The following is a 143,723-nucleotide window of genomic DNA, read 5'->3' on the forward strand; positions in this document are numbered from 1 at the left end:
AGGCTTCTGTGGGCAGCTGGATGCTGGATTTGTGTGGGTGGGGCTGCAGAGGGGGAAATCTAGAAAGGGTAATACACCTCCTCGCAAGCTGAGGCATGGATCATGATTTGTACGGGATTTGTGTGTGTCTGCGCGCGTAACAAAAAACCAGGGGGACTTCTGCAGGTGGGGTGGATTAAAGATATCGACAGGAGTCAGAAACAAAGAGCCTGCAGGTCAAAGAAATGAGGCTGCACGCAAACTGTACATTTAAAGCACATAATATTTTTCTCCCAAAGAATCCTGGGAACTGTAGCTGACCCCTCACAGAACTACAATTCCCAGCAGCCTTAATAAACTATATTTCTCAGGGTTATTCGGGGTGTGTGTGTGCCTGAGTTGTGTCAGCGATCAGTTCGGCAGTTGAACTGCTGTGTCTTGATCTCGTATCATGCTGCTAGTATTAGTGCGTATGAACTAACTATACTGGTTATTAGGCTGCAGTTCACAAAACAATTCCTCCCTGGTAGTCTAAGCTGGTAGAATCTTCGAAGAAATAACGTGTGGATGTCATATAGAGTGAAATCAATCAAGCTACAAAGCTGCAAATTGCATCCTTCTCTTAAATGAAGAGGAAATACCACAAGCTTTCTATTCCACGCTGGCTGGATCCTTGAACAGGTGCATTCTGCTTACAAGATGAAGATACCGTATTACATTCTGTTTCAAATCCCCGTGGTCCCAACAGTATTATGATTTTCTCTTCATTTTTACAGGATGGTGTTTGTGCCAAGTTTTTGTAACAAAGTGTGCGTGTGTGTGCTTAAGGGCCGTTCCTTGACCAGAAACCCATCTTTGCACTGCAGGACATCTTCCTTCAAAAATATTTCTACCCATATGCAAATTGAATTGACAGCTCAACCAGTTGACTATCCTCCTAAAATCAACGATTAAAATTCATGAATTGAGTTTCCAGCCCCACTTTGAATACAGTGGGATTTGTTTACTTCCAAGTAAATATGGGCAGACCTGGAGTGCCCCTCTCCTTTATGAGGAATAAACAACTCATTTGAACGGAATGAACTGCATCCGATTCAGATCGAACTGAGGACACCCTGGCCAGGAACGGGATGAGTAGCGAGGACGAGGGGGAACTCGCGGAGATGCCTGTGTCCCCAAGCGCTCTGCCTGAAATGTACAGGAAGCAGACGATATGAGATCCTGTAATTGCCCTCGCAGTGCAATTCTATACAAGTATACTCAGAACTAAACCCCACGAACTTCACTGGGGCTTCTGTAGGATACAGCCGTAATACACTGTTCTCTTGACATGCTGCTAAATTGAGAGCAAAAGGAAATACGATTAAAATTAAAATAAAAAACCCAGAAAACAAAGAAAATTACTGAATTTACAACAAACTAATTGAATTAATTTTGTTAAAATTGGCAAAACAACCCCCTTCCTCTTCAAAAGGTTGGCAAGACACACTCCTTCCTTTACAAACGGGGCCCCAGCTACAAGTGAAGCCGGTTTGTGATACAGCTCACGAATAAGCTAACGCAATAACAGCAGTAACGGCGGCTGTCTCTGGCATCGATTAATCTTGTCTGTTACCGCTGCTGTTTGCGCGCTGCCGGTTAAGGTGCCATCTTTATGAAGGGCGGTTGAAGCAGCTAAGCGCTTATTGTTACTTTTAAAAACACACACACACACACACACACGCACATTTTGCCCAAAGTTAGGTGGAGCTGATCTGCTCACTCCAAATTGAGCGATTGCTTCTGCCTGTAGTTCTCGCGGGCCGCGAAAGATGGCGGAGTGTTTCGGCGGGGAGAGTAGGGTTTCTCGCCCCTTAGAGGTGTCGGGTCAAACTTGGTGCCTTAGGCGAGTGGGTATGAACGAAGAGTGGCTGTTACTGGAGAACGGCAGCGAGGTGAGAGTGCAACAAGAGTTCCCTTTCCTCGAGCGGGCTCGAGGAAGAGAAAAAAGGAAGGAAGGAAGGCTGGCAGGGGCGAGGGCGGTGAGGGAACACGTTTAGAAGGGAAGCATGCGCCTCCTGCTGCTTGCGTGTGGAACTGCACTGCCTGAGCCTTCTGTACCGCCGGGAACGTGCAAGTTTTCTTCAACTGAGTGGTCAAGGTCGGGGGATGGAGGGTAAATAAGTGTGTGTGTGGAGATATAAACTTTCTCATTTTCCTTTCGTAGTCTATCACTCTTAACTCAGTAATCGAAGCTGTTTTTGTACTCTTTCAGAGCTACATGATAAAACCCACAGTGTGTGTTGTTCTCTTTAGGTTCACCTAAGTTCTAACTTGAGCAGAATTCGGTCCCATCCGCACTATATAGTTAAAGCAGCATTATGCCACTTTAAACAATATGGCTTCCCCCAAATAATCCTGGGAACTGTAGTTTGTTAAGGGAGGGTGAGAATTGTTAGGAAACCTCTATTCCCTCACAGAGCTACAATTCTCAGGGTTCCCTGGGAAGAGGAAATGGTTGTTAAACCACTATGGAAATTGTAGCTCTGCGTGGAGAAAAGGGGTTTCCTAACAACTCTTGGCACCCTTAACAAACTACACTTCCCAGGATTCTTTGGGCAAAAATGCCTGTTGTGGATGTTAAAATGAGATGTTAAAATGAGCTATTTATTTATTTACTCACTCACACAGACACACACAGACACAGACGCACACACACACACAGACACACACACACACACCCCGAAGCTCTCTGGGCAGTTTACAGTAACTAAAAACATTAAAAACAAATATACAAATGTAAAACACATCTTTTAAAAACAATTTAAAACACAGTTTTGTATATTTTATGTGGGTATCAAAGCACTAAAAATGCTAAACTGTTATGGATCAGGCATAGACTGACAAAACTCTGTGGTTGTGGCTTTAGGTAGTAGTAAATTTCTTTGGTGAAGATTTCCTGGGCAGAGTTCCTAGTTAAAAATTGGATGGTGTTTTGGCTCCGTAGTGTTATAAGTCAATTTGCATACAGCCATAGCTAATATGGATGTGTATAATAAGTCTGTTAATTTTACTATAGTATTTTAGAGTATTCTAACACAACAGTTCTCTTTTATCTATGTGTGCCCAAACATTGCTTCATTTCCATCTAGAATCTAGATTAAAATGATGTAGGAGTTAAAAATAATGTAACAGGATCACCCTAAGCATCTTTATTCTGAAACAAATGTTAAGTGGAACTTGCTGTCAAGAATGTGCTTAAAATTGTAACCACCGAGGTGTCCATGCTAGCTCATCTTCATCATTAAAGATTTGTGCCTCAGTTATATTTCTGTAATATTCAGTTATATTTCAAAAGAAATGTTCTTTTGTCTAATTTAAACTTGCCCTTATATAGTAAAGTTTGCAGATTATGACAAAGTAATCAATATAATCTAAAGTGACCAAGCTAAATGCAGCCCACTATCCATAAATGACAGCCTACCCCAACAGTTCCATAAGCCTTCGACTTTTGTTGCTAGTGTGGAATTGCTAATGCGAGGATGTTCCCAAGGTGATGGGTACATTTTGACTTTGAGTCACAAATTGTGTAGGCTTGTTCATTCTTTTGGAAACAAATGCAATGGAGGGTTATGATTTTATTAAAAATGTATATCCTGCTTTTTCATAAGGATTTGTGTCCACAGTGGTTCACAATGCATAAACTATGCACAACAAAAAATAAGTCAAGGGACTGTAATGAAAGATATCACTTTTTTTCCCCAATGGATTCACGTGCAGTGATTTTGGTAGAAGAGTGTGAGGATCTTACAAGTGGCAGGGTGGCTGGAGCAAGTTTGTGATTTGGAATCTTTGTCTGCTACTTGGAGGATCTGCTTTGTACCCGTGAACATGATGATCTCTGAAGCCACATGGTGAGGCTGAACTGTGACAAGAGCCAACAGGCAGGATAGAGTCTCCAAGAAGTCATGCACATTTAGAGATTATACAGCTTCAAAGAATCTTGACAATCCTGCCCTCTTTTTAGGGTGCACAAGGCCATATATCAGTGGGGTGAAGGAGAAATGAATCATTTAACATAACTTGAACAGGGCTTATCAAAAAATATATAGACATCATGGTCCAGACTGTTAAAATCTTATGTTGATATAATTTGAGGTTTGATCTTTACAGAAAAATGAATGAATGTCAAATTGCTGGATACAAACCTGAATAAAATTAGATTTTGAAGAATTCATAATTTCATTGGCTTTCTCTGATGTTATTGGTAGCTTTGACTTGTTTCTATGTATTTTCTATGTACCTTGGATGTACCTGTTATAGTAAATAGCTCTCTTGCCTAATGTTCTCATTTGCAGAGAGTCAACATTAGGCCTCGGATTACTTTAAGAAACTAATGAATGCATAGTACCCATTCCACAGCATTAAAATCCAGAACAGATAATTTGTTGGTTATATTGGTAAGGAATTGATTAATTGTTTGTTTGTTTGTTTGTTTAGGTAACTATAGGTCGAGGAGCTGGTGCTACTTACCAGCTGATGTCAAAATCCTGTCCGTTGATGGTCTCTCGGAACCACTGTGTTTTCCAGCAAAATATTGATGGCCAATGGACAGTGACTGACAATAAGGTACAGAAAATTGCTAGAAATCAACTGATTTGAAAGATGCTGAATGCGGAATCCATTTTGAAAGTGTGGTCTAAAAAGCTGAGGGCCAGGCTAACTACAGAACATATGCTAATTTAGTATGCAGTTTATGGAAACAAAATTGTAGCTGTGATAATATAAATCTGATTGAGTAAGCTTTTTTGTGAGAATTACCTCAAGAACATAGGGTTATTTTCTTTAACAGAGCACTCAGAATGTCTCGTCTAGAAATTTGATGAAGGGGATATAATCAATGGTATCCTAAGGCTATGTGAGTGGAAGGACCGCTTGTGGAAGGCGTCTCTGCCCAATTTTCCTCTTTCACTGCCCCCCATGAAAGAAACCATATTTTCAGGAGGGCCTCCCATCTTTTGGAAAGACTTTTTGGGAGCTATGGTGGTAGGAAGACAGGCTGTCTGAGTAGTCTTTGACTCATACAGTTTTTGAACAATAATAATAATAATAATAATAATAATAAAGTTAATACCTGCTGTAAAACACAATACATAAATATATACTCAAGAAAGATATATTACTTACAATGTTAAAAACCAGCAAAACAAATAAACATAAACAACAGACTGGCATTAATGTCCAGCAAAAGTCTGAACAAATAGATGAGTCTTCAGCTGTCGCCAAAAAGTTATAAGAAATGGTGCCAGCTGTATCTTGGAGAGAAGGGAATTCCATAGTTGGGGTGCCATCACTGAGAAGTACCTCCTTCAGATTACTGCATAATTAATTTCAGATGGCTGTCGCACTTAACACTTGTATAGCACTTTCAACTATTCAGACATGCATTATCTGCTTGTAATTTTTACATCAGTCCTATAAGGTAAGCCAGTATTGTTGTTCTCTGTATTGCTGATGGGGGAACTGAAGCTGAGAGAGAGAGACTAAGTCTGAAAGGGAGTAGCTTGTCTCGGGTCACTACTGAGTTCATGGCAGAGGTGAAATTTTAGCTGGTGATGTTCTGATGTGTAGCTCAGCCTCTTAGCTGCAATGTTATACCAGTTTTTGATTCTCCCAACATTTGCATCCTGCTTTTCTTTCAAGGAGCATTTGAAAGTTAACATAGCAACCCTGTGGTGTTGGTTAGGATTGGTTATGGCTGACCAGGGATCTGAACCAAGTAATCCCTGGTTCTAAGTCTAGCACTCTATGTATTACACTATACTGGGTCTCTCATTTTGCTCTGGAAGCTATTTTTTGTTGCTGTATGAGCAGTCCTTTAAAGCTTTCCTACAAATACCTTTTTATTAATAAGAATGGTGACTTCTTTTTAGAGTTTTGTGGAAAGCAGGGGTGACAAACCTGTGGTCTTGCAGATGTTGTTGGGCTACAACTCTCATTATCATTCCTAACTATTGTCTGTGGTGGCTAGGGATGAGTTGGAGTGCTACAAACTCCCTGCCCCTAACTTAAAGTGTTGAAATGCCAAAAAAACCATCAATTCAGCTGATGAGAGGGCCTTACCCCACTTTCACCATATAAACTGCCTCTTGAAACAGGCTTCTTCTCTAGCATTACATATGCTTATTTTTAAAAAATGGCATTTTCCTGAATTCTGATCTAAATTAAGGTCTCAGTTGATTATTACCTCTAAATTCTTCTCTGAATTGAGATTTTAAACCCATACTTGAAATTTGCATGAACGTCATTGTAGAATGGCAATATAATCACTAAAATTATCATTCACCAAGTTCAGATTTTATGCAAAATATTAACTATTGATTCCTAAAGTAAGGTATATTGCTGTGGACTTTTCAGCCTAATATATATATATATATATATTTCCTGAAAGAGATACTTTTCTTTAGGTTTGTTTTGAAAGTACAGATGAATGATTTGGTTAGGAGTCTCTTTGCAAATTGTGGTGGCAGTACAATATCTGTTCTTGTTTACAAATATAAGAGAAATATGTCTCAAGTCGTCAAATAGAGAAGTGATCCCTGAAATGTTGAAGAGTATATTAAAATGTGTGGAAAGATATAAATATATTGTGGAAAGTTCCATTTTCTATTTTAAAATCTCATTGCAGTGGATGATGGGAAGGATTTTTTCTAATGTGGGTCTTTAACCTAGTTATGGATTGCCTGGGCAATGTGATACATCTGCATCTAGAACTACTTGTTCTCCATGCTACCTTAAGGTGCATGAAATGTATGACAGCTAAATTCTAAGAGAGAACTTTGTAGTCTTAAGACAACATCTGCAAGTAGCCAGAGTTGCTGCCTTCCTGTGCACCACCACTCTTAGTGACTGTCTATTGGCTCATGGTACAGTCCATAATGGAAGAAATCTGACTGACAGCCAATCAGCTTCAGAAATGAGTTATGGAGAAATGGTGGTTTAACAAGAAGCATCCCACCAGGCACAGCCTGCTCCTTCTCCCTGTTTCTCCTCTCTATCAAGTATTTCTCCAGCCAGAATAGGTAAAGTTGTTGCCAAATTCACATTGAATAAGAATTAAGAGAGCCTGTGCTGTTTGCTGAGCTAGTGGCTCTTTGCCAGCAATCCAGATATCAAGCAACCAGCTTTCTCAATCACCCTTTGGAACTGCCCTCCAAAATACATTGGGGAGCAAACCTTTCAATATAACTTGGTAATGGTTACTATTTAAATACTTGTAACTTCAAAATAGCCTCTGTCCTAGGCCTGATTTTAATACAACAGCCACACTACACTTCCATGTGGACAGTGTACCATCTATATATTGTCACATTTGTAAATGGTGAACTGTGATTAGGCTACAGTGTGTGTAGGAATAGCCACATTAGATTGGGAGTGTTCCCACATGATATGTTCCACCAACTAGTTTAAGATTTCCAAATGCAATGCCAGGTGTGTACTATACCACTGTTACCCTGCTTGAATCAGATCCTTAATAGCTTGAGTCCAAAGGTTGGTCAAGATGACAACTTTCTGTTTGGGTACTATAGCATGCAACTGGGGGTGCAAGAAACGTATAGGGAGTCCGTGACGAGGGCTATAAAGGGGCTGCCAATGGTGCTGCTACATAGCATGTCACTTTCCTATTTGGCCCATTTAAGTGCAAGTTACAGGACTCTACTATTGATATTCTTACTTTGATGTTTTGGACTGCAGTTGGGATGCTTGTTGTTGAGTGTCACATAAGCCAAATCCCCCCCCCCAAAAAAACAAATCTTCGTTATATTCTCAGGCAGTTGTAATGACTTGTGCGTGCTTCAGTCCTGTATACACTTCACTGGGAGAAAGTGCAGCACTGATGTTTGATTAGACATGCATAGGATTGCACTAGTAGTTTAATAGTATTAACTAGCATGAATATGTAAAATATAAAATTTGCTGTAGTGACTTGCTCAGGTATTTCCTGTCGGAGTAGGAAACGCTACTGTCAAAGTAAGGAATAAAAATTATGCTCATGTCTTATCAGGCATACTAGATCTGCTCTAGTGCTAGATCACTATATTTTTAGTTTGTAGTATTATTTAATCTGTCTTTTTTCTTGCTGGTTTTAAAAAAAAAATTCATTGTTTTTGGAGGAAAAAACTCTTTTGTAATTCTTTTTGAAAAACTTTTCTTTTTAAAATAATCTTCCCCAGAGTCTAAATGGTGTCTGGCTGAATTGTGAACGCATTGATCCAGCAAGGCCCTACCTCTTACAAGAAGGTGACTGTATCCAGTTAGGAGTTCCTTTAAAACACAGAGAAACAGCAGAGTATGAATATACACTAATAAAGGAAGAATGGAAGAAAGTTAGTCCATTTTTGGCACTGAAAAATGACCAGCTGACTGAGAAAACAAAGGACATGAGGGCTAAACGTAAAATTAGCTTGGAGGAATCAGAGGCATCTGGAGCGGAAGGGCCTTCCAATTCTAGATCCAAAAGAGACAAAGTGTCTTCAGATAATGACTCTTTGGGGAAATCTGAGGGAGGCAGGACAGAACTGTCCAAACAACCAACAACAGAAAACATTGACATAGTGTTGCTTCCTCCAAGGCCAAGTAAAAAGGAGAAGAAGAAAAATCACTGTAGCACTGTTCAGCCTGAGCATGGTTTATCTGTCATCTCTAAGGACCAAAATGCCCCAAATTTGGCACAGTCTTGGAATGGTTTGGAACAAATAATGAAAACTCTGGCAGATATGACAAAGCTAAAAGCCAAGGTGCAGGAGAAGCAGACAGCAGTCTTGAATGTAAGACAAAAGAACAAGTGTGCTCCAAAAGAGATCCAGGTTTTGGAGCAGGAGTTGCAAGAACTGAGGGAGGAGTTATGCACTGAGCAGGAGCATCAGCAGCAGCAAGTGGAACAGCTGGAGAAGACCTTCTATGAGAAACTGGAGGTAAGTACAGCCATGTTTTATACAGACACAGACACACACAACTTACAACCTTTGAATTTGTGCCTAAATAAGAATGGCTGGATGGGGGAAACGATTGGCATTTTTCAGCATTACAGTAGTCTCTCAGACTACCACACCTTCATTTTCAGCATTGAGGGTTCTTAATCATTCATTTAGTGTGACTAGTGATGCATTTTGAATAGCATTGCCAATTTGTTTGAAAGTGTAGTTTAGCTTCTTAACAAAACCAGCTGGATTTTTATTAGTGCAGGGTGAATTAATGCCAGACATTTCAGCTATACTGAAATATCTGACTGCAGGGGAAAAGCACATGCAGTATCATGTACAAAGTGTATTGCAAGAACTCATTTCAGTGTTCATATATTGTTCAGACTGCCCATCCATGTACCATATCATATAATGTTTAACACACTTTACTGCGTATAGAATAAAACCTTATGCATGATGCAGTCCACACTGGTCTTGTTTCATTGCAGAATTTGTACAAAATAAGCAATTTAAATGTCATTGTAGTTGCTTAATTATGAGATTACCAAGGAAAGAATTGTTTCTCTCAACTGCCACTTTGTTCCTTGTCCTAATTTCCTTGAATTTCTTGTGTCATAGTGATGCCCACAAAGCACATTGATTAGTGAGGCACATAAGATATATTTCTGCAGACAATGCATATTTTGAGGAGACTAGGTAAGATAGGAAGAGCAGCTACAATTAACATGTTGCTCTCAGGATACTTGATGTGCTTTTAGTATGGCTGCATCTTGTAGCTTGTGAATCACAGCTTAGTGTGTGATTGAAGTGCATCAAAAGATCAGTATTGGAGTGCAGGGCCTGTCACTCCTAGGGCTACAGGTTCAATAGAAATAGTGAAATAAATGTATTGTTATATGATGGCTGCAATAGTTAACAGCAAACTGTTTCACTTTCTGTTGCACTGTCACTTCAGTAAGGATCAGCATACTGTTCTTGACTTTGTCCCCAAACTACTTTTAGATCTTCCATCAGTAATTAAGCACGAAATTCCTGCTGATGAAGTAGGGAAATGTCTAGCAGTAAACAGCTGTGCAAATGTACAATGTGTAATTTGTCCCTGTTTGATTCCTCAGTCTCCGGTTATAGAAGTAAGGAGGAGGAAGAACAGAATGGATGGCGGAACAGATCTTTCCGTTCTATTTATGAAAGAAAGCCAAAGAGTTTTCTCACAGCATGATATAACATGGTTTCATTTAGTAGCTTGTGAGCCATAGCTTAGTGTGTGATTGAATTACGCTCAAGCTTGTTCATGTAGTGCTAAACCATGGTTTAGACTTACAACGGCTTCTCCCCTCTGCAAGGGTGGGGGACCCATTAAGATGGTCCGCCCTCGGAGACTAATGAATCCGGATGGTTTTCAAAGGGCTCTGGGGAGTTTTCTGGCTGATAGGGCTGGCGCTCCTGTCGAAACCCTGGTTGAACTGTGGAATACAGAAACGACCCGGGCAGTTGACATGATCGCTCCTGCGCGCCCTCTCCTGTGTAGAGCTCATACGGCTCCATGGTATACTCCAGAGCTGAGAGCGATGAAACAATATAGGAGACGGCTTGAGTGCAGATGGAGACGGACTCCTGATGGATGCAATTATGCACTGGTAAGTGCCTATACCAAGTTGTATTTAGGGGCAGTGAGGGCGGCAAAAAAGTGTTACTTTGCTGCCTCTATTAAAGCATCTATCTGCCGCCCAGTGGAGCTCTTTAAAATTGTCCGAGGGCTATTACATTCTGGCCCTAGGGACATGGTAGAACCAACTAAGGCTCGCTGTAATGAATTCGCTAGGCACTTCCAAGATAAAATCTTTTGCATCCGCCAGGACTTGGACTCCAATGTTACAGCAGTTGAATCATATGAGGTCTTCAGAACACAGCCTTGTCCTGATTTTTTGGATGAGTTTCAGCTGGTGCAGCTCGAGGACGTTGACAAGGTGCTTGGACAGGTGCGTGCAACCACTTCTGTGTTGGATCCTTGCCCCTCTTGGCTAATAAAAGCTAGCAGGGATGGAACTGCCGGCTGGACCAGGGAAGTGATTAACGCCTCATTGCGAGAGGGAGTGGTCCCTAACTGCCTGAAAGAGGCGGTAGTGAGACCGCTTCTGAATAAATCTTCCCTGGACCCAGAAATTGTCAATAACTATAGGTCGGTAGCAAATGTTCCATTTCTGGGCAAGGTCCTAGAACGAGTGGTTGCGGACCAGCTCCAGACACTCTTGGATGAAACCGATTATCTGGATCCATTTCAATCGGGTTTCAGGCCTGGTTTTGGCACGGAGACAGCCTTGGTCGCCCTGTATGATGACCTTTGCCGGGAGAGAGACAGGGGGAGTGTAACTCTGTTGATTCTCCTTGATCTCTCAGCGGCTTTTGATACCATCGACCATGGTATCCTTCTGGGGAGGCTCGCTGAGCTGGGAGTTGGAGGTACTGCGTGGCAGTGGTTTTCTTCCTACTTGGCGGGTTGTCTCCAGAAGGTAGTGCTTGTGGAGCATTGCTCGACACCCTGGGCCCTCCAGTATGGAGTTCCGCAGGGGTCAGTTCTGTCCCCCATGCTGTTTAACATCTACATGAAGCCACTGGGTGTGGTCATCAGGAGTTTTGGAGTGCGCTGTCACCAGTATGCTGATGACACGTAGCTCTACTTCTCCTTTTCATCTTTTTCAGGTGAGGCTGTCAATGTGCTTAACCGATGCCTGGCTGCGACAATGTACTGGATGAGAGCTAACAAACTGAGGCTCAATCCAGACAAGACTGAGATGCTGTTAGTGGGTGGTTCTTCTGACCAGATGGTGGATGTTCAACCTGTCCTGGATGGGATTGCACTCCCCCTGAAGGAACAGGTTCGTAGCTTGGGAGTACTTCTGGAACCTTCCCTGTCACTTGAGGCTCAAGTAGCCTCGGTGGGACGGAGTGCTTTCTACCAACTTTGGTTGGTGGCCCAGCTACGCCCCTATCTGGACAGGGACAACCTTGCTTCAGTTGTCCATGCTCTGGTAACCTCTAGACTAGATTACTGCAATGCGCTCTACGTGGGGCTGCCTTTGAAGATGGTTCGGAAACTGCAGCTTGTGCAAAATGCAGCGGCCAGATTGTTAACACAGACCAGGCGGTCCGAACGTAGAACACCGGTTCTGGCCCGCTTGCATTGGCTGCCTATATGTTTCCAGGCTCGATTCAAGGTGCTGGTTTTAACCTATAAAGCCTTACACGGCTTGGGACCACAATACTTGATGGAACGCCTCTCCCGATATGAACCTACCTGTACAGTGCGCTCAACATCGAAGGCCCTTCTCCGGGTGCCTACGCAGAGGGAAGCCCGAAGGATGGTAACAAGAAAAAGGGCCTTCTCAGTGGTGGCCCCCGAATTATGGAACAGTCTCCCTGATGAGGTACGCCTGGCGCCAACACTGTTGTCTTTTCGACGCCAGGTTAAGACCTACCTCTTCCCCCAGGCATTTTAGCATTTTAGTATTTTTAGTATTTCAGTATTTTAGTTAGTATAGGTCTTTTGGAAATTTAATGTGTCATGTTTTAAATTGCTTAATGTGTGGTTTTTAAATTGTATGTTGATATTTTGATGTTGTAAACCGCCCAGAGAGCTTCGGCTATGGGGCGGTATAAAAATTTAATAAACAAATAAATAAATAAATAAATGTGAATGTGGCCAGTGTAATCCTAGTTCTTTGCGTATTTCACAGTTTCATAAACTCATTGTCTATATCTGTAATGCATACTTTCCCCTTATATATAGTCACACTGGATTCCAACTCACTACATACCATACTTCTGTCAATTTCTCAATAAAATAGTAACCTTTCAGTTGTTCCCCAATTTTTAAAATTCTGTTTTACTTTGATTACTTTTTTTATGTTTTCACATATGTAATTCTAGCTATTTGAAAGATCGCCTCCTTACCTACAGACTCTCTTGGGTGTTGAGATTGGCAGAAGGGGCCCTCTTGATAGTTTCACTGCCCTCAGAAGTTTGGGGGTGGCGACACAGGAGAGGGCATTCTCTCTGACAGCGCCTAAGTTGTGGAATTCCTTCCCCTCAGAGGTGCATCTGTCATCTTCACTGTACAGCTTTCCTTGTATGCTATAGACACACCTCTTCACCCTGGCTTTTGACACTTCAGATGTATGTTTTAGGACCCTCTCTAGCTATGAATGTAATTAGTTTTAAACTGTTTTTAATAATGTATTTTATATTGCTGTGACCTGCCCCTGGGACCTACTAGTGAAGGGCAGGTAATAAATTTATGATGATTATGATGATGTATATATTTATATATAAATGTATAAACTTTGCTTATCAAAAGAAATCTGTTATTTAAAATAATTGAATAAATATATGATGGCATCTAAAATGATACTGAATTGAAAAAACCTCTTTAGTTATTTCCACTACCTTTTTCCAGTAGTTTACTTGCCTTAGCACATTCCACTGCCTATGAAAGCAACCTCTTCAGTTCTTGACAAATCCAAGTAAAAGAAACTAATAGGGGCTGTCTGCTAAAGCACAATGATTGATTAAGGGTTGGTTCACACATTAATTTCTTAATGAGCGAGCACATATTGTCTGTGGTGGATGCTTACAAATGGTTATGAATAGGTAAGAAATAGGACTTGCCCAGTTTAGACAGAACAGTTTTGTGCTTTCATTTATTTGTTCAGGTTGCAATCTGTTTTTATTTGCATTAAAATATTTTGTGTTCTTTCCCTCTCAATTGCTTTTTATTAAAGATGATGTTATCATCATCTGTATTGTATTGTGCTTGTGGTGGTAAAGCCTCACCATTAATAGTGCATGCATGATGATGGCTTAGGGATGGAATGTTTGCTGTGCATCCTACTCCTTCCACCTAGTGACATTGGTAGGACTGTCAAGTAGAGAACCATTACCCTGATTTCTGCCGCATCCTGGAACTTAGTCAAAGGTGGAGGGAGAGGCTTGTTCTCAAGGAGGTAGAATTGAGCCAGGCAGCTTCTTGGGCTGTGACTCTTTCTAACATACACTCTCCACCAAGCTGCCAGTGTCTTTTCTGCCATCCTTTCAGATATGGGCACAGGTGCTGCTATAGCCATTAAGAGAGCTAGGCAAAGAGTACTAGCTGTTTGAGCTGTTAGCAGCAGACCCACACACTACTAGTTGTTGTCCAATGTTATACTTTTTTACTAATAAGGAAGCTCTAGTGAGTTTAGTGGAACTTGCTTCTTTCATTGTAACTTTCATACTTTAAATATGTATTTAAACGTTAGAACCAGCAAGCTGGACTTTTAAAGCTGCTCTTAGAGCAATGTGGAGAAGCTTCCTTGTATTTATAGCAGCCACTACAAGTTTCTTTCTCTTCCAGCAAAGAGACAGCCACCGCTGATTCAGTCAGTCTTGTGATAGTACATGTACTTGCAAGGAGGCAGCCATGAAATTACTGCCATGGCTGTTTTCCTTCTTTGTTTGGTACATTGGAAGCTGCTTTGTACCGAGTCAGACCAATGGTTCATCTAGCTCACACTAACTTGCAGTGGTTCTCCAGGATTTCAGACTCTCCCAGCCTTACTTGACGATGCCAGGAATTGAGCCTGGAACCTTCTGCATATAAAGCAGATGCTTTACTACTACGTTATGGCCCTTCTGTCCTACCTATACAACCATAGCAGAGAGAACAAAAAGTGAAGCTTTTCCAAGCACTAAATGATTAGATAGTTTGGGGTAAAAATGTAATGTATAGTGTATGTGCCTCTGATTAGGAATACTTTTAAATTAATTGAAGATTACCTTATCAGATTTCAGTTTAGCATAGCCAGCAGCCATTCTTTGTTCTTATTTACTGTGTATGAAGTAAAACTTGTTTGACTTCTCTTAGCGCATTCTTCTATCTTCTATTATCTTCTGTTATCCTGCATGTTGCTGTTCGTAGTTGTATATTTCCTTCCTGTATTTGACTTGACACACTCTTATTTATTGTTTAGGGAGCAAAGGAGGAAGAAGGAGAAGGGAGACTGAAGGAACAACTGGCTCAGGTCCTAGCGCAGGTAACTTAGTACAGTTCTAGGTTATTCCCAGTATTTGCATGACTCAAGGATGTTCAGATGTTACCCCTACTGGCAAATTGCAAGAATCCTGCATCCTGCAGTTCTGTATTTTACAGTGAGACATGCTGTAGCTATCTTTCTTGATCAGATGCAAGCAGCCAAAGTAACAGTCCCTTTCTATAGGAAGATTTGCAAAGACAAATATTTATGTAGCAAAGAATCCAGAAAAGACAGCTTCATAACCATTAGCAACCTGTAATGAGAGTTTGTTTAATTTGACCTTTTAGTTGACTTGGTCTAATCATTTCATAAGTTATTGCTCTTCATCCCACTGCTGCAGCATATTGTTTAAAATTTCTTAGCCAGGTCACAGGGCCTTTTCCAATTCATTAGAATTGTTTAGGAGAGTTAGTTTATAACATGTTCGTTCAAATGAGCGGTATGCTGTATGTCAGTGGTGAGAAAACAGTGGCTTTCCGGAGATTATTGGATACCTCCATCAATCCCAGCAAGCAGTGCCAGTAACCAAGAGTGATGGGAGTTGTAGTCCAGCAGCATCTGCTCCTGAACTCTGCTCTACATTATTGGAAATAATATTTGCAGAATTACTGCAATTGAGCAGCTTCATACACTGTACAAGGTTTCACTATTTGTGTGTGTTCTTACACAATTAAGTAAGCAGACTTAATATGTGAGCATAATTATTGGATGGCAGGAACTTCTATGACCAAAGAAAGATCTCTTTTCAGATGCCACAATCATGGGAATTACTGCTGGCCAATAACTAGTCATTCAGCTTCTACAGTTATATTTATACATATGAATATATTCTTGGGAATGGGGCCAGTTGAAGCTGTTGGTACTAGTGTACAAAGCCCTGAAGAACATAGGACCCAGTACTTGAAGGAGCACAAAACCAACCTGGGTTTTAAGATATGTGGTGGAGACCCTGCTTGTGGTGCCCTCGTTGAGTGTTGACCAGGGAGCCGCTATATATAGAAGGGCTTTCTCAGTGGTTCCATCTGTGGAATGTCTGGTACAAATCCAGCTGTCCCCCACTTGATAATCATTTGAGTGACAGCTGAAGGACTGCTGCAGCCTTGAAAGAAGCACAGCAAAAGCTGCCTTATTTGTTTAAATGGGTGTGATATACTGCTGTTACTGTATTTTAACTTTGTTTTTAATGTTGTATTTTATAACTTTTGTTAGCTGCTCTGGGCTTTGTATGAGGAAGAGTGGAAAACTAATAAATAAATAATAATAAAATCTGATAAAACTCCCACTTTTAATGTTCATTTTTTAAAAAAATTACTTTATTTTTTATTTACTGTTTACAATCAAGAAATTAAAATGTCCATCCCCTCACAACAATAAATGTGGGGTACATTCTTGCACATTGTCTATTTTATTCTATAACTGTGGAATGTTTTATAAATGTGTCTCTGGTCCAGTTGGATGGCTCTCTATGGTCCAACTGAACTTTGTCTTTTAATATCAGTTCAGCTTTAAATGTGGAACTGAGCCCAAGAGGTCTATCCATAAACAGACATGAATTCTTGGCAGTGAGATCCTTCCTCGTTGCTCTTTCTTATGTTCATTCTAATATGGTTGGTGGCATCCTTACATTTTAGCTATTACCTTCTGCCTGTTCATTTTTCTGATCTAAAAATGTTTTAAGTATGTGTATGTTTTAAGAAATGTTTGTTTAGAGAAATTAACTTGTATTTCTGCAGTGAATTGACATATAATGTGGCATGTATAATTGGTTAATGAGAATTCCTGTTTGGCTTCTAATTTCTTAGCATCGAGCTCTGATGGAAGAACTGAGCCGTAGTAAGAAAGATTTTGAAGAAATCATCAAAGCCAAGGACAGGGAGCTGAAAGAGACTAAGGTATGAACAGAAGAAAAATACACCACAGTGGAAGAATTTGACAGTTTAGACCTTGCTACAAAGCCTCCCACTCTGAAGTATGTATTGTTTTGCAGTGGAGAGAAGCTCTTCTTTTACATAGGTAGAGGCAAGATATCTTCATGCTTTCCTTTGATTTTTAATCTGTGGTGGAGGAATTTAGTTATATGTAACATTAGGGGTATTTTCATATTTTCTTCAGTAAAATCACAGTTTTCACTTAGAAAGTATGTCTCAAATGCCCAATAAATGCTCATTCCTCTGCAGTTGTTTACCTGCAGTTTTTTCCTTTTGTTTTCTTCTGGGCTGCAGGAGGAGAAGGAGAAGGCAAAAGCACAAAAGGAAGAGGCTTTGAGCCAGATGAATGATGTACTAGAGAATGAGCTGCAGTGCACAATTTGCTCTGAACACTTCATTGAGGTAAAATAAGCAACATGGTTTTCTTTGAAAGAAAAAAGATTTAAGGAGCAGTATTAAGAGCACAGATACTTTAATCCCCCTTTCTTGGCACTGAATCAATTTGAAATTCATCTAACCCCATTTTTATTCCTGTGGATTTCTGTGGGTTGGATCCAGAGATCCTGTGAGCAGAGGCCTGCTCATGGAAGGAATGCGTGTGTGATTTTTCACAGATTTCCCCTTTCTTCCTGCAGCTCTCTGTGTCCCTGGAAATATGATCTGAAGGGTAGGAGTTCCCTTTGGCACATCATGAGAGGTTTTGCAGGAGGCCAAAGGAGATGGGGGAATCAGTCAAAATTGCCTCCTCTTTGGTGAGCGGCAGCTTCTGCTGGATCATCATCCCTTCCACAAATAGAAGGATCTTTCCATTAGCAAAAGAGGCTTTGATTCAGAGTAGCTTAAATGGAGTTTGCATCTGTAGCTCTCTACAGGATGTTTGCTTTTTAGAATGGACTGAGATATGTTTGGGAGTGTGAATGACAAATCTTTCTCATTAATTCACTTAAAAGAATTTTAATCTGAAACATTCATGAATGGCATGTGTCTTACAAAATAAAATAGAGATGCCTTTTTACTGAGTAATGGGGCTTACAGATATAAACAGTATTACCTGTCACTTCTGTTATTCAGTAATGGATAGGCCCATTGAACTTGTGAGCCACTTGAAGGAAGAGAGGTATAAAAATGCAATAAGAAGTAATTTTGTCTAACAGCCAAGCAAAAAATAAATACAGGCACAGATACAAAGATAAGGAGAACATGCATAGTTAGTCTTCATCAGAAGCCAAACTAGATTTTCATCAGAGGCCCTTTTCCAAAGTTAGGTGGGTAGCCATTGGAGAGAAGGCCTTTTCAGTGGGGACACCCAAATTATAGAATTTGCCTCTATATTTGAAGTGCTTGGTGGATGGGTTTTAGATGGCAGACAAAGGGCTTTTAGTTGGCCTTTTTAAAATAACTGTTTTGCCTGGTGGTTGATTGGTTTGGCTTTTCTTTTTAAACTGGCTTTGCTGTGTGATAGCTGTTCTCTTATATTGCTTTTAGTATTTTGAATTTTTATCATTTGTTTCTATTCTGAGATGCCTTGAAATGTCTGTAAATAAAGCAGGATATATAAATCTTAATCTAATGTAATATACACGCCATAAGAAATTTGAAAACTCTTATCATACTGCACAGGAGAAATAACCATTCAAAACTGCCTTACTGAACTGTAACTTAAGTGTTTCACCATTCTCTTCTATAATATTAATCCTTTCTAAAAATAAAGGGAGTGATGAATGAGAGAGTACTCAGATATTGGACCTTCGTCCTTGCTTTACAGGCTGTCACTCTTAACTGTGCACATAGCTTCTGCTCCTACTGCATCAATGAATGGATGAAACGTAAGCTGGAGTGTCCAATATGTAGAGGGTCGATATTATCCAAGACACGATCGTTAGTTCTGGACAATTGTATTGATAGGATGGTGGAAAACTTGGATGATGAGACGAAACACCGTCGCCTGTCCCTTATCCAAGAGCGAAAAGGTGAGAGGTGGGTCCTCCATTCTTAGGCATTTGAACATTCCTTGGCACCAGCTTACTGTAGTGATTAATTAGAAATATATTGATCAAGTAAAATTTGTTTCTAGAGATGGATTGATTCCATAAAGGAAGCCACAGACCTGAACTTACAAGATCTGAACAGGGTGACTCATGACAGATGCTCTTGGAGGTCACTGGTTCATAGGGTCGCCATAAGTTGTAATCGACTTGAAGGCACGTAACAACAAGAAGAAGCCTGGTTTTATTTCTGTTCCTGATTAAGGCTTTCTCAGTTCCACATCTTGTTTTAGACTTAGCATTTCAAAGTAAACTGTACAACAAAGTTGTTCTGTAAAATGTATTTGTCAAGGCTGGTATTTCCCCCTCCCCTGCCACAAATCTTACAAATAAGTGCAAGGTGGCTAGCCTTCTCATTCAGCCACCTCCTTCATTTCATGCTAGCATTAGTTACTTTATTTATTACATTTATATTCTATCTTTCTTCATGGAACTCTTGGGAAGATAGGGTCTCCCATCAAGGTACTGACTAGGCCTTGACCTGCTTTGCTTAAGCAAGATTGTTGCACCATGTGCTTTCAGACCATGCCCTAGGACCAACTTATTTACTGCTATGTTGCAAGTGAGGAGGGCATGTCTGCTGCAAAAGTTGGAGTCTAGAATCCAGCTTAGATGTTGACACTGCATTGCTCCATCTCTCGATCTATCTTATGTTGAGACATAGCGTAGTCATCTTTCTTCTCTTTTATTTCTTCCTGTTTCTCTTCCCCCTCTTCCCACTTTTTAACATTATCCTTGGGACAGTTTTGCCATTGGGTAGCAGGGATGTTTGGGAGAGCCTTCTTTCTTCATTTGGAGAAGCTCACTTGGACATGTTTTGAGAAACTACTCTCTTTTTTTAAGAGAAATAGATAAACAAGCAGTAATGGTTATTTGTGAAACACTAGATCATGCCTTTGTGGGTGGTGTGATAGTTTGAAAATTCTATGCTTGGAATAAATTGAGGAGATCACATAGGACTGGACAAGCATACTTAGTTTGCCAAGTTTTAACTAGGTAGGTTGGGTTTGGAATGCTGAAGAAAGTGCATGGATCTGAGGGAAGGGACAAGATGCAGTATGAAAGACCAAGATTTATGCAGAATACAAAAGTTCTACTCTTGAATACAGGAAGCATTGCATAGTCCCCCACTCGACTGGATATTTTTCAGGCCAATGTCAAGAGTGAAAATACCCATGTTCAGGAGGTACATCAAGTTTTCAGAGAATCTGGAGCAAGTAGCTGCTACTCTTTTTTTGGCAGGGGGAGGGGGTTCTGGGCTTATCCTTAATTCTGAATTCTAGACAAAGGGAAAATGGAAAAATAGGAGATAAATTTCTGTGTGAAATGGCTATATAATAAATATTATTTCTTCTTTGTGCTAGTGCAAAGCCATATGTAGCTTTTCTTTCAAATGTATTAACTAGTATTCTGTTATTAGAAGTAGTTTTATTAACAGGTAAGAAACGTTACCTGAATATTTGAAGTTATCATTATTTATTATATATTTTATACCCTGTTTGCTGGCCAAGATTGGGTAACGTGTTAAATGTATTTGAAATAATAAAGGAAAACTGGATTTAAAGTTATGAGGAAAATAATTTAATTCCTAGCAGTAATAAATATATTTAGTATTCGCCCATTTCTGGCATTTTCTTAACTTTGGGTGAATGAGGGCAGAGTGCAGTGTTGGGTATTTGGTTTTTACCTTAGTTTCTTAAGGCTAGGCCATGCTACAGAAAAAGGTTGGTGGCATAGTACTGATGCTTCTCAGTTTCATATGACAGACTTTCATTTAGAGTGTTCTGTCTTGATTCACTCAAGGCAGGGATGTGTGACTAGCTGATTTCCACATGCACTCTCTCTTTCTTCCAGCTCCTCCTTCAGTATAGTCCTTGCCTTAGCCCCAAGATGTGGTTTTCCTCTCTTCTCTTTGCCTTTAAACTCAGGTTTTCTTTTAGTGTGTTGCATTCCCTCCTCTTCTTCCTCAGTTTAATCTCCACTTACCTCCCTTTCTTTAAAAAAAGAAAAGGACCTTTCATTTCCTGTTACCCTTTCCCCTCCAGTTGGCTCTCTTCTTCTGCTTCCTTATTCCCTTTCCTTGAAACGTATCTTTTTGCCCAGGCCTTTCCTGTCATTGAGATTAGATTTTGTACCTTGTATCTTTGTATTTCTATTGCCATATTTTATTGTTTCTATGATGTGCTTGATAATTTTATATTTCTATTGTATATTGTACATCATTAAGTGGTTCAGATTATTTATAAATGGATCCTGCTGGCAATAGTTCTGGAAAGCCTGCAAAGAAAACTGCAGCATGATAGGATTATTCAAAAAAAGTCTCTAAACACCCTCTAGATGCCAGTGCAGCTCCTGCTGAAAGCACATCCTCTATGTCAACCAGAGTTGCTCTAGTTGCTTAGAGCCAATCAGTGTAGGCCACCATGCCTCCCTCTGCTTCTTTTGACTGTTGCCATGAAGGGAAAGCTCATTGGGATGACTCTGATCAGCGCTTCACATCTGGCAGCAGTGGGTGAACCCATCCAGTGGAAAATGCTCTTGTTAAAGCTAATCTTCCTGTTTGGCTGCAATAGGACACACCACAATTTCTAACAGTGAAAGTGAAAGCAATCTCATCAGTGCCTAGCAATTGACATCTGGTGATTATTTGTCAAGAAGAAAGGGAAAATAAGGTGGTTTCAGATGGAGATTTTTCAGACCAATCTAAATTAGAATAAATGCTAGCTCTTCAAAACTAGCCCACCCTGGGAACTGATCATTCCTGAATTCCTCTCTCATCTTTCTTTTTCACAAAGGAGGTTATGGTAAGCCTCAAGGAATCTTTAATGGCTGATATTTCCAAGAAGCTCAAATCTAAGAGGAGATCTAAATGTGCAGTGTTCAGCTCTTCTTTCCTCTGTTGTGCTGACTCTTCCCCTCACCTTCTCACCATAAGAGAAAAATGGGGGGAAAGCCCTGAAAGCTGATCTCATCATTCCAGCCAAGGACTGTGCAAGAACACTCTCCAGAATATGAATCTTCTGATTCCCTTTCTCCTGCCAAGGGTAAGAATTCCTCTAAGCTTACTTCATCCAAATTAAGGACCCTAAGTTCAGTATGATGCTTTCTGTGCAGCCTCCCCTCATGCTTCAGACAAAGAGGATGGTCAGTGGAGGTATATGGCTTGCAGGAAGCTCAGGGAGCTAGATTGGTTAAGGATTCTGACTGTTTACCTTTAACAACTAAAGCAAAATCTGCTCTGGGCTTGTACTGTGCTGAATAGGATCCAGCCCAGGCACCATCCAGGAGAGTCTCAGTCTTGCCATCTGCCAGAGTTTTTCAGAAGCTAGACGCATTCCCTGCAGCATTCAAAGAGATGGTTGAATTAAAGTGGGCCACCCCTTTGGGCAGTAAGAAGTCTAATAGCTATGCACAGTGGGGTTTTTTGTGTAACTATTTTTATTGGATTTTTCAAAAATATACATAAAGAAGAAATGCATAAACAAAGAACAAGGGGTGGAAAGCAATCAGTAAGCAGATCTTTTGATACCGGATCAAGAGTTCCAAATTTCCTGAGAGACCAATGACAGCTGCTGTTGACGTTCTGAAATATATACAAAATGAAATTCCATCAAATGGTATAAAACAGCTGTGCAGAGTTGTTATGCAATTGAGTAACTTGTTGTGGATTTATTTAAAGTGCCATTAATGGACACACCTGTAGCAGACCTTTTGGCTGCAATAGGACACACCACAATTTTCTAACAGTGAAAGTGAAAGCAATCTCATCAATGCCCAGCTGTAAAGAGAGGGGGAAATGCTGATTTAATCTTAAAATGGCTCATTAGGCCACAGCTTTTGCTTTTAAGGACAGCTTCTGCTTCTTCCCTCATAGCAGAACCAGTTTCTTATAGCTTAAGTAATTGACTCGAGGCCTAAACCTTGATATGTATAAATTACACAGGTACTTCTCTAAATAGTCTAACGCCCAATAATTTATTGCATATGCTACATTGGATGCAGTTCTTTTTACTGCCTGAGCCATCATAGTTAAAGTAGTAGCCAGAAGGTCGGAATGGCTAGCCCCCAGGGAAGGAGGAAGCCATAGGTGCCACAAATGAGTGTTTATTATGAGCCTGGTGCATTTTGGAAAAAAATCCTTTTTCAAGGGTGCTGCAAATATATAAATAACATAATTAGCAAAAGGGCAATTGGTACAAAATAAAATGAACATATATTCTCCTGAATCAAAAAATGGGACTGCCCCATTTTTGTGATTGTGTGGACTTCCTATCCAGAGGTAGTTTAGCTTCTGTCCCCTTCAAGGGGACTCGCCTCTTCAGTGAAGAGGCTCTTAAGGACGTTCTAATTAAGATGAAGGACAAGTACAGAGGTATGCCTTTTGCTCCCAGAAAGGATGACAAGTGTCCACCTAAAATATTTCTCTTATTTTTGTCCCAAAAGAGCATCTTTATTGTTCGAGAGATTTCAAAAGTAGTAAACTAGTCCTAACACAAAACTGGATTCACCAGAAACCAAAACTTCTCTGCAGAAGTCCAGCTGTGCCCCCACACTGGGCAAGCAGCTGTTCCAACATTGTCAGAGCTCCAGTCGGGGAACAGCTGCAACTGTTTGCCTCTACCTGGAAAAGCACCACTACAGCTAGTTTGGTGCAGCTATAAAATAGAACTTGCTGATGTACCTTAAGACAGCTTTCACTCATCCCCAACTTTCAGATCCATAAAGATTGAATTATCCAAACAGCAATAGGTTACCTACAAGGAAAAGGAGCCATAGAACTGCTCCTTCCAAGCACCTGAACAAGTTAATAAAATATTGCAAGTTCTGTATGGAAACTCTACAGCCCTCAGAGACCATTCAAGAATAAGATGATCTTGCATCAGTTGACCTAACAGAAGCATACCTACCAAAGGCCATTTTTCAAAGCCATTGAAGACTTCTTCATTTTGCCCATGGAAACCAGCATTTTCAAAACAGAGTGCTTCTGTTTGGCCTAGCCTCAGCGCCTCGAGTCTTCACAAAATCTGGTTGTGCCAATAGTAGCACACCTACCCCTACAGGGAATCCATCTGTATCCCTATTTAGACAGCATCCTGGTCAAGTAAACCTTTTATTCCAGGGCCATCCAGGACCAACAGGTTACTCTTAATGTGACTGGAGTGACATGGCTTTCTACCCGGAACTTACCCTCTTTTTACCTTAAGCCTCAGCAACTCTGGGAGCACGTCTCCCATAGGCTAGATGTTAGAATAGTACCACAGCCACTGCAGCAGCCCTCTCCCTAACTGGTAGTATTTCTAACATTTTACTTCGCATGCCACATGGCCATTGGCCACCAGATTCACCAGACACTACAAGTTAGATCTATACTAAGGCTTTGGTGAAGATGCCTTTGGGAGAAGGATTCTACAAAACATTATGCCTCTTGATTAATAGTAATTTATTTTTACTTTTAATTGACCCACCCCTAGTTATTGCATAGCTTTTGTATGTTCCTAAAAGTGGGTATCACGCCAATCCAAGAATGGAGCATTGCTTACTTACCATGAATGGGCCTTCCCGGTTGGCTTGTGGAGACATCCATTGTGAAACCCTTCATTTCATTTTAGCAAGTGGCTGTCTGTTCTTACATTTGAGCCAATTCTACTCATGCTGTCTACTAGCATACAGTTGAATTGTACTCTACTTGCCCTACTCATGCCAGATTGTTTTTGACTGTTTTTGACTTCCTGTTTTTTCCTGCTCTCATTCTGTACTATACTTCTGTATCTGTTAAAGCTAAGGATTTTTTACTCTGATGTAAGCATAGCCATGGGTGGAATTGAAGGAGTAGCAGAAAGTGGGAGAGCACATGCAAGCAGGTAGCCCATATGCTCCTGCCTTGGGCGAAATCAGAGGACACAACCCTCTAAGTGGATTGTGATGTTCCTGCTTATAGTGTAAATATAGTAAGTGCTGTTTATATAGAAGACATATAGTAAGTGGAGTGAAAGAGGAGGGGGGAGTACATGAGCATTATTCGCTGGATGATTGGCTGAGCGTTTGAATGGCTGGGAGTATAAATGGAAGAATGACAGTTGAATCTGGGTGGATGTTGGGAGTGTGGAGAAAGAGGTGTTTGAGGGTGGAGGTCAGGAGTGTGGAGAAAGAGGGAGTTGGAGTTCTGATTAATAATAAAGTCAAGTACAAAACAGGAATAGATGAAACCATACGCTTGTGAAACATTCTAAAACTAATCTTGTTATTTCTGATATTTAATAAATACTTATTTGGTTTACCAAAGGCTTGATCCTTGGCTGGGAGATATACATACCAGAAGGGAGGGCAAGGTAATTACCAAGGCTGAACAGAAACAGTATCTAATTGTGGCAGCGGTGAAGGGAGGAATAATAACAATTCAAGTATCCAGAGCAACCCAGAGTTGTATGCGTTATCTATAAAGATACAAGAGGGTTGGGAACAGCATAAGCAAGCAGTCACAAAAGTAACCAGCTAGAGAGAGACTCAGGCAAAGTCTCTGGGAGTATTGGTTATAGGACGTGACTGGTGGTGCTGCCTAGCAGGGGGATCTAGTGAGATCTGTGCTAGAGCGGAGTGAGAAACCATATAAAGGACGGTCCGGACTGGTGGTATCCCTGGTGGTGCCTAGTGAAAGGCAGTAGCCACAAGCAGGTGGGAACCTGACAGGGAGAACCAGGGGAGGGCATCATATGGATATCTCCATATGCCATACTAGCAGGTTTATTCATGGTAAGTATTTATGAAACGTAACACTGGTTAATCTGTTTGAAATATTGAGGTACACCTAAGTTCTACTAATATCAGTTAAACTCAGGCAGTTAACTGGGTGGAGCAAAAATCTAATAACACACCATGGGCCTGGGTGGGTGAAGCCACTCTGTTCCTAGTGGCCTTCAAGTACCTTCAGATGTCAAGTGCTGTGGAATCCAAGCTGTTGGCACCCAGTATGAACGCGGGTGGGGGTGTCTGCTCCATATCATTTGGAAGGAAGGGAAAAATGAAATGAAATGCAGAACTCGGTTTGTTTGCAATGAGTCACTGATAGGAGACACCCACAGAAGCTCTGCTCATGGCCGGAGTTCGATTCCAACGGAAGGAGGAAGTCGAATCTCCGGTAAAAGGGGTCGAGGTCCACTCAGCCTTCCATCCATCCGTGGTCGGTAAAATGAGTACCCGGCATATGCTGGGGGGTAAAGAAAGGCCGGGGAAGGAACTGGCAATCCCACCCTATATATACGGTCTGCCTAGTAAACATCGCAAGATGTCACCCTAAGAGTCGGAAATGACTCGCACTATAAGTGCGGGGACACCTTTACCTTTTTTAAATATTAACGACTGTTCAGTTGTTGAGGATATTACATACCACTTCTACAGCGGGGATGGATAGCCCAGCAACATAAACATTTCTGCCACTTCACTTGCTTTGTTTTCTGCAGTCCAACTTTGTAATGCATTTTATGTGAAACTAGAATGGATATTAGTTGATTTGCACATTATTCGTTCAACTTGGATATAAAAAGTATCCAAGTTTAAAGATAAAAATGGCACCATTAGTAGTGAATTTCACATAGACCTTTAACTGGTTACGTAAAACACAGTAGTTGGGCATTAAGTATTTAGATATCTAAGCATGCTCTTTGGACCCCACTGTTTGAATTCTCACCTGTCAATTCTACTGCAAGATATTAAGAGGAAACATCTAAGAACATTTTAGTATGTAAATGTTGACTTAGTCTACTACTTAGACTGAGAGTTGGACTTTGGCCTGCAATACCCAACCTGGAATCCTCTGCTCAGTTATATAAAGGTACACCAGGTGGTTTTCTGCAAGCTGCTGCTGCTCATTTTTAGACCCCCGTCTGTAGAATGAAAATAATAATGGCCGTCATGGGATTATTTGAGGACGAAAAACTTAAAATCACTTTTGTACGTTGAGATATTTGTTTTTATTTAGCAGCCTAAATAATGTAAATACTTTTATCTGTCAGCTAATCACTCTTATTTGTATGTGTTTTAATTGCAGGGAAGCGGGTTGTTGTGGAGAGCCCAGCTTCAGACAGTGAGAGCAGTACTCTTACATCTTCCTCAGACAGCGAGAGCAGTAGTGTTACCTCATCATTGGACAGTGAGACCAGTAGCCTTACGTCTGTACACTCCATCATGTCAATAAGCAGCTTTGAAAGCGATGACTATGAAGGGGACTCTGACAGCCACAATGTTATCTGAAGCATCTGCACTGCCCCCTTGTAGTTGTTTGGAGTTTGCTTGGGGTGCATTCTACGGGAAAGGATTGGACACTTGGAACTATGAAGAGACTGGAATATAAATTGTGGATTAAAAGGGCTTGGCGGGGTCCCGTTCTTTTCTTAATGGATGTATGATATCCTCATCTCTGAAGCATATGATCAAAAACTTATGACTCAGATACGTTTTTCACACTAGAGCTATGGTAACTAAACTTAGGTTTCTGTTCTTGTTATGAAAATTCTGGGAGATGATAATGCATTACTGAGCTTTAATAATCACTTACCTCTTAATAGGTTGAACAGTGCTGGGTCATCAGCTAAATAATTGCTTAAGTGTAACTTGATGCAACACATACTTGCTTTTTGTGACAGAAAGCAGTTTACACATGACTCGTGTTCATAAGGAGAATTAGGATGTTGAGTTTAAAGCTGCATAATTTTAGAGAAATAGTCAAGGTTAAATTTACCCCACTCTTAAGATTCAGTACCTAGCTTCCTAGAAAAGCATCTTAATTGCCTTCTCTCAAGGCCTCTTGCCAAAATTGAGCAAGCACAGTCAAAACTGTAGCAGTGTTTTGGGGCTTTGGCCTATAGTTGAGTAGCTGGACTAGGGTTGCCAGGTTCATGGCCTGAGACTGATCCTGTATCTTTAGGAGAAGAGAAAGTCAGCCAAGTGCATGTGTTCTTGCAACCCTGTAATGGGAAAAACCACAAGGTGGAATTCTCCCTTCCCCCTGCACAACTTTAAAGATACAGAAGACCTCTTAGTTGCCAGGCCGGCCTCCAAGAGGTCTTCTGTATCTTTAAAAGTTGTGCAGGGGGAAGGGAGAATTCTACCTTGTGGTTTTTCTCATTACAGTGTTGCAAGAACACCTGCACTTGGCTGACTTTCTCTTCTCCTAAAGATACAGGATCAGTCTCAGGCCCTGAGCCTGGCAGCCCTAAGCTGGACCGGTTGAGTGAAGAAGCTGTATCTCTGAACAAGCAGAAGGTGGCATTACATATTTATCAGTATTCACAGAATGTTTGCAGCAGGTCAGGTTCCATTTCAGGAGGTTTGGCTTCAAACTAGCAAGCAAATTGACTAGGTAGCTTTTTTTTTTGTCTTGGTATATCCTGAGATGGTTATTTATTTAATTAAAAGGTATGATTTATATAAAAGGAAAAAACACCCTTTTATTTCTCTGTTCATGTTATTTACATAAGCTATCATTAGTTTCTCATGTTTCTAAAGAAACTAATGTGTGATACTCTCCAGATCTGTTTGTATAGCTAATTGAGTCTGGCTACCTTCTTTTTTAAAAAATGGCTTTAATGCTAATGATGACTTTAAAACTGTTATAATTGGATATTTTAAAGTCACTTAACACCCCTGTTGCAAGTACCTGTAAACCATTTCAGTAGTTTACTATTGTTAATAAATTATTGCAGTAGGTTCATAAATTTCGGCATTTTTGTTCAGGCTCCTCAGCCCTGAAGGTGTTAGTTGCAAATGATAAAATAAGAGGCAAAGGCACAAAGCATTATGTCCTGTGTTGAATTTTGTTATAAATTACATCATATGAGTATATGATTTTTAATTCTAAGAAAGTGGCAAAGTGTTTACCTACCAAGAAATGTATGATCTGAAAGGCTTGAGTTCTTAAAACAGCAGGCACTCCCCCCCCCACCTCCCCCTTTGCCATGCATGAGCACTAATTTGGGGAATGAGTTGGAACAAGATTAGAAGAGGCTAAACAAGGCAATCTTCATTGCTAGTGATGGTATACCTACTTCTCTTGATTTCAACTGTTTAGCCATTGTAAAAATGAACACTCATTACAGAAGAGGGAGGCGAGGCTACTTTTCTGGGTGTTCTGCTCTACTCTCCCTGTTGCTATTCCCTGTGTGATATAGCCTCTGCATAGGGGAACCATATGCATACTGCCATGTGACAACTGGTGTCTATTTTACAGTGTGTATACATTGTGAAATAACAATATGTTTACTTGACATATGCAATAGTATACACATTTTGGTTTTGTATACTGAATTGATATTTCTGTGGGAAACTAGTGGGTGAAGAAGCAGCCCTAAGAACCAAAAAGAAACCAAACATCTGCTCTGAGAATCAAAATACAAACCAGTTATATCTGTTGGTAGAAAAGGCTCCTTGTCATATTAAAAAATACCACTTCCCATATTAACTGGCTAGTGCTGTGGCGTCGATTTGGCCAAACCTATTTGTAAGTTCTTTGCTAGTGCATCAATTATTTTTAAATTGTGGGTTTATACAAGTAGCACCTGTGCCCATCCAGATGTTGGACTCCAAATTTCATCAGCCCCAGCCACCTTGGCCAATGGCAGGGGATGATGGGAGTTGCTGGACTACAATGTCTACAATGTGTGGAAGGCCACAGGTTCCCAACCCCTGGTTTGCACCAATAACATGCAAGACTGGGCTTCCTGTGCCTATAAAGCTGGCTCAGAATACATGTATTTGTTTTGGAGTGCTTATAGATGTTAACCATTCAGTCACTGACCTGGAATTTTCAGTGGAAAATTTGAGGACACCTCTCCAGAGCATAGAGATTAGAGAGGCTTCATCTGTTAAAATGTGTATTCATGTTGTACATCTGTTTTTGGTCTGTTCTGTTTTGTCAAATATATATTGTCTTTTTCCCACCCCTAATTTGCGACTCTTCTAGTTTTCCCCTTTGTGCTGAAAGGAAGGAGGGAAGTTCCTTTTCTTAGTCAGGTGGCAGGAGAGTAAGCAGCAAATAATTAACTTCTCCGATTGTTGGCAGGGTCAGCAGTCTTGATGTCCTTTCTGCGGATGAGAATCCTCCTAGGTTTTGACCAGAGCTCATGGTCTCTGCTGTTCCTGAGCGGTCTTGGGCAGTAGAGCCAGCATTTTTCTCTTTCCCTGACCATAATGTTGTTATATAGCCAGAAGAGATATTTTTAAATGTAGGTCCAACTGTGTCTTCCTGTGGCAGTGGAGAGTCTACTTTCTAAAAATTTGGTGATCTTCAGGTGTTCCAGTACCCTGACTCCTCCTGTATGGGCATAGAACAGAGCTGCTGTGTTTCCTGAACCCAATTCAGCTCTTGGCCTACGAAAGGAATAATACGGCTCTACACTGTCTTGCAACAAATACTGTGGCAAGAAAGGAAACCCATATATGAGAGTTCTGGTGTCAGAATCGGCCAGTTGCATTCCGGTCTGGTGGGATCGGTTTCAGCCTTTCCTCGCTGAGGAAGTGGACAAGGTGCTCTCTACTGTAAAGCCAACCACCTGTCTGCTTGATCCTTGCCCTTCTTGGCTCCTTATGAGCTGTAAAGAGAGACTGGGCGAAGGGATCAAGGCGGTGGTAAATGCATCCTTGGAAGAGGGTGCAATGCCATTAGCCCTCAAGGAGGCAGTGATAAAGCCCATCTTGAAAAAGCCCTCCTTGGATCCCCAAGAGTTGGCTAACTTTCACCCTGTCTCAAACTTACCATTCTTGGGCAAGGTGATAGAGCTAAACAGTTACAGACACACTTGGAGGAAGCAGATTATTTAGATCCATTCCAATCGGGCTTCAGGACTGGGCATGGAACTGAAACAGCCTTGGTCGCTCTGGTGGATGATATGAGGAGGGCGTTGGATAGGGGAGAATATACCTTCCTCGTCCTCCTGGATCTCTCTGCGGCTTTCGATACTGTTGACCACGGTATCTTGTTGACTCGCCTAGAGAGATTAGGAGTGGGGGGCACTGTTTTACGGTGGTTCCATTCCTATCTTTCAGGCAGGTACCAACGGGTGGCATTGGGGGATGAGGTTTCAGACCCTTGACCTCTTAACTGTGGAGTGCCACAGGGTTCTATCCTCTCCCCCATGCTATTTAACATCTATGTGAAGCCGCTGGGAGCTATCATCAGGAGTTTTGGGCTGCAGTGTTACCAATATGCGGATGACACTCAGCTCTATCATTTAAATCCTCACCAGAGTTGGCTGTTCAGACCATGTCCAAGTGCCTGGAGTCCGTAAGTGGATGGATGGGCAAGAATAGGCTGAAACTAAATCCCGACAAGACTGAGGTATTGCTCATGGGTGACAAAGGAAGGTTGGGAGACATCGACTTGGTGCTTAATGGGATGAGATTACCCCTGAAAGACCAGGTCCGCAGTCTAGGAGTCATTCTTGACTCCCAGCTGTCCATGGAGGCTCAAATTTCGGCAGTGAGCCGGGCAGCTTGGTATCAATTGCATCTGATACAGAGACTGCGGCCCTACCTTCCTACACATCTGCTCCCACAAGTGATATATGCCCTGGTCTCTTCTCGCTTAGACTACTGTAATGCGCTCTACGTGGGGTTACCCTTGAAAACAGTCCGGAAATTGCAGCTGGTACAGAATGCGGCGGCACGCTTAATTAAGCATAGCCGCCGCCGGGATCACATCACCCTGGTGTTAATAGATCTACACTGGTTACCAGCTGTTTACCGGGCCCAATTCAAGGTGTTGGTGTTGACCTTTAAAACCCTATATGGTTTCGGCCCAGTTTATCTGAAGGACCGCCTCCAGTATCACCAATCAGGCTGCCTGACAAGATCAGCCACACAGGACCTCCTCTCAGTCCCACTGGTCAAAACAGCTAGACTGGTGCGGACCAGGGAGAGGGCGTTCTTGGTTGTGGCCCCCACCCTCTGGAACTCTCTCCCTTATGATCTCCGACATGCCTCCTCCCTGGTGGGTTTTCGCCAAGCTCTTAAGACCTGGCTATTCAGGCAGGCCTATTGGAATTTGGGGTGGATTAGCTTTTTGATATATTATTGGATTTTTTTGATGTTAGCTTAATTGATAATTATGTTTTGATTGTCTATTGTATTTTCATATGTTGTTGTAAGTCGCCCAGAGTGTCCGATAACTTGGACAGATAGGCGACTAACAAATACAATTTTATTATTATTATTATTATATTTGCAAACCAGACCTGGCTATATTAGAGGCAGGGCCTGTAATGAACGGGAAAGGACTTTTACTCCCTTCCATAACTGCCTTTCTGAGTAGTTGATTCATGCCAGAAGCTGTCAAGTAAGCTGCCACTACACCCCTCTTAAGATCCCTCTGTCCCTGAACAAGAGTGCTTTCTGGGGGTCTAAGGCAAATACTTAGGCAGGGAAGCAGAGAGCATCCAGCTTACCTGTCTCTTCAATGTAGCTTGCTTTTGTCCGACAAACCCCACTTACATACATGCATAGCATGATCCAAGTCAATGTGGGCACATGAGGGGGATATTTCCTTTGGGTCTGACAGAAATGCATCCAAGACCAACAGCCAAATTTTATGAAGTTCTTTAAAAATAAAAAAGACAGGACAAACAAGAGGCAGAATGTTGCTTCAAGAAAATAATAAAATATCCTTTTTGTTCAAGTCCCTCCTACACCAGCTACTTTCAAACAGGCTTCTGGTGTTACATGTAATGTAGCAGTGTAGATGCTCAAGTTCCAGGACATTGTGGAACAAAGTGGAGAGACAACTGTTCGGCAACTGTAATTGTTTAAAGTGATTCTGACCCAGGTGGGCCTTGTTTGAGAGGTGGTTGTGGCCAGCCATAAGGTAGTTGCATCTATCAGGGAGACAGACTGTTGTATCATTAACAACTGCTGCTTTCTCCGTCTCCCTGCCAGACAGGGCCTATTCTGTACTTGATGTATACTTAAGAGGAAACATGCCTACCTGCTATAAAAGAATGGAGAACTAGAGAAGTGCTGGGGCAACGTTACAGGGCCCGTCTCCATCTCTGGCTAGGACAGGCACACCGTTGCTAATCACTTTAGACAGGAGGTGTAGTTAAGTGGGAACCACACAGCCCTATCCCATCTCTCTTCCTCTCATTGAGGAAGTCCTGCCACTTCAAATACCTCAGGTAGAAGAATGACACTTGCCAAAGACTGGAAGTGCATAAAAGGGCAGGGCTGTCTCTGAATGGGAATTTAGTTCTCTGAGTTTAGGTTTGCAGTTGTGACCTTCATGTGGTAGGCACAGGCATTCCAAAATCACTATTAGTGACTCTCCCCTAGGATCATTGAGGGCTTTCACTCATTGCCTAACCCCCTGCCTTCCTTATCCACTCTTTTCCAGGACAAATCTATCTTCAGGAGCAGGAGGAAAGGAGACTGAGAATGGTCTCACATTACCTCTCACCTTCTTTGGTGTTCGACAAGAGAAGTGCCATGCACTTGAGGCAGTTAGTTGATTTTGGGCTGATGGAAATGCCTGATTGTGCCATCTTCTGCAGCAAGCTCTTTGTAGGTGGGGCATTTGTGGGACAAAAGCATAATGTAAAATGGGGTAGCTGCTTCCCCCTACTCCACATTTTATATACTACAATCCTATTTCTTCATAGCTATACTTTCTAACTTGAACTTCCTAAATTTATGTGTCATTTGTATGGAAGATATTCCCCTCTGCAAACTTTAGTTGTAGTATTGGTGTAGTGCCCTTCATGAAAACTTTCCCCAGGGTAATTTAATGTACAGTCTAAAAACATAAGAAAAAAACACTACAATCACAATAACAATATACAATAAAATTCCAAATTAATAGAATAGTGGGGCAGCAAAGTGGAAAATTTCTAATAAACTCAGTGTTTAAAACCTTGAAATGCCTGAGCATAAAAACATTTTAACCTAATGCCTATCAATAATCCTTTCTGTTGATATGGCAGTATGCAATCTACCAGGATAGCAGGTCCCTAGTGTACCAGATTATGATGATGATTATTTGATGATATTGATATTAATATTAATGATAATAATATTGATATTAATAATATTTAAAAAATTACCCACCCTTCACCCAGAAGTCCCAGGGCGAGTTACAACCATTTAAAAACACATAATTAAAAGTGAAAACCTAAACAACGCCACAGAAAATATACATCTCAGGTGTCAAAGGCCAGGGTAAAGCGGTGCATCTTCAGCATTTGCCAAAAGTTGTACAATGAGGGATAGCGGAGAGGGATATTTGCTGAACATCACCATCAGTCCCGTGTACATGAATTCTCTCTCTGGACAAATCTATTTGGAAGCAGTTGGAAAGGAAACTGAGAATGGTCTCACACTGCTTCTTAGTATCTTTGGTGTTCTGCACAGGAATTGTCATGCACTTGAGACAGCTGGTTGATTTTGGGCCTATGGAAAGTGCCTGATTGTGTCACCTAGAGCTAGTTCTTGTTTGTAGGTGGGGCATTTGTAAGACAGTAAAGGGTGCCCGATAAACTATTTTGTGGAGGGTGTGCCCGAATCAGCACCACAGATAAAAAACAACCCTATATTGCCACTGATGATGGTGGCACTCTTAACATCCAGGCAGGTTCATATGGGAGCAGCAGTGAAGGACTTTTAAAATCAAATTCAGCACTTTGAATTCAGCAGATGGATACCAGTAACCAGTGAAGACAAGTCAGGACTGATGAGATATATATCCAGTGAGCCATCCTAGTTAAAGGCCATCACATTAGGAACCAGTTGCAGCTTCCAAACAGGCTGTAATGTATTATAAAAGTCTAACAGGTGTTACAATGGCATGGATCACCATTGCCAGATTATCTTTTATGGTAAGGAAAATATCCATGGCTATATTTTCTCCTTTCACTGGGGCTCACTCCCGTCTGTCTCAGACTCTCCTTATCTACAGTTTGGGAAAAATACTACCGGCCTAGTTTGCCAGAGATTACTGTGTAGATTGACAGCCCCAGAACTAACCATGGGCACTTGGAAGGTAAGTCTTACTGCCTTCTCTAAGCATGCTTAGTATACTGAAATAATGGGTGATAACTAAGTCACAGTCAGAGTAGATCCATTAACACCAATGGACTTAAGTTAAGTCCACTGATTTCAATGGGTCTGCCTCTGGGCATGGCTAACTTTGGATATCGCCCAATGTTTGTGAAACACTTAAAGAATATTTCACATGTGCTGAGTTATTATTATAGCACTTTTAAAACGATACATAAAATGGCGTTCGCTGTGGAATAGTTTGGAAGAAGAGTGTTCCGCACCTCATCGTACAAAGTGGGGAACAAAAAGATAAGTTTTTTTAAAAAGTGGTATTCACTTTTCTCCTTCGTTGCTGGATGTACCATGATGGGTCTGAATTGCCACCTGCTCCACGGTCAATTTCTGCTCAGCCCAGCTTCCAGCCGCCCGACACGAGGGGGCGCAGAGATTGGCGCCCGCCCTTGCCACTCTTCCTCACCCCCTTTCTTGCGTCATTAGTGTGCGCCGCACATGAAGGAAGGGCCTATTCCTGTGCCGTGCTGCCGGGAAACGAAACTGAACTGTGGCGGAGAGGAATTGGGAGAATTCGGCTTGCCTTCCTCTCTCGAGCCCAGGCACGTTTCTAGACGGGTTGAGGCTCTGCCTTTTCCGTCTTCTCTACCTCCCCGCCGTTCCGACTTAAGACAGAGCTCACTTTCCCCTTGTGAGTGTAGGGAGGACTGCCGGGTAGGGGCGGGGAGAGCGAGCCTCGGGGACCCCATTGCCTCTGTTCTTCTTTCCCCGTCACCGGACGCTGCCTTCTCATTGTCTCCACTTGTTTGTAGCTCACAAGAATATTCCAAACTGGCCACCTGCATATCTCCCTCCCGCATCCCAATCCTTCCACCCCTGTTATTTCTCCTTGCCTGGCTCAGGCCTTTTCTCATTACGCCGGTCCTCAGGCCATCGTCAAATAAGTCTCTGTATGCTTCTCTCTCTCATGTGTCCCGTAAGTCTCCCTGACGCTCCCTCGTCTTCCTTTTCATCTCCATCTCAGACGTGCTCCGTCCCGCATTTACCTAGGGTGAGATTCTAACCATCCTTTCCAGAAAATAAGTGCTCTTCAACTCATTTCGACTTACTTCTAGGTAGGCCTGCTTAAGGTCTGGTTGTAACTGTAAATTGTGGCTTTTCATGTTATGTTTAGCTTCCGCCCGGAGACTCGTCACTCTCTCCTTTTCTCCCATCCTTTGCTGTAGCGTTTTCCCCCGGTCCCTTTCTGTCTCTTCACTCCCGTTATCTTTCCCTTCCCGTGGGCATCTGGTTGGCCACTGTGAGAACAGGATGCTGGAGTAGATGGGCCACTGACCTGACCCAGCAGGCGCTTCTTATGTTCTTATGTCCTCTTTGCAAAGTAGTGTTTTGTTGTTGTTGTGGATCTTTCTTCCTAAAGGCCATTGAACCCCCACCATGCCAAATGTGTGGTAAATATAAGTACTTCCTACACTTGTTAGCATCTGAATTAAAATTACATCTTCCTAATTAAGCCCTTTATTGTTTCCCTCACAAAAGTACCTATTTTCCAGAAATGGATTTGTTAAAAATAAATAAATTGGATGAAATTGAGAAGAAACAATATCTGTTATGATACTCTACTTCAGTTTCTGTTTGGAGGTTAAGTATAGTATTGAGGAGTGTATACATCTTCAAAAATAAAATTTGGGACTGTGCCCCAGTATATTGAAATATAATGTTCTTTTATGTAATTCTAGTATGTTTCCAAGCTGATGTGAGTCAGTGCAGGTGTTAGGTAAAATCCCCAATATGCTGAGTAAAATATGCTGAGAACATATACCCATGTACCTCGGAGTAAGCCCCAGGGAACTGAATGAGTTTTAAGTAGACATGCATAGTATCTGTGCTGTAAAAAGTTATCCATAGAAGAGTTGAACTTGGAATTTTCCAGCTGATACTCCTTTTAACTGGCTTATGCTTGTTTGGCTGATGCCAGGGAGACTGAAAGGGATGTTGTAACCTAGAAAATCTTATAATGCGTGTACGGTTTTTAGCTTTCAGCTCTCAATTTATTCAGTTTTAGTCATTGTAGAAATGAACAGTGTTATGTTCACTTCTGTTAATAAATATACCCCATGGTGCCATTCCTATTGCTTCTTCCTTGCCCCAAGAAAATCTGTGCTGCATAGTAGGTATTGTTTTTTCCGAGTTATAATTATCCCCAGGAGTGGTGAATTCAGGGTCTTGTTTATCCATCATTATTCAGCTGTATCAGTGTATCTCCCACAACAAAAGTACTGTTTTTGATATATTTGTTAGCAACTGTATTATTGGAATATACAAGAACTCATTTAATTAGAATTTTTTATAACCTCAGGCTTCTGAATGCTCGGATTTCTTTATTAGAAATAAGCCCCACTGACTCAATGGGAGTTGCTTCTGAGTAGATATGTATAGGATTGCACTGTTGCAGACAATCCTATTTATGTTTACTTGTAGGTTTGCCTCTCTGGGTTTAATGAGACATACCATGCAGTTCCATGCATGGTTATTTGACAGTAACTCTTGCTGTGTTAATGGAGCTTACTAGTAAGTGTGGTTGGGATTGCAATCTTAGGCTACAGTTGCATGCCAATACCCTTGCAATAATTCCCATGGGAGGAGTACCATAAAACTTCTTAATAAATATCAATAGAATTACACTTTTTTCCCACCTTGTGTGTTTAGGAGTACAATCTGAATTGGAACTGAGTTCCACTAGGAAGTTCTGTTCACGTTTGATGAATGTGATAAAATGAAAACATGATGTGAAAAAGATCCTTCACACCTTGCTATCTGAATTGGAAAGCACATTCAGGTGTTCTTTTTAAATAAATGGGGAGAAAATTGTTTGCACAGAGGAAACTTAGTTCACTTTGTAATAGAAAGTGTCTATAAAAGGGCTGAAAACCTGAATACTCCACCGCTTTAAAATTATGCAGTATGTATGGATTTGTTTGAAGCTTCTTTTCTAATTCTGGCAAGTGCTGCAAAAATCCTTGTTTACCTTGACCGTTGCTGACTATTGTTGCCTGCCATTATGGGATTTAAGAATATATTTTACTGCCTGCCTGATTGTGTTCATGATTTTGATAGTATTTCTGTTATATTTCATGATACTTTTACAGTGCCGTGAGATGCCCAAGTGACAGGTAGTATATAAATATTCTAACAAATAAATGTGTTTTCCTTCCTGCAGTAAAAATGAAGCGTAGAGCAGATTCTGAATATAGCAGCCCCCAGAAGAGGCAGAAGAAAAGGATAGAAGAATTGGGTCTAACGCTCAGCTCCACATCAGATGATGAAACTCAGCTTAGTAATCATGTAACTCAAGGTAATTAGAAATAACATTAAATTGGCAATGATAGAAATTGTCTTTGGAGCCTTCTTCTGGTGGGTATCTTACCACTTCATCAAGGAGAGAGAGATTTATGTTTTAGGCTCCCACCTGCAGCCTGAAGTGATCCAGGCTGGACACACAACTGTCAGTTCTTTGAGAGCTCAACCTGAATCTGTACTTGTGGAAAGTTGTGGTGAGTTAGAGTATCAAACTGGGACCTGGGAGACCAGGGTTCATATCCCCGCTTGGCCATGAAGCTCACTAGATAACCTTGGGCCATCCACTGTCTCTCGGCCTAACCTACCTTACAGGATTGTTGTGAAGATAAAATAGGGAGGGAGAGAACCATCAATGTATGCTGCCTTCAGGTCCTTGGAGGAAAGGTGGGATGTAAATGTAATGACAACATTTTTTAAAAAAGCACCATTGATACTGGAACATTCCAATCAATTTTGAAGGTGTGTGGTGAATAGTATTTGAGAGTCTTGACTGCAATTTGCCTCACAAATGTTACACCTTCGTTATGTAATGTTACTGTTTGTTGATTATGTGCTTTCTTGGGGACCATGTGTCTGGTGGAAAAGCAGCACGAAAATGCTGTGCTAATAATAAATGAATGTATAGCTCCCAAGCTTGGAGTTGCATATTTATCCCATTTGAAAGGGGCAGCTTTCCTGTGCAGCTTGTGAATAGTAATTTTGCTCCCAAAGGTGTATGTAGTGAAGCAGATTTTATCTATCTGTTGATACATACACATTCATACACACAAACACAGAAATTGGAGTTTGTGTTGTGTGTGTGTGTTGTGTGTATGTGAAATCATAGTTTTTCTTAAGTCTTCATGAGTGAATGCTCAACTTTTAAATTTGTGTCATAGAGTTTTTATGTCAGGAGATAAAATCATATGCTGTTAAGAAGCACAGAAAAGTCTTGCTTTCAGTAGTGACTAAAGGTCTGTCAAATCATCTGAGCAAAGTTTACATTCAGGACCCACGGTGACAGGTGCTGTAGGAAGGACTGACCCATTACAGATTAAAATGGTTTGATCTTGTACCCTTTATTCTTTGTATTACTGAGGTTACGTATATACAGAGCTTTGCTTTGTCTACTTCTTGACCTTGATACCTGTCTGTATCTAACTTAGTTGTGTTGTATCTACAACCCACCTTTCACTAGACATAAAATGGAGTCATAAAGTAACTGGTGTTACTGGAACCCCCTTTGCTAATTTCTATAGAGGTGAACACAGCAGTACCATGTGTCATGTGAAGTCTGAGGCACCAGGAGTTATATAGGGAACAGATTTAAACAAGTCAGTGAAATTGTCATTGTTTGTTGTAGTCTAAAACAACTTTGCTGACCCAACTCTGGAAGGTCTTAAATAGAATAGCACATAGTTAGTGTGAGTTGTCAAAGAAAGCTCTGTGAAGTGCAGATTAAATCGTTCTTCATAAATTAGAGAAAGAGAACCCAAGTTGGAACCAGTATGGTATGAGAAAGAGGAAGAAAGATTGTAAAATCATATGCTACCAAACAGAAAGCAGTTGTTTCTCTAACTGAGAAGTTAGTCATTTCAACATACAACAATAAAGATTAAAAAGAAAAATGAAAGTGGGAGGATTCATGGCACATTTGGTGAGGAATGTTGTAAAGTTATAAAGAGAGGGAGAGACAGGAAATTTACTGTTAGTTACACCATTGGTGTATTTCTGCACCCTTTATTGTTTACACGTGGAGTTAGAATCATCGCATAATAGAGTGGAATATTATGCTCTACAGTGCAGTCCTGTACATGTTTACACAGAATAAGACTCACTGAGTTCAATGAGGTTTACTCCTAGGTAAGTGGGTATAGGATTACAGCCTTAGAATGGTATCATAGAGATTCTTTTAAAACTGATGGGGGTCTTCCAACACAAGGGTCAAATTAGGCCAGCAGGCATCCTATTTGGTCTGTGAGGTTGTTTTCCCCAAACCATGCCATAGGTGATATCAGGTGTGTTCACAAACAGTGTAACTGCTGAGGATTGGTTAGAAAACAGTGCAACTTCAGTAAGAGAAAATTCTGATGTCATCCGAGGAACAGGAGATGCTATGTACAAATAACTGGTCAAATTTTGGTTTGCAGCTAGATTTTCATAATGGCTTATCAGAAAAAACTGGCTGCACTTAAGGTTGTTTACCTAGTAAGTCACATCAGTTATTCTATAACATAGACATGGGTCACTTTTTCTAGCTGAATGTGATTGAGTGTTCTTGTTCAGTGATAACACATTCATGTGCACTCTTCTACTCAGAAAGTATTCTTCCTGTTAGATTATTTTCACTATTCATGTTTTTGGGAACTGGAAGGCAAAGGCTGATTCTGGGATGTGTATGCTTTGACTTTTCATATCCTTAAAAGCAGACTGAAGTATCTTGCTGAGGTCCTTGAACTGCCAGCCTTGTGTGTAACAGTGAGAAATGTTTTTGAAACTTGTCTGCTTTCCACATTACTTGGGGGAATTGAAATAGATTTCTAGCAGTAAATTGAACTGTAAGGCTCAAGGACCATAGCTCAGTGGTAGAACAGATACTTTGCATGCAAATTGTCCCAGATTCATGCTCCGATATCTCTAGGTAGGGCTGGGGAAGACTCCAGTCTGAAATCATGGAGAGTTGGTGTCAGTTAGCGTAGATAATTCTAAGCTAGATAGACCAATGGTCTAAAGAACACAGCTTCCTATGTTCTAGAATATGAATAATGCTTTCTGCTGTGGCACTAATTATTGAGAGGTGGTCTTTCTTCCCTTTTTTGGTTTCAGAGTCTTCCACCACAAGCAGCAGTGAATCTGACAGTGAGAGCAATGAGAGGCGACCTGTCCTTGGCTCTTTCAGCAATAAGTTCAGCGCAGATTCTCTTGTGGAGGGCACGTCCTCCCGCTACTCTATGTATAACAGTGTGTCCCAGAAACTCATGGTAGGTCAGAGCACCCTTGTGAACATCTTGCAAAAACCAGTTTGGGGAAAATAAGAGCACTATCAGTGGTATCTCCTTTCCATGATTTACTTTCTCATCTTTATTGGGACTTCTCTAGATCAAGATGTGTCCAGAGTAATCTTTCAGTCAGGAAATCTGGAAATCTGCATAGTCACAGCCATGCTGCAATTACAAAACTGGGCTTTAAGTGTCAAGTTGTACCATTTATTTTTGGGAGCTTGTTTTTAGTTGTGATCGTTGTGAGGAAAAAAGCAAAAGCACATCTAGTTGAGAAACAAGGGGTGGTGGTTACTTTAGATACGACTTTAAAACCACAATTTGGAACATACGCTGTGCACACCACCTTGTACTTCTCTTCCCTATCACACTTGTTGTCCATCAGTATCTTTCTCTGCTGTTTTCAAGTAAGTGGAAAGAGTCATGTGGGCAAGGATTGAAGCCAATTTGGGTTTTCTGATATGCTGAGTTTCTAGAGGGGTGACTTCGTCACTCCTCCATAGCTTTAGTATTGACATTTACAAAGTGATTTGGGACAGAAAACTCTGACATATAGACCTCTTAACATATGATTATTATCTTTCCTTAGGAGCCAGAGGGAAACTTTAGTGCAACTATGTTCTCAGGTCACATACAAATCTTCATACTGCTTAAACACATACTCCATAGCCCCATTATTTTTATTTGCTTCAGGCTTTCAGAATTACAAATGGATTCCTAGTTCAATGAATCTTAGAAATAGATTAAATTCAAATAGAGTTTTTTGTTCAGAGCACTGGAGTCATGCTGCTGTTTGGTACCATGTGAATTCCTGTGTGTAGTTTAAATGACCTTTTTGAAATATGGAGTATTTCCTCCTAGGCAAGTGTATACAATCTGTCATGCAGATTTCAGAGCTGACCTTCCAAATATTACACAAAGTAATCTTGCCTTTATAATAACATGTACCAATCTTCAGTATTTTAACAAAATCTTTTTTCAGTTCTGTTGGGAAGTTTGCAGAAATCGAACATGGGTCAGCAGGAAAGGTGTAGAGGTGACAGTTCCCCTTGAGCATATTGCATAATATGTCTACCACCCAAATAACTAGAGCCTCCTGTCCTCCAGTCTTGGGATAGCATCTTTTCCCCCAGTAGCCTTTAACAGTTGCATAGCAGGCAGAAAGAGGGGAAGCTTTTCTTAGCCTAGAGATACAGTGACAGGGAAATTTCCACTTGTTGAATTTCAGCACGTCACACATATTAAAAGCACAGGAACCCTGTCAGAAGATAAGGTTGCCTCTTGGATTACTCAAGCATTGTATTGGGGGGGAGAGGGATTCAGAGCTCTGCTTGTCTGTGAGGCCATTGTCAATATTGCCCTTTTGAAGCATTGGTTCACAGGTGCCTGCCTAATTCTTATCTGCTAGTGAGCAGTTAATTGAATCCATCACATTAACCAGTAATTACCTTCACGATAGAGGGTTTGAGCTGCGCTAAAGATGCAGCAGTTGGTGTGAGGTGAACTCTCCTAAAGAAATGTAGACAGTTGTTAAGAGATATGTGAACCCCTCGAAGGTTATCTTGTGCATGTGTACATATTTGTGTTGAGTAGTCAGTGTGTAAACTCCTGATAGTTATATTACAAGAAATTGTGTGTATTCTCTATTCCTCCTTATGTTGATTAACTAGTACTAGGAGCCAAGTAGAAAAAAACTCATTTTTGGGGGTAGCTTTTTGTTTCCCTAAAAACATGGGGAGATACCTTACTTGTATATCCCTAGTTCATAGCTTTTTCTAAAAGAACACATGCTGCCAAAGAAAATAATTGATTGACTTAATTAAAAAAAAAACCAACCACCTTGCCAGCAAAAAATCTGCCCAAAATTCATCTACAAACTGTAGATGAATCATAACAGTAACAAAGAGTACAAAGAGTCAGTGTGGTGTAATGAATAGTGTTGGGCTATGACCTGAGACCAGGGTTCAAATCCCCACTCAGCCATGAAGCTGAGTAACTTTGGGCCAGTCACTGCCTCTCAGTCTAACCTGCTTCACTTGGTTGTTGTAAGGATAATATGGGGAGGGAGAACCATGTACACCACCTTGAGCTCTTTGGAGAAAAAGGTGGTATATAAATGTAGTAGAGGTAGTATAACACGTTGATAAGTCAAAATGGGAACCTGATGTGAAATATTTTCACTTCTTAAAAAGTTGCAAGGAGGAATTTGGGTGGTCCCCTCTTGGGAGGGAATTCCAGACGGTGGCAGTGCTACAGAACAAAAGTCCTGTCTCCCCCACAGTGGAACATCACTGAGAGTTGGGATAGAAAGCTAAACCTTCCCTTGAGAGCTTGGCTCTCTTTAAATTACAGTTGAGGAACTGGGGTTTCCATTCTTTCAAACACAGGTCAGCACTATTATTCCTTGCTCACTTTAGAATATATCTATGAGAGTATAACTGATGGTGTTAAAGGAATTTTAAAATTATATTCATGGAAAAATATAACAAATTTGGGGTGGTATGCAATGCTAGTCGTACTCAGAGTAGATCCACTGAAGTTAATGGACATGACTAATTTAGGGCTCTGAGTAGGACTTCGTTGAATACAACCCATAATCTATATTCATATTTGCTTTATCCCAGTGTTTTCCAAACTTGTATCTTTAAGGAACCCTCTTCTTGGTAGCTTGTCTGTTGGTGAACCCTTGCTTTTCTGCTGTAGAACTTCTGTGCATTGCTGAGGATTCTAGGGTTGCCCTATGTTAACTGAGAGTGTGCAATAGAATGTACTCTACTCCCCTGCAGCTTCATGCTGGAGGGGATAATCAATAGTGTTGTGCAAGCTATCTTATAGGAAAGTTTGTCTGCCATTACTGAACTGTTAATTAAGATATACCTGATAAATATACCTGATAAATTCCATTGTTAAAACTTCTGTACTGTCTGCCCATCTGCTACTGAGCCAGGTTCAAGGTTGTTTCATTAATTTACAAAGCCCTAAATAACATAGGTTCAGGGTACCACCTGAACACTTATATCTCAGCTTGATTATTGAGATCATCTGTAGGAGCATCGCTGGTTGTCCACCAAGTTGATGAGGCTCATATGACATCAACACGAATCTGAGCCATCAGTGTTATTGGCCCACTCCTGTGGAATGCATTGTCAACAGAGATTCAGCAGGCACCTTCTGTATTAACTTTCAAATGTGTGCTAGAAACTTTTCTTGTGCTAGGCTTATGCAGACAAAGCTGGTGATCTGTTTTAATTTGTGTGTGTGTGTTTTATTATAATTGGAAATGGCTTTGATCTAAATGAAATGTTAGTATAAAAATAAATATATAAATAAAGGAACCCCAGGATTCCCTGGAACACAGGTTGAAAATCCCTAGTTTAATTGGAAAGTTATGGTAGACAGAATTCCACCTGTTTACTGTTTTGCAGGTGCACTTGAACTGCGTTGGGCTTCTAATGTGTATGAGAGAGTGAGAGAGTCCATGATCATAGTTTCTGTTGTTACAGACCTTTCTTGTTCCAACAGCCCAGAATACTTACTGTTTAAGACCTTTGGCAAATGTCATGATGAATGGCTCTTGAGTGCTTCACAGGTTGCTTATTTCTAGCAAGACCATTTCTTTATGATGTTGCTTTTACATGTTTCATTCTGTTGAACCAGCTCCATCCTAATTAAGTTGAATGAGTTTGAAGGAGAGTCCAAAAAGTCTCCTGTGAGATTCATTAAGTGCACTCAATACTTTTTAATCACAGCAGTCCAAGGCAGCCTAATTTATTTGGTTAGTCCTCAGCCTAAGCACAGAGAGAAGTTCATAAATTTGCTGCTAGATGTTACCAAGGAACTTGTTCTGTATTGCCTTACAGGCCAAGATGGGTTTTCGAGAAGGTGAAGGTCTCGGAAAATATGGCCAGGGGAGGCAAGAGATCATTGAGGCTTCAAAACAGAAAGGAAGACGAGGTTTGGGGCTGACGCTGAAAGGATTTGATGGAGAGGTGAACATCAACTGGCAGGATGAGCCAGAGGTAATTTATACACACATTTTGTGCTTCCTACTCACTTTTTCTGCTTCCTTTTTGTCTCTTCTTAACCATTGTGGAGAGGTCTTGTGGCCACTGGCTAAAGTGAAGTTCATGACAAAGTAACTCTCATTTTGAGGGCTTGTATCCTGAGAATGGGGTGCCATCTTCTGCCTTGGGTTATCAACTTCTCATTCCTGTTTGCCACAGTAATAACATTTTGACTACCCATGTGTTAAGAAAACACTTAGATTCTATTAAAGTCATTGTTTGATTTCTCCAGCATGATGACTGTGTTGCGCTTCTGCTTTACTTCCAAGCATTAGAGTTAGTTTTGCTGCAACACATGGCCCTCTTCTTCTTTCTTGTTTTCAGGCTAGTGCTTATGAGCAAGTGGAATGGTTCCCAGAATGTACCACTGAAATTCCAGATGCTGAGGAGATGAAGGATTGGATGACCATAGGGAAGGTACTCAGATTGCGAAACAAGGGGAAGAAAATTAAGGGCTGAACCAATTAAGAATTCAGAGAGACTGAGTAAAGTCCAGAGATGCCGTTCGGTATGCCAAAAACTTTATGCAATTTGAGTGATGATGTTCTTCAAGTTTTATAAAATCATATTAAAATTAGGTTAAATTAACCATTGAATAAACATTTAAAAATATGATTAAAATTATGGAAGCCTATTAAAATTACATTTAATAAATGTAAATATAAATATCTTTCTATATAATAAAAATGTAAGATGTTACATCATCACAACGTAATGATGTGACATAGTGTAACATGGGGGTATGTGCAGAGCACGGTGGCAGGCAGCAAGCGAGGCATCAAGGAAATATGGCTAGCATAGGAGCAAGGTGACTGGGTGGCTATGAGGTGGACAGGTGAGGCAAGTAGCTATGGGGTGGATGAGTGAGCAAGGCTAGCGACTGTGGGGGGATGAGTGGCTGTCAGGCAGACAAGCGATATGAGAGAGGTGATCAGTGTGGGGCAGATGAATGAGGGGCAGATGAGCCAAGCAAGAGCCTGTTGGGCAGAAGAGCAAGGTGAGTGGGTTGCTGTGGTGCAAGCAGGTAAGCAGCCAGGAGGCAAGTAGAGAGGTGGCCTGGAACGGTTTGTGAGCGTGCCTGGAAGGATTGGGTGGGTGGGTGAAAGGTTTCTGAGTGTACCTGGAAGGATTGGGGTGGTTTGTGAATGCGTGGGAGGGAGACAGTTTGAGAGTGCCTTGGAAGGGGATGGTTTAGGGGGCCTTAGGAGGTAAAACGGGAAGGGCCAGTGGGTTACCATGAGGGGAGTGTGGGTTGGTGTGGGATAGGGGGAGTTCGGTGAGCGGTAAGGGTAGGTGTTGTTGGCGATTGAAGTGAGCAAGGGCGCAGCTCCTAGTAAATAAATAATTTTTAATGTTTTAATATTTTGATTCAAATTTCTGATGAGCCCCAAAGATTTTATTTTAATGCATGGACCACAATAAACTAATTAAATGAATTCCCACTTAAAATTTATTTATTGCATTTTTATTCTGTCCTCCATGGAGCTTTGGGATGGTATATGGTTCCTCCTTTGTTTTATTCTCACATCAACTCTGTCAGGTAGGTTAGACTAAGAGAGAGTGACTGCCCATGTTCACCCAAAGTTCTGGCCTATGTTCACTCTGAACTAATGGTCATCTGTTGGAAAGTACCGGTAAACCGATCAACTCTTGATTTATCTATATTCCAAACAGAGCTTGGAAAAGTTACTTTTTTGAACTACAACTCCCATCAGCCCAATGCAGTGGCCATGCTGGCTGGGGTTGATGGGAGTTGTAGTTCAAAAAAGTAACTTTTCCAAGCTCTGATTCCAAAAAGGTTTCCTGGGTAATATGGGCCTGGGTCCCAGGTTGGTATATTATACTCATTACCGTATTAGGTTTTTCTTTCTCAACCTGAGTCCATACTTCCTTGTGAAATGAGTGGATTAATGCACTTGGGTGTATGAGGGCTACTTCCCCTGTTCTTCGGTGTCAGATTGCAATATGGATAGGCTTCATCCATGTAATTACTGCATGTGTGAAAGCTTGAGTAACTTGACAAGACAACAGCAGAAAGCCCCATTTTCTGCAGTGAAGTTTTCATTTTGTATAGCGTTCTCTGTCTAACATAGAATATTGCTTCTCACCAGTGATATAGTTTGAAAGGTAGCAGCCTAGCCAGATGTCTAAATAACAGCAGTGTCAAGATTTTTTTCCCTTGGATGCTGGCAGTTTTTCTTAATGATATAATGGCAAGTCCTTGATGTACTACAGTGATTCTTAGGGGTGTTTATACGAAGTTAGCTTTCCCATTTTTGTTGAGGCTGCAGATATGCCATATTTATTAGTCTCCTTACGTTGAGTAGATCACAAGCTGTTCTTGAATTGAACGCTGAAGTTAAAATATATACATCTTCCTAATATGTACCTGTACACTCTTTCCTGTTATAGTGAAACAGATAGATTATTGAACAGCATTGCTTCTGGCCTTTGTCTTCCATACAAAAACGGCAATCTTTCTACTGTGAGCCATTGTTGTCAAGTTGTTAGAGCAAAAGGCTTGGACCTAAGCAACCAGACATTGTGATATGAATTGATGAACTGGGCCTCAGTTTCCTATATGCTGAGTTTCAATAAGTCGCCTGTCTTGAAGGGTTTTTAAAAATGTAAACTGGGTGAAAATTTTCCATGCCCAAAGAGGCTTTTGGAAATAGTCTTCAAAATACCCCCCAAATATTCCCTTTTTCTGCACCCTTTCAGTAGCAGCTTTGGCACCATGTGCTTGTGTTTTGTTTAAAAACAGAGAGTGGTGGTTCTTGCTGGCGATGTGATCCAGTGAATTGGGAACAACATCATCCCAGTGGTTGGAATGGATGCACTTTTTGCATGTGTGGGGATGTTTGCTAAATGTCTTCTGTGTCCTGGCTCAGTCCATGTTTTTATTAGCACAAGTGAATTTTTTAAAAGCTAAGATCTTAAATATTGACAACTTTAGGCCTGCAAGGGGGGGTTATGTTTCGTGTATTATGCTCCAATCATCTTTTAATTATTTATTTGATTTATATCTTATCACTCATAGCTCAGTCTTCTGCATATGCATCACTTGCTTTATCAGAAAACTTTGGCTTAAAAATCGGATGGTGTTCAGTTTACCCCATGATTCTTTAAACATGAGAGGGCATTCCTTTAAATGATTGTATGTGTTGGGAAGTTGTTGATGAAGGTATGTGCTTGCTGTTTCATTCCCCCAGTGCTAACTGTCATACTGAAAAAGTGGTGTGGCAGTATATCTGGTACGCAAGAGTGCACCAGAGATTCAATCTGAGAGCAAATATTCCAAACTACTTTCTTGATGTTAGATTTGTATGTTTTTAATGGAGTTTCTGTTTAAGGCAGATACAATCTACTGTTTGTACTTTGCGTTCAAGTTATAATGAGCCTGCCTGGGCATTGAGATCCTCAGGAGAGGCCCTTCTCTCAGTCCCAACACCTTCGCAAGCGCGATTGGTGGGGATGCGAGATAGGGCCTTCTCGGTGGCTGCCCCCAGGTTCTGGAACTCTCTTCCTAGGGAAGCACCAATGGCTCCTTCCTTGCTATCCTTCCGTCGGCAGGCAAAGACTTTTTTATTCCGACAGGCTTTTGGACTAGAAGATGCTTAAGATAGGGCCTCATAAGGTCTGTTGTATTGTTCTGTGGTCCTATTCTTAATGTTTTAAATTGTTTTAGTATCTTAAGTGTATGTTTCATGGTTTTAATGTCACAAATAGTTTAATTCTATTTTAATTGTATATTTTTGTATGTTTTTTTACCTATGTGTAGTTTTTTATTTGTAAGCTGCCCTGAGTTCCAGTTTTGGAAAAAGGGCGGGGTAAAAATAAATATTTATTATTATTATTATTATTTTTGAAGGAGTTGGCAGCTATATTCCCTTATTTTGCCACTGATGTTCTGTATGCCTGTGAGAAAAATATAGTGAGGTTAATACAAGGTTTTGTGTTTCTCTCACCTCTAAGACTGAGCTACTATTCACCTGAGCTAGTGGAAAGTTTCTTAATTAGGAGGAAGATGTTCTGTTCACTTACCATTTCCCCCCTTTTTTATTGTCTAGAGAAAACTGGTGATTGATGATGAAACACAATTCTGTGGAGAAGAACTCCTGCAGAATATGCTTCAGTGCAAGGTAAATTTTGCCAGTTTGGCATAGATTTGGCATAGCAATGGAAGGAGAAAGAGAGTATTTCTGAACGATACGGAGGCTCTGAGAATTGGTTGTTTTGAGACATTTAGTGTAAAGTGGCCTAGACATTTCATCAGTGTAATACGAAGCAATGGTTTCCAGACCAGAATTTAATTCCCAGACCCAGTGGTTTAGATCCTGCTTGGGTAAGGAGCCTTTTGTTTCTTGCTGACTTTGGAATGTCAACAGTCTGCTACAGAAGAAAAAACATTGCTCTTCCCTGCTTTGGATTTCTTTCTGTAGAGGTAGTTATAGCATGTTATCTGTACTCTAGAGATAGTTATAGCATGAGAATTAAGGTTGTAGTGGTGCTGCCTGAGTTATGACATCTTATGTCTCTGGGTAGAGAATTTCTAGTCCATCACTATTCCCCTATAGCTAGATTCCTGTAATTTGATGTGAGTTACTATGGTAAAGATCAGGAATATGGAACTGAAAAATGTCCTGTCTGGCTTTTTCCTCCTTGTTAATTTAGACTTGCTTCTTCTTTTCCCAGAATGTGTTTGATGAGCTAGATGGAGAGGAAATGCGCCGAGCTCGTACAAGGTCCAACCCCTATGAGATTATCCGTGGAGTCTTCTTCCTAAACAGGTCAATGGAGGTTCTCAGATTTGCAGCCCTTGAGTTGGCAAGAGCAAGCTCTTAACAAGTCTTCATCTTGCATTTACAGAGCAGCAATGAAGATGGCAAACATAGACTATGTCTTCGACCACATGTTTACAAATCCAAAGAATTCTCGAGGGGTAAAGGTTTCTCTCTATCTGCAAATCTCAGGTGTCTTCCATGAATGGGAGAATTGGGTGGGAAAATCCTCAACTTTATTTAAATAGTTGGTGATTTTTTAAAAAACATGCCCCAGCAGTCAAGCATACAGCAGGGTAATGCAACTGTTGCCCTGGTTGGTGGGTTGTTTCTGCGGAGTTATTGGAGTCTCATCCCTTCTCCTTTTTTCCAGAAACCCTTAATCAAAGAACGCGATGCAGAACTCCTGTACTTTGCTGATGTATGTGCTGGCCCTGGTGGCTTCTCAGAGTACGTCCTCTGGAGGAAGAAGTGGCATGCAAAAGGTTTTGGCATGACCTTAAAAGGACCAAATGATTTCAAACTGGAGGATTTCTTTGCTGCTTCCAGTGAACTCTTTGAACCTTACTATGGTATGTACACCAAGCGTGTGTCTAGTATTTCTCTACAGTCTCTTATTTCATCTTCAGTGTCAAGTGAAAGACATAAGAGTTTTGAATGAACACATATTATTAAATCCATAACATCCTGTGGACAGCTTTTGTCAACACCACAGAGGCTGCATGTGTTTCAGGAGTTGATTGTTGCTTGATCACAGAAAGAGGCAGACAAGATACAGATTGTTGCCACTGTATCCCATTTTCTCCCCAGAAATTAAAGGATGCAATCAGTGTGGAAACTACCAAGAATATCAATTCTTAAGGAGTACCAAAAGTTGCAAGAGATGAGAAGTGGTGTTTTATTTATGAAACACCTTAGAATACTTTCTGCAGGAATGTAGTTAATTATGCTTTTCAAATCAAACTGATGAGAAATCTTCGGAAATGATTCTGTGGTATGTAACTACAATAATTCACAGTTGATGGGAGCAAATTCCTTGCCCTCAGGTGAAGGAGGAATTGAAGGAGATGGAGACATCACCCGTCCTGAGAACATCACTGCCTTCCAGAATTTTGTGCTAGACAACACAGATCGCAAGGGGGTACATTTCTTGATGGCTGATGGGGTATGTTCTTTCTCTTTTCCCTTTGCTCCCTGAACTAAGGGAGCAAGTTAGCTTTGTGCACTGTGATGTGTCATTTAGTTTGTTGTAAATGTAATGTGATGATGTAGAAAGCTTATACACTCACACACGCACATTGGTTTACCTTTGGATATAGATAATAGATCAGTTTGTTTTGCGTTGGGATTGGGTTAAGGAATTTGTTTAAGTATTTATAAGCCACACATTTCATAGAAGTACATCAAGGTGGCTTCCAGTTTTATTGGTACTGAAATAAAACAACAAATACATTATGTGTTGGTTCACAGAATGGCACAGTATAGATATGCTGCAGATGTCCTTGACAACACATCTGAACATTAAGCAGTGCACAGCATGTAAGCTGATGCTGCGCTCCACTAATGCATCCTTGCTCCTTCTAGTCAAAGCTGATCAGAGCGTGTGTGTATACGTGCATATACACTGTGTGACAGCCAATGACAGTGGCTCCCTGTGTGCTTAGCACTTCCTAGAGCTGAGAGGTATTGCGAGAGGGATGAAGCAGTTAAGGAATAGAATCTTTAATGAGGTATAGTACCATGCTGATGATCCCACACCTTCTTTGTGAGCTACTCCCCCACTGCCACTCCTTCCTCTTCTCACCCAGCTCACTGGCTGCTGTCTCAGCCATCCCTTTTCTTAAAGTGAGATGCATGCTTCTTCCCTGAGAGGTTTTGGGAAGGCAGAAGCTCACATGTTCAGCACAGGGAGGGGAGGCAGCAACATGCAACTCAGTGGGCAGGCAGTGACTTGTCATGCTCTCCAAACTGAGAAGGGTCCCTCCCCATGCTATGTATGATAAGCAGCTTTGTTCACTGCTGGGCCAAGAGTGTGTGAATCAAGACTTAGTTCTCAGTTACATAAAATGTGATCCTGGACGGATTTGCATTAAGTTTTTCTGTTTGTTGTGTGTTTCAGGGTTTTTCTGTAGAGGGGCAGGAAAACATCCAAGAGATTCTAAGCAAACAGCTGACTCTTTGCCAGTTCCTCACAGGACTCTCTGTTATACGAACAGGTGCTTCTCCGTGCTGTCGTGTCTGTCTCTGTATTCCCCCTGTTTCTCCCTTGTGGCTTTAGTGTTACTATTCCAAATTCTCTTGCCTCCCTCCTTGTGAAGCATTTTGTATGGATTAAGACTCTCCAGTCTGTTGGTCTTTCTGTTCGTCTTCTATAATTATGGATCATTGTTTTTAAAATTAGATTTGGATTTAAACACTCTTAGCATTTCCTCATATTTGCAGAATATGAAATTCTTTTAGCAAGGCAATGGGAGAACTTTATATAGACCCTGGGAATTCCTAGCTTACGCTGAGGATGTCTTGAAGGTGGTAACCAGATAACTTTATTTTATCTTTAGCTGGAATTCCTTCTTTCCCATTTCTTTCCTTTTCGGGGAATTAGGGAGAGGTGGTAAATGGGGCTGAAAGGGGTTTATCTTGGTTGAATGATTTCCCCAAGAGAATATCCTGCAAGATTTTTACAGCATGGTCCTCCATGTTGTCTGTGGAGAAGAGTGGCTGCTGTCATTAACAATGTGATATATAGACTGCGGAGGCTTATGTTCAAGTCTCTGCTCAGCCATTAAGTTCATGGTGTAGAAGGTAGTGTGTTTCAGCTTAATATACCTTACAGGTACTTGTGAGGATAACGTGTGATATCCCCATGTGTACTGCCCTCAGTGCCTTGGAGGAAGGATGGGATACTAATGTGATAAATAATAAAGTAGTATGTGTTTCTCCTTTTTCTTTGTAAGGTGCTAGCTTCAATTTGCTTTTTCTGCTCCAGGAGGGCACTTTGTCTGCAAAACGTTTGACCTGTTCACTCCATTCAGTGTTGGCCTAGTATACTTGCTATACTGCTGTTTTGAGCGCGTGTCAATCTTCAAACCTGTGACAAGCCGTCCTGCCAATTCTGAGAGGTGAGACTGAGAATTGTGACAGGCTGAAGTGCCTATCTCTTTGAACACTGCAACTGTGGTAAAAGGTTTGATCTAGTTGCAGCTTTGGTCCCTGGAAGCTTCAAGGAGGCAGTAGTGAGACCTCTTTTAAAGAAACCCTCCTTGGACCCAGATAACTTGAACAACTATAGACCGGTGGCGAATGGCCCTTTTTTGGGCAAGGTTTTGGAACGGGTGGTTGCCGGCCAGCTCCAGGCGCTCTTGGATGAAACCAATTATTTAGATCCGTTTCAATCCGGTTTTAGGCCTGGTTTTGGCACCGAAACAGCCTTGGTCGCCCTGTATGATGACCTTTGTCGGGAGAGGGACAGGGGGAGTGTGACTCTGTTGATTCTCCTTGATCTCTCAGCGGCGTTTGATACCATCGACCATGGAAGAGAAGGAATTGCTCATGAATTTTCTGATGAAGGGTGGTTAAGAAATATTTTAGATAAATAAAAATAAGGAAACTGCATTAGCGCCTTAGTGAAGCAAAGAGTAATTGTAGTCTTTGGTTTTGCTCAGATTTTTGCAGTTTTTAATGTGTAACATGTTTCATGAGAGTTTGTATGCTGAATCACATTCAAGTTGGTTTGCTAAACATTTGCTGGTACATAAAATGGCACAAGAAAGGCCAATTAATTTTTGTAATGTGAGGACCAGTTGTAATCTTTCATGCTATTAAATCTGTTAATGCCAGTGATTGAAGTTTTATTTTCCTACTACCTTTTTCAAATACTTTGCACGTAAAGTTACACCAGAGATACAATGACCAGAAATCACTTCTGTATACTCCTTTCCAGTGAATTTGATGTGTCTGGGGCCATTGCCAAAACAAACCAACAAATAAATAAGCAGGCAAGCCTAGGTCACAATAAATCAACTTCTAACAGCACCTTCCCAGTGAGTAACTGTGCAAGATTGTGACCTAAGAGACTGCAGCTGATTTGGGGCAACTCAGTGTCTCTAATTTTCTTGTCTTCAAAATGGGAATATAAGAAGATGAAAATGGAATGCACTTTGCAGTAGTGAAAGTAATAAAATAAATGATAACCATTGATTATCAAGCCATGATAAGCACAATTGCTTGCAAAAGAAGAACGGGGTTTCTGCGAGTTACACATTTTCCTCTTACAGTTTGGCATAATGCTTCAGAAGGTCATTATATTTAATGAGCAAATAGTCTGTCTTGCCCTGCAGGTATGTGGTATGCAAAGGACTGAAGTCTGGAATTGATGAGGTGAAAGACTATCTCTTCACAGTGAACATCAAACTCAACCAGCTACGTAGCACAGACCAGGATGTTAACCTTGTAGTTCCCTTGGAAGTAATCAATAGTGACCATGATTTTCATGATTACATAATACGATCAAATGAAAGGTCAGTTAAAGAACAATGAGAAGAAACTGCAGGGTTTTACTGGCTTTTGATTTTGTGGTACCCTTTCTAGTACTGACATTTCCTAACCTACCTGCTTATGCTTTCTCTGAGAAGTCCACATACTGTGGATTAGTTTTCAAGACAAAGGTGAATGATACGCTTATGAGACATACTTCTCTGTCATGTATGTATCAGTCAAATCAATGTATGTTTGGCAATAGGAGAATATTGTTTTCTAATGCTAAGCTAGGCATTGTTAATTGTAGTCCCACAGTTAAGGGCAAATCTAGTTCTGCTTTTTCCTCTTTCTAACTTCAGTCCAGTGGTGGGGAACCTGTGAGACTCCCACTGTTGTTGAACTCCCAATTCCCATCAGCCCCAGCCAGCATGGCCAGTCATCAGGGATGATGGGAACTGTAGTGTAGCAACATCTGGAGGCCATAGATTCACCACTCCTGTTTTTAGACCAAGGAGATTGTAGCCTGTGGGGGCTGGTTGCTTTCTCTACTCTGTAATGATCACACAAAGCTATTATGATCATAAGAAATCTTGCTAATTACTTTATTCACTGGCTGCATCTTTTTATATCATTGTGGCCAGCCATTCTTAGCTTCTTTTTAAACTGAACAAGAGCCATAATAATACTTATGTTCTGTACAGATAGTAACAACCATAGGTTAACATAGCAGGATTTTTTTTTTTTATAGAGCTGTTGTGAAGGATGTGTGCAAATGTTCCTCAATTCCCTAACAATGCCATTGTAGTCTGGTTGGTGGCTGTGTACCAGACCTGTTTGAAGTCAGTCATTCTGCATCTTGGTTATTTTTCATGCTGCTTATGATTCATAAGACTTTCAAATAACAAGTTCAATGATATGGTGGATAATTCATTCTAAAGCTGGGGCCTGTTTTGTCTTCTAGGCTCTCTGCTGTTCAAATCAAAGCATTGGCAAAAATCCGTGCCTTTGTTCAAAACACGTGAGTATATATAATTTAAAAGTGTTCTTTTGGGTGAAGGCTGAACAGTAATCAAGATTTGTTGCTTATATTGTTTGAGATGTTATGCACCTCACTGAATACAGTCTTCAGTTGGTGGTAGGGCACCTGCCATAAAATTAAACATGGGAGGGGCTTGCGTGACATTGGGTCCAGTGCATGGAATGTTCTACTCCTACTCAGAGTAGACCAATTGAAGTTAATCGGCATGACTAACCTTGGTTCATTAATTTCCGTGGGTCTACACTGAGTAGGACTTGGTTGAATACAACCCAGTGGGTCATGTTTGTGATTCGTAGTATTTCTTTATATATTCCCCAAGTGTGTGTTCAAAGGGCTAGTGCAGTTTTTCAGAAGTTTAGTTGATGGCCCTCTTCACCTTGTTTTTCGCTTACAAAGGTGCAGTTGTCAACATTGGAAGGAGGATTTAATTTTCCAGATCTTAGTTATATATCATGCAAATGATTGGCAAGGCTCTCTTTCTGCAAATATCCCTGTATGGGTAGTTTTGGAAATGGCCTGGTTAACACCTTTCTGTGACAAAGTCTACATATAAGAAAAAGACAGGACCGTTTCCACCACTTACAACGGCTAGGGAAGCATGGTGTGAAATGCCTTGTCAGTTACGCTTTACATTTTTGAAAGTTCCTTTTGTGGAAAAAGTGGGTTGACAGTGGGATTTATACATTAGAACAGTTAATAGATCAGATGGAGAATTTTTGCCATTTTCAATTTTGCTGTCTAGATACCAGTTACTGCTGAATGGCAATATCTTCAGCTATAGCTCCTTTTAATGTCTGTCTATGGACTATTAACTTTGAGTACCTCAGCATCTCCTATATTGCCGGAGGAAATAATTGGGTCTTCTCAGAAAACTAAACCTGTTTATAAATGTTGCAAGTTGGATATTCAGGATCTTGGAGATGAATAGAATGGAGAGTTAGAGTTTTCCATTCAGCTCAATCAGTAGGAAGTTGCTTTAGCATCTATATATAAACTGTTTCTTTAGATTTAAAATTGATTGATTCAACAAAAAATGATGTTTCAGGTATACCGAAATACCTCAGTTAATGAAGTAGATGTGTCCCTGGACATTACTACTTTAACAGAAACTTTGGTACGAGAGTTAGGAATAACATGGCAAAAATAAGGGTAGGTTCCTACACCACAAAAAAGAAGAGCAGTTCAGCATATTTCAGCAAACTTTTTATTCAAAACTAACAATATGCATGTCTGAAATGAAACAACCAGGTCTGGTAAGTCTTGCATACAAACCACTTGAAAGCTTCTTCCAAAATGCATCCAGGGATGCCTGCCTTGCCTTTTTTCTCTTACCATGTAGCATCTTGCTATAGCAATGTAAAGCTTTGAGCGCAGTTCTCTCCATACACTCGAGCAGGCAGGGTTGGTCTTTCTCTCTCTGCCATCCTCCCCTCCACCTGAGCAGACACACCTGCAGGAAATAGTGTTTCCAGGGCACTCAAAGCACTGTTTGCTGTGGAGGCGCCTGTGCCACCTGGCAAGGAGTGCTGTTCTAGCCACACATGAGAGAGCTGCCTGCAGCAGCCACAGTCCAGTAGACAAGGAGCCACATTCTGACTATGTCAGAGTGTGTGCCCACTCCTCCCACACCTCGCACCACAAAATGACTTTGTTAAAAGGATATTCTTTTTTGGAGGATTTGTTAACTGATATATTACTACATTGGACCCCACAGCACTTCTGTAGGAAGTGATTGGTTAGTTCAAACAGATGTCAGCAATGTAATATTGAAAATGCCTCTTTGAGGCATACAATGTGGGCATGTCCTTTCTGGTCAAAAATTGTATTGACTTTGTCTTGGAGGAATCCTTGGTATTTGCAGATGCTCATACACTATTAAATTATATTCCTGTGGTGTGGGGGCTAATAGATGGGCAACAAAAGTGGATCCTGCAAGCCCTTAGGGTGGCAAAGAGATTTATGCCATGAGGATGGAAGGACAAATGTCCCCATCCAGTACTCGGTGGTCTGAAGATTTCCTGTGTTTAAATGCATGCCTTGTAATTGTCAGCTTCATTTAGATATCGATTTGGACATATGGACTGTCTATATTTATACATTTAAATTAGGATTGATGGAATATTTTTAATATCAGTGTCAGCTGGGATTGTTTTTATCTTTTTCTTTCTTTTTGTTATATTTACAAATAAAACTTTTTTTTAAAAGTCAGTGGGTCAAGTTTGTTGTGACTAACTTGTCCTGTTGATTTTACTTTTCTTTGTATTAGTGTGTGTCATGTTCACAATCTATAAAATGATTTTCTGTTTGGAATTTGTTAAATCAGCTACCATGGCTAGAGCAGCTAGGCTGAAGTGAGAATGGGAAAAGAGGAACTAGTGGAAAATGAAACCAGCAGAACAAACAGACCAAAGTTGTAGGCATTTTGCCCATGCTTGTGATCTAAGTAGATAGGAACACAAGACAGGAGGGTGAGGTAAACTCTACAGCAGTGGTTCCCAAACCTTTTTTCCCCACGGACCACTTGCAAATTGCTGAAGGTCTTGGCAGGCCACTTGACAATTTTTCTGCCTGTTGTAGCAATTGTAATATGATGTATTAGATACTCTTATGATTTTTAATTGCATTTTATGCTTTCTTTATTTCTTATATATTTGATTGTATAGAATTCAGATTGTCATACAATAATACCAGAAATAAGCAATAAAATACAATTAAAAATCAATACCAATATTTAATGCAATGGATATGCTGTCTCACATCTTCAACCAGAAATCCACAGATATACTGCAGACCATCTGAATGAAACCCATGGACCACTGGTGGTCCACAGACCACAGGTGCAGACCGCTGCTCTAGGGTTTTGGTTGGAACATCTGGAGAATATTTTAAATAATCAGAACTGCAAAGTGTCATAGTTTCGGAGCTCTCAACAAGATCGGATGAATTCCTAATCAAGATGAGCTCATGGTGGGAAGGATTATTGAATTCTGGGGTGTTGGTCAGAGACACATTTGGAGAAAGGACTGAGTCAAAGCTACTGGCGTACTGCATTTGAAGTACACCATATATGGAATCCAAGGTTTAAGAACTGTATAAAAAGGGATAGGAACATGAACTTGGGATTGTGCATGATTCTTTTGGACCTGGACCACTAGCCCTGTGGGCTGTGAGCTGGAGAGTATGAGATCCTGGGTTGACAGGTCACCAAAGTTACCTTTAATCTCTACTATGTACGAAATGCCTTGTGTTTAGTCTTTATATTCTTGTGTGATTTCATTCTTTTAATACTTGTGTGAAGCTGTGTGCACATACCTTTCAATAACAATCAAACTTGCTTAGAGCATAACCTTATTTGTTCTGATTGTACTATAAGTCCAGCAAGTGACCAACTCCAAGGATGAGTAAAAAGGTGATAGGGAAGTATTGTAGGATCTTCCACATCAAGCTCTGGTACCTAATTAAAGTCTCCTGATTTTTCTTTTTGCTTTGTACTTCAGTATTTAAAACTAATTATTTATTTTATAATCTTGAATTTATTTTATGTTTGTAAAATGGTTGGTTTTTATCCTATTTGAATTTATTGTGTTTTGTAAACTGATCTCTCCTCTATCCCAGTGATTTGTATTTTGATATTTGGAATGTTTATTGAAAGCCACTTTTGGCACAGCCTGCTAAGGCAACATATAAACAAATCCAATCAATCAAAATTAAATTCCTACAGCAGTAACTGTTTTTTATGTGGTAGTGTTACAGTGCATAAATCACTTTGTGAACTGATAATAAGAATCCATCTTTATTTAATTTATTTATTTGATTTATATCCCACCCGTCCTCCTAGTAGAAGCCCAGGGCAGCATCTCTGTGGGCAGGTGTTCGCATGTGGGGGAACAAGCAGAATTATTATCTTTTTTTAATTGGAAAACTTAGAAAACCTTTCCAAATTCTTCTAGGACCTTGAACGAACCACGGCAGGCTGATATTCGAAAGGAATGCCTCCGACTCTGGGGGGTGAGTAAAACCATTTAACAGAAAACTTAGTCTTGAAGTTTTCCCCAGGTAGCATGCCATCATGTGGGTTATAGCGCCATCTGGCATCTGAAGGCAAGAATGCACAGGGGTCAAGACCCAGGCTGCTCCTTTCCAGGTCATTCTTGCCTTGGTCCGAGGCAGTACTCCTTACCTTTGTGTAGTGAGTTTTGTCAGTGTGTGAGAATTGTGTGGGGAGTACGTGGTGTGAGGAGCGTGAGAGTGTTTTGCTGTGTGGGGCTGCTTTCTTTTCCCTTGGGTCTTGCTAAGCCCTAGCAGAAATCCCAGCCCTCTCCACTTTCCCACCTTCCTCCACGGATCTCCTTGTTCCTCCTTTGCGGAGCTCACAGCTGCAGCCCTGAAGACCCCCCTTGCTACCGGGCAGACATCTCTCCGGTCTCCACCTTCGAGGGGCTTGCAGTTGCGGCCTTGCAGACCCCCCTTGCTAGCAGGGAGAGCCGGCTGCCTTACCTCACGGGGATCATGGCTGCAGCCCCGGAGGATCTTTGAATCTTTCCCCCTCCACAAGAGAGTGGCTCCGATCGGCTGCGGGGGTGGCAGTGCTTTTCACTGCATTCCTTCTGTAGCTTGTGGCTGATTGTGCTCCCTCCCCATGCCCACATTGACTGGCTAAGGCCGAGGCAAGCCTGTTGGAGCTTGCAACTGTGGCTTTGGGCAGTTGGAGCTGCCCTTTTCTGATTGCCCACCATTTTGGCAGCTTCTTGCCTTCCTTAGCCTTCCCGTCTGCCTTTTTGTTTCAATTTTCCCACTCTTTTGGAAGGTTGTTAGCCGTTTTTTGTTTTTCTCTTCAACGTCTGCTAGTTCGCCCGCTCCCTGAAGGGCATATATAGATAGACAGATATAATTCTGTTATATATATTTCCATTATATATTCCGATCATTCATATTGGGGGGGAAAAGGAGAAGTAAAGCATAATTACTACGTGCAGTTGGGGCTGTACTGCACCCCTCTACCGTTTGTGTGGGCCTGAGCTTCTAATTCACCACACCCCTCTACTGCATGTGTGTATCTGAACATGAAGTCACTGCACCCCTCTACCGTGTGCGCATGTTGAAGTGTGATATCACCGCACCCCTCTACCGTGTGCGTGGGTCTAAGCGTCACTTCACTGCACCCCTCTACTGAGTGCGTGTGTCTGTCAATTCACCGTCCCTCTCTACCATGTGCATGTGTCTAAGTGTCTTAAGTGTGAAATCACTGCACCCTCCTACCATGTGCACGTGTGTGAGTGTCTAGGTGTGTCTAAGCGTTCAAATCACCGCACCTCTCTTCCAGTGCATGTGTTGGTCTACTGGTACCATAGCCCTCTGTTGTGTGCATGTATACCATGGCAGGCCAAATGCCAACTGTAGATTCTATAGATTGATCCTCTGATGCAAATCGGCTTTGCACACCCGCCACAACATCTCAAGAGATGAGGTGTTGGTAATAGAAGAAGCCATACAGCACCTTCAGGACATAGCAACCATAGAACCACTACCTCCCAACAAACACTATGCAGGGGTCTGCTCCATTCTGTTTGCAGTCACCAAAAGAGATCTGTCATGGAGAGCTATTCTAGACCTCAAGTTTCTGAACAGGTTTATATCAGCGCTTCAAAATGGAGTCCCTAGCCTCGATCATAGAGGCAGTATAGGAGGGGGACTTTTTGGCGTCTATCGATCTGAAGGAGATATATCTGCGTGTTCCAATCTGCCCTGCCCACAGATGCTTCCTGAGGCTTGCGTTTGGCCGCCACAATTTCCAATACCGAGCCCTGCCACTCGGACTCTCATCGGCTCCAAGAGTGTTCACAACGGTGATAGTCACCCTGGTTACCCACCTCCGTCTCCAGGGAGTCCATATCTGGACGACCTTCTGCTTCGGGCAGAATCTAGGGATCAGGCTTTAATTGACCTTTGTCATACTCACGCAGCCCTGAGGGACCATGGGTTTCTAGTCAATCTTGAAAAAAGTTACCTGTCTCCTATTCAACTACTCTAGCACCTGAGAGCCATTCTGGACACAGCCCAAGCCATGGTCTTCCTATTGCTGGAGTGCAACTCAGCGATCAAGGACATGGCATGGCTCCTGATGCGCTGCTTGATGCGCTGCTTGATGTTATGCTATTGGTGAAAGCCCTGGGCATGCTTGTCTCAACCATCCATATTGTCCCTCGGGCTCGACATCATACTTGTCTCTTCCAGTGGGCCTTATTGCCATTTCAGTCGGACATTGCCAATTCACCAGGAGGTTCGTCTTTCCCCCTCACTGGGATCTTCCGGTGGTGGTCTTCAACTTGGAATCTTTGGAAGGAGGCTCCATTCCGAGAGCCAGACAGGACTATTCTTACCACAGACGCCAGTCTGCCCAGCTGGGGTGCCCACTGCAGTTCCTACTTCATGCAAGGCACCTGGTCAGTGTCAGAGAGGGACCACAGCATAAACTGGTTGGAGCTGAGGGCAGTTCATCTGGCCCTCTTGTCAATTCCAGACAGTGTTGCATTTTACTCATGTCCTGATCCGAACAGACAACACATGTGTGCAATCGCACTTGAACCAGCAAGGGGGCACCAGGTCTTGAATTCTTCAGGTAGAGACCAGGCTAATATTCAATTGGGCCGAGAGACACCTGCTGTCCTTGAGGGCAGAACACCTCAGCGGGGTTTTGAATTTCACTACAGATTGGCTAAGCAGGCAGCAAGTGATTCTGGGGAAATGGAGGCTACATCTGATAGTGTTTCGCCTCCTCTGGCACCACTTCCGTGCTTTGACTGTGGATCTGTTTGCCTCCAGCCACAATACTCAGCTACCCCGGTTCTTCTCCAGGTATCTAGAGACACAGGCGGAGTCTGTGGATGCCCTTTGAACTCCTTGGGCAGACGGCCTCCTATATGTATTTCCATCTGTTCCTTCAGAACACTAAGGAAACTTCAGCACCAACGAGCTCAGTTAGTTTTACTAGCCCGATACTGGCCACGCCGCCCGTGGTTTTCAGATCTCCTTGCCTTATCTGTAGCAGATCCTTGGAGGTTGCCAGTGAGGCCAGATCTTCTCTCGCAGGGAGAATCCTGGCACCCAGATCCTGACTAGCTGAGTCTGACAGCTTGGTATTTGAGTGGACATAGTTGATCCACTCTGATTTATCGCAGGAGGTTATTGATACCATTCTGACTTCTAGATGGCTGTCGACATACCGAAGTTACCAGAGTACGTGGTCAGCATTTTCCAGCTGGTGTGCCTCCCATGGTCTATAGCCTTCCAGAGCCACTGTCCAACAAATCTTACAGTTCCTCCACCAAGGTGTGAAAATGGGTCTAAAGCCCAACACCTTGTGTTGCTAAGCTTCTTCTATCTCTTCAGTTTTGTCTGTTAATTTGTCAGATATCCCCATGGGCTCTCATCCTCTGGTTAAATGTTTTTTGAAGGGAGCTGCTTCGCTCACTCTGGCAGTATGTCATCGTTTTCCATCCTGGAGTCTGCAGAAGGTGCTGCGAGCACTGCAGCGCCCTCCATTCGAGCCCCTCAGGACCGTGCCCTTGCAGGTGCTTTCTTTCAGAGTCCTTTTTCTAGTGGCCGTCACTTCAGCCTGATGGATGTCAGAGTTGGGAGCACTGTTGTCAGCCTGCCATCTCTGCTTTTTCATAAGAACTCAATAGTTTTACAGACCCATCTTTCTGTCCCAAAGTAAGCTCTGTGTTTCACTGTAACCAGGACATTGTACTCCCATCCTTTTGTCCTAATCCTGTTCACTTGCTTGAGAAAGCCTGGCACTCTCTAGATGTCTGCAGAGCCCTCAAGATTTACCTTTGCTGTACCCAAGACATATGGCTAACTGAATCCTTATTTGTATCTTTTCATCCTAGAACTCTGGGGAAGAAAGTGACAAAATACACCTTATGTTGTTGGTTGCATGCCTGCATTGCCCTGGCCTATGAGTCACTCAAGTTTCCGTTGCCTCACAATATCACAGTGCATTGTACCAGATCTGCAGCTACCACAGCTGCGCTTGCAACAAATGCACCTTTTGCAGATATTTGCCGGGCGATGGTATGGTCTACTCCAGACTCATTAATCAGGCACTATAAGATAGACTGCTATGCATCTGCTGATGCTTCTTTTGGGAGGCTTGTTCTGCAGCAGGTTGTTTCACAGGTTTAGGCAGCAGGTAGTCCCTCCCTACTAGGGCTGCTTTGGTACATCCCACTTGATGGCATGCTACCTGGGGAAAATTGACCGTTGGTCTCACCTGAAAGGTGGTTTTTCCAGGTATCATGCCATCATGGCCCTCCCTGATGGAGGCTGCCTGGGTATATTACACTGTATCATCTTCTCATATGTGATTTTAGTGGTAAGGTTACCTCAATTTCACTAAGTTATGATGTGTTAATGAGTCAAGACCTTTGTGTATGTGTTCTGGCTGTGACTGCTCCTTTGGTTGTGCAGTTGCCTTTTCTTTGTTATTCTGCCTGTTCTGTTTATGACTGCTGTCCAGAAGTCTGACTTCGACCTTGTCTCAAATGAACTGGAGTGGGATTGGAAGGAGCAGCCTGGGTCTTGATTCCTGTGCATTCTTGCCTCCGGATGCTAGATGGCGATATAACCCACATGATGCCATGATACCTGGGAAAACCACCTTTCAGGTGAGACAAATGGTCTGTTCTCATCTTGTTTTTTATGATGCATGGAGAAGTCATGGTTGGAGACAATTATCTTCCTTTCAGAGATCATGGACCATGCTACAGACTACGTATGTCTTGTTCACGTAATATATTATTCTGCTTGTCATAGATCAGTTGACCAAGGTGACACAACCTGTTACTACTAATCATAGTTTTGTACTGGAAGAAGGAAATGGGAATACACTACTGGATTAACAAATTGGTTTAAAAAAGGTGTCTAGCTATAGACTATTTATTTATTTATTTATTATTTGATTTATATCCCGCCCTTCCTCCCAGCAGGAGGAATTTTTAATACATTTATATCCCACTTTTTAAGAAAAAAAGTCTCCACTAAGTGAAGCCAGTGCAAGTTAAAAAGCATTAAAACCACAATTCATAATAATCTAAAAGCAAAAGCATAGACTGAACCATAATTTATGAGGAATCTCTAAGTGATAGTTCTTATCTTTTAATATCCATCTCCTATTACCTGAGCAATAGCTCTCTGATTTAAAATGTTCAGAGGCTGAGGGAGTAAATGTCAACATGTGTGAGTGGGTGCCAAAACCTATGTAACAAAAAAGAGCAATATCACTTAATGCAAGTCAGCTCTTAAGCGTGCTTAAATTGCCCTTTTGTATTCACAGTATAATGAGTTGATTGCGCTGCCAGTACATACTTACATATATTGTTCGTAATGAAGTTCGTGGTTGCAAGCAGAGAATCATGATGCTGTATTCTTGATTCATTAACCCAAAGTAAAAAGTTGTGATTTGGTATATGATTATGTAATCTCCAAACTATGAATTGTTACTCCGTGGAACACTAAAGTATAATAGAAAAGTTGATTCCTTTAGAAAGGAGCAATTTCCCCCGCAAACCTAAAAAACATTTGACCTCATTTTCAACATTCGTTGAAATTGCCTTGTATCTAGATCCGTTTCAATCCGGTTTCAGGCCCGGTTTTGGCACCGAAACAGCCTTGGTCGCCCTGTGTGATGACCTGTGTCGGGAGAGGGACAGTGGGAGTGTGACTCTGTTGATTCTCCTTGATCTCTCAGCGGCGTTTGATACCATCGACCATGGTATCCTTCTGAGGAGACTCGCGGAGTTGGGTGTCGGGGGCACTGCTTGGCAGTGGTTCCACTCCTACTTCGCGGATCGTCACCAGAAGGTAGTACTTAGGGAACATCACTCGACACCATGGACTCTCCATTGCGGAGTCCCTCAGGGGTCGGTTTTGTCCCCCATGCTTTTCAACATCTACATGCAGCCGCTGGGTGCGGTCATCAGGAGTTTTGGAGTGCGTTGCCATCAGTATGCTGATGACACGCAGCTCTATTTCTCCTTTTCATCTTCTTCAGGTGAGTCTGTTGATGTGCTGAACCGTTGCCTGACCGCGATAATGGACTGGATGAGAGCTAATAAACTGAGACTCAATCCAGACAAGACCGAGACATTGTTGGTGAATGCCTTCCCTGCTCAGATGGTGGATGTTAACCCTGTTCTGGATGGGGTTACACTCCCCCTGAAGGAACAGGTACGTAGTTTGGGGGTTCTTCTCGACTCTTCCCTGTCTCTCGAGGCCCAAGTGGCCTCGGTGGCACGGAATGCGTTTTACCATCTTCGTCTGGTAGCCCAACTACGCCCCTATCTGGACAGGGACGACCTCGCCTCCGTTGTTCATGCTCTGGTAACTTCAAGATTGGATTACTGTAATGCGCTCTACGTAGGGCTGCCCTTGAAGACAATTCGGAAGCTTCAGCTGGTGCAGAACGCGGCTGCCAGACTACTGACAAGGACCAGTCGGTCTTCGCATATAACACCTGTCTTGGCGCGTCTGCACTGGCTTCCTATTTGCTTCCGGGCGAGATTCAAGGTGCTGGTTCTGACCTATAAAGCCTTACATGGCGTGGGACCTCAATACCTTGTGGAACGCCTCTCTCGCTATGAACCTACCCGTTCACTTCGTTCAGAATCTAAGGCCCTCCTCCGGGTACCAACCCATCGGGAAGCCCGGAGGGTGGTTACTAGATCTAGGGCCTTTTCTGTGGTGGCCCCTGAGTTGTGGAACAGCCTCCCCGAAGAGGTACGCCTGGCGCCTACACTTCTATCTTTCCGGCGCCAGGTAAAGATCTTTTTATGCTCCCAGGCATTTTAATTTTCTTAACCATTTTAATTTTCTTAACCATTTTAATCTTTTAATCTGTATTTTTTAATTTTTGTCGTATTGTGTTTTTGTAGTGTTTTTTTGCTGTTTGTTTGTATATGTTTTTATGCTTTTTTATTATGATATATTGTATTTTATCTTGTTTGTTCACCGCCCTGAGAGCTATTCTGCTAAGGGCGGTATATAAATTGAAATAATAAATAATAAGTAAATAAATAGATCATGGATGGAGAACCTGTAGTCTGCCAGGAATTGTTGAACTGCAGCTCCCATCATCCTTGACCGTTGGCTGGCCCTGAGGGATGACTGAGTCCAACTACAATTGGCGCGCAACAGGTTTCTCACCCCTGCTGTAGATAGTGCCATGGGATTAAAATAAACTTCATCCTGAGAAAAAGAAAACCAGTTAGGAACATAGGAAGGAATATGCAAGGAATATACCAAGTTGGCCCATTGCATTGTCTACACTGACTGGCAGTGGCTGTCCGGATTTCAGATGTGGAATCTTTCCCAGCCCGATCTGGATATGCCAGGAATTGAGCCTGCATACAAAGCAGGTGCTCTACTGAGCTACAGCTATTCAGCTGCAACTTGTCTTTTCTGAATGAATCTTGGGATTGTGGGGAATTTTATGGCAATATATTTTATAGGCCAATTACATATTATGTAAAAAGGTATTTTATTTATCTGCAAAGGAGTAGTCGCCATTATTCACATTTATATCAGCTACCAAAGTCTACTGGGCATTTTCCAGGCATGTACAAAAGCCATTGAAGTAGCTTGTAATAACACTTCAAAAAAGATGCTGCGACTCATGTGTTGGATTCTTTTGTTCATGTCAGAGAGAGTAGGGGGACAAAAGATAACCTGAGAAACCTGTGACACAAGTTAATTTTGATCCAGCAACAGCATGTGATAACCAAATCCTTGTAGATTAATTGGCTGTTTGATCACTCTAGATTCCAGACCAGGCCCGAGTTGCTCCATCCTCTTCCGATCCCAAGTCCAAATTCTTTGAACTAATTCAGGTGAGACTTCCAGTTGTTTTTGTTCTGTATGTTCAGATGAAATGCATGCCTGTTATTGTGAGACCGTAGAAAGCAAAGATACAAAAAACCCCTGCCAGACTTGCTGTCTCAGTTGCTGTTAATAGCAAAAGGTTGCTGTTGTAAGCTTGGACTTGGATATTGTGGATAGTTACATTTGCTGAAGTCCTTCTCTAATCCACAAAGAATGTAGAGGCAGTATCCAACTATGTGTCCGATCAGTGCAAGGATTTATGTTTTTGCAACAGAACTCTCTCCATTCTCTTCCCCCTGCATGCACCCATTCCCTCTCCAGATGTGCTCTAGAGGTTTGGGGAAACCCCTAGAACTGATTTAGGGGGCAGGGGGGGAAATGGGGAATTTCTGTTGTGCAGGGGTCAATCCTTGCACTGATGGGACGTGTTAGTTGGATATCGCCCTAGGTTTCTTCTTTTACCTCCTTGTTTGAGAAAATGACTTTCACAGAAAGTATCTTTAAGATAGGGTTTTATGCATCTTATTGTGGCAACTGGCTACTGGATACAGAAAAAGGCTTTTCTTTGATGTATGTAGCATGGAACTTCTTTAATGCCCATCATTGTGGTTTCCCTGTGTGGGATAACAATCCTTCCTTCCTTTGTTTTAGGGTGCTGACATAGAGATCTTCAGTTACAAACCAACACCCCTCAACTCAAAAACCTTGGAAAAAATCCGTCCAGTGATGGATTACAGATGTATGGTATCAGGAAGTGAACAGAAGTTCCTTCTAGCACTAGGGGTAAGTGGTGATTATGAAATATATCAATGGGTTTCAGTGGGAGAGAAACAAGAGTTTGGATTGTAATTTCATCTAGTTCCTGCGACTCCTTTTTATACACAAGAGTAGGCATGTTACAGTTTCTGGATTAAGTCACTATGGTGGCCATTTGGTCTGTGGATTCCCTTTGCCAGTATCTCTCTGATACATTACAGTATAAGCCAATTTACCTTGTTTTATGAATTGACCAACTACTTGTAGGTTCTTGATCCATCCCATTCTAATAATCGATTTTCCCTCTGTGAAGTTAAGTTCCTCATTTGTTGAGGATAAGAAAGAAGCTTGATAAACATGCTGAAAAATATTTTACATTTTTGTTCTTCTGATGCTGACAACCTTTTTGCTTCATTATAAAGTACATCCCACTGTGGCAATATGTGTCTGTCTGCTGTCCCAGTTCCAACTGCATTCAAGAGCACATGGCTTCCTCAGTGAACTCCTTCAGTCCCTAATCTTGCTGCCTTCCATTTGTTTACGTGCAGAAGTCTCAGATATACACTTGGGCTGGTCGCCCATCAGATCGCTGGACCAAACTGGACTTGAAAACAGAATTGCCACGGGACACTCTTCTGTCTGTGGAGATTGTTCATGAGCTAAAAGGAGAGGTCAGAGACTGCTTTTTCTTCAGAAGGGGCCCAATTTCTTTTATCAGCAATTTAAAATGCATTTTTCAAAGGGGAAAGGACTGACAGACTGGGCTCTTGGTGGAGTCATTTAAACATTTGCTCTTCCACAATAGGATCACATAGCCAAAGCTATCCTCTCCAGAAATGGCTGTATTTCAGTGAAGGTAGATCTGTAGTTTTCTTACCAAATCATCAAGCTTGTAGAACAACCATTGCTGTAGGATTTTTTAAAGTGGCAAACTATAAAGAAGCAAAGCTTTTATGGAAGATGATTTATCCTAATATGTTTCCAGTGTGAAATGCTTTTTTTCAGGGGATATTCAAAAATGAAAAGATGTAAATATTTCTGAGACTTTAACTACCATTTATTGTAACACCAATCCTCCTCTTAAAATATGTTAAAAATTCAGTTTGGATAAATCAAGGTATTGATACAATTTATTTCTTTTTTATTCTATTTTAAAAATTATACCCCACATTTCTTAAGTAGCTTCCAAAAAAAAAAAATCCATGAAGTACATAAACAATAAAAAACAGAATAAAAACTGTCAAACTTAGTAAAATCTGTGTAATTAGAGCAGGGGAAAAATTCAGAATAAAAACAGCATGATGGTGCTATAACCTTTTCTACTTTAAAAAGATGTGTGAGAAATAGAGTGCAAAATGAACTTCAGGTAATACTATAAACAGTAAAAACTGCCCAATATCGAAATCTGAAAAGAGAAGAAAGCATAATGTATTATAATGACAATGGGACCAATTTTCCCATTTTCATTAAGCCAATATATTACTGGTCTAATTTTGCTAAATTTACCTTAAGGAAAATATTACTATTTTTAATTCCATTAACTCTTTGACATTCTACAGTTTCAGATAGCCTAAAATAGGTAATTTAAATTTGGGCCAAAGCCTAATTCACATTTCAGTTGTTCTTAATGAGATGGAGAAAGGGAGATTTACCTTACTCAGCAACATGATAGCTTTGACACACATTTGTCTTTTCTGAATAAGGTATTGCAGTATGCTTGCTGTGGTCTTGCGTGATCTTTCAGTAGCTTCTGATACTAGAGGGAACATTTTGAGAGGTAGTTGGCTGCCGCCAGATTTGTTGGAGTTTATGTGTTCAACAGTTTTCAGGCTTGTAAGGAGGAGGGCATAAGAGACTTGTAAAACAATGAACTGTACAGAGAGAAGTTGCAGTCTTGAAATACTAGAGTCCAGGTATGTGCAGTGGAACTGATTTAGCAGAAGGCTGAGACAGCCAAAAGAAACTATTTGTTGACACAGTGCTTAATTTGAAGGATTTTCTATTGGATGTGGTGCTAGCTGCTTGTAGAGATGGCTTTTAAAGAGGATTAAAGGAGCTAAATGGAAGATAGATCTTTCAGTGACAATTAAAAATGAAATCTCCATGTTCTGGGGCTGTATGTGTATGATTACCTGATGCAGAGTGTTTTCTCCATCACTCCCTGCTTGTGAGCTACACAGGGGTATCTGGCTAGCCTAGAGGGACCTCTGGATTCATCCAGCTAGGTAGTCATTCCATTCTTTTGGAAGGTTCATTTAATCCAGAGGTTCCTGAAACTTTTTTAAGGGCACTATGCCAATGGAATTTTATTTGCTATGAGCCATTGGCTCAAGTTCCAGAAAGGATAGTTCTGTCATTTCTTCCCCTGGTTTGTTCTCTGGTTATTTTCCAACAAAGGTACAATATAGTGTTGTCTTATCTAGTATTTGAGAATAGTTTTGAACATCTGAAAAGTGAATATTAAAGCTGAGGATAGTGTAGGCATATACATGGGTAGTATTCTTCATGGGAGACAGTATATTGGTGGTAGTGGGGAACCTGATAAAGGCCGCCGTTCACGTCATGACAAAGTATAGTTTGGAATAAATGATGGTTTACCTTGTAACAAGCTACAAGTAGAAGTCATTTTGGCTTACCACTGGTGATTTGTTTGAGAGAAGCAAATCACAAGTGCAGGTTCACATGTAATATTTAGGTAACCACTCTGTGGTTTGTTTCCTTGCTCAGGAAAGGGTGGAGCAAAACAGGCGTGATTGAGCAGGATGCACCAGTTTATTTCGAACCATTGTTTATTTCAGACTTACTGTGATGTGTGACCGAAGAGAGGCACTTTTTGATTATAACTTCAGAAGCAAACAATGAGGTTGAAGCCTGGTGTATATGCAGATACATGTATTCTTTGCAACATGCACAAAATATAACAGCACTTTTTGAGACACCTATTTTCCTCTCCCTAGGGAAAAGCACAGCGAAAAATTAATGCCATTCACATCCTGGATGCCTTGGTGATAAATGGCAGTGATGTCCAAGAGCAACATTTCAATCAGCGGTAAGTAGAGCTTGGGGAATTATTTGCATATATGCTTTGATGGGGGTAGGGGGCCTTTTTAACCTAGAGTCTTGGCATTTCAACAGAATAGCCCAAATAGACACCGGAAGATTTTGAGAAAGCAGTTCAAACTTTGGAATGTGGTACACCTTTTCTTGATTTTCACTAAGTCAGAGAAGGGAAGCCTGTGGCAAAGAAGACAACTCCATTAGCAGCAAGGAAGCAAATATTAAAATTTGGACATAGACTAGTATGGAAGGGATTCTTTTGCTGATTAAGAGCTCTCATGTGCCTGCTTAGCCACACTTTGCCCAGAATTTGTCTTACTGGCAGACTTCCCATAAGCATCTGGTTGGCCACTGTGAGAAGAGAATGCTGAATTAAATGGGCCTGGGGCCTGGTCCAACAGGCCTCTTCTTTTGTCCTTAAATGGGCTGAATTATTACATCTTTCACTTTTTAGATTTGTTATTGGATTTCCAACTAGCATCCCCATTGTATAAGCCTTGAATCCTTTTTGCTTCAAAACCTAAACTGCAGAATTCTTTATTTTTGGTTCCAGAATTCAGCTAGCAGAGAAGTTTGTAAAAGCGGTCTCTAAACCTAGCCGACCAGATATGAACCCCATCCGGTGAGTGTGGCTTCTTTGATTCTTGCTGGCTTCTGGGGTTGTAGTGATTAAAAAGACTTTGTGGGTGGGTTGACCCAGTGTGCGGCAGCTGTGAAAAATGCAAATTTCATGCTAGGGATAATTAGGAAAGATATTGAAAGTAAAACTGCCGATATCATAATGCCGTTATATAAATCTATGGTGCGGACACATTTGGAATACTGTGTACAGCTCTGGTCGCCTCACCTCAAAAGGATATTGTAGAGCTGGAAAAGGTTCAGAAAAGGGCAATCAAAATGATCGATGGAGCAACTCCCCTATGAGGAAATGTTGCAGCATTTGGGGCTTTTTAGTTTAGAGAAAAGGAGAGTAAAATTATGCATGGAATGGAGAAAGTGGATAGAGAAGTTTTTCTCCTTCTCCGATAACACTAGACTTCATGGACATCCAGTGAAGCTGAATATTGGAAGATTCAGGACAGACAAAAGAAAGTGCTTCTTCATATAGTGCATAGTTATAAAACTGGAATTTTCTCCCACAAGAGGCAGTGATGGTCACCAACCTGGATGGATTTAAAAGAGCATTAGACAAATTCATGGAGGAAAAGGCTATCAATGGCTGCTAGCCATGATGGCTATGCTCGGCCTGCATAGTCAGGCAGTACACTTCCAAATACCAGTTGCTGGAAATCACAGGAGGGGAGAGTGCTCTTGCACTCAAGTCCTGCTTGTGGGCTTCTCCAGGACCAGTGGCCTCATGGCTTGGAATACCAGTTGCTTTGGAAGATGAGCAGGAGAAGGCATTGCACTCATGCCCTACTTGCGTGCTTCCCATAGGCATCCGGTTGGCCACTGTGAGAATAGGATGGTGAACTAGATGGGCCATTGGCCTGATGCAGCAGGCTCTTTTTATGTTCTTATGGGTAGAACCATGATGGACTTCCCAATTATTCTGTACGTTAGAAAGGCAGCAAAGTTGATGGAGGGGGGAGGGATGCCTTTCTAAGAAACACCATTTCAGATCTATTTGATACATGAAGATTTCAAACTTAAAATAAACTGCTTTGGCTCCTAGACAGAATAATCAGTGACCAAGTGCTGCCTACATGGTTCTGTTTCTGTGGGCTGTAAATTCTATGGAGGCTGGAGGAATTGTAGAGGAGCCAGGCACAGGACAGAGCAGTCTGTTCAGGACCAAGGATCACCTTGGAAGCATATCATGTACTAAAGGGAGATTGTCCCCCTTCAATGTTCATAACTTTATTTTTAGATAATGAATTTAACTTGCATAAAGCTTGCTAGTCACCAGCACTTTCAAAATCCAGTTTTCTTTGTAGAAGGTGTGTAATATTTCATTCTGTTTCTCTAATGCTGATTCAGAAACAAAATAGCAGGTTCACACCTTACTCCAATGAGATGTCTAGAGAGCCACCTAAAGTCACCCAGAGCACTAATGGTATTGCTTACATGAAGTGCTCAGATCAATACAATGCTGTGATGGGCTTTAGAAGTCATGATATTGGAAAACATTTTTATTGTCTTCTGGTTTCTTGGTCTTTTTCAAGCTTTTCTCAGTCATAAGGGCTAGAAACTCCATTTTTTTAAATAGGATTTTTAGGAGTCTAGCAAGACTGTTTAGGGAGTAAGATTTGCAAAAACAGAGTCAACAGCAGCAGCAGGTTTAGAGCTTTCCTGTGTGCTTCTGGAGCCTTTGTAGAAGCGTTTGTAGGAGCTCTGCAGTTATATATTGTGACCAGCATATTATTCTGCCCATTGACTTTTCTCCACAGAGTGAAGGAGGTGTACAGGCTAGAGGACATGGAAAAGATTTTTCTAAGGTAAGTTCTCAGAATACCGGGTTTTGCAGTGCTTTATTTTGTAAGCTGAAAACTGTGGGTTTGGATACTACTTGAACTTGTTAACTGTTCAGAGAATATTGTTAAGTTCCACATCACTGGGAGGAATGGTCAGCCTCTGCAAAAGAAGCATATGCATATTGACTAGTGGAAGGAAATTTGCTTGCTTTCCTATAGTCTCCAGTGCTGTTTTTGGCAGACGCACAAGGTCCACCCCCTTTCCCTCTTCATGACATAGGAAATACTTGCTTGGGTGGTTGCCTGCTGGGGGAAATGTCAGCACATCTATGTTTTGCATAATGGGATCCATGGATTGGCCATGTTAGCACAATAATCCAAAATCCTTTTTTTAACATTATTTTTTAAAGCCCTGGATCTCTCCGTGGTGGTGCCTTGCATAAGGGTTCTGACTGCTTTACCACAGCGGTTAGCAAAGCTGTCCACTGAGCCTTCTGGTCTGTTATGCTGCAGTGAAATTCTTCTAAACCATTTCTAGCTCTCTCTCTCTCTAATATTTAGAGTCCCTTAACTTCCTTACCCAAGGCTCCACAATTTTGTTTGCCATGCTTGCCATGACAAGTGATCAGTCAGCCTTTGACAAGCGTGGTAAGAATTTCGCCTTCCCCTCTTCAGCCCCAGAGTTGGAAGGAAATCTGGGAATTGTTTTGGCTGTGCATTTCTTAGATGTTCAGAGCACCCAGCTGCACCTGTGTTCTGGAAGCACAGTACGAGGTCAGAGGCAAGACCCCTTTCCTTGGGGGTGGGGTATGGTCCTGGAAGTTATCATTTTTTTGTTGGCCAGCCAACGTTTGTGGACCTGCCCCCTCCCTCGTTTCTCTTATTTATCCTCGCAGTACTCCCTTGAAATAAGTCACTATTATTTTTAATGGAGAAGTGAAGTTGTGTTAGTAGCCACAGTTGAGTTCATGCCCGAGGAGAGATTTGAATTGGGTCCCCTGGACCAAATCCCTATGCTCCAGCTTCTACTCACATTGGTTCTCAAATCTGTCGCTGAGACCTGTGCTTTGTGCATTTTGTGTTACTTTGTATATGAACACCCTGTTTTCCCATTGTTTGGTGGCTCAGGTTAGAGATGAAGATCATCAAGAGCTCGGGTGGAATACCACGGCTGTCCTACACTGGCCGTGATGACAGGCACTTTGTCCCTACAGGACTGTGCATCGTTCGGACTGTCAGTGGTAGGTCCTTCTCTGTTCAGGGACTGTTATGATAGTCAAACCCAAGGTCTGAAATATGCATGTCTGCTTTGATCAATATCATCCTCTTAGCTCACGACTACTATATAACTTTTTTTTGCTTTTAAAAAGACTAAAATGAGTAGCATTTCTTTGTTTGGTTTGTTGCCTCTCCCATTCTGCTTTGGATCCTGATTCTCCTAGCTGAGGTAGCATTGCTTAGGAAAATGTCGGTCATGGAGGAAGAACTCGATGGATTATTAATGTTTGTTAAAAGAGCAATTCAAAATGCTTGCAGAAGATTGCTATCGATCATTTCTTCCTTTCATATGCCCCCTTTGCTTTTGTTCCTCAAAAGCCACCCTTAGTAATTGGCAGAGACCCAGATTCTTTTCCCATGCCTTGCCTCACCTGCTATACCTTTTCTCCCCTGTGGCTGCTCAGTATTGAAATGAGTAGGGCAGTCCAATAGCTGAATGAGAACACAAGGACAGGCCAATTACTTTTTAAATTCCAGTATCCTCTGTCCATCAACTGGAACATGAGGCTGCCTTCCCTGCTCCATCATTCATTCTAACAGTGAATTCAGCTAGTGAGTGCCAGCAGGATTGCAGCTAAGCCAGGGTCACTGAAAAACAAGAGGAGGGCATCGGCATTCTTGGGGGAATCCCAAGATTAGCAGAGGTACAAAAAATCTTTTGGGATCCCCCTCCCTGACTGCACAGTGAGGACTGAAGATGCTCAGTGGTCTCTGAATGTTCAATGTCTACTGAAGGGGGGGAGGCATTTGGAAAGCTGGGGTGGATGGGATAGAATGGATTTACCCTGGAAGAGGACATGCTTGGCTGGCACACTGAACAGGAGCACTCCAAAAAGTAACATTTTGTTGCAGGTCCTAGTTGCAAATGCTATTGTTATTTACATTTCATGAATGTTTGTTCAGTTTTTAGCCCATCACCCATTTGCTGAAAGTGAATTCCTTGGGCAGTGTCTTGGTATATTAAAAACAAAATTCTTTGTTTGCTTTTTGTGAATTTCATTTAGTACATTTTGGTTCTTGGGGTATTTGAATAAATAATAAACTATTTTTCCTATTTGCCCTGCCAAACTATAGTTTTTTAATCTCTTGAGCCATGCCAATGATTTTTAGTTGGATTCTCTTTGGAAGTACCTTGAATTTGGTTTTTACAACAGTAATGCTTGTGAAGCATACTTATCCACTGAGACCCACCCCCACCCCCCAAAAAAACCCTCTGTTTCTTAAGGGAAGCAATACCATAGGGAATTATTTTATTTATTTACATTTCTGTCCCTTCTTTCTTCCATCATGGAATTCAAGGCAGTGTGCATGTAGTGCTCATGGAGTCAGTCATTCAGACCTGCTTATCTTCAGTAAGACAGTGGCCTCATATGCCTTTAGACCATATCCTGAACTGTCCAGATGTGCCTCACAAGAAGAGTGCCCTGTTGTACAGAAAATATATATTGACTTAAGTTTTTCCTTCCTGCAAGACTCTTTTTTTAAATGACACAATACACAGCAAGTGTGCACTTTACAGTTAAGATTCTTAACTGCCCCTGTTCGCAGATAGTACTTGCAATATTCCCTCTGTGTGGATTCTCCCATAGGTGGTCTTCCATGGAACGCCCTTCGCCCTGCAGTCCCAGGATGGGTTACATACAGCTAAATACAATAAAACCATGTAACATTTTCCACCCTGCAAAAACCTCTGCATCTTGACCAGATGTTGAAATGTATACAGCGATGAGGCCAGACACACCTTGAAAGGGGGGGCATTCCATAGTCGGGGAACCACACAGAAAAGGCTCTCTCATGCACTGCTATCCCACAGACTTCACAAAGGCAAAACTGCCAGCAGGACCTCCTCTGCAGATCTTAACCACCTGGGCAGGATTATATGGGCAGAGGCACTCCCATTTAGATATTTGGGACCCAAGTCATTTAGGCCTTTGTATGTCAACTTAAACACTTTGAATTGGGCTCAGATGCACACTGGCAATCAGTGCAGGTCTTCAAGAAACTGGTGTAATATGTGTCCGGCCAATAGTGCCTGTTGGCACCCTGTCCACTGCATTCTACACCAGTTGCAGCTTTGGAACTGTCTTCAAGGACAGCCTACTTGGAGTGCTTTACAATAGTCCAGTTAGGTTTCTTTCTGGTTTTGATCTGATCTCTTTTTTTTTCTCCCACAGATCCCTGGACCATGGCATTCAGCAAAAATTCTAACAAGAAATTTTTCTATAACAAGACAACACAACAATCCACATATGAATTGCCTCCAGAATCTGTTGCACCATTTCAGTGAGTATCATCTAGCAAATACTGCCAGTGTATCCAGGAGGGAGGAGGGTGGAAGTGGGATCATATTGGAACTTGTTCTAGCATCATTAAACCCTGCGGTGATGACCTGTAAATGTCCACTGTAAATGTCTGTTGTCTAAGGAAACTGTGAGAGGATTCCAATCCATGTTATATAAGATGTATTCCTTGTAGTTGGCAAGGTACCCCAGCATGTCTTAGGTTACATGTCATGGTAGGCATGCTTGGATCGGTATGGATTCCTTGTCAGGCACTGGTCTCGCCGAGAAATTTAGGTCTCGTATATATACCACAGATTTACAGTGGTTTGAAACTGGATTATGTGTCATAGTTCACCAGACAACCCTGAGGACAATATTTGTTCTTAGGTTCCAGTTCAAACTGGTTAAGCTTTGTAGTGTAGAAATACCCTCACTTTTTAATGGTCTGTAATCGGCTTTGATGTACAGCAAAAAGCTGCCTAATTAGGAGTCCAAGAAAAGGAAGCATTGTTCAAAGGCTTTTGAGGGGGAGGTGAATCCTGATCCCTACACTTCTGTATAACAATTCAAAACATACTCCTTGAGTATAACACTCCTTGAGTGTCTGTCAGCAAAAGTAGAGATGTGTGGTTTACCCATGAACCCAAACCAAAGACTTCTATGCCCTGCCCTGTAGTCTAGTGGTCTTGGAGAGTAACTTTCAGGTTCTGAATTCTGGGAACTCCCAGCAGTATGATAGAAGTAACAGTGAAATAAACTTTGCTCACTCAGAAATCCTTGAATCTTCTTCTGTAGCAGTTGTATTCTCATTGGTATTCCTGTTTCAGCCTTCAGTCATTAGTTTATGAATTCTGCCACCTGTTTCAGCCTTGCTTCCCCTCTGTTCTTTTCAGTTCATGTGATTCTGCTAATTTTTGTGTATAAAATGTAAGCTCCTCTTACTTAGAAGTTCTTTAATCTCTAGCTTCTTTCTGCTTTCCTCTGCCTTTATACTTCTCCTTATTACTGTTCCAGATATATTCGTGGCTTACTATCCAAGCCATTACTTGTAGTTGTTAATGGACCCTAATGCTTTCCCATGTCCCGTGGCATGAGCGGAGAACTTGGAAAAGGGAGGAATCTTTGGTCTTGGACTGAGTTTCTGCAGAATGTGCAAGAAACTACCTTCTGCAGAAGCCTAGCAGGAAATGAAAGAAACCACCACCCTTTCCCAAGTCCTTTGTGGAGGAAAGAAGGGCTGGTTTCTCTCCAGTGAGTTAAACCTGCACAGCAGGGGTTGCCAACCTGTTTGGACCAGAAAGCACATTTCAAACTCTTGAGTGCTGAGGGCACCAGACACAAAATGGCTGCCATGGAGCATGTGGCATAACACAAAATTAGAGAGCAGTCATAGTTAAGCATTTCCCATACTTGTATTTCCATACTAAGAAAGGTTTGACCTAGAATCATAGAATAGTTGAGGATATAAGGCCATTGAGTCCAACCCCCTGCCTAATGAAGGAATCCAGGTTAAAGCATACCCAACAGGTGGCTGTCCAGCTGCCTCTTGAATGCCTCCAGTATTGGAGAGCCCACCACCTCCCTAGGTAATTGGTTCCATTATTGTACTGCTCTAACATATAGGAAGTTTTTCCTGATGTTCGGCCGAAATCTGGCTTCCTGTAACTTGAGCCCATTATTCTGTGTCCTGCACTCTGGAATGATCAAGAAGAGTTGAATTTGTTGATTTTCTGCCCATCATATAGCTATTAAAGGCAAAAGAACTCTTCCCCCCCCCCATGCCAACCCTAAATCAAAGCCTAGGCTGCCATACTGTACACATTTACCAGAAAGTAAGCTGCATTGAACACAAAGAGACTTTACTTCTTAAGTGACATTGTATACCATTACAATGTAAGTTAGCTATACAGTGAATTCTTAATGAGTCCCTGGTCTTTGGCTCCTGCAAAGCAGGTGACAAGCCTAAGCCTCTTTGCAAAGTTTTCACATTTGCCTTTTGGGGGAGATTCTTTAACATTCCCACACACACTTCCTACCTTCCATGTCATCACATGGAAGTATTTGCAGAAGTATTTGCAGAAAATAATTTCTAGACACTACCTGATCTCAGATGAACCCGGCACAAGAAAGATGCATCCTAGTTGCTAGGGGAAAAGAGCAAACTATGGATATTCCAAGAACAAAACAAAAAAAGCAGAAAAAGTGCACTAAAAGGTAGAGTAAAACAGCAGCGCTTTAGAACCTCAGGGTTTCCTGTTGCCTGGTGTCCAAACAATTCACTTATCAATCACAGCTCTGACTTCATTCATTGCCTAATAAGAGTGACATGCAGACGCAGACAGGCTGGCTCATTTCACGTAAATCTCTTAGAAGGATACTTGCACATTTGCTCTGTAGCTTTTTTTCCAGGAGGACTAGAGACTTTTTTTTTTTTTAAAGAAAGCTCAGATTCTGGATTACCTGCAGGGGGTGCCACTGAAGGCCTTTGTGGGCTCCATGGTGCCTCCAGGCGATGGCTGTCTAACCCCATTGCACAGGAACACTTACCAGAGAGTTAAACCTTCTGCCTGTTCTCCTCTCTACCTTTTATTGCTTCTTATCTTTGGAATCCCCTCCCCCCACATTTCTAAAAGCTTGTTTCTTCTCTCCAATCTTCCAGAATATGTCTTTCACCTTTACTATGTTTTAATATAGCAATTTGCAATTCCTTTCAGTGTCACACCCTCCTCAGTGTCCCATCCCATTGACTGTAATCCGGCTTGTTTAGCCCCTCGATAAACTGCAGCTTTCCCCATCTGTAAAGGCGGTTGTATTGCTGCCCACAGGATCGCAAGTCCCAGATGTAAAGTTGAGTCAATAACATGTGCTACATATAACACAGAAGAACTGTAGCCTATCCAAATAGGTCTAGCAGAAGGGCATACAGCTTTTTAAACAGGGATTGTGTGGACATTGAGGGCCTCATTCTCAGGAGTTCTGTTTTCCCTATGAAAAAGCCAGCCTAATTATCTGGTCTGAGTGTGTCTGAGACCTTGGAACTCCTGCTGGCTTGCTTCTAGTTTCCCACTTCTCTTGCACTGATGGGGTTTTAGAGAAACTGTGGAAACCCTTTGAACTTCCTTTTGTCAGCTTGCTAAGCAAGCAGTAAGCAGTGAGTCGCTCACTTTCAGAAACTCAGGAATTTACTTCTCTCTGTCCCTGTCCCCACATTGCATTTCTGAAGAAAATGTAAGGATGCCTCTAAAAACAGTAGGAAGAGGTTTATGTGCGACTTTGATAATGGATGCATTACATTATCATTTGTGAACTCTAATGTAGTTGTAATTAGACACTGATATATTCTCTTGTCACGATGCTAATATCTCTCTGTTAGAACAGTGCAGCTAAATAGGCTGTGAATATTAAATGCCGGTAATTGTTGGACTCGAAGGCCGCTATGTCTGTGGCAATTAGCTCCTCAGTTTTTCTCCAGTACGATGACACTCTTAAACAAAGGGAGAACCTGAGCTCAGGAACAGATATCTGATCAGTGAAGCAGCTTCAGGAGAAGGATTAACAAAAAAAAAAGATCTGACTGTACTAAACTTCTTTATCTAAAATGTCAAGTTTTGCCAAGCAGTCAGGCTTGCTGCAGCTCCCGCTGTGCCGGTTCTGTTTGCTGGACCCTTCAGAAGTCTCCTGTAAGGTCTTTTATAGCTTCTGGTAAGGGTATTTTATTTCCCTCACCCCCTTAGAAGTCTAAAACAAAATCAGCTCTGTGTGTGTTGAGTCCCCCCCCATTTCACAAACAAAAGGCATTGATTCCCCCCTTCAAGTCAGTGCTTTTTCTTGAGGTAAAATAAGGTTGTTTCTGTTAAAACAACCCCCTTTTATAGACCTGACTGGGGTGTCTGTGTCTGCAGTGGCAGTTCTTTAATTGTTGGGTCCTGAAGAAATGATCGAGATCGTGGCAGTTAGGCTTTCTCTTAAGGCACTGGAATAGAAGTAGCAAAAGGGTTTTTTTATGCCACATGACCCACAGACACTAGCTTCTGATAGTGGAGACTGCATGTCCAGCATGAGATTCACATTCCCATTTCAGAGCTGGCAAGAGATCCTTTCTCTCTCCTGCTAATTCTGCCATAATGCTAACCACACCAGCACAGGCGAAAACATAAGAGACATGGCCATAGTATAAATGAAGTATCTTGTCTGCTGCATTCAGTCACTAGAAGCAACAGAAGGTAAGACTTTGTGGGCTGTTTGAATATTTACTTTGGAAGCAGCTGGGAAGATTAACAGAAAAGGCCCAAGAACAGAAAATGCGCAGCCAAAATGGGCTGAAGACACAGAACTCAGGCTTCTTGCAGGACTTTCAGTAGTGAGGGGATGCTCTTCTTGTCCTGCACAAGTCTCTGTCCACATCTGAGCCTACTAGTCATCATACTGACCCCTCCCCATCCAAAAATAAATAACTGGCCTTCCCTTCTTTGGAGTTGGTCCCTCTTGCCAGGCAGGCTCGGGACTTCCACCAGTTCCTCAGACTGATTTTCACCATTGAACGTGAAGCAAACTCTACATTGGGCTCAGTTTATGTGTGGTCAGTTTTAAAAAAAAAAAGGAGAGGGTGGAGGAGGGAAAGAGCCACAGCTCAGAGGAATAGTCCAAATCATTTTGCCCCTTTCTCCCTTTTCTTTCACCCTCACTCACCCCTAGCGGTAGGACAGACACAAGGGAATCATGCTCGGGATTATTTTTTGCCGAAACCTTACAGATTTTGCAAAAGAATCTAATGTAACAACAAAAATTATGTGCTAATTTGTATAAAGCTGTGCACAGCATTTGAGTGACTTTGCTATTCAGTCAGGGCTTAAAAATCCCTAGAGGTTATTTAGTAGATAATTTGGATGTCTCGGAATCCCTTCTGGATATTTCATTTTCATGCACACTACCTAAATGCTTTTGAAAAGAGCCTTTATGTGGCTTATGAAGGTTGATAAAAAGCACTGATCTTGGTGCCTTTCCAGTGACACAAGCAGAGGCCCTTGCCCAGCTTCTAGGGTTGGACGGTGGGCATTATATATTTATTAATTACTTATTTATTTAGTATATTGGTATGCTGCTTTTCATCAGCAGGCGACCTCAAAGTGGCTTCCATAGCAAGAGTAAAACAATATAATAAAAACAATATATGCAACTTTGTGCAGCCTGCCGGGTCAATTTTCTGTGCTGATTTTTTTCTTCTTTGCCCACAGAATTTGCTACTTCAGTCGCCTCTTCTGGGAGTGGGGGGACGGTGTCAAAGTGCATGATTCTCAAAAAAGGGACGATCCGGAGAAACTGTCCAAAGAAGCTGTCTTATCCTTCATCAGAGTCCACTCACCCTATGACCAGCCTCTCATCAGGTCCTGGGGGACAGGGAATGAGTCTGCGCTGGAATCTTCAGCAGCTGATTAGAATGAGTTTCTTCCAGCAACTTACAGTGAGCCATTGAGGAAAACTGTGGTCAAGAAGGCCTGATTGGGTGGTAGGGGACTCAAAGCATAACAAATGCGAAATGGCTTTGGACTGTAAGCTAGCACTGTACATAAGTATCTGTTCCAGACAGTTTATCCAGCAAATACCACAGAGGTAAGACTCCTGGAGCAGAGGACATTCTTCTGGATTGATCCCCCACCATATCTTTCTAGAGCTTTTCCCACCTGTGCTACGAACACCTGGCATCTGGGCTCCTGTAGCAGATAGCATAGAAAACAAGAAGGTGCACACAGCTCTGCAGTAGCACCCGTGAGAGTGGGAGACCCTGTGGCTGCGAAGATGGGGGAGATGTGGCCAGAGGGCAGAGTGGGCTTTTAAAGGCCTCACTTTGTCTTTTGGTGCCTCTCTTCATTAGGAGCCTGGTGTGAATTCACTGGAATGTTCTGACTGTTGTAGTACTTGTCTCCTTAGGCTTGTGCCTAGGGAGTTCTGGGTGCTGGTGTCTTACTGGGAAGAAGCCAGACAAATGGAGGTCTTGATTGTAGTGGTTTAAGTATACTGCCAACAGTGACTTGTAATTGCTAAAAGCTGGATTTCATGCTTCTATGCAAAGTAAGTCTATTATGCTCTTTCTCACTCTTCACTTTCAAGAATGTAAAGGGACCACCCCAAGCAGTTCCATTTTTGAAATCCTCAGGCTGTTTTAGACCTAGAAAGATGTCTTGCCTTTGTCTCTGCTGGAGGCATACCTAGTGGTTTTCCTTAATTCAGTGTTGGGGAGGTTTGGAATTTGGAGGGCTGGTAGCCTCTGAGAAGCATGTGGATTGATTGAAAGATAGGAAACCACCTGGATTTGATCCTTCCTGTGTAACAACCAGCGTTCTTCTAAAGAGATCACTTTCTCTTGGCCTTTTAAATTCTTAAAATAGGCATGGAAAACTTTTATATGTTTAGATCAGAAATTCTGGAGTGAAGGCACAGAACCATGACTGGGGAAGGGATCTTTTGTCTTCTCTGATAACCATGAAAATAACCTCTGCTTTTCTGAACTATATTTCAGCACTTGGGTTTTTGCGTGCTGAGAAAAGACTAGCTTGAAAGAGCATGATTGCATATTCCCCATGTTGTTGACTTGACTTGGTATCTAAGAAAATCTTTGCTCTGTTTTATAATGGGAGCCAACAATTAATACACACCAAAAGGCTCTGGCCACTGTAAGTCACTGAAGTATTTGCACATGTTGGCAAGAAGGGACAGTGTTGAACAGGGGTGGGGGTTGCCTAGGTTTGTGTCTTGAGAAATCTGTGAAACTTTCTGTAACTGAAGGCACCGTCCAAGTCTCAGCCCTCTTCATATCAAAGCACCCAGAACAGGAATTCAGCTGTGGGGAGGGTACAAAGTAAAGCATCACCACCCAATGTAGGCAATCCAGAGCCCATTTTAATTCTACACAAACCCTTATAAGCCGCCTTATAAGTAGCACTTAAATCTTGTGCTTGTTTTTGTGTTTAAGTATAGCCTTCAAGCTTGATGTTGTTCAACCACAAGGTTAATATACATCCATACTTCATTTATAACAGTCATAGTAGTTGCCTAGCTTAATCAAGGCTTTGTGTCAGTGGAACTTGTTTCTAGGTTCCTTTACTGGAATATGGTAATAGTGGTTCTAGTTTTTTGTTTAAAACTCAAAGGCTGAAGATTTCATTGATCAGGCATGCAGAGGAGGCCACTTAATAAAATGGGGGATCATCAGTTAGGGCCAGTGTGCAGTGCCAACACCAAGGTTATGCTTTCAGGGTGACTGTGGCAGTAACAGGGCAGGTTTCAGATCAAAATTGCCTTCCCTGTATGGGATCATTCTCTCTCTTAATGACTGGGCAAAACATAGGGTAGTGCTTGACATCAACTAATAAAGGGATGTTTTATTTCAAATGAGAAGGGACAAAGGTGAATAAACCAGCTCTGACACCTCTAATTTGAACTTCATGGTGTTTGTTTTAAAAAAATTATTTGTTTTAAGGAGCCATATGGTATGTTTGAGCCGTCTTCTCCCATGAGCCTAATATGATTTGGCAGATAAAACTAATGAGACACATAGCTTTTGGTCCTGACTTTAATTAACAGTGGGCGTTCTTGATTTCTCAGGACCATGTGCCTAGCTCAGGACCTCCTTGCATGCTTGTATAGAATATTTCAGAAATAAGGTACTATCATAAGACCAGGCTTCCTCTGATTTTAGTCTGCATTATTTCATGGCAGTCAGTAGAGGCAGGATGTGTACTGGGGGGATACAGTGATTTCAGAAACGTCTATCCTCACTTAATTCACCTATGCTACAACTATTTTTCTATTGCCATGGGACAGGTAATGTCTTTTTATGCTAATGCCATCTTGGGGTCAAGTTTCTTCCATTCAAACTATACTTTGAGTCTCCAGCTTTTCCAGGCATTGCAAAATAACTGTTTAAAGGCTGTATGCCTGACCCTAATGAAAATTGTAATAGCTTAATTCCAGTATTGGAGAATAGTCTCACTTTGATAGTTCAGAGCAGAAATGCCCTTACCATGGAGGTGCATTCGAAAGATTGGGTCTGCTCTTGTGGATAATTCAACCTGCTATTGCCTGTTCTCTTACCAGTCCATGGGGAAAGGTCAGAAATACCTTGTTGAAAGGAATGTTTAATGTGTTCTGTGAAGCTGTGTATCTTTTGTGTATGTTCCTCTTCCCTTTTTGTCTGTGCATTGCCAATACAATCCTTATAATTCAGAAATTTGCTTTGTTCTTGGCTTAGATGAATTTCCCAGAGCTCTGCTGTACACACACCAACCTAAGGACGAAAAAACCTGATCTGGCTTGAACATTTCATAAAGAAATAGTGACAGAGACTGAGATGTGCTCATCTTGTCTCATCTCTCTGAGTTTAAATAAGATCCTGACATAAGTCTCTGCCAGTATGTGAATGTTGTTGACTTCTATGAGAATGCAGTTCTATTCAGCTATGGAAACCTGCCTGACACGTGTGCCCACCTTACAACCATTATCAGAATTTATTACCAAGCTCATTTTGTTCTGCAGAAGGTGGGCTGTTCTAAGAGTCCCATTACACAAATAAACCAACACAGCCTTCCTACTTGGCACATTTATTTCTTAGGCAGTCACAGCAGGGAGGCAGAAATTGGATCCACTTCCATGCATAACGACAACATTCAAATTATGGAATTGGTCAACTTGCTCCCTGCCACCCCCAGGAAATTCTCCTGTCCTGTGCCCTTCAAGGTTGCTCCACCTATGCTCCTGAGCAGCAGGAGAAAAAGGTGTTCAGGACTATGGAAATGGGAATAGAGGAAGCCTGGAGAGGCTTTGTATCTTCTGAATAGGGTTGTGGCAAAGAAGAGGATTTCATCTTCAAAATGCCTGAGATGCTGGAACAATGTGAAGGGTTGATTACACACAGGTGGCTTCTTAAGAACAGGAAAATCGAGACATTACAGAGCATTCACCACAGAATAACAGGAGGGCTCCAACCAAACTTTAGCCTCTTCTCCCAAACAGCTTATGCTGTGTTAATTTTCTTCAGGCGTCAACGGCAAGGATTGTCTAGGCTATTATGATTTGAAGGTGTCTTGACAGCACTGGCTTGGAAAGCTGATCACACCCTCGAGACAGTCTGGTGAGGGAGAGGAAGAGGTTATCGCAGTCAAGTCATTAGGAGATCTCAGCAAAAGCTGTTACATTGTCCAGCAAGTGTAAATAACGACAACCAACAGCACAAGAGCTACTGAGAGTGCTGCATTCTTGCGATTTTCCTGGCGAAGCACTTTCAGTTCTTTCTCTGAAAGACAAAAAAGGATGCTACTTTCATCTCAAAATAAAACACTCTGTTTTTGGAAAATCAAGCTTTCTTGCTTAAACTTGTTACCATATTAGTAAGTCTGACAGAATAGGGCATTGAGAGAGGTCTAAAACAGTCCTGGACAGCCAGTCAACTAAGATAGGCATATTCCATTTCTTCTAGTGCCTCTACTGCCATGGAACTGGCAGCATATAAGCCTTTTAATGTTCTTTAGGCTATTGCCTTCAACTTTCCTTTGGAATGTGGTTGCATTTCTCTATACGCCCTCTTTCTGCTGCATGCTTTGCAGATGGATAACTTTTTCAAACAAAATAAGTACATTATGGGGCCTGAAATATATGAATAACAGACATAAATGATGGTCAAGTCAGGGTCTAGAGGCCTTATTATATTGTCTGGGCTTTCATTCTGTGTCTGCCTTAAGTTTTCATACTGTTTTACGAAGGCGGAATAAAAATTTTACTGGGGGTAGGAGGGGGAACTTTCACATGTGACTTTCACATTTGGCTTCTGCTTACTGCTTTTCTAGATAATTTGGAGAGCAGAAAAAAGAAAGTAGGTGGTTTAATTTAACCCATAGAATAATTGGAAGAGGATGATGGTGGTGGGATTGCTTTGGCATGTGAGAATACAATATATGTTTCTTAGCAGCACACTCATTGAATTAGGATCCCAGACGTTTGAAATGTAACCTTTTGTTAGTCCAGCTGCTTAGGAGGTAGGATAATACGCTGATAAGATGTCCAGAAATTTTTTTAGATTCCAATTAAGATCATTATCAAGCCTTTAGTTTTAAGCCTTAAAAAGCCTGCCTGCAGAAGAGCTCTGTGTAACTCAAGTTTTGCTACGTTATGCTAACAAATAAAGAAATGGTGACATCTGCTCTAGCCTCACTGAAAAACACAAATATTTTACATCATCTACCTGTGTGTCATTTAATGTCTTGAGCCAAAGCAAACCCGTCATCTCAAAGGGAATTTGTATAGGTGGGCAGGAATGTCACTTAACTGTGTAGCTCGTTTGAATTACAGTATATGAGACACTGATGGGAAACCTCAGGCCCAGAGCCTGAATGCAGCCTTGCTAGGTGGCTGTGTGGATTCTCCCTAGACCATGCTTCTTACTGGCCCTGCTCAAGTGTCTTAGGGGGAGTGAGCCCCTGAACTGTAATAATGCCTCTGGCTTACCTGCATGGAAGAGTGTGTGTGGAAACCTTTCACAATGGCATAGTGGGCATGTTGCATCCATTGTTCCACCCTATTTTGTCTCTGGCCCCATCCCATCAGTAGCATGCAGCCCTGGAAGGTTGCCTGTGAGGTAATATGGCCCCACATCTCCTGGTGTAGGATCTATGCTTTTTTTATTTGGGACCAGCCTGTCTATTTCCTTGCTCATTACAGAAAGGAGTCTTTTCATGGTCATTTATGTTGATTGCCAGCTCAGATACTTTCAAAGAGGTGTGTACTCCCTTGCTAATCATTCAGAAGCAGCTGTTGTGTATTCTCGGCAAGGCTGATAAGCTTAGCCATTTCCCAGATATGAGGACCCAATCAGTGTTGGGCATCTCATCCTAACCTTACAGGATTGTTGTGAGGATAAAGTGGGATGACCTTATGTATTTTCCCCCTACATTCCTGGAAGAAAGGGTGGGGTATAAATGTAATAAAGCTAGCTCAAGATGAATTGAAAGTCTATTTAATAGCTGTACTGTAGCTGCTTTTATATACCAGTCTTGTGCTGCTATACAGCCATCAAGTCTATTCAGAGACAATTTCAGTGCTTTTGTCATTCCTGGAAGAGGTTAGCCTATAGCACTGCTTATTTGACAATAGAATCATTGTTGCTGACTGCCGTGGCAGCACAGGTCAGAGCACAGCTCAGCATGCAACTTCCAGAGGAGTATAATTTTAATGGGAAGTTTTAGGTGTTAATATGACAGCTTAGGTGGATGTCCCTTTGTATTTGCTAGCTCCCTAGAGAGGTGGCTTTAACCCAGATGAGCCCAGTGCATTTAAACAGGGGCAAAAAGGTCTTTAGCTCTTTGCTGGAAGGTAGTTCTCACTGCAGTGATGATGCTATTATAAGACACTCCTCCCTGCAACAAGATGGCTCACAGCCCCTTTTGCAAACCCTGAATGTTGACTATAAACCTAGGATAAATTATGGCAGGAAGACATTTTAGATTAGACATTAAGATAAACTTTTCACTGTTGAACTAGTCTATTTTAGGGAGGCTGATTTTTTCCCCTCTGAGGTTTTTAGATGCCTGACACATATATCATGGATAATAGTGGAACAACCCAGGCTCCCTGATCCCAGTCTATTCTTTCTAATGCCTGGGGTTATTTTACACATTGCCAAGCCTGGGTTTCCCTTAGAATATAAACAGGGATTAGCTGCAGCCAATTATAGCTCCCTGATACGTTTACTTGCGTGCTACTACACCTATTTGCAAATGTACATGTGCCACTTCCAGCCTTTTAGGTGTACAGTTTTGTGCAATGTAAGGTGTGAAGTGACTTTATGATAGAGGTTCATTTTCAAATCCAGAAGGTAGAAGACATTGCTGGTGTATATGATATTTACAATAATCCAATAGGTGGCAGCATAATCTAGATAGCGAGCTAATAAAGTAATTATCAGGGCCTTTTCAGAGAGCAGGCAAAAGAGTGAACATTGAACTAGTACTCAATCAAGGCTGGTAGTATGGTATTGCATTGTGTGCATGAGGGGAAGGGAAGTAGTAGTCTTGCTGGAACGGGGGCTTCCTATCTACAACTTTCCTTTAGGAGAACCATAGAGCAAAGTTTGCAACGTGGCACAGTTGAAGTGTGGTGAAGAAGACTGAGCATTCCTGACTGTCCCAGTCTGGCAAACTAGCCAGAAAAAAAAACATGAAAGCATTAATTTAAAAAAAATACGCAAGGAAGAAGTATGTCACTCAGCGGCTGCGCTAAATGGGCAGTAGCCTCTTCTGGTGCAGCCATGGTATACATAGCAATTTGAAATTCTATGGATGTGTGTACTTGAGGAATAAATTGGGGAAATGCGATCACAGAATTCTGAAGAAAATTGAGTTTTCCTGCTATGGAGACAAATAAGAGGGAAAAAGATATTCTGATTGCCTCCATTAAGCAACTAATAACTGCATTCCTTGGCATCAATGCTTTAGTTCATGCGGGCACCCTTGTGATTTTGTGTGCCAAAATTAGACTTTTTATTATTAATTTTACCCTTGCCCCACCTGCTGCTCTCTATGACTCATTGTAGGAACTCTTGTCCGTCAGTCACCTCTTTGCCCCAAGATGCTAGACCATGTATATACCCACATGAGGCAAGGTTTAAGCCACAGTCTGAAATAAACAGTCACTTCCACTGCCCTGCTAAATAGTTAGAGCCTCCTTACCTAAAGGCTTTAGCCAAGCTCTCTAGCTCCACACTCTGCCATATACTCCCATTCTTCAGAACTCCCAGAAAAAGAAAATTCTCCCGCAAATTGAGAACTCAAACTTCTCAAGCATCATTTTCATGTTATTCTGTGTTGCATGCGCAACATGTTTAACAGGCGTGTAAGCAACCTTTACTTTCTCATCAGGGGATACCGAGAACTTGGAAGCCTGGCAATTCCAAAGTTGTTAACTCTTGTATATGCCAAACAAGTGAAGGCCTGCAGAATTATTTAATATTTATTAGCCAAGCCTCCAGAATCAGGTAACTGAAAGATCTCTTGATGAACAAGAGAACTGTCACGTTGTGACAAATTATTTTGCATTCCTGTTAGCAAAAAACAAACAATGCAGGATTTCTTTGGGATGAATATGGTTTGGCCTCCTTGTGTCTGAAGGTACAACTTGTAGTCTGTCTTACCAAGGAAGGTTACTAGCCTTGATTTATAAGGCTTCATTAAAGGAACATTCTCTCATCACTCTTTGAAGGATGCAGATTCTTAGTTATTTGAGCAAATCTTGAAACTAAAACCACCTTGTTGGAGAAGAAATGAAGAGCATCTTGTGGCATTCAAAAATATCAGATGCCTGTTCTGGGTAAGTGCAAAAGCTGCATTTGAGTTTATAATAATAACTTCTCCCCTAGAGCAAGCGCAGAGGGGGTGGGAGGTGTTTGAGCTAGGAGACAGGAAGTACCTGCTTCAAATCTCATCTCAGCCATGCACTTGCTAGGTGACCTTAGGCAAACAAGCATCGTTTATCTGTACCACTCTGCACCCCACCACACCAGGATAATATCAGTCAATTCAGATGGTTGTAAAAATTGGAGAATATATATAGTGTTTTGACCAATTAGATATAGCAGAGGTTCCCCACACCTGATACACATGAACATGAAGGAATGATAATCACCTGTATCACCCCCAGCTTGCATTAATCAAAGGAAGTATGAACAGCATGGGACATAGCTGTAGAAGGCTCACCCAGAACAGTCTGAGAGGCCCACTTTTCAGTGGCCTGGAGACAGGCACCTTTTGATTTTTTTTTGCTGCCATCTTACCTTTCTAAGCTGAAATAACTGCATCTTTAGTTTTTGGAAAAGTTCGCTACACTGTTTAAATGGGAGTGTATACAGTGCAATCGCAGTTGCAAAATTTATAGTTTTGCAATAAATTCCAATACATAAATTCTGGCAAGGAGTGCTTAAACTCTGTTTTGGAAGGCATTTATGATCTCTCTATTTTAAAAAAAACTTCCCCCAAACTCAAGGGCAGTTGAATGAATTTTTTGATTTCATACCTCCCTTTCATAAACCTATAAATTTAGGGTGGATCTTTTGTAATAGCAGTTTCAAAAGTAATGTGTTCCTTACCATAATTTTCAGCTTTGGTTGCTAGCAGGTTTTTCTCTTTCTCCAGTAACTCTCTGCAAAGATACAACTTTTAGATACTCTGGAAGTTGTACTGTTCAAGAAAATCTTCCCCGTGCCCGGTTGAGCAGGTCCTCTGGCACCCAGATAAAGGTATGAGTAATCGTCACAAACAGCAGATGAGGTGGCAAACCTATGTCTGGACTGTACTACTATGGATGGGCACTCATGACTGAATGCTCCATCATGCAAAAGCTGACATGGCAAGGAGAACAGTTCCAGCCTAATCTTAACTTCCTTTGTTTTGCATGTAGGCACATTCAGACATGACATTCAAGTGGTAAACTCCAGGGTGGACAGACATCAGGCTTGTGGGACTTTTTTTTTTTTTTGCTAGAACCTTGATGTTCCATCAGCTGGACCAACGTGCCATATAGTGGCTCAGGTAGGCAGACATAGTAAGAATTGAGGAACAAGGTGCATCTGAGCACATGATCAGCCCAGAAATTTGTGATCAGTACAACAACCTAACTCATTAACTCTTCCATACAAAAAAGCAACACTCCTGATTTTCCTCCAGTTGTTCTTTTTCATCAACCCTATCCTGAGGAAAAAACTTGTTCATTGTTGCTGTTGTTAGACAGTTGAGAATTGGAAACCCTTGCTGATCTGCAAATCACAGAGAGACCTACCAGTAGATTTTGATCTGTCTGCCCAGCCTCGATATACTACAGACATTATTTACCTGATCTGCTGTTTGTGACAGTTATTCTTAAATCAGCTCCCTTCCACAGGGTTCTAAAACAAACAGAGTAGGTGGGGACTTACATCAGCCTTGTAAATAAACCCACAAAAGCTACTATTCTGCTGAGGGCTGGCAGAGGAGGGACAGAGAGCTGCATTTCTGTGCTGGGTGTAGAAGAGGAACAGAGTGCCCCATTCCTCTGTTAGCCTGTGCACTTGTCTGCATGCAATTCTTGGTTGCCTATGGCTACCAAATTAGTGGTTAAATACATACATTCCCTCATTAGAAAAGATATCCTCAGAGGAACTCTCTTAGGAACCTTTCTTGCCCTTTCTGCCCATTCTGTTCATCTCAGTCAGAGGCTCCTGGTCGCTTCACCCACAATGATATCTCCTATATGGAGAGTTCACTACTCTGTATTAAATTGTATGGAGTGTTACATGTAGTTTAACATTCAAGGGACATGTGCATCTGTTTCACCACATTAGGTCATCTTGCCCCAGTCTAGTAGAAGGCCTTGCTGAACAGCTGCACTGCTTTTCCACAGGACATTTCCTAAGGAAGGGAAAAAATCTGAAGCTTGCATTGTTAGCCAAGCAAGATGATTAATTAATCCATAGTTTAAAGCATAAGAACAAAACAATTCTCCTGCAAGCAGCGCCTGCAGCAAAGTTTCTGTTACAGCAGAGAAGACACTGTGGCCTCAGTGCGGCTAGAAATAAACACGCACCAGCAAATTACCTGCCGGTTCCGAACAAGCTCTGTGGTTTAGTTGGGCAAGGCAGTGAGCGTAATAGGGTTTGTTTCCCCCAGAGAGTAAAGCAGCAGTCAGGGTGCAAATAGAGCCAAACCAGACTGCAGAGCGAATTAAGGGAAGAGCAGAGGATATGTTAACATGGGAAAGGCAAACACAGAATGACTCTTAGAAATACATCCAATGAGGAAACAGACATCAGCCTCTTTTGGAGGTGGGGTGGGGGGAACAAACCTAGCCAATACTAAAGCAGCTACTGAAGAGCTATTATGGGGGTGGGGAGGACTGGAAAAATGGCAATGGGGGTTGTGAGAATTAGAATGAAATGGAACCAAATGCCTAGCAATATATTCATAAGCAACTAAACGAATCAATTCCCTCCCTATGGCCCCATACCTTTAAAACAGTATTACACCATTTTAAGCAGTTATGGCTTTCCCCCCAAAATCCTGGGAACCGTAGTTTAAGGGTGCTGATTGTTGTCAGGAAACCCCTATTCCCCTCGGAGTGGTTTAAAATTCAATCCTTCCCAGGGAACTCTGGAAACTGTAGCTCTGTTCTGTGCAGCATTTAGCATGAAGTTTGGTGCAATATACATATTCTATTAACTATAGATTTTGTGAATGATACTAGTATTTCATTTGGAGGAGCTAAAACCCAGGTGATGCTGCAAAATGTGGCCTTTCTGGGAAGCAGGTGGTCAGCTGAAATGAAGTAATTCAGGAATTAACAAACTTTCTGTCCCTTTCCCCCCAGCCCCCACAGGGTCCACTTGACAGGGCTGAAAATTACTGAGTCCCACCAATCACAAAATAGTAATGCCGGGGCAAAGCCAGTCACAAAATGATGGTGCATGGAAGCAGACATTGGCAAAAATCAGCAATTACTGACCATTTTTTTTACTGTTACCTAAACCCTCTTTGGAAATTTCCAAATTCTTTGCAACAGTGATTTCCTTGCATCAAGAAGTTTCATAATTTGGTTTTCCTTGAACTAAGTATAGGCATTAGCTCTGGAGATATTTTGACTCAATCTCCTCATTTGCTGATCCAGAACTCTAACTGAGTGGTGGAGAATCTCTGGCCCACAGGCCTAAGTACACCTGCCAGGCCTCTGGATTTGGTCACCTAGGCCATTTGGAGCACACCATATCCACCCTTCCCACACCTACTATCAGATGACCTCAGATGTAGGAAAGTTCAAGTCACAGCTGTAGAGGAAAAATCAGGAGCACACTTTAAAACTTAGAGGATGTTTCCAATGCATTATTTGCAGCTATGGCTTCAAGTTTCCTGTGCCTGACAGGAAAAACCTGACATCATATGATGCCAACCCACTCACCTATCAAAGTGGCCCAGTGAGGGTTGGCCACTTTTGGATGCTGCCCTCCAGTTAAAAGTGGCTCCTCACCCCTGCTCCAAGTAGAAAACACTTTTTATTTTATATCTTTTCTTCCCCCTCCATATGCCTCTCAGGTGTTTTACTCATCGCCTGTCATTTCTTTTCCCCTTCCCCTTGCACACTGAATTTGTACCCTCTTACTGAAAAAATATTACCTGCTTCTTTTGCCACCACTTCCTGCTCCTTCTGTGTTCACTTCTTTCTCTATAACTGATTTCCTCTCCTGGTTTATTTTTTTTTATACCTTTTGTCCTTTCCGCTCAGAGGTGGGAGACCTGTCTTTGCTCCCTCCCCACCCCCCACAAAGCCTCTGTCTCCCAGCCAACTTTACTCTTCAGATATTAATGGGAGGGAAACATCAAAGCACCAGAAGGAGAGCCCAAAAAAGAGAATGCATCAGGGAATGGTGAGAAATTAAAAACATATTAGGGCTCAGAGTGCATTTGCACAGGCTATGCCAGAAAAAAAAAGAAACAAAGGGAAGAATTTAGTTTGGCTCTCATTCCGCTTCCCCCATTCAAAATTGTCTCCTTTTCAGAGCAAACTGCAGCCGAGGGAGCTCATTAAATCTCTGCTCTGTCCAGATCTGTTTACAATCAACAAACGTAGCCCACCAGTGGTTTGCATGAGCAACGGAAGCTTGCAGTTTGACAAAACTTGAATGAGAGCTCTCTGAATTCCCACTTGTACCTTCCCTCAGGAGTCAGTTCTTCTCTCCGTAGCTTAAGATCCAACTCTTCCAAGCTCTCTCTACACCGGCACAGCTTCTCCTCCAGGTTATCCATCTGAAACACACACACCCAGAGAGAGAAAAGACCACCAATAATGAATGACAAGACTCTTCAACAACTGCTCAAAATGTTCACCTCGGTAAGCAAGGGGATTTGACTGGAGGCTTGAAAAATGCTGCCACTTCCCTGCTCTCCAACAGAATGAAGCAAGAGAGACAGCTGCGTATTATTTTTTCACTATCTTCAGGCTCTGTAAGCAACAGGCAGCGCCTCTTGGTTGGGGCCCCAGAAACCTTAACAATTAGAAGGATCTTTTTAGATGAGAGGCCTGCAACTGGAAGCCCCAGAGCCAAATCCAGCCCCCTGAAGGGGACCACTTCACTCACCCATTGCCCTGTTGCCAACCAGAGGCAAGAGAGGATGTGAAAAGAGTGGTTGCCATGGCAGTTACATTTGCTGGCTGTCTGTTCTGCATCCCTTCATCATAGTGGGCCCCCAATAAAATTGGTTGCTGACCAAGGCTTTAGAGACACTAACCAGTACATGTAGTATAGTGGTTAGAATGCTGAACTAGGGCCTGGAATACCAGTGTTCAATTCTCCACTCAGTCATGGAGCTCACTGGATGACACTGGGTCAGTCACAGTCTCTCAGGGTTGTTGTGCAGATAAAAAGGGGAGGGGATGCCACCTTGAGCTCCTTAGAGGAAAGGTGGGTTATAAATGTAATAAATAAAAAAATAAAAAATTAGGTTACTGTTCATTTAATACCTAGCACTCACAGCATGTTGGAGCATTCCAGGGAGACAGAGAAATCCTCATTTTACAAATGGGGAAATGTGGCAGAGATAAACCAAGGCAGAGAGTACCTAAACAACAGGGTAAGTTTGCTTTGTGCTGGCTCTTTAGTGCTACTAGAAATGAAGGTTGGGATTAATATGGCATAAAGGGCAAGAAACAGGTGGACTTCATGCTAATTGTTATGAGTACCCCCCCCCCTTGCTTTAGTGAAATATTCCAAGAATCACAGCATCATGGCACGGTTTTTCAGAAGGCAGAAATATCACTCGAGATACCTGATTTCCAATAAAACTGAGGCTGGCCTTAAAAAATGTCATCTGTGGCTTAAAAAAACCTTTGACCAAGGGCTGCTTTGTATTACACAGATAATCGCTGTGTAAGAAAAACTGCAGATACCATCCCTTCTTAGGGAGATAAAGGTCCCAGACTGGCACAGGGGAACGGTGCACAAAGAAGCAACTGTACACAAAACACACTTCTGTTGTTGTAGATGGAGACACACATCCCCATCTCTGGGCCACTAGCTGAGTGTGTCTAGAGCTGGATCATGGCAAGAATATTCATTTGCCATCAGTACAGGCTGGGAAGCAAATGACTGCTCCTCAGTCCATCTATTTTTACCAAAATGATACTCTTGTTGTACTTCAGAATGATAACATATGCTTTCCTTCATGGCGATCAGTTAAGAGCTGCTTCCCGTGTTAAGATTGAACATCACATTCTCTACTCTGGCTTAAGATCTCTGAAAACATGGGGAAGTAATATTCCTAGCCGCTGTTTTGATAAAAGGAAGTTGGAGCAAACCTTTGGATGTAAACTTACAGCTCCCCGCATTTTCTGCAGAAAAAAAAGGAACATCCGCATTCCTTTTGCCACTATATCTTCACGCAGCCACATCTTGCAGAAAATCGGAAGTGGCCCAGTGACTTGCCCCAAGTGAAGCAGGCAAATTAACTTGGGCAATTCTGGAGTCCCAAGTGGATACTTTTAACTGCTGTGATCATCTTGTATTCAGCTGGAGTTGTGGCAGGAAGCAACTGCTGGCTGCTTAAATCATCTAATTAGTCTGCTAATTTATTTTCCAGTAAAGTGGAGAGACAAGAGAGGGAGAGGAGCAGCTGACGCACAAGAGAACAGGTGATCAAGGACTTTGATGCTTGAACTAAGGAGGCTCCTTAGGGAAAAGGGCCCCAGGGAATCTCCTGCATTCTGAGCCAAGGGGAAATCTCCGTTTTGCCATCCTATGGGTAAAGCGCTAGGAAAGAGATTAGGTCAGTATCTAGTGGAAACAGCATGTTCTTTCCTGAACACAATAAACTACTTTATGTGGTCAGACTGTTGGCCCATCTAACCCAGTAGTGCTATCTGCTTAGAATGGCAGCAACTTCCCCAGGTCTCAGGCAGTGAGGTCTTTCTAGCGGTACTACCTGACATCCTTTCAATTGGTGTTGCCAAGGATGGAACAGGAGATGATTTGCATGCAAAGGTAGTTCTCTGAGCTAAGGCCCTTTCCCCATACAGAGGAATTTGAAGGAGAGCTTGTACTGATTGACAAGGTTTTTCTATTAGCTTGTCGATCAGTACATGCTCCCTTTGTGATATCCCTTTCCACTGCATGCGGTGTTGTGCTCAAGTAGTGAGAAGTCAGGCTGAGAGAGAGGCCATGTGCCCATCTGGATTGCCTCTCCCATTAGCTGGATGAGATACTGGGAGACCTTTCCCACTACTGCACTGACTCCAGCTGCTCATCCTATGAGGAAAAAAAAAACGGGGGGAGGAAAGATGTCCCTTCTAACAGTTGCACAGAGAAATTGGTTCTCCTGATCCCCTGATTAACAAAGTTACGGCTCAATTCTGGGTTAATTAGCAATCTTCACACTGCTCAAGGAAAGCAAGCAAAGCCAGCCTCAGGCAAGACAGAGGGAAGACAAAAATCAGGATGCAAGAGACCAATTTATGGCAATAAAAGCAGACTTGACATGAGGAAAATTGTACTGGCCTACCTTTCACATTTGTTACAAACACTGCTGACATAAGGTATGCAAAGCACTTTGAACATTTGAAATGCAGTAGTCGTCATCGTCATTATCTTAGTTGTCTTAAGGGGGCAATCCTAACTAAGGGAAGCCAGAGTAATTTACACCAGCTTAAGATAAGCCGGTATAAAGAACACCAGATCCCAACCCCTTCAGGAGCAAGGCTACTGCCATGTGAGCTGGGGAAAAAAGCCTTGAAAATAAAGTTTGAGTTGCACTACCCTTTTTTGCCGATGGAAGTTCTGCCGGGCTGTCAGGTCACGTGATTGAACTGAATGGAATTAGGATCCAGAACCCCCTCTTTTGGGGGGGGGAACTTGCGCTGTTCTCAGATGAGCCAGGATGAAGGACTTCTGCCAGCGTATTTCAGGTTGAGTCGGGATTCAGCCAGCTGAGCTGGAGATCCACCAGATCCTAACTTGCTCATCCCAGCAGTCTTGAGTTTGGATTGATCCCTTAGCAGGCAGGTTTTCCTGGGGGGATGCTCTGGGACACAGTCCAGCTGGAATCCCTCTCCCTGTCTCTGCAGCCAATCAAGCCACCACAATTCCCAAATGTGTGTTTAAAAACTACGCCCTTTCCTCTTGCCTTGGGAGATCCTGAGAATCCAGCAAGGTCGGGAGTCACTACAGCTAATCAGCAGTCAGTATAAATCTCCCTGCATGCTAATTGGCTCCCACCGTCTACTGTTGTAGGGAGGAGAGAAACATGAGGAGGAAGAGATCAACAGGAGTTAAGAGAGAGATGTTTACTGAGAAGAGGAGAGATAGTTTGAAAGGACTTTCAAACAGTCACATGCAGACCCATAGCAGCCAACTCAGAGGGTAGGTGAAGACAGCCACGCGGGAAGTAGGAGGAAGGATGGGTCTAAGAGTAAGGCAAAGCAGCATTTTCTCACAGAGAAGGAAGACTGAAAGAAGGAAGGCTGCTTGTAAAATACATGGTGCATTGCTTGTAAAGCATATTTTCTCCCTTAATGGTGCTGTTTGCAGATTGTCTGAGAGCAAGTAGAGGGTGGGGGTAGAGAGACAAAGGGCTAAGTGGGGGTATTTGACAGACAGCACTGCGCAAGACAGAATTACTCACAGCTGATCTACAAAAAGCAGGTTTCTTCCCCTTGTAAAATACAGGCAGCCTCATTCTTCTTAGCCCTTTACTCTTTCTGTCTTCCCCCACCCTTGATGAGGCTCTCTCTGCCCCCTCCACTTCTCTCCCCCCCCCACTTTCTCACAGACAATCTGCAAAAACTACAATTGAGGGAACTCAATTTCCCTTGTATTTTACAGGCAGCCTTCCTTCTCCCTTCCTTTGCCCCCTTCTTTCTGAGGAAATACCACCTCACCTCACTCTCCACCCACTCTTTTTAGCCCTCTTTCTGTCTCTCCCTGTGTACTCTCTGTTTTGGCTGCAGTGAGTCTGTGCAAGGAGAAAGAAACACTTGTCAAGCAATGCCCCTTGTATTTTACAGGCATCATGTGTGAGAGAGAAGTCCTTCTCTTAGCTGATATGCAACACTCCGGGAAGAAACTTGCTTTTTGCCGATCAGCTGTGGGAGGTACCTTTTTTGCAGGCAACAATGCCTGCAAAGTGCCAGTTTCTTTGTCCCCATGGGGAGGGGAGAAACAACCACCTTGCTAGCTCCATGTTTGGTGCTTTGGGAAGTGCTGAGCACGGGACTAGCAGTGCCCCATGTGCAGTGACTTCCAAGTACCTGATTGCCAACAGGATGTTGTGGCTTGGGAACCCCCTGCAAGGGGTTTTGATAAGTGGGTTGGATAATAATGTCATGTGATTGACAGGTGGGTGCCCCCAGTCATCTGCCAAATGTGGATTGTGAGGTTGATTCTGATGACTCATGAAGGGACTCTGGACTTCTAAATTTGCCACTACTGTCCCTTAGTCTTTAGGCTGCTTTTGCTGTAGACAAACACAGCCCCTAGAAACATCAGACCAACATTAGACTGCTGGGATAGACCAAAGATCCATCTAGTCCAGCAACATGGCAAATTGTATTATTATTTTACAACAATGACACTGTCTGTCTTGCCCTTCCTCCCACAAGGAGCCCAGGTTAGTAAGCAAAGGATAAAACACTAAAAACATCTTAAAACATCTCAGACACTTTAAAAATAAAACTTCTTAAAAATGTATTTTTAAAAATATTTTAAAACATCTTAAAAAGCAATTCCAAACCAGATGCAAGCTAGGATAAGGTCTCTACTTAAAAGGCTTGTTGAAAGGAAGGTCTTCAGTTGGTGCCAAAAAGATGGCACCTGTCTAATATTTAAGAAGAGGGAACTCCGAAGGGCAGGTGCTGCAGGGCACATATGAAACCCACAGGAGGGCAAAAAGGCAACAGCCACCTCCCTGCTGTTGTTTTCCAACAACTGGTGGTTAGTGCCCTTTTTCTCTGAATCTGAAGATGCCATGTAGCCACCAGAGTTAATAGCCCTCGATAGACCTATCTTCCATGAATTTGCCTGATCTCTCTAATGTCACATTTTCCTTTTTGGGGAACAGCTGCAGTTCTGTTTATGTATGTTATCTGTGGCTAGTATGAGAAGGAGTTCACACAGAAGCAACACACAGCTCTCAACTTGGGGGACAAGTAGAAGAAGAGATTAAGAATTTAACTTTATTTATTTGAGCATTTCTATATTGCTTTTTAGGCAAACCTCATGCAGGAATTTTTAAGTGAGTAAATCACTTAAAATAACATTCGTCAATAAAAACAATACTCATCAATGAAAAGACAATGAAAACAGAACTGCAGGAATGGAGAGGGGGACCTGATAAAATCATCAGTTGAGACTAAGGAACACTAAGAAGCTTGGGAAAATAAAAATGTATTTGCCTAGTGCTAAAAAGAAAGTAAAATCAATACCAGGTCAGTCTTTATAGGTAGGATGTTTCAAAGAGTGCCCCAACAGAAAATGTCCGATTACAGACCACCACCTGCCTCACTTCAGATGGTTGTGGACCCTGAAGTAGGTCCTTGGAGAAGAATCTTAATACCCAGGTAGGTTCATGTGGCAGGAGACTCTACTTGAGATATCTTGGCCTTAAGCCAGATATTAGCAACTTGAATTTGGCCTAGAAATGGACCAGAATCCAGGTCAGATTTTTTAAGGCTGGTAAGCAGTGTTCTATACACATGATCCTAATCAGTAATCCATTTGCCATTTTTATTTTATACAAACTCTAGTTTCTGAACAGTCTTCAAGGGCAGCCCCATGTAGAACACATAACAGTCCAAACGGGACATTACCAGATGTGTAGACTCTTTCTGTCTAGGAGAATTTGCAGATGACCTGCTCTCCTCAGCTGGTGACAGATGCTTCCTTCCAACAAAGGCCTTCAAAGATACAGCCAGGTCTAATAGCTCCCATAGACTTTTTTTGCACATTGACTACAAACCTGATCTTTAGGGGAAGTGCAACTCCACCCAGTACAGGCAACACACCACCTTTCAAGTCAGACAAACGACCTATCAACCGCATTTCTATCTTGACAGGATTGAGCTTCAGATGACTGGTCCTCATTCAGTTACCAATCCAGAAACCCAGATCTTGGTCCAATGACAGGCTTTGTAAAGTCCAAGAAGGTTACAAACAGTACACCTTACTAGCATGAGCTGTGGCAAAAAGGGAATACTGGGAATCCCCATTGTAAACTTTCATCCTGCACTTCAAATCCTTGTCAGATTTTGAAATTTCTGAGGTGTGTGAGCAAGCTCAGGGACAGCCCATCTTTTAGCATTAAAATTAATGACTTTAATAGTTGCACAGATGAGGGATTTGGGGCAGATGCAAGTTTGCACACACACACACACACACACACACACACAGAAAGAGAGAGAGAGAGAGAGGGAGAGAGAGAGTACTACTGTTACATGACAAGCTTTGCCTGCCAAAATTCCCTCACTTGCATAACTGTATCGTGCAGGCGCATGAGCAACAATGTTGAAAGCTTGGCCATTCATGAATGCATTTCTCAGTACAGTAACCCTCTTGCCATAGGTATGGGGGCGGGGGGAGAGGCAGGAGAGAGAGAGAAATGGACAAGGAGGGTTACAGTAATAAGAGCATTTGGGCAAGGATTACCATTTATTCTCAGGGTTGCTGAGGAACTTCCCAAGGGTCTCATACCTGTACAAAAAAGCACAGACTCTGAGAAACTGTAAGGCTTCCTCAGAATCCCCAGAGGAAATGCTCCACAGAGCACTGTTTGAAACTGCTGAACACCTGAACCCTGCTGTAGATGAAAAGCATTTGCTCCCCACTAAGGAATGCTTAGAAAAGACAAGGCAGAGTAAAAACTACTGTGAAATGAGTGGTGGAACGGCAGGGCAAGGAAACAATCATCATATATCATTCTTCTTACAAGATTCTTTTTTTCCCTGGCACCTTCAGCCAGTGAATGAATGGGTCATAAACAAAATGATCCTGTGCAGACCTACTCAGAGGTATGCCTCGCTGCATTCCGTAGGGCTGTCTCCCAGGTAAGTGAGCGTAAAACAGCTGCTACAGCGGATTAAAACTTTAGTCCCTATATGGGGCATAACGATGAAGAATATGAAATGTAGACACAACTGACTTTTGGATGACCCTCTTCCTCTTAAGCATCAGAAATAACCACCATTTTGGAGCAGGGCAAGAGATCACGCTAAGGGACTATGAGGAATTTGTGGTCCTCCAAATGTATTTGGGTTGTAACTCCCATTATCCCTCACCATTGGCCATATTAGCTGGGACTGTTAAGAGTTGAACAATACCCGGAGGTACCTCAATCTTGGACTGACAATTTGACTTTCACTCTCTTTGCCGCCAGGAAGACACCCCCCCCATCAGTATCACTAGGAACTCTGGACACCTTTTGGAAAACTCCATTAATTGCAAGTAGGAAGCCTTCTTCTCATCCTTCGTCACCCCCACATTCACTGGCAGATTATCCGGCCAGGGAAATAGATGGAGACAGATTATTTGGCCCAGTAGGTTAGGAGAAATGGGAGAAGAATGAATAAGATGCAGAGAGTCAATTGCAGACGTGGGGAAGTTGTAACGACTAAGCGTGGCTTCTCCACCTTACGTGGCAATCCAGTTTGGCGCAGGTATGCCAGTGTATACTAGGGCTGTGCACCTGTTTCGGCCAAGGCCCAAGCCAAATTGGGTCTATTCGGAGGTTGGGGGCCTCAGCCGAGTCGGGTTCAGACAGCCACAGATTGCTATGGGTCAGATTGGACGACACAGAGCGAACCGGGGCTGTCAAGAAGCAGAGGCAGCCATCAGGCAGAAAAGCTGCAAGAAGGCCGAGACTGAGAAAGAGGTCCCAATGCTACAGCTCTTCTTCCTGCCTGAATGCCACCCCACAGGATCAATGCCTCTGCTCATCAGCTGTTGAGGGAGCAATCCTGTGGGGTGCAGGTGATGCTTTGCAAGGGGCTTTCCTGCAGGAAGACTACTTGCAAACCAGCACCATGTCACACAGAATTGACCCCGATGTCGGGAAGGAAGGGGTGAAGGGGACACAAAGTCTCCTTCCCAGGCCCCCTCCCAGCTGTATGTTTAATTCAAGGGTTTTTTATCCTAATTAAACATTAGTCCTGCCCCTGAATTTATTCCAGAGTAGCTCTGAGGTGGGGTAGGTGGTCCCTAGGTCAGGTTGGCCTGATGCCCCCCTGGATCAGAGCCACACAGCGGATCGGGGGAGGTCTGTGCACAGCCCTAGTATTTATCATCAAAACACATGTAAAGTGTTAATAAAAGATGCACATCATTAAATACCCATGACCACATGCTGGGGAATCCTGACTGGGCCACAGGTCCCTGATAAACCTGCGCCACTTTTTAAGGATAAGTATCTGTCATTCATGAGGTGAATATCCTAAAAGCTAGGATTAAACAAAACTATTACTATTAAATAAAATAAGTTCACACTTTATGACATGTTTGCTGAAGGAAATACTGGCATAGCACCAATACATCAGGAAGAAATGCAATTGCCATGTAAAGCGTGTAGCAAATCTGACTCAGAATTTCTGATAATCCTGCAACAGCTGGGACACAGCTTCCTAAAAGTTATTTAATATCCAGCACCACTCCAAAGCAATAAGGGATGCTCCCATAACTGTTTAATGCCTTCCTGCAGTCTCCAATTCAGTGCTACAATATGTACTTGCAACAATATTATCAATATGTACTTGTATAATATGTACTTGCAATCAGCACAATGCTCATTTCTTCTGAAATTTGGATTCTCTTGTGGGAACTCTGGAGATCTCTCAAGGTCTTGAGGGTGGGAGAGAGACTTCAGTCCAAAGAGACATAGATGTTAATTACTGATATTTATACAGTCTCTGGGGGGAGAGGCAGACTCAAAAACAGATTGTTGGCTTTTCTGATGTGGGCTAGACTTGTTGGCCTTTTTTGTTTTTTTTAAAATAAACCAATTTTGTAATGAATTAATCAAAACCATTCTTCCTTGCAGGAAGGCTACAAGCAGTTTTGAAAAAAGTAGCATCCAGACTCTGTCTTTGTAAATTCCCTAATTAAGATCCTGGCACTCAGCCATATTACATGATGTCCAATGGAGTAAGAAAATGAAGTTTTATGCCTCCTGACCCTCATAAAACCGATCAGAGCCAAACAAAAAGGGGGGAAGCTTGTGAGGAAAAGAGGGGTGAAATTGCGTTCTTGTTAAGCAGATTTATTTTGATATTTATAAACCACCTTTCAGCATTAGCAAGCTGGGTCAAAACTTATTAAAAAATAAACGTTCATTATAAACCATTCCAATCCATAAATCCATCTACTAAAGGCTTTATAACAATTTTATAACAGCAACAGTAAAAGAATATTGGCAAAACAGAATCATAGAATTGTAGAGTTGGAAGGGGCCTATAAGGACATCAGGTCCAACCCCCTGTTCAATGCAGGAATTCAAATTAAAGCATACCTGACAGGTGGCTGTCCAGCTGCCTCTTGAAGGCCTCCAGTGTTGGAGAGCCCACTGTGATGTCCCTATAGTTTGATAACTGTAGATATGGTAAGTGCGGGTTTATTAACCGATATATGGTAAGTGACTGAGTGAGAGGGGGGAGTACATGGGCTAGAATGCTGGAGAATGCTGTATGATGATTGGCTGAGCGTTTGTGTGGCTGAAGGCATAAATGAGAGGATGACAGTTGAGAGGAGGTCGGTTGGTTGTGGAGTGTGGATTGGAGTTGGTTGTGGGTTGGATTATATTTGGCTGGTATTTAGGCAGAATATATAAGACTGGAAACATAAAGAGTGACATTAAATGAAACCATACGCTTGTTGAACATTCCTAAAGTAATCTTGTTATTTCCTGGTGTTTATAAATAAATATTTTATTGGTTTACCAAAAGCCTGATCCTTGGCTGGGGCTTGCACAGACCGGAAGGGTGGGCAGGGTATTTACCAAGGCGGAGAAACTATCAAATGGTGGCAGTGGTGAAGAGATAGTGTATAATCAAGTATCCAGGGCAACCCAGGGCTGTATGCTTTATAGGCACAAAGATACAGGGGGGTTGTGGCCTGCAAGTGCACCCAGACACAGAGTAACAATAAGCCGGAAGGGGACTAAGGCAAAGTCCTAAGGCAATATTGTGAAAGAGGGAGTGGCTGGTGGTGCTGCCTAGCAGTGGGATCTTGCGAGATCTGTACTAGAGCCGGTGAGAGAACAAATAAAAACGAGGATCCTGACTGGAGGGACCTGACAGGAGGAGGTCTGAGGAGGGATCCTCACACCCACCACCTTCCTAGGTAATTGGTTCCATTGTCGTACCGCTCTAACAGTTAGGAAGCTTTACCTGTTGTTCAGTCGAAAATAAAAGGATTAGTATAAAAAACAAGGCATTTTTTCCAAAGCTGATGCTCTGAACAAAACAGAGAACTGTGCTTTAAAAATCCAAAATTCATCAGAACAATGGCTTTTTGTCATAATGGCTGTCATGAACTTCCAGGCACTATGCCACCAAAGATCAGCCATGGTAGAGGGCTTTTATTTTCAACCTCTTTTTGCAGGGTTCCTGAAGCTAAGAAGCAGGATGCTTGACTAGATAGACCTTTGCTCTAAGTGACCCAGCAGGGCTCTCCTGAGGTTATTAAAAGTCTCTATAGAAATATCCACAAATGGGATATTTGCCCCATGTAATCTGCCGGCAACTTTTTCCTGCTGAGTGCCACCCTGTTACCAGATCCACTACAATGCACGCATTATTTGGACTGTTCAAGAATTAGAGCAGGAGGCCAAGATAAAGTCAGAAAGGAGCATCAGCAACTGTTGCATTTTTCTCACTTTAGCCAACCTGTCTTCAATGTAAATTTCAGTATTGATAAGGAGACAATTGCTTGGGCAATTGCTCTAACTGTCTGAATATTGTACATCATATGAAGACACTTTTGGACTTTGTCAACAATACCACCAGCAGGAATATTCCCAAAGCCTAGCTTTGCATTAGCCTCTTACTAACGGCAATGTTTCTCTTGCATCTTCACTTTAGAGCACACTAGAGGACTCAGACCATGCGGAGATTCATCCATCTGCTCTGTCTCCCCAAGTAGGAAATCCTTTTCCTGTTCTACCAACTGTGCCCCTCTGCCTCATAAAAATAGCTTTTGCTTCTGCTATTGAAAAAAGAGCTGTGTCAAAGTGAAAGGGCCACCTGTGAAGTTCGAAGAAGTATTTGGAAATCTAGCCACAGTACTCATCAGTGTTAGTCTGTTGTTCTTTTAGCAGCAGCCTAGATTTAAAATAGTCTGATTCCTTAAATAGGGAAGGAAAAATGCTCTACTGAAAACACAGCTGAGAATAGTGGAACACGCTGTCTTGGGAATTTGTAGAATTTTCATTACTAGACTTTGGAAGTAAATATCTGTCAAAGATATTAGCAAGATTAGGCCTACTGCGCAGCCATTGGACCATGAAGAAGAATGCCAACGTATCTCACCCAGTCACCATCACCCTCTTGAGATGATGGACAGCAGTGAGGGCAAAAGGAGCCAGAGGCTGGAGAAACAGTGAACAACTTACCACTCTAATAATACTGAACTAGCTCACAGTGCCAAATTACTGGGATAATGTATGCAACATGCTTTGAAAATTCAAAAGCACTTAACCCAGGGCATGAACTGGAGGCACATGATGCAGCCACCTTGCTGAAGCTAAGTAGGTCTGGGATTGATTAATGCTTGGCAGGGAAACCACCTAGGAACCATATGTACACCACTTGGTTTCTATCATAGAAAAATATGGAATATAAATAAATAAATATGGTTAAGCATACCTCTTCTTTTGGACTACACGTAAGTGGGGAAATGCAGTAGTGCTTGTATCAGATTTACAAGATTATTGTCCAAATGCTTTCACAATGGATAAAGTCTCTTTTGGTTCACTGTAACTTGCAGCATTGCAGTACTAGGCACCTTCATGTTTATTTGAATTCCTATCTGATTTCAACAAGGATTGTATGTAGATCAGCAGTCTTCGACTTTTTAAAGGACCCACCTTTAACCCAAGCATGCATTTGGGGACCAACTTCCTCTTCTTATTTTTTTTACCATGTATTTGCATGCGGTGGTAGTGCTGCTGGGAAGACCCACCTTGGATCAGGCTGTGACCTGGCAGAGGGTCCCAACTCCCCACTTGAAGACCAATGAAACAGATGGCATTGTACAGTTTAGGCAGGGCGGTAGGATGTGTGCCACACATGTCAGAAATCAATAAAAACATTTAGCACAGTCATGCCCATAGAGAGTCTGAGTAGACGTGGGTCTGACTGACTAGACAAGGATGAAACTTTTGAAAAGCAAATTGTCAATGTTTGGAGTAGTTATGGGGACTTCAATTACCCCAATATCTGTTGGGAGACAAATTTTGCCAAGCACGGCCCCTCCGAGAAATTCCTGACTTGTGTTGGAGACAACTTTCTCCCACAGAAAATGGAGAAAGGAACTAGAGGATCAGCTATCCTGGACTTGATTCCAACCAATAGAGATGATTTAGTAGATGAAGTGGCAGTTACGGGAACTTTGGGAGGAAGTGAACATGTTATACTTGAGTTCTTGATTTTAAAAGGAAGCAAAAGCAAAGAGTAGCCATATGCATACTCTAGACTTCAGGACAGCTGATTTTAATAAACTCAGAACAATGATAAGTTCCATGGCAAGCGTAATGAGAAAAGGAGTCCATGATAGCTGTGAGCTTCTAAAAAAGGAAATTCTAAAGCCATAATTGCAAACACCCCTTTTAGGATGCACACCTTAACGTGGTGAGGGGGTTTGGGAGTGTTGAAGAAGCCGTGAGCAATGCCGTCAGGAGTCTAGACCAAGAGGCTAGACTCCTAGCAGGGGCACCCATGGCGGAATGGTTAAAGCTAAGACACCAGACTAAGATGCATCCAAACTCAGAGGAAGGCAATGGTAAACCACCTCTGAATACCTCTTACCACGAAAACCCTATGAACAGAGTATCCAAAATGCAACACGAGATAGTGCTGGAAGATGAGACCCCCCAGGTCAGAAGGCACTCAACGAGCTACTGGGGAAGAACAAAGGACAAGTATGAGTAGCGCTGTGACTAATGACGCAGCTGGGTCAAAGCCGAATGGAAGCCCAGAGGCTGATGCGCACAGATGCGAAAGGAGAGTCCGGAGTTGTATGACGCACACAATAGGAACATGGAATGTGAGAAGTATGAACAAGGGAAAGTTAGAAATTGTCAAGCATGAAATGGAGCGTATCAACATTACAATACTTGGCGTGAGTGAATTAAAATGGACGGGAATGGGACATTTTCAATCAGGCAACTACAAAATATTTTATGCAGGAAATGAGAAATTAAGAAGAAATGGGGTTGCTTTAATAGTGAGAAGTGATGTAGCAAAAGCAATTAGGAGCTACAACGCAAGGTCTGAGTGAGTAATATCAATGAGATTAAACAGGAAACCTATTAACATAACCATCATCCAAGTCTACGCTCCAACATCAAACGCAGAAGAAGAAGAATTGGAGAGATTTTACGCAGAAGTACAGGAGGAAATTGATCACACACCAAAACAAGATATTCTGATAATCATGGGGGACTGAAATGCAAAAGTAGGGAACAGAGAAGAATTAGGAATTGTGGGGAAATGGGGCTTAGGTGACAGAAATGAAGCAGGAGAAAGACTTATTGAATTCTGTGAACCCAATGATTTATTTCTTGCCAACACATTTTTTGAGCAACCAAAAAGACAACTGTACACGTGGACATCACCAGATGGTCAATATAGGAATCAAATTGATTATATAACTGGAAACAGAAGATGGAGAAGTTCCATACTTTCTGCAAAAACAAGACCAGGAGCAGACTGCAGTACAGATCATGAACTGATTGTATTGAAAATCAGAGTAAAGCTAAAGAACAACAAAGCACTCATAACGCCAAAATACAATTTAAATAACATCCCAGAAGAATATAAAGATCAAATAAGGAACAGGTTTGAGGCTTTAAACTTAGTTGACAGAGAACCAGAAGAACTATGGAATGAAGTCAGGGACATTATCAGGGAAGAATGCAAAAATACAATACCTCTTGTTAAAAAGAGAGAAAGACCTCAATGGATGACTGAAGAAACTCTTAAAATGGTTAAAGAGAGAAGGAAAGCAAAAGCAAAAGGAGATAGAAACACGGTCAGAACCCTAAATGCAACTATACAACGACTAGTACGTAGGGAGAAAGAAAACTATTACAATAGTTATTGTATAGAAATAGAAAAGGACAACAAAAAGGGTAGAACAAGAGCCCTGTTCCAAAAGATTAGAGAAATGAAAGGGAAATTTAAACCATGAGTAGGGATGTTGAATGATCAACAGGGGAACACACTGACTGACCGAGATGAAATAAAAGGAAGATGGAAGCAATACACTGAAGAACTCTATAAAAGAGATGACAGGATGACAGATTCATTCATGGAGGAACCATATGATGAAGAACCAGAAATTTTCCTTGCCTTAACAACAACAACAACAATTGCAAACAATTTCAACAAGGAAAAAAGGGGGGAGACAGCAGAAGAAGCCAGTGCGGCTTCACAAAAAGCTTAGAGATGACCTGAAAACAAAAAAGGACACATATAGGAAGTAGAAGGAAAGCCAGACCACAAAGGAAGAGTACAGGCAGGTACAGCAGAATTGCAGGAATGGGGTTAGTAAGGCTAAAGCTGAGAATGAGGTTGGTGATAGATGATAAAGCAACAAAAAAAATTTCTTCAGGTATAGCCATAGTAAAAGACAGAGAAAATAAATGGTGGTACAGCTACCCAATGAGAATGGCAAAATGATAACAGATGACAAAGAAAAGGCAGAAGAGTTCAATTCCTACTTTGGCTCAGGCTTCTCCTAAAAGTGGGTCTAAGACCCTCCTGGCAAATGTGAAGTTGAAAGGACAGGATTGCAGTTTCAGACTCATAGACAAATAGTCATGGACAATTAATAGATAAATGATTCAAGTATGCATGGTCCGATGAATTGCATCCTAGAGTATTGAAGGAACTGGCTGAAGAACTCTGGGAACCACTGACTATTATCTTTGCAAAATCGTGGAAGATGGGTGAAGTGCCGTATGACTAGAGGAGGGCTAGTGTTGTCCCTATCTTCAAAAAGGGCAAGAAGGAGGAGCCTAGGAACTACAGACCAGTCAGCCTGAAATCAATCCCTGGGAATATTCTGGAGCAGTTTATAAAGCAATCTGTAAGCACCTTGAAGACAATGCTGTGCTTACTAGAAGCCAACATGGATTGATCAAGAACAAATCCTGCCAGACTAATCTTATATTGTTTTTTAATCAGGTAACCTCCCTGGTAGACTGTGGGAATGCTCTGGACATAATATATCTTGACTTCAGCGCCTCATGATATTCTGATTAGCAAGCTAGCTAAATGCGGGCTGGAGGGAACAACTATCAAATAGATGAGCTGTTAGCTACAGAATCATATTCAAAGAGTGCTCTTCAAGTGTTCCTTCTCACACTGGAGGGAGGTAACGAGCGGGGTACAGCAGGGCTCGGTCCTGGGCTCAGTGCTCTTCAACATTTTTATTAATGACTTCAATGAGGAGGTGCAGGAAATGATTATCAAATTTGCAGATGATACAAAATTAGGAGGGATAAGTAATACCTTAAGAGTAAGAGATGCCAGGATGACAGATTCATTCACATTGGAACTGTATGATGAAGAACCAGAAATCTTAGAATGCGAGGTGAAAGCTGCTCTTAAAATACTTGGAAGAAACAAATCACCAGGAATAGATGGCATACCAGTAGAGTTGCTACAAGCTACTGAGACTGAATCTGTCCAAATTTTGACAAAAATCTGTCAAGAAATATGGAAAACTAAACAATGGCCCACAGACTGGAAGCGTTCCATATACATCCCAATTCCAAAGAAAGGGAATCCCAGGGAATGCAGTAATTATCGAACTAGTGCCTTAATATCCCATGCAAGTAAAGTAGTGCTCAAGATTCTACAGCAAAGGCTCTTACCATATATGGAGCAAGAAATGCCAGACGTCCAAGCTGGATTTAGAAAGGGAAGAGGCACTAGAGATCATATCACAAGCATACGTTGGATAATGGAATGGACCAAGGAATTTCAGAAGAAAATCATCCTGTGCTTTATAGACTACAGCAAAGCCTTTGACTGTGTAGATCATGAAAAACTATGGAATGCTTTAAAAGAAATGGGGGTGCCACAGCATCTGATTGTCCTGATGCGCAACCTATACTTTGGACAAGAGGCTACTGTAAGGACAGAATATGGAGAAACCGATTGGTTCCCCATCGGAAGGGGTGTGAGACAGGGGTGTATTTTATCACCCTATTTATTAATGTATACGCAGAACATATCATATAGAAAGGAGGATTGGACCAAGATGAAGGAGGTGTGAAAATTGGAGGGAGAAATATCAATAAGATATGCAGACGATACCATACTACTAGCAGAAACCAGTAATGATTTGAAACAAACGCTGATGAAAGTTAAAGAGGAAAGCACAAAAGTAGGACTACAGCTGAACGTCAAAAAGACTAAAGTAATGACAACAGAAGATTTATGTAACTTTACAGTTGACAATGAGGACATTGAACTTGTCAAGGATTATCAATACCTTGGCACAGTCATTAACCAAAATGGAGACAACAGTCGAGACATCAGAAGAAGGCTAGGACTGGGGAGGGCAGCTATGGGAGAACTAGAAAAGGTCCTCAAATGTAAAGAAGTATCACTGAACACTAAAGTCAGGATCATTCAGACCATGGTATTCCCGATCTCTATGTATGGATGTGAAAGTTGGACAGTGAAAAAAGTGGATAAGAGAAAAATCAACTCCTTTGAAATGTGGTGTTGGAGAAGAGCTTTGCGAATACCATGGACTGCAAAAAAGACAAATAATTGGGTGTTAGAACAAATTAAACCAGAACTATCACTAGAAGCTAAAATGATGAAACTGAGGTTATCATACTTTAGACACATCATGAGAAGACATGATTCATTAGAAAAGATAATAATGCTTGGAAAAACAGAAGGGAGTAGAAAAAGAGGAAGGCCAAACAAGAGATGGATTGATTCCATTAAGGAAGCCACAGACCTGAACTTACAAGATCTGAACAGGGTGGTTCATGACAGATGCTCTTGGAGGTTGCTGATTCATAGGGTCGCCATAAGTCGTAGTCGACTTGGAGGCACATAACAACAACAAGTAATACCTTGGGAGACAAAGAAAATTCAAAGTGATCTTGATAGGCTGGAGCACTGGGCTAAAAATGACAGAATGAAATTTAACAGGGATATGTACAACCTTCTACACCTAGGAAAAAGAAACTAAATGCACAGTTATAAGATGGGTAATACTTGGCTCAGCAATAGTGCATGCGAGAAGGGTATTGGAATTGTTGCTGATTACAAGCTGAATATGAGCTAACAGTGCAATGTAGCTGAAAAAAAGGAAAATGCTATTTTAGGCTGCATTAACAGAAGTATAGTTTCCAAATCACACGTAGTACTAGTTCCCCTCTATTCGGCACTGGTTAGGCCTCATCTTGAGTACTGCATCCAGTTTTGGAAACTGCACTTTAAGAGGGTTGCAGACAAAACTGGAACAGGTTCAGAGGAGGATAACAAGCATTATCAGGGGACTTAAAACAAAGCCCTATGAAGAGAGACTGAAAAACTGGGTGTGTTTAGCCTTGAGAAGAGAAGACTGAGAAGAGATATGACAGCACTCTTCAAGTACTGGAAAGGTCACACTGAGGATCTCTTCTTGATCATCCCAGAGTGCAGAATGTGGAATAGTGGGCTTAAGTTACCGGAAGCCAGATTTTGACCGAACATCAGGAAAACCTTCCTAACTGTTAGAGTTAGTTAGTTAGTTATATTTATATCCTGCCCTTCCTCCCAGTTGGAGCCCAGGGTGGCAAGGAATGATACAATAGAAGCAATTGCCAAGGGAGATGGTGGGCTCTCCATCACTGGAGGCATTCAAGAGGCAGCTGGACAGCCACCTGTTGGGTATGCTTTAAGTTGGATTCCTACACTGAGCAGGGGGATGGGTTTGATGGCCTTATAGGCCCTATCCAACTCTACTATTCTACGATCCTATCACACAATTTGGGAATGCCTTTTATTACTATTGTTTAAATAGTGCCATCAGTGTGCATAGTGCTTTCCTGAATACAACAGGACAGGTCTTAGCCCCAACACAAGTGAAGAGAGAACAGAGGAAGAGGAGGCAAGTAGAGGCCTGCTTCAAGTACTGGGTCCCTCTCTTTCCATTTGTCTGTTCTTGTTGAAACAATCTGCCCAGAAATGACTGCTGTCTTCACTGGAACCCTAGCCAGGGCTAACTAGAGCAGAAAAGTACTATACACATTGTTAGTGAATCTTAATATAATAATTTATTTTTGGTTACAATGCTACATGATCCACATGTGGCAGTCTCAAAATCCTGCTTGCTGGTGCTCTTGCTTGGCCATACACATTAATTTTTAAGTACTTGTTCATGAAGCTGTCACTTCCTATTTCGCTAGATTTATTCTTGTTTGACTGCCTTTTAAGAACACGGTATTTTTTTAACCCCAAAGGATCTTTCATTTGCAAATATGAGCCATAGCTTCTCAACTTAATCATAAGTTGTTATGAAAATAGTTAAGTGTAAATATTAGCATGATCTCGATTTTTGGTTCAGTGCAAACATACACCATCTACTGGTGTTAAAAGAGTCAGCTAAAGCCCTCCAATGGCATATGAATGCTGCTATTCTAGATTAGCTGATACCTGTATTGAATAAATTGTTGCTTCAAAATGCCATCTTAATTTTCTCCACATTCCTATTACCAATATGTAGGGCTTTTTTTGTGATGACACTATTATGCAGTACTGTCACCTCTTTCTTTTTTGCTGCCCATGGCAACCATTTTGTGCCGGCACCCATGGCGCTTCCATCAAGATATGAGTACTGGCACTTTTTTTTTTAAAAGCCAAAGCCAGCACTGATATGCCAACAGACAAAGTTGTATCCAACAAAGTATGTATCCAATAAAGTACTTCTGCTAGTGCAAGGATTTCCACTTATACAATGTAACTTCTCCCCTTCTCCTCTCCCTACCCCACCCCCACTCTGGAGGGTTGGGGGGGGGGGGGAGAACCAGAACAGATTTGGGAGATGTGAGAGGAGGGGAGAGGGAGGAGAAGCTCTTTTGTGTAGCCAAAAGTCCTTGTGCTAGCAGAACTACTCTGTTGGATACCATCAAATAATATTAATTAGACCAGCTGGTGTTGATGTATTTGAATTACACAGATCTCTTAACTGGATAAAATTTGGAATGGTAGCTAAATTTAAACTACAATACACTAATTTGTCATTTCCTGCTGGTCTCTGTTTGGTATGTGTTTGAACCGGCTAATCATTTTGTCATTTAGTCACCACCTATGTGAAGCAATTAAAACATTTGCATTAGCACTTCACCTTCATCTCTTTAGAATTGTAAAATGAAACACCAATCTATTCTTCGACATGAAAAGCCATGGGTAACTAGAAAAGTTATATATACTCTACGCCAGTGGTTCCCATGGAGACCACTTTAAAATTACTGTGCGTCTTGGTGGACCACTTAATGGTGTTTCTGCCTGTTGCAGTGATGGGAATGCACTGTGCAAGATGCTGCATAATTTTTAATTTTATTTTTACAGACGTGATGCGGACCCCCTGAATGAAGCTCACAGACCTCCAGTGGTCTGCAGACCATCGTTTGGGACCCCCTGATCTACACTAACAGAAATTGATCCAATAGAACCTTCTGTATTTTGTGCCTCTCATTTTCTGTGTCAGCCAAAATAACTGAGAGCAGTCGCGGAATGATTTAGCACAAGTAGGAACTGCAGCAACAAGTTGTAGTGTACCTCTACCCAATGAAAATGCTCCTAAACAAGGTGCCATGGAATTTCTGTTCAGGCCTCACAGGAGGAGGGGCAGCCTCAGGTGGGGAAAGAGAATACCTTTCCCCCCCTCCCCTGCTATGCTATATAGGACAAGACGGCTCAGATTGGAGGGTGGCAGCTATCTCTGACCTGAGCAATATGGGTAGGTGGGGTCTGGAGAGTGGGGTAGCTCCCTTCCTTCTGCAGACTCTCTATAATGCATGGAGAAGAGTTTATTAACCTCACACCCACATATCGGATTTTATTGTGACATGGTATTTTAACTCTGTTTTGTACACCGCCCAGAGAGCTACTAGCTATGGGCGGTTTAAAAATGAAATAAATAAATAAATAAATATCCTCCCCAATCCTAATCCCCTCTCCAGGATGCTTACCATTAGTAGCTGTTAGGTCCTTAGGCAGGCCAATTCCCCCTTCTCCCCCCTCTTGTCCCCAACTGACATCTCAACACTCTGTGCATTCTGGAAGCTCATAGGTCCTTATCAGGCTGTTACTTACTTGTTTTTCTTTTAATTTAAAAACATATATACTTCTGCATATCCGGGGGGGGGAGTGTTCCCAACTATGTAGAAATCTTTATTTTTGTGCGGCCCAATTTCACTCATAAGTCACTTGACCGTAAGTTCAAGCAACCTATCAAGTTCACTGTTAGAGGGGACGATGATTATGATATACAAGCTATGTGTATGTACTGGCACACGCTTGATGTTAGTTGACATGAACCTTCCTTATGTTTTATTCCCTGACTATTCCATGGGATTTGGTTATTCATGGTCGGTACCTTTACAGTGAGGGTGCTTCTTTCAGACAGATTCCATTCTTGAGATTTGTTTATACAGAGTCCACTCTACCAATCAGTTTGTGCAAATTGCCACTAGAATTAATCATGAATTCTTAACCATAGTTTGTGCACGATACATCAGAGTATGCATCAAGGTAGGAAGCAATTCAGTTCACAGCACGACCTCTGGCAGATTTCCATGCAAAGAAGCAAAGTGTTTGCTATCGAAGGCTGAAACTACTGCAGAATAGGCTGAGCCACTTAAGATTAGTGGAGCTTGAGACCCTATATCCCAGGATTTTCCATTTGCCAACATTTTGTTGCACTGCTCAGATCAGCAGATACTTTTGATTAAATCAACACATCATTGCCTCTGAGCAGGGGGAGTTTTAATAACTCTAAACAACTGCAGAGCCAGAGTTGAAGACTTTGCAAAGCAGGGAAGGAACACAAGCGAATGACTCCTGAGAGTAAATGGTAGGGAAGGGGAAAGGGAGGAAAGGATGGAAATGTGGAAAGGCAGTTCCAACAGATTCTTAAAGCCATCTCTTATTCCATCTACAGTAGGGCCCCACTCATACGGCGGTTTAGGTTCTGGACCCCCGCTGTAAAGCGAAAACTCATTGAATAGAATGGAGTGCGATGCCTGAAAACCGCCGTAAAAGCGGAACAAGTGCCGTATGAGTGGGGCTTTAGTCTAATTGTGTCTAACTGAGACCGCTGTATTAGCGAATAGCTGTAAAGCGAAGCACTGTAAAGCAGGGCCCTACTGTATTTAGGCTGGAGCAGAAGGGGAGGGAGAGAGAATGGTAACTGAGCCAAGCAAGGGAGGAAAAAAATTACAGTAGTGCACTCTAACACTGTCGCCTAATTATTGACTCCTCACAACAAATATTGGCACTTACAAAATTTCAGCTTGGCTCAGTCATATAAAGCACTTTTCATTTATTCTCTCAGATTATCTCCTTACACAAGGAACCCACTGAAATCAAAGCCCAAGGACTAAACTACAGAGAAAGGAAATGTAAGAAGCACCTCCACTTAACACCTCCAGGGCCAGCTGCAAAGGTGGGCCAGATATGGACTGTAGGGCAAAGGATAGCCTTGCAATTAAGTGGCTAACACAATGAGCATCCTCAGAGACAGGGCCAAGCTAGTTAGAAATACCTAGGGAGCTTTTATTCTAGTCCCCCTGCCAAGTAACAATACAATCGTTACCAAAGAAGCTGACTTTTCTAGAGTAACACTGATGGTTGCTAGGATAGTTATAGGCTTTCCCCTCACTCTGCTCTTCTCCCCCTCATCAGTGACCATTAGATGGGAAGGAAAGAGTTTATTATAAGAAACTGTCTTCCCCTGAAAGTTCCGGCATTTTGGAATGAATGGGTTGTATCCAACTTAGTCTTATTCAGGGTAGACCCACTAAAATCATGAACCTATGTTACTCATGTCAATTAACTTCAATGGGTCTATTCTGGGTAGGATTAACACGGAATACCACCCAATGTTCCAAAACCAGATAACAGGAATAAAATGATTCCCAAAAGGGTAGCCGTGTTAGTCTTTTGCAGCAAAAACAACAGACACTTGTGGTACCTTAAAGGCTATCAAATTCATTATGGCATAAGCTTTTGTGGACTTCAGTCCACTTCACCAGGTGCATGAAGTGTTATGCTGAGGAATAAATAAGGTGCAGGAGCATCAGAGGCCATGCACTTGAAAGGCACTGTGGTGCAGTGATGAGAGTGTGAGCCTAGGATTGGGAAGACCTGGCTTTAAATCCTCAGGCAGCCAGGAAGCTCACTGGGAGACCTTGGCTGTGCCCCTATCTATCAACTAAGGTCACTCAATGAGCTTTCTGGCTGACTTCTGTACCTCAAAAAGTTGTGGTGGAGATAAAATGGGTGAGGGTGAGAAACCCATGTACATCACCCTGAGCTTCTGGAGGAAGGGTAGCATAAAAATGTAATAAGTAACTCATTTTGGAGTTTAATTACTATAACAGACTGTAAAGGCTATGCTAATTATTCCTTTTCAAGCTCTAGCCATACAAACCTGTCTCGTGCTATCAAGCCAATGGACCATCTAGCCCAGGATTGTTTGTCTATTCTGACTGGCATTAGGTCTCTAAATTCTGGTTTTCTCCAGGTTTTAACTGGAGTTACTAGAGATTTAACCTGGGAACCTCTGAATCCAAAGCATATGCTCTTATCACTGAGGTTAGATCTGCATATGCAGAGGAATGAGATGGGAATTACCACTTCAGACTATACATGGGGGAAACCTTTTCTGAACACTCTGTGTAAACAGTTTTCTGAAAACAGAAAGCCAATCAGGAAGAGAGAGATTCTATCGATTTTTTGCTTGCTTTACAGGTTTTCCTTTCTCAGGTTTTTTTTTTTTAAACATGGGGTGTTTTTACGTATGTGAAATGGTGCAGTTCACTCTACCATCTCAGTATTCTGCACTTCATCCTACTGCATGGGTAGACAAGGCCAACCCTGTCACTTTCCTCATGCCTCTCCTGTTTATTCATGGCTCATTTGCACCCCCTCCCCTGGATTGGGTGTGTTCTTTCAGCATGCCCAATCCTTAAGAAGTCACACTGCATCCATCTCTGTAGTACTTAATATTTATTACTTACATGGTATCCCTCCTAAGTGTTAAAAGAGTTTCACACCTGTTATTTCTTTCAATATTGCTTTCAATAACCCTATAGCACTATTTTTATTATATTTACATCCCACCTATCTTCCAAGGAGTTTAAGGTGGTAAACATGGTTCCCCCCCCATTTTATCATCACAATAACCCTATAAGGGGACATGACAAGCTACACCTACTGAAATCCCCTCTTTCACACAACTCTTAAAAAAGCAGGACCTCTGTCTCTATCCAGTGTGCTTCATGGCTGAGTGAGGATTTGAACTTGGCTCTCCCGGCCAGTCCTATCCAACACTTCAACCACTATACAGTAATACCTCAGTTAACAAAGTACATGCATTCCTGGACATTACTTCTTTATCAGAAGCTTCGGCACCAGAGATAGGATTGACATGGAAAAAAGAAGAGTAGTTCAACATATTTCAGCAAACTTTTTATTCAAAACAAACAATACACATGTCTGAAATGCAACAACCAGGTCAGATAAGCTTTGCATACAAAGCACTTGCAAGCTTCTTCCAAAAGATGCCTGCCTTTCCTTTTTCCTTTTATCATATAGCATCTTACTATAGCAAGTAAAGATTTGAACACAGTTCTCCTCTCCGTACATTCAACCAAGCAAGCAAGGGGCAGTCAGTGCCATCACCACCTGTGCTTGGTCTTCCTCTCTCTGCCATCTTCCCCTACACTCGAGCACACGCATCTGCAGCAAACAGGGCTTCCAGGGCACCTGAAGAACTGTTCCATGCAGAGGCACCTGCACCACCTGGCAAGGAGCGCCACACGAGAGACCTGCCTGCAGCAGTTGCAATCCGGTAGACAAGGAGCCACATTCTGACTATGTCAGTGTGCACCCCCCTCCACACTCCCCACACCCAAAAATGACTTTGTTGAAAGGAGCTTCTTTCCTGGAGGATTTGTTAACTGAGGTACTACCGTATGCCACAATGGCTATTTATATCAAACGGGGGCAGCAGAGGATCTGAGGATGAGACATATAATATCTAATGTACAACAGCATGGATAAAGAAGTGTGCTTTGTTCACCCTCTCGCTGCAGTCCAGAATCCCACAATTATTTATTACACACCCCCATCTTTACTTATTGCTTATTTATTTATTTATTTAATACATTTAGCAACTTCAGTCTCAAGCACAGCATTATGTGTTTATCACTGTGCTGGGCTAGCTCACACACGTGTACAACATCTCGGTTTTAAAAAGTGTCCTTTGGTCACCCTCTCAGTGCAATCCAATATCCACAATTATTTCCTACAAGCATCCCTCTCCACTTCTTATGTATGGAATATATTTAACATTCCGCCCTTCCTTCAAGGAGGTCAAGGCAGTGTTCATGATGCCCCTCCCCCATTTATCCTCACAACAATCCTGCGAGGTAGGTTAGTCCAACATTCTGTGCCTCTACAACACACTGGCTCTCATCGCTCCCCATTCTAGCAACCATTGCTCTCCCCTGTTGTACATACATCTGTTCCCTCCCAAGACTGACCTATTCGTAAAACCCATTCCTGATCTCGGAGCCGACCCCTAGCCATATTCATCCTCTTTCCTGTCACCGTCCACCCTTCACTGATGCTTGCTCCTCGCCACTACGGTGCCCGTCGCTTCGCGGTTGCCAGGCAACGCGCTCTCTTCTCACCTCCTGAACCACGCTTCCACACTCTCCCCGCTTCTTAGGCATTCTCTCTCTCTCTCTCTCTCTCCACGTTGCACGGATGGACTGCTCATGCGCACAGAGTTCCTCCGCCTTTCTCCTAATCAGACGCCGGTTAGTCACGTAGGCACCCACTATATTAAAGGAGGCTGGATTCGAGTAACCGTTGTATCCATCTTTGTTCCGGGTTTGCCGGCCTTATTTCCCCCTTCCCTTTTTCTCACGGATGTACACACCGCCATATTTGTGAATGGCAAAGCAAACTTCAGGAGAGACGTGACTAAAGGCGTGGCTTATTGTTCAAGGTTTCTGGCTGTGGCAGAGCTGCAGAGTCAAAAGTTGAGGGTCGGGCTGGGAAATGGTGTGCAACAATGTTGCTTTCCGACGTGTGACAGATTCTTCTTCAGTTAAATGCCCCGAATAAGAGGAATTCACTACAATCTATCGGAGGAGGGGAGTCTACTATACATTATCATCTTATTTTATTTCTGGCTGGCGATTCTTTCTGTATAACACAATTTCCCACATCCCTGCTATTCCTTTCTCAAAACTAGAACGACTTCCCCCCTCTTTACAAGGTTTACACCTTCACAGAAAGATAACTATAATGTACTACTGAATTATGGTGTTGGGCTCTTTAACCATACCTGAGAATCCACACCAGCGTAAGTCTCCCTTTAAATCTATAAGGAGCTGCATACTAAAATAATCAGAATCTGTTCCCTGAATATGAGGATTTGAATATAATGTTTTGTATCACTCCTTTTTTGGAGGGGTGGGAAGCTTGTGGCTCACACTGGGAAGAGTAAGAGTGTGATTTAGTCATTTTAGGGGACAGGACTTATATTTTAAAAAGCATGCTCTGAAGTCAGAATTTTGCACCATGAGGTGCTGAATCCAGGATTTTTAAAATGCTGCCAGAATGGAAAGGCGCAAGATATTTAGAGGATGTATTTGTGTAGTATGCATTTTTAAAACATCCAAATCCATGCCCACAATGGCGTTTTGGGGGTGGGGTGCTTTTGTGGTGTCTAGATTTGCTGGATTGTGTTTATAATGCAGGTGGATTGCTACTTAGACTGAACGTTTGAGGGTCTGCATTTAGAATTATGAGGATTTGTGTCCTGGTGGATCTAAGATTTTGTACCATTGGTAGCACCACAAGGCACTAGGTCCATTATTTTTATCATGCAGTAGGAGAATAGCAGCATGTGAGATATGGATGACTTTATGCAGTACTCAATTATTAATCATCCGGATGGATCTGTTTAGATACCACTTTCATCAACTGCTGTAGTAGTGAAAAAAAAGACTGAGTACAAATCCCAAATGTTCTAAAAGCACAAGCCAGTCCTCACAACTCACAATATTGCATTAAAATTCTGTTGTGTTTTTTTTAAAAAAGTAGTGTTTCATGTTTGCATTTTTATTTGTTTGGTTCTAAGCTTTTAGTATGTGCTTCATGCACTTTTCGCTCCCCAAGTGCAATGCAGAGTTCTAAGCAGAATTTTTTTAAAAAAAGCCAAGCTCCCCACCATCTTGTAGCAGATTTCTTATAATTCCAGCCAGCTAAGCAACTCCCAAATTATGAGTCTTATAATTAAACTAGACAAGGAGGCACCTCTGGGTAAGGCTGTGAAATATATCCAAAACAACACAAGCTGCCACTGAAATGCAACCATCTTGTGTTCTTGGGTGGAACATAATCATCTGTTATAACAGAGGGTGGCAAAGCAACCTGAAATGAAAATGAAGGTAACAATACTGTGTAGGGTAGAGTAAATAAAAGGAAAAGGTGTTTAGGCAAATTGAATTGATAACTGGCTTGAAAATTAACTAGGAGGGATGAGACTGAAATGTTGCTTTTATTAACAACACTTAAAAGAGGGGTGCACAAATCACTCTGAGGGTCACTTTCAAATGTTTATTAATTCAAGAGGGCTGCAGTGCTATATCACTACTGTTGACTGGGTGGGTCAAGGGAGTGATCAGTGTTTCACTGGAGGAGGGCAAAGTACCATCTGCCTTGAAAGAGGTGATGTGGTGGTGTGCATGCTTCTTAAAAAGACCTCCTTGAACCCAGAAATATTAAACAACTGTATCCCAGTGGCAAACGTTCCTTTTTTGGGCAAGCTGCGTGAGGTGGTGGCAGCGGTCCAGATTCAGTCAAGGAGACAAAATATCTGGATCCATTTCAGTGTGGCTTTAGTCGCCCTGCCTGGATCATGGGGGATATTTATTAGGAGAGAGATGGGGGAGTGCAACCCTGCTTGTTCTTCTGGATCTCTCAGGGGCTTTTGATACCATTGACCATGGCATCCTTCTGGAGCACCTCAGGGAGGTAGGGTTTGGGCAGAGGTTGGAAGCAATTAGGCACAAGTAATGAATTACTTGTAATTCATTACTTTTTTGAGGAACAAGTGGGTAATTCCTTTACATTTTGATTGTAATAGAACTAGGAGTAATTTTACTACTTTTGTGGAGTAATTGTAATGTTTCCAGCATTACTTTGGGGCATTACCGGGGGGGGGCGCAGCAGAGGAAGTCTGCTCCTCTGATTTGTGGATGAAAATCATGTGCCTCAAACTGGGCTTCTGTGAAGCATCTGTCTTCCCTCATGCTCTGTGGGTGGGTAGGAGGCGACGAGGGAGGAGGTGGAGAGTGAGACAGGGTGGAGTGGAGAAAACAATTGTTTGAAAAAAAGATGGTGGTGGTGAAGAATGAAGTAAAGGGGAAAAGGAGCCAGAAGGCAAGAACATGGATAAAGGAGAAGGAGGCAGCACCAGAATGGAGATAAAGAACTGTGGAGGTGAAAGATGACAATGTGTGTGTGTGTGTGGTGTGTATGAATACTGTGTTTGCACATACTGTGGCACACAAAGTGGCCTCCACCACCATCTCTGGCTACTGTGCTGCATTTGCAGTATTTTAACTTTTTTGCATCTCGAGAAAATGTTTGCTTGGGTGAGTGTCCCTTAGTTGGTGGCAGGGCAGGGTCCGGGAGGTGGTTAAGTGAGAGTGATTATGCTTGCTGGCTGAGTGGGGGTGGGGTTGTACTTGGTTTGACATGCAAAGATCTGCGCAGTGGCCTCTGCCTCCCTCCCCACCTCCCTTACCAGCAGAGAGACTACCATTGCTATCTTATGGATAAAAATAATTATTCTACTACCTCTGTATGTGTGTGTTTATTTTTAATGTTGTTTTAGGCTACTTAGATGTGCAACAGCCAAGGCCAGCACCTTGTAGGCATTTTTTTAAAAAAGTAACTGAAATGAAATTGTAGTGATTACTTTTGAGAAAAAGTAATCAGTTACTTTCAGAGCAATTGCAACCGCAACAGTAATTACTACTTTTGGGCCATGTAATTGTAACTGTAATTTATTACTTTTTAAAACTAATCTTTCAAGCTCTGCTTCAGTGGTTCTGCCTTTAACTCCATGGATGTTTCCAGAAAGTAGTTATGGGAGGCTACTGCTCAACACCATGGGAGCTTTCCTGTGGTGTCCTGCAAGGTTCCATTCTATCCTCCATGCTATTTAACATCCGTATGAAGCCCCTGGGAGCTGTCATTAGGAGTTTTGGAGTGAAATATCATTAATATGTGGATGACACCCATCTATATTTCTCTGTTTCATCTGAATTGGGAGAGGCATAAGAAGTGCTAGACAGGTGTTCGGAGGCAGTGATGGGCTGGATGTGGGCTGATAAACTGAAACTGAATCCTGAAAAGACAGTAGTGTTATATCTTCCAGGTTCCCGAGTCCAGGAGATGGGAAGATGGCCAGTTCTGGTTGGGGTTGCAATCCCTTCGAAGGAACAAGTTTGTAGCTTGGGGGTACTCCTGGATCCAGCATTGTCACTTGAGCCCAGGTGGCCTCAATGGCTAGGAGTGCCTATTTCCAGTTCCAGCAGCTTCTCCAGCTACGGCCACTTTTGGACAGAGACAATTTGGTCACAGTACTCCATGCTCTGGTAACTTCCAGGTTGGATTAGTGCAACATGCTGTATGTGGGCTGCCCTTGAAGATGACTCAGAAACTTTAACTGGTCCAAAATGCAGTGGTCAGCTTACGGGCTGTGGGTTGCTTTTAGCACTCACATAACCTCTGTTCTGAAACAGTTGCATTGGTTGACAATTCATTTCAAGGCCCAATTTAAGATGCTTATGCTTGTGTATAAAGCCCTAAATAGCTCAGGCTCAAAATATCTGAGAGACCGCCTTCTTCCCTACAGACCCTCTCGGGTGTTGAGATTAACAGAGGTGGCCTTCTTGGTAGTTCTGCCACCCTCAGAAATTCAGGGGACAGGGGAGAGGGCATTCTCTGTGGCAGCCCCTAAGTTGTAGAATTCCCTTGTCACAGAGGTGTGCCTGGCACTTTCGCTGTACAGTTTTCCGTGAATGCTAAAGATGCACCTCTTTACCCTGGCCTTTGGCACTTGAGATGTATGTTTTCAGGACCCACCCTATTCTTGTGAATGTAATTTGTTTTAATTGCTTTTAATACTGAATTTTAGACCACTATAACCTGCCCTGGGACCTGATGGTGAAGGGTGGGCAATAAATACAGTAACAACAACAATAATGCAAGAGCCTTTGCTGTCACATTTTTAACTGCTTGTTTTTTTAGTCCACTTTCTGTTAACTGTATTTTTCTCTGCACCAACATCTTTGGTAATCTCCTCCTTTTCCCCCTCTTTCTCTACCACCACAGGTCTGTCTGCTTGAGATCTGTTTTTCCACCCCGTACTTTTGTCACCCGTAGCAATCTTCTCTCATCTTTGCACCATCACAGATCTCTCTGTGTCATTTATAACCCCTTCTTCTGTGTTGTTGCTTCTTCTGTTTGTTCACCTCACAGGGCCTCTTCACATCCTTTTCACTCCCCTTTTCTTCTTTTAGGGTCAAACTAGACAGGAATTCACATTTGCAATTAAAAGTTTTAAAAATGCAAATAGCATAAAAGGAGGATTTATTTATTTATTTATTCAATTTTTATACCGCCCATAGCAAGGCTCTCTGGGCGGTGTACATCAAATAAAAATATATTTACATTCAATTTAAAACTACCTAATCACCAAATCAACAATTTAAACATATAACAAAAGCAAGATTAACATAATAAACCCATATTAAATACAAATCAAAAGTAATTAAAAGAAAAAGATGGAACATATAACTATCTTTACAACATTAAATACAAAAGCTAAAATTATTAAAAATTATTAAAAAAAAGATATTAAAATAATAAAATATTAAAATGCCTGGGCAAAGAGGAAGGTTTTCACCTGGCGCCGAAAAGATAGTAAAGTAGGCGCCAGGCGTACCTCGTCAGGAAGGGTGTTCCATAGTTCGGGGGCCACTACCGAGAAGGCCCTCTTTCTTGTAGTCGCCTTCCGGGCGTCTTTCTGAGTAGGCACCCGGAGGAGGGCCTTCGATGTTGAGCGTAGTGTACGGGTAGGTTCATATCGGGAGAGATGTTCCATCAGGTATTGTGGGCTCGTGCCATGTAAGGCTTTATAGGTTAAAACCAGCACCTTGAATTGGGTCCGGAAACATATAGGCAGCCAGTGCAAGTGGGCCAGAATCGGTGTCACATGTTCCGACCGCTTGGTCCCGGTTCTTAATCTGGCCGCTGCATTCTGCACAAGCTGCAGTTTCCGAACCGTCTTCAAGGGCAGCCCCACGTAAAGTGCATTGCAGTAGTCCAATCTTGAGGTCACCAGAGCATGGACAACTGAAGCAAGATGTTCCCTGTCCAGATACGGGCGTAGCTGGGCTACCAGCCTAAGTTGGTAAAAAGCACTCCGTGCCACCGAGGCCACCTGCACCTCAAGTGACAAGGACGGGTCCAAAAGGACTCCCAAGCTGCGCACCTGCTCCTTCAGGGGGAGTGTAACCTCATCCAGAACAGGTAGAACATCCAACTGGTCAGGGGATCCATTTACTATCAGCATCTCAGTCTTGTCTGGATTGAGCTTCAATTTGTTCGCTCTCATCCAGTCCATTATCGCGGCCAAGCATCGGTTTAGGACCTTGACAGCCTCACCTGAAGAAGATGAAAAGGAGAAGTAGAGCTGCGTATCATCAGCATACTGATGAAAACGCACTCCAAAACTCCTGATGACAGCACCCAGCGGCTTCATATAGATGTTAAAGAGCATGGGGGACAGAACTGATCCCTGCGGAACTCCATATTGGAGTGCACTTTTTAGAATTGTAGCAGGTGTGGATGTTGAGAGTAAAGCACCAACCCATATTACAAGTGACTGGATGGAAAGCTGTCAATTTCAGTTTTCTCAGTTTCTCATTTTTCCATTCTTAAATTCAGTTCTCCACATTTTTGCAGCAATTTGCTATTTGTTTTAATTCTAATGAAAGTTCTCCAGCATTTTAGTGCAAATTTCTCCTAATAAACACATTTTTGTAGGTAGCTTTGACTAATGCACATGTTTTTGCAAGCCATTTCTTGTCATACAATGCATTTTGTACATTATTTTCACTCATATATTCATTTTTATACACACTTTCTCCTAACATACATATTTTTTAGAAACATCAGTTGGTTGGCGAACTGTATTGCAAAATTTGAATGTGACTTTTGAAGGATGGCTGTGTTTCTGTTCTCAAATTGTTTTTGAAAGTGCAAATTTGACAGATTTCACTTTAAATGCAAACTGAATCAAGTTCCTCCCCTATCCCTACTTTTAACTACCAGTCTTGATAGACCAGTTATTTCTGCACTCTGCTGCAGTATATATCAAGCAAAACTCTCTCAGTGGGTATTTAACCCTTTCCTCTTCTCCTGTGGTCCTGAGAAAAAACAATTCTAAAGGTACTGTATTTGCAATAAGAGGGAATCCCCTATTGGTGCAAATGAGGGATTACTCCCCCCCCCCAAAATCTTCAGAAGAGGGGTTTTCCTCAAGTGCAGCAGGAGAGGAAAGAGTTAAATTATCCCTGTATGCCTACTGCAGTTCCAATAATTCTCACCACCACCACTGATGCTGTATGAATTTTTTAAAATCTGTAATTTAAATTTATTTATGTTATTAAACTTCTGTCTCGTCCTTTCTCCCAGAAGGAGCCCAGGGCAGGGAAAAAAGGACAAAACACTAAAAACATCTCAAAAACAAAACATCTTAAAAACATTGTAAAAATAAAATATCTTAAAAATAGATTTTAAAAACATGTTAATAAGCAATTCCAAAACAGACACAAACTGGGTAAGGTCTCTACTTAAAAGGCTTGTTGAAAGAGGAAGGTCTTCAGCAGGCACTGAAAAAATAACTGAGATGGTGCCTGTCTAATATTTAAGTGGAGGGAATTATTTATTTATTTATTATTTAATTTGTATCACACCCTTCCTCCCAGCAGGAGCCCAAAGGGTAGGTGCCCAACACTAAAGATTTGCTTCCTGTGTTGTGTGGAATGGACTTTCTGAGGATATCTGCAGGAGGCCCTCACCTGCAGAGTGCAGTGAATGGCTGGGCATATAAGGGGTAGGCTAGTCTTCTATGTATCGTGGTCCAAAGCTACATAGGGCTTTGTTCTCCAAATCCAGCACCTTGAACTTGGCCCATCAGCTAATGAGCAGCCAGCACAATTCTTTCACCAGCGGGATAACATGTTGGTGATACCCTGCCCCAGTGACCAGTTGCACCACTGCATTTTGCACCAGCTTCAGCTTCTGGACCAACCTCAAAGGCAGCTCCACATAGAGTGCATTACAGTAATCCAGCCTGGATGTGACCAGTGCATGGACAACAGTGGTCAGGCTATCCTGGTCCAGAAATAACTGCAGCTGTCTTACAAGCCAAAGCTGGCAAAAGGCACTCCTAGCCACTGAGGTCACCTAGGCCTATAGCAACAAAGATGGATCCAGGAGCACCCCCAGACTATGAACCTGCCCTTTCAGAGGGAATATGACCCCTTCCAAAGCAGGCAATTGACCAATTATCTAGACTTGGGAATCACCTACCCACAGCGCCTCCATCTTGCTAGGAAGCAGAGTCAGTTTGCTGCTCCTCATCCAGCCCACCACTGAGTCCAGGCACTGGTCCAGGGCTTGCATGGCCTCTCCCAATGCAAAGACACATTTAATGTCACGTCTCTTTTTGGCTCTTAGTCTTTTTCTATGTTCTGTTTCTGCTCCCATCTTTTAATCATACTGAATGAGCAATGGCCCATAAGGTATTCCTTCTTCTCCTAGTTCACACATTAGGGGCCTTTCCAGATATTACACAGCAGCAATCTTGAATTTACAACTGAGTGTATTTGACAAGGAGCTGTAGCCAGTCTTGATGAGTGGCACATACCAGTCCAAACATGATTAGCTCATTCTCTCTCTCTCTCTCTCTCTCTCTCTCTCTCTCTGTGTGTGTGTGTGTGTGTGTGTCTGTCTGTCTGTCACGCACACACCATTTTTATATGTACATGTATTCTTTCATTTATTTATTTTTATGTGATCCTTCAGTTCAAAATTCCCAGGGCAGTTTAGTAACTAAAACACAATAAATAACAAGAAAACAAAGCTTTTTTTTTTATCCACATGGTTGTAATTGCAGAGAGGGAGAGAGAGAAAGAGAGAGAGAGATTGGTTCCACCCTCACTATTTCATCCCCTGCTGCTCCCACCCCCTGTTGTTCACACATGGGGGAATGTCTGTAATGGAAAAAACTGCTGGATATGGTAGGCTCTCCCTGCGATTTGAAAATCTGATCATGCAGCCCTGTTCTTTCTCTGCATGTCATTACAACTGTGTGGAGAATAATGACTGAATAGGTCTGTTATCAGGGTTGGCCCTATCATTAGGCAGAGCAGATACAAACAGATACAGAGGGATAAAGAATAGCAGTGAGGTATTGGAGGCCATAGCTGTGTGTGTTACATGTGGTTTGCTCTACCCCCTCCTAAACTAGCCTGATGCACTCAGCTTTAGTGGAGGGCACTGTCCCACTGCCAGTATTGAACTGGCAAGATTCAACTGCCCCATGGCTGGCTTTTGTAAATGGGATGGGAGAGATACCGTATTGCTCTTTGCCTTAGGCAGCAAAAAGTCTTGGGCCGACTGTAGCTAAGATATTTTCATAATCCTTATAACAACTCTTGTTAGGTGGGTAGGTATCATTATCCCCATATTGGGGGATGAAGGGGTGAGTTTAAGACAGAGTGGCTTGCCTAAAGCCACCCAGTAAATTTTTGGCAGAGGCCAGATTGAGGAGGTCACCAAAGGGTGGTCATATTCCACACCCTCAGATGTTCAGGGAATGCAGGGTGGGGGGGAACAGGAATGCACTGTTGACCAAGCCTCCTGAAGTTGACACACCCAATGGCCACCTCCGTGGCAGCTGTATATTCAGCATTAGGGAGAAAGGGGCTGAAGTACATTTTCATTGTGGTAGGAGGTTTGTGTGAACACCTCTCTGATGACAGGGGATTTGAACCCATAGCTCCTTCTCCCATACCAGCCTGCTCCCCTGAAGAAGCTGTCCTGGTAATTCCTGCAAAAAATGAGGTGCTCGGTGCAATGGCTTGCAAAAGGACCGTTTTTGGTGGTGGGTCCATGTCTGTGGAAAGACCTCCCCACTGAGGTGCATCTTAGCTCAACTTTATATTTTTTGCAGACTCCAAGAAAAAACGTGCCTTTTTTCACCTGGCTTTTGATGGCTGATGGGTTGTCATTTTTATGGTGTTTATTATATAATTTATCAGATTTTTTTCTGCATTATGTTTTTGTATTACCTTATTTTTTGAAAGCCACCCTGTGACCATTTTTGATTAAGGGCGGTATAGAAATCTCTTTATAAAAGAATGAATAAATGAGTCCAAGTCTATTCAAGGCAGTGGCACCTGAAGATCCTTGGACCCCTGAATACCATCACTTGGGCTGCCTGGCAGACTAAATCTGACCTCCCTACAGTTGAATCGCTGCTGCTTACCAGGATGGTTGGCACAGTGCAAATGCACCAGTAGGGATAGCTCCACCTATGTATTTGCACCACACCAACCTCCCTGCTGCATCACCCCATCCCTCTCAGTAAGCAGCAGCAACTCAGTGGTTGGGAGGTCCCCACCATGCCATCTGCTGCTGCTTCCAGATGCCAACCCAGAAGCAGCTTAGGTGTGATGATTGGTGGCTGTGGAAGTGGGACTTGGTGGCAATCTACTTTGGGGGTGGCGTCTCCTCAGAATGGCCCTTCTGTAAACCTAGGTGCTGAACAAGGCTCTAGTCCATCACATCGACTATGAAGACACAGCATGTAGCATTGTGCAGTGGTGAAGAGTATGAACAGTTAAACATTCAGTCTCTGGTTCAAATCTCACTTCAGCCTTCAATTTACTAGGTAGGCCTAGGCCTGCTAGCTCTTCTCCTGATTTTATCTCCCCATCAATAGCATGGAAATCATAATACTGGCTTACCTTGTAGAGTTGTTGTAAGGGCTACTGGAATGATGTACACTGTGTACTTGAAATATGCTATGTGAATGCTAGATATCACAGCACTCTTTTTGCATTATTTGTATCATGCATCATATTTTTGCTTCCATAAACTTTTGCAATCTTGCCCAAATGTCACAACGCAAAACTATGGGACTAAAGTCTATCTAAACCAAGATTATGACTCAAAGCATGATGTCTCTACAAGACTACAGTGAAAAGGTTGCATCTGAGAACAGTTGGAGGCTGTGATCTTATGCATACATGCTTGGGAATAAGTCCCATTGAACACAGTAGGGCTTCTGATAACACACAGAAGATTTGGCTGATAGATTGCAAAAGTTCATGTTAGAAAACTCAGTATGTAGAGCAAAACTTCCCATTTGTGACTTGCATTTCCTGGTTAATAAATAATGGAGAAATTGGTTGCTAGGCTAAAACAAAATACATTTTGAGGGAATGCAGCAGGTTCAAAGCTAAACCCCAGCTCAGGCACCCAACAGTGATTTTGAAGCAAAGTATGCATAGAAGGGCCATAAAAAGAAAGACAGTTTTGCTTCAGACACAGCTCTTGTTTGTTTAGTGAGTGTAAATGCAATTTTAAAATGCATAGAGGTCTGAATGCAGCCCATCTGTCATGGTTTTCAGTAGGACAAAATATCTATCAATCCTGCAGAACGAAATTTCTGTCTTAGAAAAGTACATATTGATTCAAGGATGATGGAGAACTCCTGTGCCATCCCTTGTGAAAGCACACACATGGATCTTTAACCACTAAGGCTACTCATGTCTACTCAGAAGTAAACCCTGCTGATTCCAGTGGGACTTACCCATACCAGTAAGTGTGTATAGGACTGGAGCCATAATGTCCTGTTTTTGGATAAGAGGGGATGGGATTACGAAGAGCGGAAGCCCCGTAGACTCCTTTCTATGTTGTAACAATTCTAAAAGAAACAGCTTGCTACATCAGTAGAAGTAATTAATGGTTTAATTTGGATGCTTCTGTCATTCCCTCTTTAGGAGTCATCAAACATCATGTTCATCTAGCCCAATACTTTCCAGATCATCTCCAAAGTGGAACCTTTGCCCTTTGCCTGGGGATAACATGGCTCCTGTGTTACAAATTTGCTTTTCAATGTTATTTAAGTTTCTGTTCATTCAGTGATGTACTAGTACATAAATAAGGATGGTGGAGGTTCTGGGGTTGATGTTGTTTTGGTACTGGGGAATACCTGTCATTTTCTGTCTTGATTCTTGAATAATAGCTTGCAATTTTGTGGCATGCAAGGGCCTCAAATCCTGTATTTAAAAATGTATAGATATGCGACATGAAAAATGACTAAATATCCTCTGTGCGTTGCCAACAGACTCCCAATGGCTGGAGTTCTAACACACGTAATGTGAACTATATAAATAGATTTGAGTAAGAAGAGGTGTGAGCAGGAGGAAGTATAGGGATGATTTTTATTGCCCTTTGTACCTATTTGAAAACAAAAATATTCTGCCTGATCTTTGCAGTGGTGTAGCTAGGACTGGATCTTGGACCTAAAGTCTTGGGCCCCAAATGACCACCCAGACAGCAGTAGATTATGGCCATATCTGCACTCTACATTTAAAGCAGTATCATACCACTTTAACCACCATAGCTTTCCCCAAAGAATCCTGGAAACTGTAGTTCGTTAAGGGCAGAGCTTGGAAATGTTACTTTTTTGAACTATAACTCCCATAAGCCTCAGCCAGCATGGCCACTGGATTGGGCTGATGGGAGTTGTAGTTCAAAAAAGTAACTTTTCCAAGCTTTGGTTAAGGGTTCTGAGAGTTGTTAGGAGTCACTTATTCCCTTCACAGAGCTGTAATTTCCAGAGTTTCCTGGGAAGAGGGAATTATTGTTAAACCATTTGTAGCTCTGTGAGTGAAATAGTGGGTTCTGTAATATTTGCAAGATTTGAAATGAACCACAAATGCTGGTTTTTGTTCCTTCTAACCAGCATTTGTGGTTCATTTCAAATCTTGCAAATATTACAGGTTCTAACAACTCTAAGCACCCTTAACAAACTACAGTTCCCAGGATTCTTTGGGAGAAGCCATGATGTGCTATGATACTGCTTTAAATGTATAGTGCAGATGTGGCATATGAGAGCAGCAACAGACAGGTCTGACATCAGCACTTGCATCCATCTGGGTATGCTGAGGCTTACGAGGGCTGACACCAGTTACTGCACAATTCTTTCTTCTTGCTTTTTAAAACAATTTATAGTTAGGGAGCACCTGGTGAGGCACGCACATGGTTCCAGATGTTCATTTTATTATTTTTATTTTAGAAATATATTACCCTTTTTTACTACAAAATGGTGCTTAATCCTATGGCTTGTCTCCAACTAAGTTATACTAAGAGGAGACCTACTGAAATTAACGGACCTAAATTAGTCATGTTTATTATTTTTAATGGGTCTGCTCTGAGTTGGACACAGCCCAAAGTAAATGTTTTTAACATCAGGGCAGCAGAAGCCAACTCCATTCAGCTGACCAAGAGAGGAGGAGGAGCTCTGGTGAGGTAAGCAGCTCATCTGCATACTTTCTTTCCCACCAGGCTCGGCAGGGCTCTCTGCGAGGGAGAAGGGACTCAGGATTCCTGACCCTGAAAGACCTGAGAGACTTGGGAGGCAGCTGACCAAGAGAGGAGGAGGAGCTCTGGTGAGGTAAGCTAATTCCTGGCACTCACAAGAGAAACATCAAGACTGCCACTGACAACAGAAATAGGAAACAACAAACATAAAATGGAGGGGGATCAAGCAGTTGTTGTCACCTGCAATGTGTGCGCTATGTTCATCTACTTAATGGAAACCAGATGCGATTACACTTGCAGCAAGTGCAGATTGGTGGCGCTCCTAGAAGAAAAGGTTAGGGGGCTGCAGCAACACATAGAAGAAAGTGACAAGGAAGAACAGGACTGCAACAGCAACAAATCCCCGTGGAGGACTGTCACTGTAAGGGCAAGGAAAAACAGGAGGGATTCAGAACTGATGCAACTAACAAATCGCTTTCAGTGTCTCTCGGCAGACAGCATCTCGGTGCTGGTGGTTGCTGGTGGTTGGAGACTCACTGCTCAGGGGGGTAGACGCACCAGTATGCCAGCTGGACAAAATGAATTGGGAAGTCTGTTGTCTCCCTGGGGCATGCATCCGGGACATCGCTGACAACCTGCTGAGGCTCATTGGGAAACAAGATAGGTACCTCTTTTTCCTCATCCATGTGGGCATGAACGACATGGCCAGAAACACCTTGGAACAGATCACCTCGGACTATGAGGCTCTGGGTAGGAAGGTCAAGCATTTGGGGGCACAGGTGGTCTTCTCGTCAATTCTTCCTGTGAAGGATAGAGGACTACAAAGGGAAAGGAAGATACTGCAGGTCAACGACTGGTTACGCAGATGGTGTCGACGGGAGAGGTTTGGATTCTGGGACCATGGTCTAAGCTTCTTGGAGGGGGGACTGTTGGCAAGAGATGGGCTGCACCTCACGAGGACTGGGAAGAATCTCTTTGGCAGAAGTATGGCAAAACTGATCAAGAGGGCTTTAAACTAAAGCCTCTGGGGGATGGAGATGATAGCTTAAAGACCGATCCAAAGACAGCAGGTTGTAAACACAAGGATTTGAAGGGTACAGGAGACACTGGGAGAGAGAAAAGGATGCACGGCAAAGCTCACGGTATATTAACAGAGGAATCCAATCGGGACAAAAGAGACTTCTGCTGTCTATATACCAACGCGCGGAGCTTGGGAAACAAGCAAGGGGAGCTTGAAGTCTTAGTGCATCAAGGCAAATATGACTTCATAGGGATAACAGAAACTTGGTGGGATGACTCCCATGATTGGAATATAGCCATTCAAGGATATAAACTCTACAGAAAGAATAGAAGCAACAGAAAAGGAGGGGGAGTAGCGTTATATGTCAAAGACAAATACACCTCTATGGAAATCCAAGAGAGTGAACAAAGTGGTCCGGTAGAGACCATTTGGGTAAAAATAAATGGAGAAACAAATAAAACCGACATGGTAGTAGGTGTCTACTACAGACCCCCTGGCCAAGAAGAGGTGGTAGACGAGGCCTTTCTCAAACAAATCTCTGAAATCTCAAGGAGGCAAGAAGTAGTAGTGATGGGGGACTTCAACTACCCGGATATCTGCTGGGAGACAAACTCTGCGAAGCACAAAGCCTCCAACAAATTCCTGATGGGCCTTGCTGATAATTTCCTCTTTCAAAAAGTAGAAGAAGGAACAAGGGGATCGACAATCCTGGACCTGATCTTAACTAACACGGATGAATTGGTCACGGGAATTAAAGCGGTCGGTACCTTGGGGGAAAGTGACCACGTAATGCTGGAATTCGGGATTCTGGGGAAAGCCAAAGAAGAATATAGTCAAACATGGACCTTGGATTTCAGGAAAGTCGATTTTAGCAAGCTCAGGGAAATGATGGGTAGGATCCCGTGGCTAGATAGACTAAAGAAAAAAGGAGCCCAAGAAGCATGGGAGTTCATGAAGAATGTATTACAAAAAGCACAATCGCTAACAATTCCAAAGAGGAAGAAAAATGGAAGACATCGGAAAAAGCCAATGTGGCTACACGGAAGACTGGTGGAGGAGGTAAAAATAAAAAAGAGGATGTATAAAGAATGGAAGGAAGGACGCATCACCAAGGAAGAGTACCGACGAGCGGCTTGGGCTTGCAGGAATAGCGTAAGGAAAGCTAAAACCCAGAATGAGCTGAGGCTGGCGAGGGAAGCGAGGAACAACAAAAAGGGGTTTTTCAGATATGTTCGAAGCAAGAGAAAGACCAAGGAAACGGTGGGACTGCTGCTCAAAGAAGATGGCAAAATGTTGACAGATAATGAGGAAAAAGCAGAACTGCTCAACACCTGTTTTGCCTCCGTTTTCTCCTAAAAAGGGAACAGTGTGCAACCTTGCATCGGTAGCAATCTCAGTAAGGGGTCGGGACTGCAGTTCGAGATTGATAAGGAGATAGTCAGGAAATACCTAGTTAACCTAAATGAGTTCAAATCTCCAGGATCTGATGAACTGCATCCCAGAGTATTGAAGGAACTTGCGGATGTACTCTCGGAACCTCTTGCCATCATCTTTGAGAAATCCTGGAGAACGGGAGAGGTGCCGGAGGATTGGAGACGAGCAAACGTTGTCCTGCTCTTTAAAAAGGGTAAGAAAGAAGATCCGGGGAATTACAGGCTGGTCAGTCTGACTTCAATACCGGGAAAGATATTAGAACGGATAATAAAAGAGTCCATTGGCAACTATCTAGATGACAATGCTATGATTAGAAGGAGCCAGCATGGGTTTGTCAAGAAAAAATCCTGTCAAACTAATCTCATCTCTTTTTTTGATCGGGTCACTAGCTTAGTAGATGGTGGAAATGCTGTAGATGTCATCTATCTGGATTTCAGCAAGGCGTTTGACAAAGTCCCCCACGACCTTTTGATTAGCAAATTCGTCAAATGTGGACTACATGGAAATACTGTCAGGTGGATTCACAACTGGTTGGAAAACCGTACTCAAAGAGTGGTCGTCGGTGGCTCTGCTTCAGACTGGAAGGAGGTCTCGAGTGGAGTGCCACAGGGTTCTCTCCTGGGGCCGATACTCTTCAACATTTTTATCAATGACTTAGATGATGGGGTAGAGGGAAGCCTTATGAAGTTTGCGGATGATACGAAACTGGGAGGGATAGCTAACACAATGGAAGACAGGAATAAAATCCAAAGGGACCTGGATAGACTAGAAAATTGGGCTGAAATTAATAAAATGATATTCAATAAAGACAAATGCAGGATTCTGCATTTAGGCCACAAAAACAAAATGCACAGGTACAGGATGGGAAATACCCGGCTTAGCAGTAGTGCATGTGAGAAGGACCTTGGAATTGTAGTGGATCGTAAGTTGAACATGACCCAGCAGTGTGATGCTGCGGCAAAAAAGGCAAACACGGTTTTGGGCTGCATAAACAGAGCTATAGTTTCCAGGTCGAGGGAAGGAATAGTCCCACTATATTCTGCATTATCAGGCCTCATCTGGAATACTGCGTTCAGTTCTGGGCGCCTCATTTTAAGAAAGATATAGACAAGTTAGAGCGGGTTCAGAAGAGGGCGACGAGGATGATAGCCGGTATGGAGAACAAGTCTTATGAGGAAAGGTTGAAGGAACTTGGCATGTTCAGTCTGGTGAAGAGAAGGCTGAGGGGTGACATGATTGCACTCTTTAAGTACCTGAAGGGCTGTCACATAGAGGAGGGTACAGATTTGTTCACTGCTGCCCCAGAGGGGAGGACTAGGTCTAATGGTTTTAAGTTGCAGGAGCGTAAATTCAGATTGGACATTAGAAGAAACTTCTTGACAGTAAGGGCAATTCGGCAATGGAACCGACTGCCTAGGGAGGTGGTGGGATCCCCTTCGCTGGATGTCTTCAAGCAGAGGCTGGACAGCTATCTGCAGGAGACGCTCTAGCTGTGGATTTCCTGCTGTGAGCAGAGGGTTGGACTGGATGGCCTACAAGGCCCCTTCCAACTCTAGGATTCTATGATTCTTAAAAAATTCCTGTAGTCGTGATGGTGCTATGATTTAATTGAGTTTAAAATGTGAAATTGCACATGCTCAGCATCTCTCTTTTTTAATCATGGTTGATAAACTTTTATTCTACTATACTGGAAATGCAGAAGCAGTTGTCAAGCATGGAATGACAGTGGGGTGGTGGGAGAAGTGAATGTTTACTGTGTGCTTCACAACCAAAGTAATTACATGGCCATCTAAAGTAGGGACCTTGTACGACCCTTAAGTCCAAGGTCTAAAATTGCATAGCTGCACCATTAGATTTTGGCCTATTGTAGGAAACAAAAGTCTCTGATTTGGATGATCAATCACAGTAACAAACAGCAAATGTCATCCTTATCCAGGGTTGCTTCCACAGATGCGTTTTCCTCCGGAATTGAAATAATTTGTGAACTCTGTTATTATGGAGAATGTTGTTGCATTTCAGGGTTTTATGTGTTGCCCTTTCATCTTTTTCAGGCCTGAATTTTTCTGACTTTAGGCAGAATTACAGAGCAATCTGGACCAGGAAAGTATTACAGATGTACCTGATCGGAGGAATGGTCTATGAGGCAATTTGTGATGGAGCTGCTGATGCCCTAACTTTCAGCATTCTCTTTCCTGCTTTTTTGCTCTGCTGCTATTGATTATCCAATGGTCAGGCAGGGATGATGGGAACTGTAGTCCAACAACATCTGGAGGTACCACATTGGCTACTTCTGATCTATACTAATAATCTCCTGAAATCTTGTGCTATATGGCTGGCAAGAATGTGTGTGTGATTCCATGCCACCTAGCTAATAGGGTAAGTGGAATAATTCAGTCAGTACAGGGCAGATCTTGTAACTGTTTTTACTGCTACAGTCACCTATATTCTTATAGTGGTTTTGTGTTCATGCGCTCTTCCACTTCTGTTTGCCCCCTATAATCACCTGTGGCCAGCTAGCCCTAGCCATTTAAGTCCAGGAAAGTGTCTGATCACTGATTATTAAGTCTTGGGAGACATCAAATACAGTCACATTCCCAAATAGGGCTTGCCCCGGGCTATGCACATTCAGTGTGTCCAGCGAGTATGGGAATGGCAGAATATGCTGTCAGAGTCCTGCAGGCTGAATGACACTGCTCTTGATGTCCGCTGCCTCCCACCCGAATGATATAAACATACAGAAACCCCATGAACTCAGTCTCTGCTTTGTCTCCGTATCACCTTCCATGCTTCCACCTTGACAGTTATGCACAGATTTCAGGAACAGCTTGAGATTACAGAATTAATTAGAATTAAATTAATCAGTACACCCACCACAAGGCTGCCTGGTTCCATGAAGTGAGCAATTCTCTTAAGATGTGTTTCCAAGGCCAGGGCTGATGCTCATCACGCTTGTCAACACACACTTCTCATGTTGATGAGGTTTTAGTCTCTTGCACGTTTGGGATCTGTAGTGAGGACCGAAAGGCAATAGTTTCTAAAAGGTATGTAGCACAGAAGTTCTTCCATGCATTGTGAAGGGAGAGGGTACCATGTCAGCCGGGGAACAATTTAAGAAATTGGGAAGAAAAGGCCTATGATGAATATGCTTACCTGTGGACATTGGATATTCATTACACGTGCACTTGCTGAGGAAAGACATCTGGATCTTTCACAACATCTTAGTAACAACTTCATGTCCAGAAAGACCCTGTGTGTCACCTCTGAATGTTGTTCATGATCAACAGAAACGGCATACACCCCGTACATTCAAAGTGACTTCACCAAAAGAATCCTGGGAACTGTGGTTTGTTAGGGGTGCTGGGAATTGTTGCTCTGTGAGGAGTAAACTACAGTTCCCAGGGTTTTATGGGGGAAGCCATGTGCTTTAAATGTATGGGGTGTATGGAGCCCGGCCTCCAAGAGGTGTTCTGTATCTTTAAAAGTTGTGCAGGGGGAAGGGAGAATTCCACCTTGTGGTTTTTCCCATTACAGTGTTGCAAGAACACCTGCACTTGGCTGACTTTCACTTCTCCTAAAGATACAGGATCAGTCTCAGGCAACCCTACAAGGGACTGTGTTGCAAATCTTTTCCCCTCCAATCCTTTTTTTTTTGTTACGCAACTAGGCAGGGCTTATTTAGAATTATTATATGAATTAGAATTTATTACCCGCCCTTCACCCAAAGGTCAATGCTTTTATTTGGTAGGGAACTAATACTGTTTTTTTTTTTTTAAGTTCTGCAGTGACTAGCTGGTTTTGACAATAAACTATTATACAGGGTGTATGTATTTTTACATCTCCAATGTGTGTGTATATGGAATATTTCCAACAACCCTGTGAGGTAGGGTTGGAAACCAAGGCAGCTTACAACAAGAAATAAATCCATTTAAAATCCAATAACCACAAAACATGGCATGATTCTGAATTTTGGGTTGGGTGAGTGAAGTTCCTTATTATTTGAGGTTGCAGTCCTGTGCACACTTCCATGTTTGAATACACTGAATACATTGGGACTTGCATCTGAGTAAACATGCATAGGATTTCACTATAAATATCTTTACAGGTTGTGTAAATAATAAACATCTTTGACATGCATGATATAAATATTTCTTCATACTATATCTCAATATGTATCTGATTTCACACTATGATTGTGCATTATTATTTCCTCTACATTTTAAGTGTGCCCTTCCTCCTTGGGGTGGTCATGGTCCCCCTCCATTGTTTTCACACTGAGGAGCAGATTAGACTGAGAGATGGTGAGTAGCCCATGGCCACCAAGTAAACTTTGTAGCTGATTTCCATTTAAAACATAATTAAAATGATTTATATGCAGATAAAGTTTATGAAGTAATGCAGATCCCCATAATACATTTAAAGCACATCAAACTTGCATTTAAAGTGCATAATGTCCCCCAAAGAATCCTGGGAAGTGTAGTTTCCCCCTCAGTTACAGTTCCCACCACCCTTAACAAACTACAGTTCCCATGATTCTGTGGTGGCATTCATGTGTTTCAAATGTATGTTGAATGTGCTTTAAATGCATGGTGTGGATCTGCCCTAGGTATGTTGTGCATTCATTAGTGAATTGAAAAGAACAATTTTAAAATATAATTCTTAAACAGAGGAAGGGCTGTAGTTCAGTGGTAGGGCACATGCTTTGCATGCAAAGGTCAAAAATCCAATCTCTGGCAGAGACTATTGCTTGCAATCATGAACACTCGGTGCTAGTCCATGTCATCAGTACTGAGCTAGATAGTACCAAATGGCCTGAGTCGGTATAAGGAAGATTCCTTTGTTCCTAAAAGAGGAAAGAGACCCAAGAGCCACAGTGACTTTGAAATTTATTTATGTATTTTACTTACAACATATATATACGACTTTATTGTAAAAAAATCTCAAAGCTGTTGTCAGCTCTACACTGCATCAGCAGTGTCGGGGGGGGGGCTGGAAATTCCTGGGTCTTTGGCAGGGAAGGAAAGTCCTTAGCCAGCAGTCGGGTTGTAAATCTGCCAGGCCTATCCGAAGAGTACTTGCCGAGTCAGAAGTCCAGAAGCGAGGTCAGTGGAGGTCTGGGATCAATTGCCAAGGAGGTCAGTCAAAGAGATGCTGCAGGGAAACTAGGTCTACACAAAGCCACGCCTGACACTGCAGTCAGCAACAAGCTACAGCCAAGGTGTGCCTTATAAAGAGCAGAATGGACAGCAGGTGTGAGCCCTCAGCGTTTGGGCCTTAAGGAGACAGGCCTGCCTCTCTTCTGCCTGACCTTCTGCTGTCTACGTTCTGCAGGTGAGGGGGGAGTATCCTGTTCACTGTCTGTGTCTGGCTGCAGGGCCTCTGCTGTCCCTGGGGTGCTCTGCAGCTGAGGGGCAGAAGGAGCTGGATTCTCAGGAGGCTCCTCCGTGTCTCCTGCTGCTCCTGGGTCTGCTGCTGTTACTCCCGAGTCGTCCTCATCTGAGGAGTCCTCTGACGGGGCCATGACAGCTGTTTACAGAAGGAATTAAAACAATAAAATTATTGGCAAAACAGTTAAAAACAGGTATTTAAATACATTCCAAATAATAAAATCAACACTGATTTAAAAACAGAAAAAGCATAATAGATTTTACATGCCTGGGTAGGCTTGCCTAAACAAAAAATGTTTTTAGTAGGTGTCGAAAAGAGTACAATGAAGGCGCCTGCCTAATGTCGATAGGCAGGGGGTTCTAAAGTGTAGGTGCTGCCACAGTAAAGGATCGATTTCTTATAACAGCAGAACAAGTACTATGTGGCATCTGTAACATGGAAAGCACACCTTGAACTTGGTCTGGTAGCAAATCAGCAACCAGTGCATATTTCAGAGCAGAGATATTATGTGCTGATAGGGTCTCACTCATATCAGCAATCATGCCGCAGCATTCAGCACTAACTGCAGTCCCCGGGTCAGGTTGTGCTGCATAGGGATTTGGGTTGCATAGGGATTGACTGGTTGTGGGATGCTGAGTTTTCTGCCTTACTCACAGAAATCTTGTTGTGGTTGGTATGGTACTGGATTTAGGAAATCATCACTCTCTTTTTCTTTTTCTGTTTGCATTTCATTTACCTTTAAACTCACTCCTTTACATCCATAGACAGTGTTCTATGTGGTCAGTGCAGCTCCCTTAAATCCACTGATGATACATCTTATTGGTTGCATGACAGTTTGTTTCTTGCACAATAGTGATAAAAGAGAATTCACTAGGAAGTATGGCTGCAGTTGCTGTTGTTCCCAATCTACTGTCTGTGAACCAAACCGTAGATCAAAGCATGTGTGTTTTCTCTCTGTCAACTATTACTCACTGGAATTGGATTGGCTGTCAAAGTGAGTTTATAGTAGCCCACAGAGTAGGCAGAAAAGGGTAGGGAATCTTCTTAACTCTTACTCATTTTTCAAACCTCTTTCTGAGGTGAAGGGTCAAATCTATAAAGAAGTTTGGAGCAACCATGTTAAAAGACGGGGGCATGGCATTCTAGGCAGGTGGTTGCCAAACCTGCTTGGATATGGATACCTTTGCAGAGGATCCCTAGTCAAGCTTTACCAACAGCACAATCCAAACCATATCTACTCAGACGCACAGCCTATTGAGTTCTATGGAGCTTAGTCAGTGTGTTTCGAATTGCAGGCTTCAGGGGCATCCATTTTTACTCCTGAGTGTTCCCATCTAACATCTCCACAACATTAGGGTTCCTTCTTCCTACAATGGCCTTCTGGTGATTGGCCTGGCCTGAGGACACTTAAACCCTTCTTGCCAGAAGCAAGTAAGCCTGATTTAATGTTCCCTACCCAGGCTCCCTAAACAGGTAAGGATCCTGTCACTTCAGCTGGACCTGGGAACACCCTCATTTAGCTAAGATTTCTATCTTAATTTCCAGTTGGATAATTTTTTTTGCTTGAGTGGTATGCTCTAAGCAACTGTGGTTGATGCTTAACATACCATGCTTAATGACATCACTAGGGCTCCGCCCCATGGCATCAATAGAGAACCACCCCTGAATTCTCAGGTTTTGGGATGCTTCTGTCCTTGCAACTCAACTCTAGTGGTGTGGTGTGAGAAGAGTGCAGCAAAATGGAGAACAAGGTCTCTGCAAATGCAAAGTGACAGATTTCTGCAGCCAAGGGTAGTTTTATATTTCCTAAATAGGGCCAAGCAATTACATCCTTCCATTTCTCTTTGCTGAGCTCCATGGGAACGCATGGCCCAGTGCTTCCAGCTGCCTCTGATCAAGAAGTTAGTAGGGAACCTGATATCATTTCTCCAGCTCTGGACAACTACAGCCAGAATGATCAACAGCGACAAATGTGCTGGGAAATGGGAACCTGACAAAGCATGTTAATGCCTTCCAATCCATGAAGGCTTAACAGGCTGAAATTTCAACACCGTCCTCCCCCCCGCATACTGACATATCATTATCCATAAGCATGCTTGCAAAATTAATTGAGAAAATCCCACAGCTAGCACCCTGCCAGAGCCCAAATGAAAAAGCTCCTTTCTCAGTCAAGCATGCGAGTCATATGAAATAACCTAGACAAACTCTAGCCATCCCAGGCCCAGCCCTTATCTAACTAACTTGATTCTTGATCTGTTCTTTTTATTATCTCTATATGCACTTACTAGAATAAGCTGCGTGGGC

The 143,723-nt window shown here is 42.2% G+C and overlaps 3 protein-coding genes and 1 long non-coding RNA gene across 17 annotated transcripts; 2 read left to right on the forward strand and 2 right to left on the reverse strand.

Annotated features, from left to right (window-relative positions):
* The first annotated feature begins 1,674 nt into the window (after positions 1-1,674).
* On the forward strand, positions 1,675-27,933 carry RNF8 (ring finger protein 8). Of its 6 annotated transcripts, none has more exons than XR_009762376.1 (9): positions 1,677-1,913; positions 4,459-4,587; positions 8,193-8,933; positions 14,948-15,010; positions 16,813-16,902; positions 17,233-17,340; positions 18,704-18,908; positions 21,779-22,027; positions 27,028-27,117. XR_009762376.1 is itself a non-coding variant. In XM_061624880.1 (8 exons), exons 1-8 carry the CDS (start codon positions 1,791-1,793, stop codon positions 27,065-27,067), a joined length of 1,506 nt encoding a protein of 501 aa, XP_061480864.1. In that variant the 5' UTR covers positions 1,678-1,790; the 3' UTR covers positions 27,068-27,159. The 6 variants fall into 6 exon arrangements, 4 of the variants coding, with proteins under 4 accessions (XP_061480866.1, XP_061480864.1, XP_061480862.1 ...); XR_009762377.1 differs by having other exon boundaries at positions 1,678-1,913; positions 18,704-18,915; XM_061624880.1 differs by lacking the exon at positions 21,779-22,027 and having other exon boundaries at positions 1,678-1,913; positions 18,704-18,915; positions 27,028-27,159.
* A 1,023-nt stretch (positions 27,934-28,956) lies between these two features.
* LOC133383697 (uncharacterized) lies at positions 28,957-36,191 on the reverse strand. 2 transcript variants are annotated; one of them, XR_009762378.1, is made up of 3 exons: positions 35,335-36,191; positions 32,417-32,567; positions 28,957-30,288 (listed from the first exon to the last, which is right to left on the reverse strand). It is a non-coding gene; the product is annotated as an uncharacterized LOC133383697 (long non-coding RNA). The 2 variants fall into 2 exon arrangements; XR_009762379.1 differs by having other exon boundaries at positions 35,279-36,191.
* CMTR1 (cap methyltransferase 1) lies at positions 35,468-87,540 on the forward strand. 7 transcript variants are annotated; one of them, XR_009762374.1, is made up of 25 exons: positions 35,468-35,700; positions 38,230-38,364; positions 41,175-41,329; positions 45,208-45,366; positions 45,736-45,828; positions 49,482-49,553; positions 50,107-50,201; positions 50,281-50,353; positions 50,566-50,764; positions 51,239-51,357; positions 52,312-52,408; positions 53,179-53,311; positions 54,530-54,709; positions 55,630-55,686; positions 59,658-59,715; positions 67,527-67,595; positions 68,239-68,370; positions 68,892-69,014; positions 71,301-71,392; positions 71,954-72,022; positions 73,791-73,838; positions 74,943-75,055; positions 77,267-77,375; positions 82,609-82,984; positions 85,623-87,540. XR_009762374.1 is itself a non-coding variant. In XM_061624875.1 (25 exons), the coding sequence occupies exons 3-25, from the start codon at positions 38,235-38,237 to the stop codon at positions 82,808-82,810; spliced, it is 2,577 nt and encodes an 858-aa protein (XP_061480859.1). In that variant the 5' UTR covers positions 35,626-35,700; positions 36,034-36,124; positions 38,230-38,234; the 3' UTR covers positions 82,811-85,601. The 7 variants fall into 7 exon arrangements, 6 of the variants coding, with proteins under 6 accessions (XP_061480856.1, XP_061480857.1, XP_061480859.1 ...); XM_061624875.1 differs by lacking the exon at positions 85,623-87,540 and adding an exon at positions 36,034-36,124 and having other exon boundaries at positions 35,626-35,700; positions 82,609-85,601; XM_061624877.1 differs by lacking the exon at positions 85,623-87,540 and adding an exon at positions 36,034-36,060 and having other exon boundaries at positions 35,626-35,700; positions 82,609-85,601.
* On the reverse strand, positions 85,956-120,708 carry CCDC167 (coiled-coil domain containing 167). Of its 2 annotated transcripts, none has more exons than XM_061624883.1 (4): positions 120,562-120,708; positions 95,090-95,184; positions 91,503-91,555; positions 85,956-86,663 (listed from the first exon to the last, which is right to left on the reverse strand). In XM_061624883.1, the coding sequence occupies exons 1-4, from the start codon at positions 120,601-120,603 to the stop codon at positions 86,560-86,562; spliced, it is 294 nt and encodes a 97-aa protein (XP_061480867.1). In that variant the 5' UTR covers positions 120,604-120,708; the 3' UTR covers positions 85,956-86,559. The 2 variants fall into 2 exon arrangements, with proteins under 2 accessions (XP_061480867.1, XP_061480868.1); XM_061624884.1 differs by lacking the exon at positions 120,562-120,708 and adding an exon at positions 120,412-120,534.
* Between the last annotated feature and the right edge of the window lie 23,015 nt (positions 120,709-143,723).

This window comes from Rhineura floridana, chromosome 4, assembly GCF_030035675.1.
Source record: "Rhineura floridana isolate rRhiFlo1 chromosome 4, rRhiFlo1.hap2, whole genome shotgun sequence".
NCBI lineage: Eukaryota > Metazoa > Chordata > Lepidosauria > Squamata > Rhineuridae > Rhineura > Rhineura floridana.

What these genes read in the sequence shown, in the direction of transcription:
- CCDC167 (XM_061624883.1), bottom strand. Translation starts at nt 120,603, where the DNA reads ATGCCTAAGAAGCGGGGAGAGTGTGGAAGCGTGGTTCAGGAG. An exon ending in GAACTGACTCCTGAGGGAAG is followed by an intron (nt 91,556 to 95,089) that starts GTACAAGTGGGA and finishes GTATCTTTGCAG; the next exon opens with AGAGTTACTGGAGAAAGAGA. An exon ending in AACCAAAGCTGAAAATTATG is followed by an intron (nt 86,664 to 91,502) that starts GTAAGGAACACA and finishes TTTGTCTTTCAG; the next exon opens with AGAAAGAACTGAAAGTGCTT.
- RNF8 (XM_061624878.1), top strand. Translation starts at nt 1,791, where the DNA reads ATGGCGGAGTGTTTCGGCGGGGAGAGTAGGGTTTCTCGCCCCTTAGAG. An exon ending in TACTGGAGAACGGCAGCGAG is followed by an intron (nt 1,914 to 4,458) that starts GTGAGAGTGCAA and finishes TTGTTTGTTTAG; the next exon opens with GTAACTATAGGTCGAGGAGC. An exon ending in CCTTATCCAAGAGCGAAAAG is followed by an intron (nt 18,909 to 27,027) that starts GTGAGAGGTGGG and finishes TTTTAATTGCAG; the next exon opens with GGAAGCGGGTTGTTGTGGAG.
- CMTR1 (XM_061624872.1), top strand. Translation starts at nt 35,508, where the DNA reads ATGAAGGAAGGGCCTATTCCTGTGCCGTGCTGCCGGGAAACGAAACTG. An exon ending in ACTCTCTGTTATACGAACAG is followed by an intron (nt 52,409 to 53,178) that starts GTGCTTCTCCGT and finishes TTTCTGCTCCAG; the next exon opens with GAGGGCACTTTGTCTGCAAA. An exon ending in CCAGATATGAACCCCATCCG is followed by an intron (nt 72,023 to 73,790) that starts GTGAGTGTGGCT and finishes TTTTCTCCACAG; the next exon opens with AGTGAAGGAGGTGTACAGGC.